The following is a 144,179-nucleotide window of genomic DNA, read 5'->3' as shown; positions in this document are numbered from 1 at the left end:
TTTCTGGCATAAGTTGCACCATTAAGTGGTATAACTTTTCCCAAAGTAAATGAACGGGCTTTGCCGCACCCATCCCAACTATTTTGGTGCAGCTGGCCTGGACTGGTGTGAAAATGCAAAAACTCAACATTTTTTAGTAACTTCTCAGTTGCACAAAAATCTTGCAACATTTGAAGACATTTTGTGCAAATCAACTGGCGTAAACACCTTCATGAATCGGGGGCCCATGTGCATTACTATACTTTTTTTTTTATTTCGAACAACAAGATTTAACAAAAAAATGTAAGTTAAACTCAAATGTGCTGTATAGAAATTAAAGGTGAAGAGTCATCTGGATGTTGCCGCTCTTATGAAAAGTCAGTTTGCAGAGATTCCAAACCTCAATCCTCCAGGCTTGATTAACATCCACCCAGACTAAATAAAGTCTTATTCACACGTTGAGTATTTGGTGAATGTTTTACCTAAAAATTTGTAAGCAAAAACCAGGAGTGTAACAATCAGATGAACAAGTAACCTAATAGAAACACATCACCACTTCTGCTTTTTTTTTACCCCCTCCTGGTTTTGGTGTACAAATACTCAATGTGAGCAGGTGGCCTTAGTGGCACGGAGCGTCTCTTGACAAACTAGAGTGCAGTGCATTAGTCTTAAGCCCTTACTGCTGAAAGATTTCTGGACCTTGATTACCATTACAATAATTCAGCATCTGTGGAACAGACAGCTGTAACTTTAGTATTTGTTTAGTAACATGATTTTTAGAATCTTAGATATTAGAATAAAATTAATTTGCCATTTTTATTTCATAAATCAATAGTACATGTGACAATAAGCAACTTTGTAATTTATCTCATCAGAGAAATCTTCTCCTTTCTCTGCCAGAATTGATCAGCCATTATCATAATTCTCAATTTTGATGTAAAATTTGTATTCAGTGAAGAGACTTTCCCATTAGAGATAGGAGACGAGAGCTGCTACTGATGAGATTCTATGTAGCTAGGAGGAGGAGCTCTGTTTAGCTCCTTCCTCCTATATAGAATCTCATCAGTTGCAGCTCTCATCTTCTATCTCGAAGGGAGGAGCTAGAGACAGAGTTCCTCCCCTTCCTATTATACATCTCATCAGTAACAGCTGCCATCTCCTATCTCAGTAATGGGAAAAGTCTGTCTTCACTGAATACAGATTTTATCTAGATTTGAGTGTGGCACCCTGCTGTGCACAGGTACCACAGGACCCAGGGTGCATGGATGGACTTCTCCACAAGAGGCCCTCATTACATACAAACAACTCCACCCTTCCACCTCATACCACCAGAGGGAGCCCGTTAGGGATATATATATGGAGGTTGGAGCCAGGCAGTTTAGTTAGTTGGTGAGTAGTCAGACTGAGAGAGAGTCTGAGAGCAGCGAAGACGCAGCGCGTCTGCTGCTGAGCTCTGAGGGCCCCGAGTGTGGCCGACGGCAAGAGTAGAAAGGAGAGAGGAGTTGAGTGGGGGCAGAGGAGCATCATAGGCTCACCCCGATATATAAACCGGAGACCGGGTCCGTGCCTACAGGGTCCTTTATACCCAGTAGGGATCACCGGCATTCCAGGAGGACTACAAGTCCCTGGCAGACCTGAAGCTAGACCCATCACAGGACCAGGAACCACGAAGGCCCCAGCATTACCAGGGATAGTGGTTGCCAGCAGAAGGTCCTACACATAAGCTAGGCCCAGTTGCAGGCTGGCCAGGAGCATACAGAGAGGCAGACACGGACCAGGAGGCCTTATACCCGCTCACTGGGGAGAAGTTCTGAAGTGCGCCCATCCTACTGAGTACCCTGGACAGTACCGGACATCCGCATCAGTAAAGGTATTGAAGCGAATCCCCTGTCTCTGTCAGTTACTCCTGCTGCGCCATCCCACCTGCACTACAAGTCCCAACATCACTACCCACCAAACTCCACACTGCCCCGGGGGCCCGCTCCACCTGTGGGGAGCAGAAACACCTCAGCTGCCATCCCATCAGCCCCCGGAGGTCTGCAGCAGCGCTGGTTAACATTACCAGATACCACAGGTGGCGTCACAAACTATTTACTTTATTTTTATTTTCTATCCAAGTTACAATCCCCCTTTTTGGTTGACCGCCCTGGGCCACGGACCGGGCCAGCCACCGTGATATCTCCCACCAGCATCCATAGGCCTGGCTGCCGAGTACCCCATTGCCCCGGGGGCGCGTCAACATCTGGCGTCACGAACAGAATTCCGTGCCCGTTGCAACGAACAGGATTCCGTGCCCGTTGCCACCGGGTACTGTGCACCTTAAAAGACTAACACTTACTGTGGTGAAGATTTCCCGCCATTCCCGAGGTTTCCCGCCATTATCCGCCATTTTCCTGTCGCCGCGCGGGAAGAAGAGGGGCGTAACCGCGGGAATCGGAGAGGCGTAACTGCTGGAAGCGCGCGAAGCCCAGGCCCCGCCTCACGCCTTGACGCCGAACCAGGAAGCGTCAGGTCCTAGAAGGAGACCTTTGTCAAGTGCACACTCTGACATCAGCCGCGAGGGAGACAAAAGGTCCTGGAAGGAGACCGTCGCCTGCGGAGCTGCGGCCTACCCGATCCAAGTAAAGAAGGCAGGCTACGGTTTACTAGGGGGGCGCAACCATGGCCGACGACCAGCAAGCCGCCGGAGCACCGGTTAACGCTCCTGATGCTCAACTTGCGCCCGGCGCTGCACAGGCTGTAGCGGCCGCCCCACCAGCAAGGATCGTGACTCCGTTGATACCCATGGCCCTGCCGTATATCCCTGGAGCGAAATGGCTTCCCCAGTATGATGGAAAACCAGACACCCTGTCTGGGTTCAAGAGAAAAATATGCGGTGTACTGGACATGTATTCTATGACTGGTAAGCAGAGATCCGCTGTTGTGCTGGGACAATTGACTGGTGCCGCAGAGCAGGAAGTTGAAACCTGGCCAGCCGCAGACCAGGAATCAGTATCCATTATCTTTAAGAGACTGCAAACTGTGTTTGAAAACCGCACTGAGACAGATCTCCGGATGAGGTTCTACCACTGTGTCCAGAAACCTGAGGACAGTATCCGGGACTACGCCTGGCGCTTACAGGAAGCCCTGCGGGCCCTGAAACAGGTTAGACCAGCCAGCATACAAGATGAGAATAAAATGCTGGCGGAACAGTTCATCCGGGGGTTGAGGTCCCAGGAGGAGAGCAGAACTGTACGGTGGTGGGCTTTAGATCATCCAGACGCCACCTTTGATACCCTGAAGGACATGGCTATTAAAGGTCTACAGCCCCTGGAAACATCAGGGACTGCTATCCAGCGTTACCAGGGTGGGGCCACCCCAGTGCCCGCAGCACCCACTGCTCCTTCATTGACGGCTGAAACAAAGATGCAAACAGTGCCCCCTAGTGAGCTGGACAGCCTGCGCTCTGAAGTGCGACAGCTAAGTAAAACCCTGGCCACTGTCCTGAGCACCCTGCTGCTACAGGCGGAGACCGAGCCGGAAGGAAGGATCCTACTTGCCGACAGTCCTGAGGATGTCCCCTGGATGAGGAGAAGGAGGACGACACCACCCCGTAGGAGGACAACGCCACCCTGTGGGAGGACCAACAACCAACGTCGCCCTCCAGGAGACTTCATCTGCTACCGCTGCCACAAGGCAGGCCACACCGCGCGGAACTGTCCTTTAAACGGGCAAACCCTGGGGCCGAGGGCCGACACCCAAGAGCAAATCAACCAGGCCCATCAAGCTGGTACCATCGGTTTGTAGGAGGAAGGCCTTTCCTGTCCATCGTGCTGGACGGTATAGCCACACCTGCATTACTGGACACCGGCTCACAGGTAACCATCATACCTGATGTCCTCTACAAAAGGTACTGGTCCATAGATGAACTCCACCCACCAGCCCCGAACCTCTCTGTGCATGCCTCTAACGGCCTTCCTCTTAACCTAGTAGGGGTTAAGGACGTGACAGTGAAGGTGGGGAGAGTGGAACTAAAAGGACCAAGGACTAATCGTCATAGAATCTAACCCTGGTGATAGACTTGTATATGATACTTGGTACAAATATTAGAAAAACCAAAGACAAGCAAAATACCCAAATAACTGGAAGTAAATGGATAAATCGCACAGTGCAAAAATAATAATAAATAATAAAGGGTATTTAGTTAACATAATTTTGATCAAAATAATGTAAAAGCCATCCCACCACGTGGGCCCTTATCCATATGTATGTTACTTGACAAATGGTAAGGTTTTAATATTAGAGTTAGGACTGTCCCATAAGGGTTACCGTGATGTGGTGGGATGGCTTTCACATTATTTTGATCAAAATTATGTTAACTAAATACCCTTTATTATTTATTATTTTTGCACTGTGCGATTTATCCATGTACTTCCAGTTATTTGGGTATTTTGCTTGTCTTTGGTTTTTCTCTGTCTAGTGGCTTTATGTGAACATGCATTTACATTTTGCATGCACATCAATTTACGTTTCAGTTCAGACTCCCAGGTTTTTTCTTTGTAGTTTAGTGAGCTTTAGTGCATATAAGGGTATGGCCGCCCTTTGTCTGAGCTGAAAGGTTCATTCTGCCTCTCAGGTCTATGCTTCTACTAGGGGTTCAGTCTCTCTGACCTTATCCATATGTATGTCACTTGACAAATGGTAAGGTTTTAATATTAGAGTTGGACTGTCCCATAAGGGTTACCGTGACGTGGTGGGATGGCTTTTACATTATTTTGATCAAAATTATGTTAACTAAATACCCTTTATTATTATTTTTGCACTGTGTGATTTATCCATTTACTTCCAGTTATTTGGGTATTTTGCTTGTCTTTGGTTTTTCTCTGTCTAGTGGCCTTATGTGAACATGCATTTACATTTTGCATGCACATCAATTTACGTTTCAGTTCAAAATCCCAGCTTTTTTCTTGGTACAAATATTGTTGGTAACTGTTTGGGAGAAGTGTTGTTTTTGCTCCAACAGATTGCTGACACTGGCAAACCAGGGCAGAGGAAGGTGCTCCAGGGAGAGATTCGAGCCCTCCTGTACCAGCAACAGGTAAAGCTAACAGGTGGTGAGATTGGTAATGTACGATTGACAGACCCGATACCCATTGTGATTCCCCCAATGAGTGAGATGCTGATTTGGTGTAGGGCAGCAATAGGTCTCAAGGGACAGAACTACCAGGCGGTAGTAAAGCCCATTAGCTCAGAGCACAGACCTACACTCTTAACTGCTAGAGGGGTAGTTGACGTACGCAATGGGAGGGTACCCATACGTCTCCTAAATTGTGGGGAGGAGGAAGTTAAATTACCAAGATACGCCACTGTTGCCAGACTGTATACTGTGAATGATGATGCCATACACACAGTGGAATCCTTGACCCCACGAGATGCAGTGGAGGACAACGACTCCGAAGTTCAGCTGGAGGATTGGTGTCAACAGCTCCATGGTGGGACTGACGCCACTCCTGTCCATCAGAAACATGGTCTTTACAGAGTGGTTCAGGAACATGAACAAGTGTTTAGTAAACACCCACTTGACTTTGGAAGGGTTAAAGGGGTACAACACCACATACCCACCGGTAACCATCCACCCATTAAGGAGTGTTACCGACTCATACCACCAGCACATTATCAGAAAGCCAAGGAAATGTTACACGACATGAAAAAGGCAGGGGTAGTAAGGGATAGCTGTAGCCCTTGTGAAGCTCCCCTGCTCCTGGTCAGGAAAAAGGACGGTAGCATGAGGATGTGTGTAGATTATAGACAGATTAATCGCATAACACATAAAGATGCATACCCTTTGCCCCGTATAGAGGAATCCCTGGCTGCACTAAAATCTGCCAATTACTTCTCTACACTGGATCTCACTAGCGGGTACTGGCAAGTCTCTGTTGCTGAGGAAGACCAGGAGAAGACGGCCTTCACCACCCCGATGGGACTGTGCGAGTTCAACAGTATGCCGTTTGGACTCTGCAATGCACCCGAAACGTTCCAGAGGCTGATTGAGTGTTGCTTGGGACATCAGAACTTCGAGACAGAGCTGCTGTATCTGGATGACGTTATCGTGTACTCGAGGACGTATGAGGACCATCTGAAGCACCTGGTGGAGGTATTTGAAGCATTGTCCCGGTATGGGATGAAACTAAAGCCTTCTAAATGCCACTTGCTCAAGCAGAAGGTTCAGTACCTGAGGCACGTAGTCAGATCGGAGGGAGTAGCACCAGACCCGGAGAAGGTCACTGCCATCCAGAAGTGGCCTGAGCCGAGAAGCATCAAAGAAGTACGGCAATTCCTGGGACTGGTCGGGTACTACAGGAGGTTCATAAAGGACTATACCAAAAAGGTAGCACCTCTCCAAGACCTCCTGGTAGGACAGTCCAAAAGAGGAAAGAGTCCCCCATTCCAGTGAGGCAAAGAACAGACCGAATCCTTTGCAGTAATGAAGGAAATCCTGACTGGTGAAGAAATCCTGGCTTACCCTGACTACAGCCAGCCTTTCCTGCTGTACACCGACGCCAGCAATGAGGGACTGGGAGCTGTGTTGTCCCAGAAGCAAAATGGAAGAGAGAAGGTAATTGCGTATGCCAGCAGGAAGCTACGCCCTACCGAGAGGAACCCAGAGAACTACAGTTCCTTCAAGCTGGAGTTCCTGGCCTTGGTCTGGGCTATCACTGAAAGGTTCAAGCATTACCTAGCCTCAACTAAGTTCACAGCCTTTACTGACAACAATCCCTTGACACACCGGGAGACAGCCTGGTTGGGAGCCATGGAACAGCGTTGGGTGGCCAAACTGTCAAATTATCAGTTCACCATCAAGTAACGGGCAGGTCACAAGAACACCAATGCTGACGCCCTGTCAAGGATGCCTCACCAGTCAGACACAGAGGATGAAGTGGATGATTTAGAGGAAGTTGAATTACCTGCTTTCTACCGAAGCGGAGTAGTCCATGAGCAACACGTCACCAGAAGACGTCAGGGAAGGACGCTGAATCCTCTACACCACCACAGTTGGAAGGAGACCCAGGACAGTGACCCGATTGTCAGCATTATCAAAAGACTGATCACCCAGGAAGGTTCCTACCTGGAGAAGGATGCTCCTCCACAAGCCAAGCAACTGTGGAATGAAAGAAGCCGGCTGTTCATCTATAGAGAGAAGCTGTGCAGAAGATATGTCAACCCCAAGACCCATGAAATGGTGTGGCAGACTGTTGTACCCAGGACAGATATCCAGATGGTGTTGGAAGCCTACCACGATCAAGCAGGTTACTTTGGCTGGAAGAAGCTGGAAACCCTGCTGAAGGACCGGTTCTACTGGGTTGAAATGCGGAGCTCCATAGAAAGGTGGTGCCGGAATTGTGGGCCCTGTAGCCTCAGAAGGAAAGACTACGGCAGCCAGAAAGCACCCTTGCAGTCCAACAAAACAACCCAGCCCATGGAGATTGTCGCTCTGGATCACGTCAAGCTGTCACCCAGCAGGTCAGGCTACTCCTATGCCCTGACCATGGTGGATCACTATTCCCGGTTCCTGGAGGTAGCCCCTGTCAAGGATCTGACAGCAGAAACTGCAGCAAGAACGTTCCAAGCATACTTCTGCAGGCCCCATGGATACTCAGACAAAATGCTGACAGATCAAGGCCCTGCCTTTGAAGCCGAGCTGTTTAAAGAATTCTGTCATCTGTATGGGTGCAAGAAGATCCGGACTATGCCGTACCACCCTCAGACCAATGGTTTGTGTGAGAAAATGAACAACATTGTCATAGACCTGCTGAAAACCTTACCCTTGGAAGAAAGGAACCAGTGGGCAGACAAACTACCTGACCTGGTAGATCTGTACAATCACATACCTGTGAGTTCTACTAATTGTACTCCAGCGTACCTCATGAGAGCAAGACCCGGAAAGTTGCCCATGGACCTGGAACTCGGAGTGGTAGAACCGGAAGCAGATATGTCCACTGAAGACTGGGTTACAAATGGGCAAGAGAAGTACAGGAGAGTACAGGCCTGTGTCGAAGACAGTCTGAACTGAGCAAGGGAAAAACAAGAAGAAGAGTACAATAAACATGCACCAGCAGAACCCTTGGCACCTGGAAAGATAGTGCTAAAGCGGAAGAGAAGAAGTCACAAGCTCGATGACCAGTGAGAAAGAGAGCCCTACACAGTGCTGAACTCCAGATTTGACAACAGTAAAACTTGCCCGATTAGCAAAGATGGAGGAAAAACAACTGCAACAGTCTCAAGAGACCATCTGAAAGTGTGCCCAGGTCTACTGAAGACAATGGAGGAAGAAGTACCTCCTATAGCACCGGAAGAACCCAAGGAAGAAGTGCTTCACACAGTTCTATGAGATTTCCCTGCGGACTGGCCTCAACTTGATGGAGCAGTTATAATACCGGTGATACACTTCTATCAACAACCAGAAGAACCTGTAAGCACCCTGGAAGAGCCTGCTCAGGAACAGGAAGAGTCCCCAGAAAGAAGAGAATCACCCGTTGAAGCAGAGCCTGTGGACAGTGTACTTGCCAGTCCCATACAGAGATTAAGGCAGTTCTATGATTTACCTACACGAAGACCTGATGTGTCTGTTAACCTTAGTGACACCCCAGTGCTATGAAGGTCCACACGAAAAACACAAGGACAAATCCCTGCCAAATTTAGGGAATAAGCACAACGTGCCTACACTATAAATAGTTACCCCGTGGGTATTGCTACTGTTATTGCTTATTATGTAAACTGAAATTAATATGTGCATTTAGTTACCCGTAAGGGTATAAAGACTTGTAGGCTGAGGACTGTGAGCAGCCATAAACTGTCCTGTAAATAGTTGCACTCGTCAAAAGTGCCCCCTTTAGTTGACCACAGAGCAAAAACCCGTTTGGCGTGGCCGAAGACGTGGTCCAGCACCTGGAGGGTTTTCAGGCGGGTCCCTCATGTTCTTTCATTGGTGAAATGGACACCAGGTTACGGGACTTACTGTAACTTAATTAATGTTATTATACTTGCTATTATTATTGTTATAACCTGTTTAAAAAATGCTTCAGTCCAGGAGTACTGAATTGTACTAGGGGGAAACGTGGCACCCTGTTGCACCCTGGGTCCTGTGGTACCTGTGCACATGGACGGACTTCTCCACAAGAGGCCCTCATTACATACAAACAACTCCACCCTTCCACCTTATACCACCAGAGGGAGCCCGTTAGGGATATATATATATGGAGGGTGGAGCCAGGCAGTTTAGTTAGTTGGTGAGTAGTCAGACTGAGAGAGAGTCTGAGAGCAGCGAAGACGCAGCGCGTCTGCTGCTGAGCTCTGAGGGCCCCGAGTGTGGCCGACGGCAAGAGTAGAAAGGAGAGAGGAGTTGAGTGGGGGCAGAGGAGCATCATAGGCTCACCCCGATATATAAACCGGAGACCGGGTCCGTGCCTACAGGGTCCTTTATACCCAGTAGGGATCACCGGCATTCCAGGAGGACTACAAGTCCCTGGCAGACCTGAAGCTAGACCCATCACAGGACCAGGAACCACGAAGGCCCCAGCGTTACCAGGGATAGTGGTTGCCAGCAGAAGGTCCTACTACCGAGCGACAGGTGAAGGAACAGCACGACACATAAGCTAGGCCCAGTTGCAGGCTGGCCAGGAGCATACAGAGAGGCAGACACGGACCAGGAGGCCTTATACCCACTCACTGGGGAGAAGTTCTGAAGTGCACCCATCCTACTGAGTACCCTGGACAGTACCGGACATCTGCATCAGTAAAGGTATTGAAGCGAATCCCCTGTCTCTGTCAGTTACTCCTGCTGCGCCATCCCACCTGCACTACAAGTCCCAGCATCACTACCCACCAAACTCCACACTGCCCCGGGGGCCCGCTCCACCTGTGGGGAGCAGAAACACCTCAGCTGCCATCCCATCACCCCCCGGAGGTCTGCAGCAGCGCTGGTTAACCTTACCAGATACCACAGGTGGCGTCACAAACTATTTACTTTATTTTTATTTTCTATCCAAGTTACAATCCCCCTTTTTGGTTGACCGCCCTGGGCCACGGACCGGGCCAGCCACCGTGATATCTCCCACCAGCATCCATAGGCCCGGCTGCCGAGTACCCCATTGCCCCGGGGGCGCGTCATGAGAATTTTGAGAGCATTGCAGCAGAATGAGAGAACATCGGAACATCATTGAGGGGAGAACACACGGAATAACTTACAAGTGCTGTCGCCACTATTTATCAAGTGCATGCTAGTAGCAGCTTGTACAAATACGGAGACTGTCAGCAGCAGGAGACTGGTTCTATCCATGACATCTAATGCTGCTGAATAGCAGGCTCACTGCCTGTGCAAGCTGTTACTGGCACTTTTATGCAGTAGGACTCCGCGTAGGTCAACCCCACACACACCATCACTTCCGAGAGATGATTGTTTAGGCCTCTCCTGTGTCTGCACATAGTATGAGAATGCAGAACTTCTAATCAGAGGGATTTATAGCTCCCTTCTCCTCCAATAAAGCACATGTAGCCACTGACCATGCTGAATAGCCCTCATCCCCATTATATTAACCCCTTTCTGACGTGTGACCTAATAGTACGTCATAGTGACCTGGGTCGATTGGACCAATGACATATTATTAGGTCATATGGCGATCACACCCGCGCACAAGCGGTGCGGGGCGATCGCCGCCAGGTGTCAGCTGACACCAGGTGCTATGTGCAGGGAGCAGTCCTGCACTGCTCCCTGCACATTAACCCCCTCAATGCTGCGATCAAAGTCGATCGCAGCATTGCAGGGGCAAAGGGAGGTGATCGACGATACTCGCCTCTCCTGCCGGTGTCCAAAGATGTCTGCCGCGACTCCCGGATGTTGGCATGACGACCCGATCACCAGACCCTGCTATACAGGCGATCTGAAAATAAAATGTGAAAGTCCCATAGTGGAACAAGGTGTAAAAGTAAAAAAAGAATCAGAATGTGAAAAAAAAGGAAAAATATAAAAAAATAAATAAAAAAAAATTAAAAAAATAATCCAAAAAAATAAAAATATATTGTACCCATAAATAAATATTATTTTGGACAACAAAACAAAACAATAAAAGTACCCATATATGGTATCGTCGCGTCCGGAACAACCTGTCCTATAAAACTGTCCCACTAGTTAACCCCTTTAGTGAACACGGTAAAAAAAAAACAAAGCAAAAAACCATGCTTTATCATCATACCATATCATCGCCAAACAAAAGACGCAATAAAACGCGATCAAAAAGACGAATGCAAATAAAAATGGTTCCGTGAAAACGTCATCTTGTCCCGCAAAAAACAAGCCGCCATACAGCTCCATCAGCTGAAAAATAAAAAAGTTATAGCTCTCAAAATAAAGCGATACAAAAAAAATATTTTTTCTATAAAATATTTTTTGTGTAAAAGCGCCAAAACATAAAAAAACAATATAAATGTAGTACCGATGTAATCATACTTTCCCGAAGAATAACGCTGCCTTATCAATTTTACCACACACGGAACGGTATAAAAAAAACAATTCCGGAATTGTTGGTTTTTGTTTATTCTCCCACCCAAAAATCAGAATAGAAAGTGATCAAAAAATGTCACGTGCCCAAAAATGGTACCAATAAAAACGTCAACTCGTCCCTCAAGAAACAAGCCATCACACAACTCTGTCGGCCGAAATATGGAAAAATTATATCTCTCAAAATATGGCGCTGAAAAAACTAGTCTTTACAAAAAGACTTGTAGTGTGTAACAGCTGTCAATAATAAAAACCCGATATGAATCTGGTATCTCTGTAATCGCACCGACCCGAAGAATAAAGCGGTCTAATCTCTTATATCGCACGAGAAACGGCGTAAAAAATAAACTCTAGGGTTAGGGTTGAGATTTTTTCAAAAGTAAAGAAAAAAAATGACGACGATATGGCGACTAATTTTGAGCGCAAGTGCTCGCTACTTGAGTTTGCATCGGGTGCTCGGGTATGCACTGAGTATCGCGGGTGCTGGACTGACATGCTCAAGTCTCGTCCCCATATGTTTTGCAGCTGTTATACAGCCAAAAAACCTTGCGGGGATTGCCTGCAATGCATGAGCGATCCCTGCATATTGTTTTTTTGCGTGTCTAATAACCGTGAAACATGCGGGCAGGGACTCGACATATTCAATATGATGACCTAATGTTATCAAATTCTGTGTCATACCTCTGGGTTCAAAATGTTCACTATACTCCTTAATAAAATCCTTGAGGGGGCTAGCTTCCAAAATGGTGTCACTTGTGGGGGGTTTTCACTGTTTAGGCACATCAGGGGCTCTCCAAACGCAACATGACGTCCGCTAATTATTCAAGCAAATTTTACATTCAAAAGGTCAAATAGCGCTCCTTCCCTTCCTAGCCCTACCGTGCGCCCAAACAGTGGTTTTCCCCCACATATGGGGTATCAGCATGCTCAGGAGGAATTGCACAACAAATTGCATGGTGCAATTTCTCCTGTTACCTTTATGAAAATGCAAAATTGGAGGCTGAAAAACATTTTTGTTTCAAAAATGTGAAAATTTTATTTTTACGGCTCAATGTTATAAACTTCTGTGAAGCACTTGGGGGTTCAAGGTGCTCACCACACATCTAGATAAGTTCCCTGAGGGGTCTAGTTTCCAAAATGGTGTCACTTGTAGGGGGTTTCCACTGTTTAGGCACATCAGGGGCTCTCCAAACGCAACATGGCATCTGCTAATTATTCAAGCAAATTTTACATTCAAAAAGTCAAAATGGTGCTCCTTCCCTTCTGAGCCCTGCCATGCGCCCAAACAGTGGTTTGCCCCCAAAAAAGAGGTATCAGCGTGCTCAGGAGAAATTGCACAACAAATTTTGGGGTCCATTTTTTCCTGTTACCCTTGCAAAAATAAAAAAATTGATGTCTAAATTAACATTTTTGTGAAAAAAGTTAAATGTTCATTTTTTTCTTCCACATTCCAAAAATTCCTGTGAAGCACCTGAAGGGTTAATAAACTTTTTGAATGTGGTTTTGAGCACCTTGAGGGGTGAAGTTTTTAGAATGGTGTCACTTTTGGATATTTTCTGTCATGAAGACCCCTCAAAGTCACTTCAAATGTGATGTGGTCCTTAAAAAAATGGTTTTGTAAATTTTGTTGGAAAATTTAGAAATTGCTGGTCAACTTTTAACCCTTATAGCTCCCTATAAAAAAAAAATTTTGGTTCCAAAATTGCGCTGATGTAAAGTAGACATGTGGGAAATGTTATTTATTAACTATTTTGTGTGACATATCTCTTTGATTTAAGGGCATAAAACTTCAAATTTTGAATATTGCAAAATGTTCAAAATTTTTGGCAAATTTCAGTTTTTTTCACAAATAAACGCAAGAGTTATCGAAGAAATTGTACCACAGTCATGAAGTACATTATGTCACGAAAAAACAATCTCAGAATCAGGGGGATCCGTTGAAGTGTTTCAGAGTAATTACCTCATAAATTGACAAAAGTCAGAATTGTAAAAATTGGCCCGGTCATTAACGTGTAAACCACCCTCGGGGGTAAAGGGGTTAAAGAGTATGTCTACTTTTAGAAAAGTAGACACCAAAGTGGGAAAAGTACATAAAGTAAACTCATCAGACACTCCCCCACCCCCCAGGGTGCAGAGCAAGCCACTGCAGCCCCAGTCTTGTGACTAAACCGGTCACGTCAATGCTCTAGTCTACACAAGCTCAGTGCTTGTGTAGAGGTTGATGGCACACAAGGCGGAACTCAGTGAGTGGGCGACTAGATCGGTGACGCACGCCTTTGACGAGACATCACTCCTTTAGTCACAACTCCAGGATCGGTGGTGTATTAATATAGTGCAGTATCAGTCTAAGGCAGAATTCAGATTCATGTGTCCATGTGTCACCGCGGGACTGTCCTGAATTTGGGAAGCTGTCCCACTGTCTTGCTGGAGGTTAAGGGAATGTCCTCCCTTCAGCTGTATCTGTCTTCTCACAACACAGATAATTCTGAAGATGATACTTCTGAAGTGGTGCAGCGAACCATCACATCCTCCTCCAACAATCTATGCAGAGACTGGCGATCCTGTCAGTACCCTTTGATGCTTGGAATCCGGGGTGCCAACCTTCCAGGACTGTTATGTCCCATGATTGGGAATTTCATGGACAATAATGGACTTCTTACAGTTGCTATATATATTACTGTTTATTGCTATGCATTAATGTTTACTTTCCATGAAGTTTGTCCCTTCTCTCTCCCCGTCTCCCTCTCATGTGTCTGTGATGTAGCTAACCCCTCCCTTTTTCCTGCTTTTCCACATTCTCCATTAACCGCTTCGCGACGGCCCACTGTAGATAAACATCAGCGCTTGCTGGGCTCTGTGCAGCGCCGACGTTTAAAAACGGTGGGTGGTCTCGCAGCGCTCAGGACCCCCAGGGTCCTGCAAGCGCTGCGATTCCAGTGCAGAGCGTTAGCTCTGACAGGGAACATCATCGGGACCTGATTGGATCAGGTCCCAGTGATGTTAACCCTTTGCTGTCTTCTATATGCCGCGATCTATAGTGATCGCGGCATATAGAAGACAGCAGGAGGAGAGGGGGTCGTCCACTTACCTCTCCGACGGCCCCCTTATACCTTCCAGGACCTGGCGTTGCTATGGCAGCTGGAGGTCACATGACCGCCTCCAGATCTGCCATATATGGTGTCCTGCCTGGCTCAGCCTGCAGCTGAAGTCTGGCAGGACACACTGACTGTGAAACAGTCAGCAAAGATCTCATGTAATGTAATACATGTCTATTACATTACATGAGATCAGTGATCAGAAAAATAAAAATTAATGTCCCATACAGGGACTAAGTAAAAATGTAAAAAAAAGTAAAAAAAAATGTTTTTAAACTGTTAAAAAAAAAAAATCACAAAATAAATAAAAATAAATAAAATATTAAACCAATAAATTTGTATATTTATGCAAAAACAAAAAAAGTACACATATTTGGTATCGCCGCGTCCGAAACAACCCGATCTATAAAACTGTCACGCTAATTAACTCCTTCTGTGCACACCGTAATAAAAATAAATAAAAAAAGGAGCAAAAAAATATGCTTTTTCATCATATCGCCAAGCAAAAAGTGGAAAAAAATGCGATCAAAAAGCAAAATGGAAATAAAAATGTTACCGCTGAAAACATCATCTTGTTCCGCAAAAAAAAGCCGCCATACAGCTCCATCAGCCGAAAAATAAAAAAGTTATAGCGCTCAGAATAAAGCAATGCAAAAAAAATATTTTTTCTATAAAATTGTTTTATTGTGTAAAAGCGCCAAAACATAAAAAAAATATACAGTAAGTGTAGTATCGCTGTAAACGTACTGACCTGAAGAAGAACGCTGCCTGATCACTTTTACCACACGCAGAACGGCATAAAAAAAACCCTCAAAAAACAATTCCTGAATTGTTGGTTTTTGTTAATTTTACCTCCCAAAAAACGGAATAGAAAGCGATCAAAAAATGTCACGTACCCAAAAATGGTACCAATAAAAATGTCAACTCATCCCGCAAAAAACAAGCCATCACATGACTCTGTCGGCCGAAATATGGAAAAATTATAGCTCTCAAAATATGGCGATGCAAAAACTAGATTTTGCAAAAAAAAGCGTCTCTTCGTGTGTGACAGCTGTCAGTCATAAAAACCCGATATAAATCTGGTATCTCTGTAATCGCACCGACCCGAAGAATAAAGTAATCTCATCACTTATACCGCACGAGGAACGGCGTAAAAAATAAATAAAACCAATTCTTCACCTGCTACTGATTTGTTTATTATGTCTCCCAAAGATCGCAGTAAGGCTCTGCTCACATTTATCCTGTGCACTGCGCTGAGCACTTACACCAGAGTTTCCGTGTAAATCTCTGAAATACGTGATTCAAACGGAACCCATGACGGAAGATTCCCTGTAATGAGGCAGATATAGGCCACTGTGGATGCCATCTGGCCTGTGATCCCACGGTGTCAGTTTTTTTAGGCGTGCCTAAAAGTGAAGTTGGCCACAGTTTTGTGCACTTCAGAAAAAAAGGACACCGCTAAACAGAGGCCAGACGGAGTCCAGAGTAACTCTGCTGCCTCATTACAGTGAATGGATCCCGCAGGGGTTTCATCTGAATTAAATCACTTGGAAATTTAGATGGAAACCCCGATGTAAGTGCTCAGCCTAGAGCGCCGGATAAATGTTACGTAAAATGTTCCCAATAAAAGCTTCAACTCAGTCCTCAAAAAAAGCTAGTCCCCACTCAGGTCCGTCATCTGTTAAAAATATAAGGGACTTCCAAGTTACTGGTAGCAGAAAGGCTCTGGAAAAGCGAAATGGCCCTTGCCCCCCAAAAGAAATTCAGAAAATTTTGTGCTCCCAAATCCAAATGCCTATTCTACAATAATTTGTTCTCCAATTGTCAAATAGCGCTCCGTCCCCCCAGATCTCGCCGTATGGCTGAGTGGTACGATACAGCCACATATGGGGTATTGCCACTTTTAGAAGAAATTGTGACACATTTCGGCACCATTTTTACCCATTGCCCTGTGTGAAAATGTACAATCTGAGGGTAAAACATTTTTTTGTGGTAAAAATATAATTATGCTTTTTTCACTGCCCAATGGTATAAATTTAAAAATTAAAAAATATTCACTACTTCCCTAGATGAATTCCTTGAGAGGTGTAGTTTACAAAATGGGGTCACTTGTGGGGGTTTCTGGTGTTTCGGCATGTCAGCGACTCTTCAAATGTGACATGGTGTCTGCAACCTATCCCAGCCAACATAGCGCTCCTTTCTCTTCCGAACCCTGCCGTACACCAAAGCAGTGGTTTTCCCCCACATATGGGGTATTGGCGTACTCAGGAGAAATTGCACAACAAATTTCATGGTGCAATTTCTCCTGATACCCTTATGATAATGCAAAATTAGAGAATGAAAAACATTTTTTTGGGAAAAATGTGAAAATTTTATTTTTATGGCTCAATATTATAAACTTCTGTGAAGCACCTTGGGGTTCAAGGTGCTCACCACACATCTAGATAAGTTCCCTAATGGGTCTAGTTTCCAAAATGGTGTCACTTGTGGGGGGTTTCCACTGTTTAGGCACATCAGGGGCTCCCCAAATGCAACATGGCGTCTGCTAATTATTCAAACAAATTTTACATTCAAAAAGTCTAATGGCGCTCCTTCCCTTCCGAACCCTGCAGTGCGCCCAAACAGTGGTTTTCCCTCACATATGGGGTATCAGCGCGCTCAAGAGAAATTGCACAAAAAAATTTGGGGTCCATTTTTTCCTGTTAACCCTGTGAAAATAAAAAATATTGGGTCTAAAGTAACATTTTTGTGAAAAAAGTTAAATGTTAATTTTTTTCTTCCACATTCCAAAAATTCCTGTGAAGCACCTGAAGGGTTAATCAAGTTATTGAATGTGGTTTTCAGCACCTTGAGGGGTGCAGTTTTTAGAATGTTGTCACTTTTGGGTATTTTCTGTCATAAAGACCCCTCAAAGTGACTTCAAATATGATGTGGTCCCTAAAAAAATGTTTTTGTAAATTTTGTTGGAAAAATGAGAAATCACTGGTCAACTTTTAACCCTTATAGCTCCCTATCAAAAAAAAAAATTTTGGTTCCAAAATTGTGCGGATGTAAAGTAGACATGTGGGAAATGTTATTTATTAACTATTTTGTGTGACACATCTCTCTGATTTAAGGGCATGAAAATTTAAAGTTTGAAAATTGCTCAGAATCAGGGGGATCCGTTGAAGCATTCCAGAGTAATTACTTCATAAAGTGACAGTGGTCAGATTTGAAAAAATTGGCCCGGTCACGAAGGCAAAAACAGGCTCTGGTGCAAAGTGGTTAACCACTATTAAGGCCCCGTCACACTAAGCGACGCTACAGCGATCCCGACAACGATACGACCTGTCAGGGATCGTTGCTGCGTCGCTATGTGGTCGCTGGTGAGATGTCAAACAGTCAGATCTTCCCAACGACGCAGCAACGATGCGGCGACCCATAGCGACCTGTATAACGATGCACGCCTATGTGTTTCTGTGTCTGAGTCGTCAACAAGGTCGTTGGTAAGGTGTCAAACACACCGATGCATGCTACCCAGCGGGGCTTCAACGATTAAAGAAATGTCCAGACCATTCCAACACGACCAGCGATCTCACAGCAGGGGCCTGGTCGCTGCTAAGTGTCAAACGTAGCGAGATCGCTACTGAGGTCGCTGTTGCGTCACAAAACTTGTGACTCAGCAGCGATCTCGCTTAGTGTGACGGGGGCTTTAGAAGTACATGTGCACACAGCCTGTCTCAGAGGAAAAGTTCTTTTTACCTGCTGCTGATGTACGCACTCTCACAAGATTCTGCAAGAAAGAATAAAGTTCTTCTAAATCCTCACAACATGCCTGCTTGCAGCAGAGTTAAAACTATCTGCGACCATAGCCCTTCTAAGGTGAAGAGACAGCGTCTCACAGCACCCTGTATTTACAGCACAGGCATGGGGACAGAATAAGGACAGTCCGAATAAAATAGGGCACTTTTTTTTTTTTTTTTTTGCCCTGTCAAATTTTTTTTTTTTTTTTAAGTGTCCAAGATTTTTTTTTGAAACTGAAGAAACTTAATAATTAGTCAAAATAATCTGTATATCATTTTACAGTGAATGCAGCATCTCAGGGTTTTACAGAGAGGACACCGTGGAGATGACACAATATCTCACCTTAGCCGTCACTCTATCTGGAATTCGTCAGGGATTCGCGAGCACACGAACCCGACTACTCAATACGGAGCTATCGGTAAGCGAGCAGAAAGCGTATGGTGTCACGCCTCCGGATTCCAACGCATGGAATATGTGTATACGCACCCTACGGTTACTTCCAGCTTCACGATAGCCCAATTATTATTATTCGCTGCCACCACCGGCCAAGTTTGAAATATAATATAGGCCTGGCCAGACGCCTGCATTCTGGTAGCGTATGGCTTTGGGGGAGGGAAAGATTACAGAGCAAAAGAAACAGGACTATTACATTTTATATTTAATCCAAAAGGGAGGCAGTGTTAGGAAAAATATACAAGGATTTTACAAAAGGGGACAATACAATACCTATGCAGTTACAGAAAATAATGATTAAAGCAGAAACTTACTATAAGATCGCGGAGATGATTCAATACAGGTAGAGGGGAGACACTCTGCTTGATTAGACTGTTATCGAACAGGATCCTTTACTATAATATTTACTCCTGGCAATGAATACTACTCCATCCTCCATGGATTCTTTTATGCCTAAGAGGAGACCTGCCCACACACCCCCTGCGCTGACATCACGTGGGCTGGTCTCCAGCCTGCACATTTTTACTAAAATATGTTTTTTTGTGATAACTTATCGTTGGTTGTTCATAGAGACCCGAAAGTGATACCATCTTTTCCGTTATGAATTTACCTTCCAGTAGAGACCACACATGACACACTTGCGGTCTGCCATTTTGTTACTTTTGCGCCACAGCCCCCCAGAGGGGCTTACAGAGACAGGAAAATATCCATATTGTTCCCTAGCTGATCCCGCCACTCAACATATGGGTCCCATTAGTATCAGAATTATGGAACTCACAATATTCAATATTTTGTGTCGGTGCCCAAAAGTCTGGAGATTTGAAGCTGGGACTTGTGACTGTTTGAATTTATTAAGCTGCGTCCTCCTCAGCTAGGTGTAAATTTATTGCAAGCCTGTGTCCAATTGTCCCCGGCCTTTGCCAGGGAGAAATACACTCGTATGCTGATTGGGTCTGTAGCACCTTCTGTGCCAGCATTTGTTTACAAGTCACTTCTGCTGTAGGTGATAATTTGCATACAGACAGATGGTCGATTGTCAGCTCTTGTCTTGTGACAAATGGTGGATAAGGGAGGGGTGAGGGGCTTCAGGGAGAGAAAAAAATCCTTAATATTTTTCTTAATATCTCCATGACACAGCAGATGTCTTCATATCAGCATTATGGGATGTTGACATGCATCACTGATAATCATGATAATTTATTATGGTTTTCCAATGTGTCCATAAAAAATATTGTCAGTCCATTATTTGGTTAGCGGTCCAGAAAAAATAAAAAGTCCAGGTGGCAACCCTGCTTGGAATCCATTGTGAGAAAAGTGCAATACAAATGTTTTATTGTTGTTGCGTGACATTCTCACATGACAGAGTTCCTGGCTGGATATTCAGTTTCTGCATAGACTGAATAGTGCTGGAAAGATCCAATGGCTAGAGGAGGAGCATGACACATACAAGGTGTGTGTTGATGTAGCAGAGCTGTGTGTACACTGCGGGGACATCATAGTGGGTGTGGGAGGCATTGCAGAGACCTTGAAAACGGTACCATAAAGTGTGGGAACACTACCTGGCTTCACTAGGAGCAAAAGGTCTGTGTGGGCACATAGAGAGGAGGGTGAGGATACTGACTTAGCATGAAATAAAAATTGCCACGCAATTAGTCCTGGTGGACTAAGAATGTTTGGTGTTCAAACGTGTAAGTTTCATGGTGATCTCCCCCTTCACTTATTTTATTGGTGCAATTTGTATATCTGTTTAATGGATTAACAATAAAAAAAAATCATAATTTTATCTCTTATTGGATTTGGAAGCCGGACCTTTTTCTCAAACTTTCTTTTTCACCTTCACTTTTCTTATTACTCATTTTCCCTATAATTGGAACTGCCCTGGCTGCCTGTTACAAATTAATATGGCCCTAACATGTCATAACTCTCACAGTAGGGGCTGTGATGTGGGTGATTAAACCCAGCAGAACTGTCATGTGTCCAGTCATTCAGCAATCATGTGAGAGCTGTGATCAATGGAAGTAGTGGCAGTTCCGCTACCTGTATTTTATACATAAAGCTCTTCGGAGCATTGTATATATGCGAATTGAGCAGGAAGAAATGATCCTCAAGATCCTTCTCTTGTGGGTGGTACATGTAACAACATTGTCAGAGCCCTGTATATCTTCGCTATGTTAGGATGCACAATCTAACAACCTTTATGAACTCCTTTCATAGATTAAAGGGAAAATGTTGTGTTCTAAACTGCAGCTTGCATCAAACAAGAAAGTTAGAGCATATACTTTATCATTTTAGTTTTCTATTTTAATGCAACTGCCTGTGTCTGACGTACTCTACAGTATTTGTCATGGTTACCATTCCCCAAAAAGACCGTGAACATATAAGCCACCCAATACAGTTAAAGGGGTGCTCCAGGGAGATAAAACATTTACGGTCCGTGTCCTCAGACTATAAAGATGAGATGCCCAGCTGCTCCTCCCTCCCGTCTGGGACAATTCATCACACACCAGTGTTCAGCTTCCCGCTGTAACAGCCAGTCTGCAAAGAGTAGTAGCCAGCCCCCTGATATCTCCTTCACTGCAAGGCTATTAGCAGGGAGCAGCCCACACACCCTCACCTTGGACTGCCGACAAGGAGACATTATCAGGGGGCTGGTGTGACAGGTGCTGCTCTACATTGCTCCCCCCTCCCATCTGGAACGTTACATCAGTGTGCAGCGCCATGCTGTTAGTATCAGCCAGTCTCCTGATAATAGCAGTTTCTCTGCAGAAAACAGGGGAATGGCCACGGCCCTTCTTCACAGACTGGCAGGGAGCTGCACACTGCTATGTGACGTATTGTCCCAGACAGGAAGGGGCAGCAGTGGGGAGCAGCTGCTGTTACACGAAATTACAAGGCCCACTTGCCATCGGACACCCCGGCGTGCTATGTGGCCCGTGAGCAACTAGGCCCCCACCCCCGCTTGCTCAGGGCCCCGGCCCAATACTTACCTCTCCCCGTTCTTCCACAGGTCCTGTCTCTCCCGCGTCTACTGACTGTGACGTCTCAGGTCAGAGGGCGCGATTACATCTTTACAGCATGACCTCTGCTGAGCAATCACAGCTCAGAGAGCGGGAAGATTACGACGCTGAGGAGTCCGGAGCAGAGCAGCAGACAGCAAGTAGAGGTGAGTTTTTGATATATTTTTTTTTTTTTTTTATGTATGGAGGCATGGAGCATTACATGGGGTCCATTATTCCGTATGGAGCATTACATGGGGTTTATTATTCCATATGGAGCATTACATGGGGCCCATTATTCCATATGGAGCATTACATGGGGCCCATTATTCCATATGGCGCATTACATGGGGCCCATTTTTCCGTATAGCACATTACATGGGGCCCATTATTCCGTGTGGCGCATTACATGGGGCCCATAATATTGTATGGAGGACAATACTATCCGGTCTGCACTGTGCGCTGAAAGGATTCGCTGGTTTCTGAGATATTGCAGAATTTACAATAGAGATTACTCATGTAATGTAAGTAGTAAGTGAAACCTTTGGCATTGTAAAAACATACACACATCTACAGTACAGACCAAAAGTTTGGACACACCTAATTTAAAGATTTTTCTGTATTTTCATGACTATGAAAAGTGTACATTCACACTGAAGGCATCAAAACTATGAATTAACACATGTGGAATTATATACTTAACAAAAAAGTGTGAAATAACTGAAAATGTCTTATATTCTAGGTTCTTCAAAGTAGCCACCTTTTGCTTTGATGACTGCTTTGCACACTCTGGTCATTCTCTTGATAAGCTTCAAGAGGTAGTCACCGGAAATGGTTTTCACTTCACAAGTGTGTCCTGTCAGGTTTAATAAGTGGGATTTCTTGCCTTATAAATGGGGTCGGGACCATCAGTTGTGTTGTGCAGAAGTCTGGTGGATACACAGCTGGTAATCCTACTGAATAGAATGTTAGAATTTGTATTATGGCAAGAAAAAAGCAGCTAAGTAAAGAAAAACAAGTGGCCATCATTATTTTAAGAAATGAAGGTCAGTCAGTGCAAAAAATTGGGAAAACTTTGAAAGTGTCCCCAAGTGCAGTTGCAAAAGCCATCAAGCGCTACAAAGAAAATGGGCTCACATGAGGACCGCCCCAGGAAAGGAAGACCAAGAGTCACCTCTGCTTCTGAGGATAAGTTTATCCGAGTCACCAGCCTCAGAAATCGCAGGTTAACAGCAGCTCAGATTAGAGACCAGGTCAATGGCACACAGAGTTCTAGCAGCAGACATCTCTACAACAACTGTTAAGAGGAGACTTTGTGCAGCAGGCCTTCATGGTAAAATAGCTGCTAGGAAACCACTGCTAAGGATAGGCAACAAGCAGAAGTGACTTGTTTGGGCTAAAGAACACAGGGAATGAACATTAGACCAGTGGAAATCTGTGCTTTGGTCTGATGAGTCCAAATTTGAGATCTTTGGTTCCAACCACCGTGTCTTTGTGCAACGCAGAAAAGGTGAACGGATGGACTCTACATGCCTGGTTCCCACCGTGAAGCATGGAGGAGGAGGTGTTATGGTGTGGGGGTGCTTTGCTCCCCAGAATACCCCTTTAACTGCAGGATCAGGTACTGTAGAAGGAATGCCTTGCACCAGCAAAAAATGAAATGAAAACGCACACATTTGAATTTTGTTTTTATTTAAAAGGGCTTTAATCACAAAATTATTTTACATGACTATATACATGATCTATTTACATTTTTGCAGGTATGTTTTCTTTTATACAGTAGGGTACCATAAAGAGCAGCACTTTGTTCATTTTGATATGCAGCATCCATTTCTTTTTTTTATTTATCTCTTATCCGTGGGCAAAAGCCATAAGGCTAAATTACAAGTATTTAAGATGCAGGGCACATTGTGGCAACAAAAAAAAAGAGAAACACTATTACTCAGTGGAACTGGAATGTTCGACTGTTAAAGGGGTATCCCCGTCTCTAAGATCCTATCCTATCCCAATATGTAGTTGGTTTAATAATATTAGCAAATACCTAAAATTAGAAACGCAGTATAGTTCTTCTGGTAAGCTATGTCGCTTACCCCATGTGAAGGGAATTGCAGTAGCTTTAGTATCCACAGTTACGGCCACTCATAGTAACCATGGATATCTAAGCTACTGCAATGCCTGCACATGGACTAAGAGACATAGTGAGTCAGAAGAAGTACACTACATTTCTAATTGGAGGTATTTTCTAATATTATTATACCTACTACATATTGGGATAGGATCTTGGAGATGGGAATACCCTTTTAAAGTTTTTTTGCTTCCTGGCTCGAGTAGAATTGACTCAGTACTTGAATATTCAATTTTTAGGGGGGGAGAAAATTGGTGAGTGATCTTAACTAGAAGTTACCATATGGTTTAAGTGGATGCATTAACTAACCATAACTTAAGAAGCCCTGTACTCTTTATTTGTAGTTAAAGAGGCATGTAAACGGCAAGTCAACTCAGGTAAGTCGCTCATGTCATCCGCAAATACAAATATATAGGATATTTAGCAACTTTAGGTTTGAGATCACAAGAGCCTATGTTTTACTATGGCACAATTGTTGGATTTTAGTGGGCATTAAAGAGGGAAAGTTCACTGTAAGAAACTCACAGATTTATGTGCACAGCACGGCCAAGGGTAAACCATCAACCACCAGAGATCACATAATTGAAACACAATGACATATCATCCCAAGAAGTCAACCCTATAGATTGCAAGAAAAGCCTTCAGTGCACGTGGACAATAGGTGATGGAGTCATCTGATTATATCATGATCGTTGATGTATGATACCGTAGCTATATTTACATAAAGCAGTGGGTTTTCTACATTGATTACTTGCCTAAAATGGCTATATACAAATATTGTGTCTTATCATAGGAATCTTATTAAAGAACTCATATGAGACCATATTTAATCTTGTACATTTAACCCAAAAATAGCTTAAAATTGTAATTAAAATTTTATATATTTTTTAAGCCGTTTCAATTGTCGCTTGCCACTAGTATGAGATGTAATTCAAATTTGATAGATTAGGAGGTCCCCCACTTTGGTCTGTGCTTTCACAAGCCATGTTACTCTATGTGCAGTGCATCATCAACACAGCTTAAAAGGACTCTGTGCTTAAATTTGAGTGTCCCACAGTGCAATGGTTTGTAGCAAATAGGGTAGGACATAACCCTCTGTATGGAAAGGATACTGCATGACTTTCAGGTTAAAAAAACAAAACAAAACACATTATAGCACAAGAAACATTTTACAGATTAGCACAGTCTGAAGCCCAAATGAAGAAAACAAATAAATAAAATAAATTATTGCAACAATTAACAAAACATACATAAGCAAATATGAAAGAAAAATGCAAGATCAAACCCACAACACCCCACCCTCCCGGACGGATTGTTAAGCATCGCAAACTTATATCTAGAAGCAAAGAGAAAAAATGTCTGCTGGGAAGTGACTTAGGGCCATTCTTTCAAGCATTAACTGCAGAATTGTTTAAAGAAATTAAAATAAAAACAAAGCACAAAACAAAATGTTACTGAGCATTTAAAAGGCCCTAGTGGAATTTTCTGCAAACACTGTAGCTTGCTGACTCCTTACAATTTATAATATACACCATTATGGCTCGTACAGACAATCATATTTGCATCCGATAACTGGATAGCACTCCGTCATGCAAGTCAATGAGTCCACGGAAAACATCAGATTGAACTAGGATGACATCCAGTTAGGTGTGATGTTCACGGACAGAATGGAGAAGATGGAGAATTTTTTACCCCCCATCTTCTCATGAGAAAATTAGATCACACTATGATCAGACTCTGATCAGAGTGTGATTAGAATAATCGGACCGACTTTTCTCAGATGAGAGATAATACGTTAGTGTAATCCTAGCAGAGTTTGGATCTGAAGCCAGTTCTAGCATTAATCACATGACCGAACATGTGAGATTTGCATACTTGCAGTCACATGCCGACTAGATTTTCATCCACTTCGCTCAATAGAACACCAAGAGAAGTGGTTGAGAATCTAGTTGGTATGTGACTCGAGTATACAGATCGCATACTTGCAGTTATATGACGGCCACTGGAACCGGCAAGCGGAGCTGAATCTTAACATTGTGTACGCTGCACACTGCTGGGATTGGGCAAGACACCATGCTTGCCAAAACTTCCATCGGGGTCAGACAATGTCTGTAACTTCTATTGCTTTGTGCTAACTTTTAATTTACAGACTATTATGCCAGAGTTACCTAAAGTTATCAAAACAAGTATATGTCTCTGTGAAGATTAATTTCAGCCAAAATTCTATGTGTGGCAGAGTTATATTTGTATAAATAGAATAAACTCTTACTATAGCAACCATTTATAGATTTTTTTTTATTTGTTTTGAACCACGAAAGTTGCACTGTGGTTGCTATGAGCGACAAAGCCAGTTTAACCAATGGCAGATAAGCAGATTCTGAATTGTTATAATTCCCACACAACTGCTATAGCAGAAAATATACTAGTGAAATCCATGGGGGTTTACACCAATCACTCATAAGTAGCCAGAGACGGGGCATTTTTTGGCTAATGCACAAATAGAGTAACGTTAGTACATTGCTTACATACCTGGTTTACCGATTACTTATCTCTAGGTTAGGCCATGACTTAAGGTGCCCATAAACATCAAATATAAGTCGGCCAAAACCGCCAAGTTTGGGGGATCGGTCAATTATCTGAGGTGTATAGGGGTGTCCAGACTATCTTGGGACTGAAAATGTTGGAATAGCAGTTTGGCGGACCACTATATAATGTGTATGGGCAGCTCAACTGTCTGGTGGGAGTCCGAATGCCAGGATACCCAGCTAGTCAGAATATTGAAAGGGCTAAGGTCCCTTTTTGATCTAGATCAGCGGAGTTCCCACAGGTTGGACACGAACCAGACTGTTATATGATATATTAGTAGTAAGCCATTACATTCTATGACAAAAAAGACCCTTTAAAATAAATGAAATGTGTGACTGCCTAGTAACAGTTATAGTACCTGCAGCAACATTTATTTACAGATGTATTCCTATAACTGGCCAAAAATGAGGCACTGAAGCAGTAACCTTACCAATATGAAAGGGTACAATAACTATGACTACAACTTGTAGCAGAGCATAGGGATAAAGCAAAAAACATTCTGCATCTGCAAACACAGAAATCATTTTAGTTCTGCAGTGCACTTTAGCAATTGCTAGATTCACTGAAAGAAAATTTAATTAAAATGTAAAAAAAAAACCCTGAGGGGTGCTTATATTTATTTCATAGACAATACAAGAAAAATAATTTTAATATATTTATATATAACACATTTTGTTGCAAAAGCTAGAATTCTTTTTATACATTTGTGCGCTCATTTTAACCAGCAAAATATACAAACTTTGTACAGAACCTTACAAAAGGGGGAACACGTGGTTTCGCTGGTTAGCAACTGTACTGTTTAACCTAGGGACTGCAATATTTGCAGAAAGACCACAGTTTTATCAGACAGAATCACTAGTTTGTGAAGTTTTCACGCAGAAACTTTACTGCTGTTGGTGAGCCTGCAACAACATGACATAGTTAAAAAAGGCCACTTTTCAAAGCCCTTATACAGAAAATGAGCTGCCTTTTTCTTGTACATAATTTGTGGTTAAGCAGTCCAACAAAAACACTCAGTCATTACCAGTCAGAATGGAAAACCCCAGGCACATAAAGGGTTAAGTTCTGAGGGCACAAACCAGCGCAATACACAAGGGCAACCAATACCGGCTGGCAAACCTTGGTGCTAGTAATGGAATAAATATGGTCTTCCGTAAAGACATACAAGATTATTACTAGCCGTCCGCAGTGTTTAGCTCAATAAATTATATTTATGTTTAAAATGCAAGAATTTTTTTTATTAATTGTATAAGTTACTTGGAATTGCTAAATAAATTTACTGTACATTCTCCTATATACATTTTTCACAAGGCATTGCCTACATACATATGTATGTATATTTGTACACGCATGCAGATTTTTTCATTGATAATTACAATCTAAAAAAAAAAAAAAACACAATACAACTTTAGCGATAGTGTGGAGGTTACAGATTTTTTGTGTTTCAAGTAACATGTATTCCTACGCATTGAGCACACACTGTTACCATTAACATGATAGTTATACAAGTATGTAAAAGGAGTCATAAGGGTAAATATGAAGATGAAATGAAGATTGCCTCTTATTTTCTGCCTCTCCGCATCAGAGGTGATACTTGTCCCTGTTAGGAGACCAGTGGCCCCTGTTGGCCGATTCCTGGACACAGCAGTTTTCATAATCTCTAAGGTGGTCAAAGTTAATGGGCAATTACAGTGCAAGATAATCATGAACAAGTGTTGTTAAAAATGCTTGTTTAAGTTATCTTGCCCTGTAAACAGGCTGGCAATGACCCGATGAAAGAGCAAAACGCTTGTTAGGCGGCTGAAATGTTTTTGGTTTTTTTTGAACAGCGCAAAAAAATCATCGTTCTTGGCGGAGGCTGTCTATGCGCACTGAGCGATCTAGCATAGATCCGCTCAGTGAGCATGGTTTACCTCGGTCTGCCTGTTAAAACAGGCATTCAAACAACCGCTGATCGGTAAAAGTTTATCGATCTGCAGCTGTATTGTGCTGCCAGCCGGTCCGCGTCAGCGGACCTTTACAGAAAAGAGCCAAGCAAGCCAACTCCACTAAATTTTATGGAGTCTGCAGAAGCTGTGAGTTGGCCTATAACAGTTTAGAGCCCAAACTCTTGCAAATCCTGCACTTATTGGACCCGAATGGCATATTCTTCTGTGTACTTCAGATGGGAATAACCTTTTGTTTCTTGGTTAGCAATCCTCTTGTTTGGAAAACCCCCTACATCTCACAAAGGCTATGCTATTGCACTTTACGCTGATAGAGTTCACCTATTTCACTAATAGAAAAAATTATTAAGTTACTTGGTTTGTTATGTGCCAAATCTTCACACATGAAGACATCCCAATAAACTTCATGCGCCTTAAAGGGGTTGTCTTGTCTGATCACAGAGGAAATTTTGCTACTCCATCTGAAAGCAGCGTGTTCTAGTAAAGGAAACCCTCATTCCAGTGATGTATCACTTATTGGGCTGCTCTACTTCAGTTTTAATAAAATCAATGTTGAGATTATCAGGATCTCTACTGTTACATCATGCTGTTCTCAGATTAGGTGGCAAAAATCTGGTAACATTGCAAAGTACTTCTTAGAACAAGCAACTTTGTAACTTACCTTTTATTAAAAACACTCCATTCTCAGGAACAGAAGGTTTTTTTTGTTTGTTTTTTTTAAAATTCTGCAATGTAGAGGTCATTGCCAAAATTACCGCCCACCTGGGAGGTTGCCAGTCTCCTGGGCAAAGAGCGCATACTCGCAAGCACTGCTCTAAAGCTGGTTGGAACCTGTCCACTTCACTGCCTCTGTGCACATGCTGTAAAAGGAACATGAGACAACCTCTATGAGGATGCAGATTCCAAACATATAGGTTGTTTTTTCATTTAAGTGGTAAAAAAAATTCAGAAATTTGTTAAAAAAAAAAAAAAAAAAAATGTTGTCACCATTTTCCAAGACCTGTAACGTTCTCAAATTCCAGGATTTGGGGCCGGATGAGGGCTTATTTTTTGCACCGCGAGCTGTCGTTTCTACTGATACCATTTTTGGGTAAATACAATGTTTTGATCGACTCTTATTGCAAATGTGGCAATCAAAAAAAAAACATAACAGGTGTTTTGATGTTTTGTCTCGTTACACTGTTTAACGTTCGGATTCATTTTATATTTTGATAGATCGGACATTTCTGAATGCGGCAATACTTAGTGTGAATTTTTTTTGGGTTTTATTTTTAATTGGGCAAAATGGGGGTGATTTGAACTTTATTTTTTCCCTTTTTACTGTATTTAATAATCCCCTTAGGAGACTTGAAGCTGCGATCATCTGATCGCCTGTGCTATACATAGCAAAAATCACAATCCCCTATGAACTCCGGCCATGATGGACAAGATCAATGACACCCTCCCTGTCTGAACGTGAAAAATGCTGCTGTCAGTAATTGACAGTGGCATTTAACTGCTTAATAGCCACAGGTGGTTCTCCGATCAAGTTAGAGGCACTCGAGGGCTGATTAAATCAGTCATCAAGTGGGGGAAAGACAAGGGCTCAACATCAATGACAGGGACACTGCATCAGTCGTGAAGAGGTTAGGAGCAATGAGTCAGGCAATATCAAGAAGAGCAAGCAGTTATATCCTAAATTAGATCCTTTCGGACTGCTAAGCCTGGCAGGTGGTGAGTGAGGGAGGTAGCATAACAAAAAATAAGAAGGCAATGCACAAAAAAATGAGAAAGTTTTTTTCAAAATGTCTGGAATAGGTCTTTAAAGTAGTACTTAAACACAGGTTTTTGCACATTACTAACTAGCAGTATTCAACCTGATACAATTTGTTTCTTCCCAAATCAATTGCATCCATACATTTGAACCCTTTTACTATGGTCATCACAGTCACGTATTTTCTAGTTTACTAGTCCTTTACATACTTTCCCTGAGTAGAAATTAGGTCAGTCTTGGACTTGGGCACAACTGGGACATCTGTGTTTTACTGTCAGTATATGGACCACAAGGCCCAGACTGACTGCGGGTCTTCTGACTTGCACTAACAGCCACATGTGTACTAGGCTGTATCTGCAGGTCATCTGACTTGTAGTTGATTTCATGATGATGTAGTCATTGTGGTCATTGACAGGGAAACACTGATCACTGAATTGAGCCTGTGAACTACTGATTCACATAATCGCCTATCAAATCTCTCATATTAGCTCTCAGACATTTCCCATTTCGACCCTTTCAGTTTCTCTGTATGTACCTCTATGTGGCAGAAGATATTATTTCTGTTTTATAGTGCAGTAATATAGCAGGTAAGCTCATACAATTATTACCTGTGTAGATACAATTCCTCTGGCTCACACTGCCCATTTGTATTATCTATTGTGTGCGGTGTGTAAAATCCCCAGTATATTTTAACAAGACCCTTCTTCAGGCTTTGTCCTCTGTATCCAGTCTCTAAAAGAGGACATGGAAAAACCCATCACAAGCAGGAGGCAGGGGAAAACATGAAGATTTATTGAATATGAACACAGATTCTAGAGCAGGGGTGCACAACCTTTTCTGGACCACTTATGTAATTCATTTAAGTTGTTAAAATGGTTTTCATTACTCCAATAAAACTACACTGAAGAAAGCCTCATGCATGTATCCACATCACCTACTCATTCCTGGAGTGCTACAAAGGCGTCAGGAGACCCCCATTGTGCTAATATTTGGGGGTTCCAGAAAAGGACACAGTGAAACAGATACTTATCTATCCCTGCACTGCAATATACCACACCACTTTTTGCTGGCAAGGAATATACATGCCAGAATCTAACAGACACAGACAAGCATGTCAATGACCAGATGGTTTGGGGCTGCATAGAATAGCATTGAGGGCAACATGTGGCCCCTGGGCTGCTGGTTATACACCTCTGATAGTGTGTCAGGGGATAGCATTTCTAGGTCACTAATCTCACTTGCTGCTAAAAGATAAAGCACAGTGCAGAACAAATGAAATAGGATTAGACTAGACCCTCTTTGCAATGTCAGTGAGAGATTAAGTCTGCATTAAGGGAGCAATGTTAGAGGGCAAGAAAGGCTAAACATGGCAGACGACCCAGAATGATCATTCATCAGGAGTCAGCAACCTGCAGGATTCTAGCAGTTGTGAAACTACAAGTCCCAGCATGCCATGATAGCGGTCTGCCTGGAGGAAACCTTGAGGGGACGCTGGCAGATGTAGTTTTATTCCTGTCCAATTTGTCTCTGCCTGAGAGTTAAAGATTAAGGCAAGGCTCATTCTCCACTTAATTAAAACATGAATTCTATCAAAGCAATCATTTTTTATTAAAATAGGGAAATCAGCATCGATAAAAGTTATTTAATCTGTCTGTAGAAACGGGGCCTTAAGGTTGGGTTTCCATTATATGATCGGTGTCGTTAAACGATCACTAATGGGTAAATATTTGCTAATCTGTGGTTACTTAGTAGTCTATTCAGGAAGGCAGACCGCAAAATACTATGCTCACGGTTTAGACTTACCAAGGCACTCCATTATGCCAGTGGGAAAGGTAATGCGGATCAGAGCTGAGGAAAGTGTGCAGCAAACTGAGGGCACGCACCAGGTGGGGTCACTAAACATGAAAAATGTACGGTCACTTTTCAGTACTGGTGTAGAGGGTAGTTTTAAAATTTTTCCACTACAGACGCATCGACTGCTGTATCCTCCACTCAGAGCAGTGGTCGGATACATGAAGGCAATCTCAGATTCTACAAGAGTTAAGGATGTAGTTGAGAGAGTGCTCTAGGCAGCTTCTATATCTCACGTGGAGATGGGGTGGGTTAGGTTATAGCGGCAAGACCACAAAAATCAGTCATCTTCAGCTAAGGTGTGATGATGCTGTCAACAAAAAGTTAAACTACTGATTTAGCCCTGTTATATCTACTAGCAATGTTAAATGATATACATTTGTTTAAAAACCATAACATGTAGGTAACCTACTTCTTATCTCTATATCATGTTGTATACTGTTGCTTAGATTAAAAATGAGCCAAGTCCATGGATGTAGGCATAACCGGACGACCGTCTTATGTGTATAGGGGACCTCCTAACACATCATTGACAGATGATCAAAAGAAAAGGGAACTTTAGGGCCTGTTGCATTTCCAAGCTCGGCCCCTTTGTTCTCAGGTAAGACAAGCTGTCACCAGAGATGTCTGGAAGGCGCTTACTCCACTCTCCCCCACTTAAAATACCTGCACCCTTGCCTGAGCGTGCATGTCTGAGGAGGGGCTGGAGACACAGCGTTTGGCCTACAGTTATCCAAGGTATATGGGTACCTTTAGGAACATGTTTTAAAGAACTTTTCTCTACCACATACTGCTAAAGATTTAGTCGTATCCCATATACAGACAGATGCTCTCTGGTTTATGCCCATCTTTTAACGCTTTAGTGCCTGGAGAAGGAGCAGAGACAGATCTTTTCATGTACAGTATCAGAACCGAACACAGCAAAATTCACAGCTCTAAGGTCTGAAATGCATAGATCTATAGCTGAAAAGAAAAAAATAGAAATTTTTAGTTTTTACTGGTACATTTATAAAACATTTACTCGCTTTCATAGAATCTATTCCAAAGAATTCAGAAATGATTTCTAGTGCAAACACTTGATGGCTTTAGGGAGCAATAAAAGAAAGAATTGTGAGCAAAGACAGTCATTACACAGACAATGCATCCTCTGAAAATATATCCAGTATCACTGCATGTAACAGGAGGCTGATTACTATAAAAAGCAACTGATGAAAAAGTACTAGTGTCAGTAAAAAGAACATCGGAAAGATTCTTAAAAACGTGACGAATAGACTAGAGAGTAAAAATGGAAAAATTATTCTTTGGTACTAAAGTTGTAAATGAATACAAACGAATAAGGGCGGATGTGAGATTTAACTTAAAAAGGCACAAAAGTAAACATTTTATGCAGCTTTAAAAATTAGGAGGGAAAAAAAAAAGTCAATTACAGCAGTGGGATGCTAGCAGCACAGCAGGATAGCCTCAGGCTGTGTAACGGGACCTCGATGCTTACGCCGGTAGAGTGATGCACGGCTAGAAATTAAAATTGTTTTACCAATCTATTTGACAACACTGAAAGAGTAGGATACTATGTTACAGCAAAAAGTTTTATTTAGGCGCCATGGAAAACGAAAAATATAAAAAAAAAAATTACAAATGAAAGACAATGGTCCCAAGGTCTCAAGGCCGCTCCCTTCACCATCAACACACTGAGTGCTGCAGTGATACATAAAAAAATATTTCATTTCTGAAGTCTTTGAAAAATGTTATCCATTCAGACAATATGTACAGACTTGTGTGTGAATGGAGGCATTATGAAAGCTGTCAAGGGCTCTGCAGTGAACTGCTCCACAATGCATTGCAGACATCCCATCCTACAAATAATAGGACTAATCAGCCGATAGAGCAGCTGCTACGTAATTGTGACCACTTGATAACTGCCATTCTCCAGAGAAGGTGGCTTTGCTTCTGTAGTAGTTCTTGGCTTAGGTGGCCAGTCCGGATCGACCAACAGCTCCTGTGCTAAGTGCATGTATTTGGCTTTAGGAGTCTTCTTTTTGCAGAAACACAAAAAGGACATGAGTCGCACTCCCCACAGATCATTTGCCTCCTATAAAAACAAAAATACAGTCCATCAACACACTATGTCTGCAGATTAGGAAGTCAGGCATTTCAGAGAATGTAGACGGACAACTAATATCACAAATCTGCTCTGTATGTGGTAGAGTAGATCAAAACCAGAACCAGGAATAAAAGGTTTTATTTTGTGCATTTGTTAGTATAGACCTGAGGAGAGACTTTATTGCAAGCATTTACATAAAAAGCAATAGCTGCCCTTCCACCAACGCAATCCTTTCACAAAGTCACACACCATGCAGTAAAACACATGCCACAGCCTAGCTAACCACAGATGTAGTGAGGAGATGAGTAGGCACACAGATAACAAGGCACACGACACTGCTAGCGGCTAATGCAACAGATAAGGGGACCGCAGAGATGAAGCTGCCCAATACATATGAACAGTGAGGTTCCAACCTGTGGGGGGTGGGTGACCTTGTGGGACTCTCCCTGCTTGTCTCGGTTGAACACAAGTTTCCAGAGTATGATATCAAGGACGATAGTCTGCGAGAAATTGTGGGTGGGTGGGAAGAATTAAAAGCACCAGTTCATTAGAAACATGCAAATTAGCTCAAATATTTAAAACAGGTCAACAACTCATTAGGACACAATCACAGTGCTCAATTAACAGGTACATGGGAAGAAAACTTGTATGCGCGAAACACTTCACGCCTTCAACGTATTAGAACATGGCAGATTGGTGAAATATTGACACTTTTGCCAAGTGATTTTGGAATTAGAAAAATGCTCTAAAAGATCTAAAATTGACAAGGACATCAGTCCACTCTCACAGCTAATGAGTCGAAATGAAACGTAAGGCGACTTTGCAAATCGTTTGCACGATGTGTCCTATCAACTTGGGTCTAGCGCTATGCATCGCAGTGGATGGCTACAACAAGCACCCACTTATTGCCAAGGTGCAGCCACACTCATTCGGCAGGGTCCAGATCAAAGTTTGTTACCAAGAATCCGAGGAGGTACAAAGAGTAGGACAGAGGTCAGATGACAATTTTATTTTGCTACCTTGGAGATGCATGGTGTGCATGATGGCCGTATACACAAAATGCAAGGACACCTTTAATTCAAGACTTTTTGCAAAGTTGCTTCATTTTCATTTGAAATGTACCGGATTGATGAAAATGTGTTGCAAAAGTGTACCCAGCCTTTAAAAAAAAAATAATGGGGTGATTCAATTTTCATCTTTTAAAAAAAAAAAAAAAAAAAAAAAAAAAAGCAGAAAATGGTATAAAATATGGAGTATAAATTTTCTCTGCATGGTATACCATCGACAGCAGTATATAAAGGGCATCTGTCAATAGGATCACAGCCCTCCTAAGCTGTCTATATGGGCATGTACGTCATAGGAAGCTGAATAAATGATACCTAGGATATCCGCAATCTGATGTCTTATTCCAGAGAAATCAACGTTTCCTTAATATGTAGCTGATCTGTTAAGATCTATGGGCCAGACATAGACATCCCAGACAATCTACCTCCTGAAATTATTGTAAATGAAAGGGGGCTCTGCAGTGAGATCAGGAGAGCAGACTGTCAGTCATTACATGTCTCACACTGGTAATGTCCCCTTTCATGTAAAATAACCTGTGAAGGTAGATTATCGGGGAGATCAGTGCATTTCTCTGGAATAAGACATCGGATAGAGGTTATCAAGGTATCACTTTAATGAAATTTCTATGACCTACATGCCCATATAGACAGTTTAGGATGGTTGTTCCCACTGAGATTCCCTTTAATAAAAAAAAAAAAAAAAAAGTTGAAACTTAGGAAAACTCATTCAAAGAAGTTATTCCAGCAATCATACCCAGTGAAAGGGAGTCACAAAGGGTGATGCATGTATTTAAAAGGAAAACCCCTTTGAGATCCATAGTGAAACATGTTTGGCTGTTCACCATTCACTTGGCAAAAGAGAATTCAATAATATCTGGTTAATTCATTCAGTTTCATTTAAAAATAAAATGTAAATTTCCCCTGACCTATCCATTAGTACTGATCGCTTCATAAATGAGGCATTTTGAATTATATATAACAATTTTTGATTTGTGATCACCTTTGTTTGGTTTTTTTGAACGTCGGTGAAGCAAAACAGAGTGTCATGGGAACTGGCATTTGAGGGACCAGAGTGAACTAAGGCCTTGGTGTATTATACGACTTTAGTAGGCCCATTTTTTCCAAAAAATTTAACTGAGGTTCCCTTTAAATTCTGCAAGTTAATTTTACCAATATCCAATGTGGTGTTCGTTCCCCAAGGGGCTGACAAGTTACAGATTTCACACATGGGAGGGGGGGGTAAATAAAATGAGTCCATGATACAAACTATCAACACACTGGAAATGGAGGAAGAGAGGTTGTTATATATGATCATTATATTGTAGAGAATGCACAAATCCTCATACAGTAGAAAGCATCCTTTAGAACAGAGGCCAGCAAACGCTGGCTGTTGTGAAATAGACTCCCAGCATGCCATGACAGCTGCCGGCTGTATGTGCATGTTGGGAGTTGCAGTTTGAGTGCCACAGGTTGCCGACCACGGCAGTAGAAGATTAGTGGCATATAGTACATGTTATGTGGGTAGACATGTGATTCTCTCCTGATAATGTGAGCATTATGATTACATTAGAACACTTTTTTGGAACGGTAAATAACCAGACATTTCACAATATGTAACATGATAGGTCACTGTAAAACACTAGAGTCGAGTGAAAAGCATGGTGGCTCAGTGGTTAGCCTTGCAGCCTTGCAGCGCTGGGGTCCTGGGTTCAAATCCCACCGAGTACAACACCTGCAAGGAGTTTGTATGTTTTCCCTGTGATTGTGTTTGTTTCCTCCGGTTTCCTCCCACACTCCAAACACATACTGATAGGGAATTTAGATTGTGAGCCCCAATGGGGACAGTGATAATAATGTCTGTAAAGTGCTGTGAAATAATGGCGCTATATAAGTGAGTAAAATAAATAAAAGATCTGCAGGACCTTTGTCCAGTGGCCATGTCAGTAGCCCGTAACCACCAGACCAGAGCCCTGTGAACCTCCTCCTATCTGCCGGCATTACTGGGGTCTCTTCTGACATCGTTTTGGCACTATGCAGGAAGTTGCTCCAAGCCTATTAATCAGAATATGCGCCAGGATCCTGCAAATCTTTTTGCTCGACTCTAACACTTGTACTGTTAACAATAATAGTTATTTTTCTATGGCCAGTTTAATATTGGATTGCTGCTCTGAAATGTATTACTGATCACAAAACAGCAGTCTCTAAGTAAGGGCAAAATAAGCCATAAATAAGTAACCAGCCCAGCACAAACGGGTACCTGAAGTCTGTCCATATGACACAAGAGGTTGGCAGACTGAAGTTTTCACATGCTTATTAGGAATACATGGATGCAAAGAACACTCCTGACAATATAGGACTGCGCTGCAGTATATGAGAGCGATGGATGTCGCTGAGCAAACACGCCAAACCAACTGTGCAATATGCAGCATGCCTTAAATGCAGGAGTAAATGTAAAAGCTGTAAAAGCATTAGGCAATCGGAAAGCACTTTTGAGCTTAGCAATAAATGTGTATAACAATCAGTTTGCCAACATGGGCAATAATTAACATGAGAACTAGAACAATATATAAAATAAGTTATTTTACATTAAATGGAATTCATTAAAGAAACCTTTTCAACATCTTTTTATGGTGATAAAAAAATTTACTAACAGATTTTTTCCCCCACTTCTCCCTACATTAGTCACCTCCCGCCGTTGTGTTTCTTTACTATCTTACTTCTGCAGCTGCCCTATTTCCCAATCTTTGCGAGAACACTTCCTGTTTTGTGGTCTTCAGGTTCAGCATAAGGACATTGGGTGTAACCAAACCGCCATCCCTACAGATGTCACTACGACAACACGGAACTTCACACCTCTTAAGGCAGTTCCCAGTTATGTTTGACCTCTTCACCTTAAAACTACATAAAAGAGGAAACCTTGGAACATCATGTCTGGCTGTGTCCACCCTTACGTTCTGACATTCCTCTTGTCTCATTTCAGGAGCACACAAATGGATGCAACATCAAAAACAGATCTGTTGCATTACTAATGCAAACAGAAAATGGGACACATTGATTATTATGAGGTACGTCAAAAAACTGTCCAGCACCTCCTAACAGAATAAAGCAAGTGTGAACAGGAGCATCAAGATGTGGCTGCACAATAAACAAACCGCGGCACTCTGCATACGCTAAAATGTATGCAGATATTGAATATATGAAATTTAGACTGCATTACTGTTATAAAATGAAGATACTTTTTAGAAGTAAATTCTATATACCAGCAATACCCCCTTTAAAGCCTGGGGTGTAATAGCACGCACCAGGCCATCACTCCAGGTTCAGTGAGGACTCCGGCGCTGAGCCCACACTGAACCGGGCACATGTCAGCTGATTCTTACAGCTGACATGTGCCTGCAACAGGTGGAATAATGATCCACCCACGGCTGTTAACCAGTTAAAGGACGCTGTCAATCTCTGACAGCGGCATTTAACAGTGCCGCGCCGGAAGCGCGTCACTTACCCCGCCCATCGGTGACCCAGTCATGTGATCGCGGGTCACTGATGGGTGGGCATGACAACCCTGGGTCTGTAGCACACCCCAGTCCATGTCATGTAATGATCGCTATGAGCGCCACCTAGTGGTCGGCGCTCATAGCACAGAGGTGATCTGCTCATCACTTCTATGTAGCAGAGGCAATCAGACAGTTGCTGCTTCTAGTCTCCTATGGAGACTATAGAAGCAAGCAAAAAGTGTAAAAAAAATGTTTTTAAAAATATTAAAAAAAAATATATATATATATATATAAAAAAAAAAAGTTTAAATCACCCCCCTTTCAAAATAAAATAAAAAAACCAACATACACATATTTGGTACCGCCGCGTTCAGAATCGCCCGATCTATCAATATAAAAAAAAGAATTAATCCAATTGGTAAACGGCGTAACGAGAAAAAAATTCTAAACGCCAGAATTACGTTTTTTTGATCGCTGCAACATTGCATTAAAATGTAATAACAGGCGATCAAAACATCAGATCTACCCCAAAATGCTATCAATAAAAACTTCAGCTCGGCACGGAAAAAATAAGCCCTCACCCGGCCCCAGATCCCGAAAAATGGCGCTATATATATATATATATATATATATATATATATATATATATATATATATATATATATATATATATATATATATATATATATATATATATATATATATATATATATTTTTTTTTTTTTAGCAAGCTTTGGATTTTTTTTCACCACTTAAATAAAAAAGAACCTATACATATTTGGTATCTCCGAACTCGTAATGTCCTGGAGAATAATAATGGCAGGTCAGCTTTAGCATTCAGAGAACGTGGTAAAAAAAAAAAAAACACATCTGTGGTATTGCACCTTTTTTGCAATTTTGGAATTTGTTTCCCGTACACAATATGGTAAAACCAGTAATGTTGTACAAAAGTACAACTCGTCCCGCAAAATATAAGCCCTCACACAGCCATATTGACCAACAAATAAAAACGCTATGGCTCTGGGAACAAGGGGAGCAAAAAACGGAAAATCCCAGGGTCCTTAAGGGGTTAATGTTAACATATATCTTAGTACATGTAAAGTGCTGCAGTATTCTTTTGTTTGGGCTCTTTTTTGTGTTAGTTTATAGAACAGAAGAAAAAGGTTTTGCATGATGCAATTTTTCTACCATAATAAAAATGACACAATATGGAAACCAGATGGACCACATAGTAATCAATAGGGTCCCACGGCTTCCATTTGTATCAGTTATTCAATAGATCAGTTTTTGACATTAAATCGGTTTATGTTTCTAAAACAAAAACCGTAGAAAAGAAACATCCTAACAAGTGTCAATGGTAGCCTTACATACTTAAGTGCTTGAGTACTAGCAAGAATAATGTGCAACTCTGAAAAAGGATACAAAAAGTCAGAATACTAGCTTTCGATACAATGAATACACACTTCTTTTTTTGTTGGGCTTTACATGATCACAAAAATAAAACATGCCCAAAAGACACAATTTGGAATACTTTTAACCAATTAGGGCAAGACACTTAATTTCTTATGGTGTGTGGGGGGGTGGGGGTAGATTTATAACATTTAGAAACTGAATAGTTAAAAATAGGTAAAGAAAAAAAAAACATGGTGTGATAGTGGGATAGGAGCCTTTGTGCAAAAAAGAAGCATGTTACAGAAAGTTCTAGAAGGTGCAGGTCTGATGTCGGCAGCACAACTGCTACTTTTGTCTCCCTGACACTTTTCTTGTACTTATACCTAGCTTATCATCCACATAAATGTACTTAAAGTACTCCTCCCATTAAAGTTTGTATCCTCTTAATATACTGCAGTCATCATATTATATAGAATTGTGTACTTACACTTTCTCATTCTGCCTTTCTACTTCGTTAATCCTTCTCTTTTCCATGTAATTTATGACATCACGTGAATAAAAACTGACTAGCTGAATCCTTCTAAGCTCTACGTAGTAACAGGAGGTCAATTTTCTCTGCACAAGTCATGAATCACTGCAAAAGTTCCTAGCAGGTGAGAGGAGCAGAGCAGCTGGGTCACGAGTTGAAACTTGGGGCCAAAGCAAAAATTTTTGTGGAAAAAAATGGAAATTTTGTGTGTACTCTATCCAGTGTTATACCTAAGGGTTAAAAATGTTCACTACACCCCTAGATAAATTCCTTGAGAGGTGAAGTTTCCAAAATGACACCACTTGTGGGGGATTCTGCTGTTTTGGCATGTCAGGGGCTCTTCAAATGCGACATGACATCCGCAATCTATTTCAGCCAAAATTGTAGACATGTGGTAAATGTTATTCATCATCCATTTTGTGTGGTATAACTAACTATTTGGTTTAAAGTGCACCTGTCAGCAGATTGTGCTCAGTAAATTACAGGCACTGTCAGGTGGGCGACATTACACTGATTAAAATGATACCTTGGTTGATGAAATCAGTCCTGTGGTTCTTGTGTAATCTTTACTTTCAGTTTGGAGATGATATGTTCGTGCTCTGGGGCAGCCTGTGGGGGGGGGGGTGCTCTATCTGGTGCTCTGCTTACATATTCATCTGTATGCTCTTATGACAGCTCACTGTGCCTTCACTGACCTGCCTCCTATTTTACCTAACCCCGCACTACTAAACGCATTATGTAAAATAGGAGGTAGGTCAGTGAGGGATCAGTGAGCAGTCATAAGAGCATACAGATGAATATGTAAGCAGAGCACAAGATAGAGTGGGGCGCCCAGGAGCATGATAATATCATTATCTCCAAACTGAAAGTAAAGATTACAGAAGAACCGCAGGACGGATTACATCAACCAAGGTATCATTTTAATCAGTGTAATGTCGCCCACATTAGTATATAGTATATAGTTTACTGAGCACAATCCTGCTGACAGGTGCGCTTTAAGGGCAAGGATTGAAACTTGCAAAATTTTCACATTTATTAAAATTACCGAAATTTTCACAAATAAACGCAAGTCACATCGATCGAAATTTACCACTAACATGAAGTAAAATGTGTCACGAAAAAACAGTCTCAGAATCACTGGGATGCGTTGAAGCGTTCCAGAGTTATTACCACATAAAGGGACACTGGTCATAATTGGAAAATTTGGCCTGGTCAGGAAGGTGAAACAAGCTGGGGGGTGAAGGGGTTAAGTTTTATCAACAAAACAAAAAAAAAATTAATCTTTCTAATGTATTACATTGTTCACATTTTACAGCTTTGTACCTTTTGGCAGTGAATAGAAAACATTCCTATTTCCATCAAGAGATATAAAAAATGCAGGACTTGTTCAGTATATCAGTCTTTTGTGCACTTGTGAGAACAGCATGAGGGTGCTACAGGTTTTTCTGACTGAGTAATGCAGTAATACATTTTAGTATTCGTATACCATAAAAATATACTGCCCAAAATATTTCTTGGACTTACCTCAACAAGAATTGACACAATGGCATTACCAATAATAATGACAAGCATTACAATCCGCCATTGAAATGGAACACAGACCAACTACAAGAATAAAATAAAAATGTTATAATCTACATGAAGATAACATATATAGAAGTAGGAGCCAAATGGGTCATTAATATATATCTTACCTCAAAGAAGTCGTCGATAGATTTAATGGGATACAGCATGAAGAATAGTATTAAGGCATAAATAGCCACTACAGAGATTACAAATAGATCTATGGAAAGATAGAAGAGAAAAGGCTGTTACACATGTTACATTGGTTTGCAAATCAGTATTCTATAGAACATATCTTGAATGTTAAAAGGGAATCTGACAGCTGATGAATGCTACCCGACCCTCTGACATCATGTATCAGGCACAGGGTACATTTGACTCTGAAACGCCACTTGTGTGTACAGGGAGAGAGTTGTTAGCCCCTGACGGGAAGAAGCCACCAGAAGACCTGCCTGTCCGACTACGTACCCGAGCAGCTCGGCCCCCAGCGGCTTGTCAAGGATGTTTTTCTCTGAAACGCCAGAGCTTTTTAGAGTCAAATATAAATGGCTGAAATCAGGCAGCCAGTGTCTGATATATTCTTCCCGTGGTTCAGGCAGCATGAACCCGCTGTTAGGCTAGGTTCACATCATATCTATGTCCCTGTTCAAAACTTTGCCAGGGAGCGTACAAGGTGTCCCTGATGGACCTACTGACTTCAAGTAGGCCAGCCCTACATTATCGTGTCCAGCTGGGGCCAATGTGAATGTAAGGATTCATAATTTGGACTCCATTAAGCCTCACTGAATTCAATGGCTGCATTAGGCACCATTCTAAATCCCCAAAAACAGCCCTCCCATAAAAGTTATGAATGGAAAACACAGACTTAAAAGGGGTTTCCACTACTTGGACAACAGCCTTTGAATCAGTTTCCCCCAATTAAAATAATAACTCCCATAGTCACCTCCGGTGAATGAGGGGTTGGGGGTATAGGTGTTATTATATTACTGGGGAAACATAGGGATTCAGTAGGGGTTGTCTGAGTCGTGGATAACCCCTTTAATTTAAAATCAGCCTTACAAAGACTTAAAGGGGTATTCCCATCTCCAAGCTCCTATCCCAATATGTAGCAGGTGTAATAATAATATAAGCAAATACCTTCAATTATAAATGTAGTATAGTTTTTCTGATTCACTGTGTCTTTCCTCATATGCAGGCATTGCAGGACCTTAGGTATCTATGCTTATGGATGTAATGAAGTCTCAAGTACTGCATATCATCACTGCTATTTGTAATCTGCTTTTAAGTGGCCCAAAAAGCAGCAGATATGGCACAGAGTCAAGAGCGCATGGCTACCAACATCCATTACAGCAATTTATACAAAGCTGCAACACTGTAATTTCGCTGCTAGTAGCAAGGCAGCGCCAACAGATTCTTGCCACATGACATTACAGTTGCAGCCATTGTCTCGGTTTAGTCACGGAATAAAATTATTTGATCTTGCAGTAGAAAAATAATTAAGTTAGAACATAAACATTACAGTATAACAAACCGGGAACACGTACAATTTTTGTAGCTGGGTTGGCGAAAAGGTTTTCCTTTTGAGAACACAACTGCCACAATGAGGTATTGGAAGCTGGACACGTAGAAAAGAGTGGTGTTCTCATAGTTCTTGATGTTGTGCTCGTCATGTTCAGTGTCATTTTCATGGTGGCCATCCATGGAGATATTACATGCACTGGAATTGGGGGTAGTAAAAAATAATAGAAAAGTAAGTATAAAGTGTAAAGCAATGAACTATCCCTTAATGTTCATTTTCAGGCGTCACTCACTTGCTGCTGGGGCTCCAGACCTCGTACCAGGGCTCCTGTTTTACTAGCAGAAAAACCATGGTCTGGAATGCCAGGCAAATAATGATTTGGGAGAGGACCGAGAAGAGGAGGGCTGCCGAAATGAGGCCAGATGGAGGTCTTTGTGCAACCAACTCTTTCCAGGCTGGGTTTAAACTCACTGAAAAAGAAGGGTCATCTTAATCCATGGCACATACTTTTCATATGATCTTGAAGCTAAAATTAAACGGTTCTCCATCTAAATGTAGGTCCACCAAATGCAAGAAATATATATTATATATGAGAACTAAAGCAATGTGACTGTAATGCAAGTTACAAAATGAAATCTGTGTGTGACTAATAAATGACAATTATGGCCGTTAATACTACAGAATTGCACTGCTATGACACAATCATGAGAACAGAGAAAGACATAGGACACATGGAATAAATTGTACCAGTAGGCTCTCACAAAGACAATAAAAACAATGGTTAAGTTGAATGTAAAACATGCATTGCCTGCATTTTAAGAGAAAACCACAATTTTCAATTTCTTTTAGCCACATGTGTAACAGATGGAATAACTCCCACTCAAAAATTTCTTCCCAGTAAGGACTCCACTCCACAACATGTATTTTTTTGGCTAAAATCCATGTATTATACTGTAAGAATATCTATTTATTTTCTATTAGCTATCTACTTGGGTGTTAGAAGTTGGAGATCGAGGAGCGCTGACCCCATATAACATGACTGCATTACAGAAATAATCCCAGGCACAATTATCACAACAGCACTACAGGAAAACGGTCTGTTACCATATCAGCCAACCACAGTGCAAAATAAAAGATACGTCAAGATTGGCTGCTATGTGCAAAAGTCATTTTACCATGTCCATCTTCCTCTATGCTCTTCTGAATGAAGAGGAAAATAGGAGAATATCGATAAGTCTTGCTCAGATGTTCCACAGACTATACTAGAAAGTGGTGCTAATGCGCGGCAGAGACTAATGAGCCATATGTACATCCTATTTTTTGTTTTTTTAAAAGGAATATTCCCATTTACCACTGGATATGATATATATAGTAATCCATATACCACCAATGGGACTCCCATCTCAGTCGAGAACAGGGCTCTGTGGTGCTGCCTTCCGTGGAGGGGAGGTCAGAATTCCAACCACCTCTACTGACGGTAGCGCTCGTCAGGGCCCCACTCTCAAAACAGATGAAAGGCATATTGGTGGCATCCTCATCTAATTTATTCGAATTTAGGTCATATCCTGCAAATATGACAAATGTAGAAAACGAGAACACCCCTTTAAATAACCTTGATTTGTCTAGATCAGTGATTTTCAACCAGTGTTCCGCGGCACACTAGTGTGCCGCGACACATGGTCGGGTGTGCCGCGGGGAAAGTTCCCCAAACTATGGTGCCCCCTGTGTTTTATTTCCTGGCAATGCGCTCGATGCGCAGTCACGCCTTCTTACAATGTAGGAGACGTGTATAATAACACATGCGCAAGCTTTGAACCTCGCGCGACTTAATGACGTCACCGAGGCCGGCGCGTCATCCTGAGAGCGAAGAGACTCTCGCATTTGCCCGCCGCCAAGGTAATGCCCGCCAATAATGCTGACTATATGAGCTTTTGCCTGAGTATATGAACTGTTGGCAGAATACTCAGCATATGAGCTGGTACTTTCAGTACTCCAGCAGTATACTGCATATAACAATGAGAAATGTAAAATGAGAAATACTATAGTCATGAGGCTGGAGTACTACAAGTACCAGCTCATATGCTGAGTATATGAGCTGGCACTTGTACTCTGGCCTCATGGCCATAGTACCCCTTTATATTGCAGTATATGAGCCACATAATAATCAGCACCATATACTGTGGCACTGTACAGTGCACATCACCACAGTATATGATGCTGATAATCATGTGCTCATATACGTGGGACTGTATTTATGAGGTTACATGGGATTGAATATATGAGGGGGTTATCCTTTTTTATTTCACTTTTTTAAAATAAATAATTTATTGAAAGGACCTCTGCCAGGCATATTTCACTCTTGAGGGCTAAAAAAGTAGCTCTTGTGGTGGTAAGAAGCTGATTTAAAACCCCCAAGAGTGAACTCCGTGAGAGTTGTATGTATGGAATAATAAATGATATTAGTACCGTTCTTCAGCAGTCATGTCCTGCTTGAATTGACTCTAGTGGCATAGCACTTGGCAGCCGGCTCTATTCTACTTATAGAGAAAGCTGAGTGCTACGTCACTAGTGTCAATTCAAGCAGGAAATGCAGACCGTAGTAATAGAAGTTATTATCACACACATACAGCTCTCGCGAAGTTCACTCTTGAGGGGTTTAAATCAGCTTCTTGTCACCACGAGAGCTGCTTTTTAAGCCCTTAGCAATGAAATATGCCTAGCAGAGGTCCTTTAAGTGTGGCAGATAATGTAATACTCTTCTATTTTAGTGTGTGGCTGCGCACACTATCTCAGCAGTGATGGAGAAGTATTTGAGAATGGAAAAGGCAAATGCCGAACAGGACCCTGGACACAATTCTAACCCAAATGAAGGCCCTAGTATGAGAGTTCGACAAAAGAAAAAAAGACAAGACGGTGAGCTCAAGGCAATACAGTGAAAGCTATCTTTCATTTGGATTTACTTCCACTGGGGATGCGACAGCACCAACACCACTGTGCTTGGTGTGTGGTGAGAAGTTTTCCAATAGCGCTATGGTGCCAAGCAAACTTAAACGCCATCTCCAAACGAAACACCCTTCCGTTCAAAATAAACCGATGGAATATTTTGTACGCTTACGTACAAACAATGAGAAAGGGGCAACTTTTTTGAGAAAAAGCACAAAGGTAAATGAGAGAGCCCTCAAAGCTAGCTACCTTGTCGCTGAACTCATAGCTAAATCAAAAAAGTCCCACACTGTGGCAGAAACATTAATACTACCAGCTTGTAAAGCTATTGTAAATGAGATGCTTGGCCCTGAAGCAGCTAAAGAGATAGCTAAAGTGCCTCTCTCTGATAACACAATTGCCAGACGGATTGATGACTTGTCTGCGGACATTGAAACAGTTGCTATGGAAAAGGTGCGCATCAGTAAGAAATTTGCCTTGCAACTTGATGAGTCGACGGATATCAGTGGACATTGTCAGTTGTTGGCCAATGTGCGTTTTGTGGATGGTGAAGCCATTAGAGAAAACTTCCTATTTTGCAAGGCACTGACAGAAAAATCAACAGGAGAGGCAATATTCCAAGTCACATCGGAATATCTTGATAAAAGTGGACTTACATGGGAAAACTGCACAGGTGTCTGCACTGATGGAGCCGCAGCCATGGTCGGGCGCATCAAAGGCTTTGTAAGTAGGGTTAAAGAAAGAAACCCAGATGTTCTTGCTACCCACTGTTTCCTGCACCGTGAGGCCCTCGTTGCAAAGACCTTACCAGCAGATCTAGCTCCTGTGTTGGATGATGCTGTGCGCATAGTGAACTTTGTGAAGACGCGACCTTTGAGATGTCGCTTATTTGCGTCTTTGTGTACAGAAATGGGAGCGGAACATAAAATCTTATTGCTCCACACGGAGGTCAGGTGGCTGTCACGCGGCAAAGTGCTGGCCCGTGTGTATGAGTTGCGAGAGGAACTTAAAATATTTCTTACAAACGAGAGGTCCGATTATTCAAAGCTGCTTGCAAGTGATGAGTGGTGTGCAAAGCTGGCATACCTGGCTGATATATTTCAATATCTGAATTAACTAAACACACGGATGCAAGGTCGAAATGAAAACCTGCTTACAAGCACTGATAAAATGAACGGATTCCGTTTAAAGGTGCAGCTCTGGCAACAACATGTGCAGGGTGGCAACCTTCAGATGTTCCCACTCACCGAGAAACTGCATGATGACAATACTGCTGCAATGTGCGAAGCGATTGGCAGACATTTGAAAACTCTTGAGGAGAAGTTATCGTTCTATTTCTCTTCAGCCTTCACAGAATGCCTTGACTGGGTTAGGGACCCATACAGCTCATTATCCGTTGCTGGAAAGGACATGACTTTAAAGGAGCAAGAGGAACTCGTTGAACTGAAGCAAGATCGCAGTTTAAAGCTAAAGTTTGCTGATCTTCCTTTGGACAGTTTTTGGTTATCTGTTGCCAAGGAGTTCCCCATTCTGGCCAACAAAGCTATTTTGACATTGCTCCCATTTTCAACCACATATCTATGTGAGCTGGGCTTCTCAAGCTTGACTGCGATAAAAACTAAAAACAGGGAGAAACTGAGAACTGTTGAGGAAGAGCTTCGTGTGTGTCTTTCCACCATTCCTGCCAGGATATCCCTTTTGTGTTTATCGAAACAGGCCCAGGTTTCACACTGAGTGAGTAAAATAAATTTAGAATCTATATTATTAACTATATGTATAATATGACTGTTTTAGTGTCATTTTGTGCTATTTTGGTTGGTGGTGTGCCCCAGGATTTTCTAAGTATAAAAAGTGTGCCGCTGCTCAAAAAAGGTTGAAAATCACTGGTCTAGATGGTGTACCCTGGTCGATTGTTTTGCTCATATTCAGTATGTTATTTGCATGTGTTTACTGAAAGTTTTCAGAAACATAGGCATGTTAAGCTATATATGTAGTACCAACAGTGCACACTTTAACCCCTCTGTCCCCATACCCAAAATATTGCTAAAAACTGAAAAATTAAAATAAGAAACTCACTTGTAAACACTACCACCAAGATAATTGCCAGGTCTATGAAGAGAAACTGGAAATCTCCAAGGTTGCTGAGAATCTAACAATCAAAGAAGATTTGGAAATAGTCAGTCATGCCCTTATTAATATACAACAGCCAATGTGGATATGACAAGACATTAAGGAGATATTTCTATAATGCCATCACTAAACAGAGAAGCTGATCTTCAGCTACAACTTATCATTTAAATGAGCACTCAACCTAGTAATGATTTAAGAAGCACTCCTCCTCCAATCAAAGTTTTTATCCTGTTAATATATAGCAATCATCATGTTATAAAGCACTGTGTACTTACAATTACTCAATTTGCCTTTCTACCCAGTAAATGCTGCTCTTTTCACTGCTCTATGTAGAAACAGGAAGTATCTTGTCCCTACAAAAATCATTTCCCTCTTCAACTCCTGACCTAGTTGCTCTCTAGGGACTTTTGAAGTGCTTATGGCTCATGCAGATAAAATTGATCTCCTGTTTCTACCTAAACCATAGAAGGAGTCAGCTAGTCAGTTTTTAATCACATGATGGCTTAGACCTAATGGAAAACCGAAGAATTAACTGGGCAGACAGGGACAAGAAACTTCCTGTTTCTACATAGAGCAAAGCAAAAAGAAGAATTAGCAGGGTAGAAAGGTAAAATGGGCATTTTAAACACACTGTGGTATAAAGACTAGGAACTTAGGAGAAAAAACACTCAAAAAATTCTGCATATGAACAGCAAAGATAATTAACATTGAAATGAATAGAAAGTGTCAAACATTTTAGGTTATTTTTTGAGCAAATTAAATTAACCCCTTAGTGACCAGACCAATTTTTTTTAAATCTGACCAGTGTCACTATGTAGTAACTCTGGAATGCTTCAACATATCCCATTGATTTTGAGATTGTTTTTTTGTGACACATGATACTTTATAATAATGATAAATGTAGGTTGATATGTTTTGAGTTTATTTATAAAAAATATCAGAAATTTGACAAATGTTTTAAAAATAGCAATTTTCAAACTTTGAATGGTTATCCATTTAATCCAGATAGTCACACCACACAAAACATTAATAAACAACATTTCCCTCATATCTGCCTTTCATCAGCACCATTTACAAAGGGTTGTTTTGTTAACATTTTAGAAGGTCTAAAAATGTAGCAGCATTTTTTCAAGGAAATTTACAAAAATTATTTTTATAGGGATCTGCTCAGTTTTGAAGTGACTTTGGGGGTCCTATATGTTGGAAACCACCCAAAAGTGATACCATTTTAAAAACTGTACCCCTCAACTACCTGCTTTCAGGTAGTTCATTAACCCTTCTGGTTCTTTTCAGGAAGTAATGGAAAGTGTCATGAAAAGAATGAAAAAGTTTATTTTTACCTCCTAAATTTTGATAACCTCTGTACAGGCCGCTATAGCCGGTAGCCTCTAAGGCCGTTATTTGGCTGTTACCTGCCATGGCAAACATCAGGAACACTCGATTAAGATCTCAGGGTGCCGATGAGGTTAAAGAGGAAGCCCCCACACTCTGTTAACTAATTAGATTCTGTAGTCACTATTGACAGCAGAATCTAAGGGGTTAAATGTCCATGGTCGGTGCCAACACTGATTGTGGCTGATGCATTAAGTTGTCAGCTATAATGTACAGGTGACAGTTACTGGATTGCCACCTGTCGGGGGAAATCTAGTCTCTTATATCACAGGTCAGTAAAAAGACGTCTAGTGGTTACTAAGGGGTTATAAAAAAAAAAACACAAAAAAAAAACTAAAAACAATTCAGTCAGTACATTGCCCAAAGGGTCAATATTGAATTTTAGGATGGCTACCGCCAATAAATGGCATTAGAGACCCTGTTCTCTTCAGCATGAAGAGGCTATTGGCATATTTTCTCGGGGAGCATTACATGGCCTATAGGTCTACCAAAACTTGCTTGGCTGACTCCTAAACGGAGAAACTCATGAAGAGCAAGAACCACAAAACAGTGTCTGTCTCTTTTAAAGAACCGTGATAGGACTCTGGTTATAAACCCAAACCTTAATCTACTCAAAAAGGAAATTCATCATGCTAACCAATCTGGGGAAAGTATAAAATATTGACAGAGACCCAGACTTCAGTGGTGTGTCACTTACTAGGCTCCTGGCTGTAGTTTTGATAATATCACCATTATCTGTTTATCCGCTCATTGGCAGCTTTCTGGCTATGCAGTGCACAAGGAAACCGGTCACTCGGTGGGGAAAAGGATAGCTCGAGTTCCTGAACATCAAGGAATACATATCAGGAACTCCTCATTGACCGGACTAAGAGCAGCAGATAAACTACAGCAAAAAGTCCAATAAGTAACTTTAAGTTGCTCCAAAAACCTGATGTCAGGATCTCCTTAAAAGATCAATATTGAGTTATAGGATTTCTACTTTTGATAGGAGGCAAGAGAGATGCTTGTATATTTTGTTTCCAGGGAAGATTGCATGACTTATAAGTATCCCTATGCTTGATTGCCGGTCTACTTAAGGAGAAACTCTTTCTGAAGTGTACGCATGTATGTTGATAAAATACCAGCACCAGAATAATCCTCAGCGGTTCTGCTGTTAAATAACCTACTGTGAGCCAAAAGGGTACTAAATCTTGTAGTCTATCAGGTCATCTGATTTACTCTGCTGCTTTAGATACAAGTCAACCTTTTAGATTAAATCACTTCAAAGTAAAATGTACTGAAAAATGGCAGAAAGAAAGAATAAAACATTATTTATCTCAACATCCATAAGAGGGTACATGACCAACTAAAGTAATTACACACTAAAAAATAGTGAAAAACACACAGTAAAGAGAACCTGTCACCAAGAGTTATTAGTACAAGAATATCTGTAGGATGCCCTAAGAGATATACTAGCAGGCACAATTACTGCAATTGTAGAAAGCCCTGGTTAACTCCCCAGGGTGCTCCATAGGGAGCAATACAAGAAGATTATAGTGATGTAATCATATAATACCTGCAATAAATACTCACAGAATACAGTAGAGTAACTGTGAAGTACTGGATAATACTGTACAGAGCCATGAACTTAAACACACAGAAAGATGTAATTAACGCTGCACGTCCTTCCCTGTAACAAGAGAATAGTGTGAGAGGCATGCCATGAAGTCCTATGGAAACACGTACAGTAATCACTGAAGAGTACAGCTCTGCACTGAAACGGATTTACTGTCCATCTGCTTGGGCCAATTCCCGTTATGATGAGCTTTTTTTGCAGCGTTTATCCCGTTAATTTTTGGAGATTCTCAAGTTTAGAAGTGATCCCCTATTTACGTGGCAATCACACTATTACTTATCATTGATATTTGAACATAGGCTTTTAACTGCTACCTAATACAGAAGATATGGACAAATATGATTCCCTGCATTCAAGGAGGAGATTGTTGGTAAATCGTATTCTGGGGGAAGGGGGGAAACATCTGCCTTCTGAAGAGCAAGGAAGACGCACACAGGACCCCTACAATGATCTATAAATGTTTGCCTGCTGTCAGGAAGAAAGAAGGTTGCACACGTCCTTTAGGGAGGGAGAGATCACACAAGCTGAGCTGTATTAGAGCATGGAGGAAAGCACGCATGGCAGAGTGTGCAGGGAGAGGGGGAAATCATACTGGCTGTGTATCACTGTAAGGATAGCGAGCAGCTATGGCAGAGTGTGCAGGGAGAGGGGGAAATCATACAGGCTGTGTATCACTGTAAGGATAGCGAGCAGCCATTGCAGGGAGAGGGGGAAATCATACAGGCTGTGCATCACTAGGGATAGAGAGCAGCCGTGGTAGAGTGTGCAGGGAGAGGGGGAAATCATACAGGCTGTGCATCACTAGGGATAGAGAGCAGCCGTGGCAGAGTGTGCAGGGAGAGGGGGAAATCATACAGGCTGTGCATCACTGTAAGGATAGAGAGCAGCCATGGCAGAGTGTGCAGGGAGAGGGGGGAATCATACAGGCTGTGTATCACTGTAAGGATAGAGAGCAGCCATTGCAGGGAGAGGGGGAAATCATACAGGCTGTGCATCACTAGAGATAGAGAGCAGCCGTGGCAGAGTGTGCAGGGAGAGGGGGAAATCATACAGGCTGTGCATCACTGTAAGGAGAGCAGGGCAGCCATGGAAGAGTGTGCAGGGAGAGGGGGGAATCATACAGGCTGTGCATCACTAAGGATAGAGAGCAGCCATGGCAGAGTGTGCAGGGAGAGGGGGGAATCATACAGGCTGTGCATCACTGTAAGAATAGAGAGCAGCCATGGCAGAGTGTGCAGGGAGAGGGAGGAATCATACAGGCTGTGCATCACTGTAAGGATAGAGAGCAGCCATGGCAGAGTGTGCAAGGAGAGGGAGGAATCATACAGGCTGTGCATTACTGTAAGGATAGAGAGCAGCCGTGGCAGAGTGTGTAGGGAGAGGGAGAAATCATACTGGCTGTGTATCACTGTAAGGATAGAGAGCAGCCATGGCAGAGTGTGCAGGGAGAGGGGGAAATCATACTGGCTGTGTATCACTGTAAGGATAGCGAGCAGCTATGGCAGAGCGTGCAGGGAGAGGGGGAAATCATACTGGCTGTGTATCACTGTAAGGATAGAGAGCAGCCATTGCAGGGAGAGGGGGGAATCATACAGGCTGTGCATCACTGTAAGGAGAGCAGGGCAGCCATGGAAGAGTGTGCAGGGAGAGGGGGAAATCATACAGGCTGCGTATCACTGTAAGGATAGAGAGCAGCTATGGCAAAGTGTGCAGTGCAAGGGACAAATCATACAGGCTGTGCATCACTAAGGATAGAGAGCAGCCATGGCAGAGTGTGCAGGGAGAGGGGGGAATCATACAGGCTGTGCATCACTGTAAGGAGAGCAGGGCAGCCATGGAAGAGTGTGCAGGGAGAGGGAGGAATCATACAGGCTGTGCATCACTGTAAGGATAGAGAGCAGCCATGGCAAAGTGTGCAGGGAGAGGGGGGAATCATACAGGCTGTGCATCAGTGTAAGGATAGAGAGCAGCCATGGCAGAGTGTGCAGGGAGAGGGAGGAATCATACAGGCTGTGCATCACTGTAAGGATAGAGAGCAGCCATGGCAAAGTGTGCAGGGAGAGGGGGGAATCATACAGGCTGTGCATCAGTGTAAGGATAGAGAGCAGCCATGGCAGAGTGTGCAGGGAGAGGGAGGAATCATACAGGCTGTGCATTACTGTAAGGATAGAGAGCAGCCGTGGCAGAGTGTGTAGGGAGAGGGAGAAATCATACAGGCTGTGCATCACTGTAAGGATAGAGAGCAGCCATGGCAGAGTGTGCAGGGAGAGGGGGGAATCATACAGGCTGTGTATCACTGTAAGGATAGAGAGCAGCCATTGCAGGGAGAGGGGGAAATCATACAGGCTGTGCATCACTAGAGATAGAGAGCAGCCGTGGCAGAGTGTGCAGGGAGAGGGGGAAATCATACAGGCTGTGTATCACTGTAAGGATAGAGAGCAGCCATTGCAGGGAGAGGGGGAAATCATACAGGCTGTGCATCACTGTAAGGAGAGCAGGGCAGCCATGGAAGAGTGTGCAGGGAGAGGGGGGAATCATACAGGCTGTGCATCACTGTAAGGATAGAGAGCAGCCATGGCAGAGTGTGCAGGGAGAGGGGGAAATCATACAGGCTGTGCATCACTGTAAGGATAGAGAGCAGCCGTGGCAGAGTGTGCAGGGAGAGGGGAGAATCATACAGGCTGTGCATCACTGTAAGGATAGAGAGCAGCCATGGCAGAGTGTGCAGGGAGAGGGGGGAATCATACTGGCTGTGTATCACTGTAAGGAGAGCAGGGCAGCCATGGAAGAGTGTGCAGGGAGAGGGGGAAATCATACAGGCTGTGTATCACTGTAAGGATAGAGAGCAGCCATGGCAGAGTGTGCAGGGAGAGGGGGAAATCATACAGGCTGTGCATCACAGTAAGGATAGAGAGCAGCCATTGCAGGGAGAGGGGGAAATCATACAGGCTGTGCATCACTGTAAGGATAGAGAGCAGCCATGGCAGAGTGTGCAGTGCAAGGGAGAAATCATACAGGCTGTGCATCACTGTAAGGATAGAGAGCAGCCATGGCAGAGTGTGCAGGGAGAGGGGGAAATCATACTGGCTGTGTATCACTGTAAGGATAGAGAGCAGCCATTGCAGGGAGAGGGGGAAATCATACAGGCTGTGCATCACTGTAAGGATAGAGAGCAGCCGTGGCAGAGTGTGTAGGGAGAGGGAGAAATCATACAGGCTGTGCATCACTGTAAGGATAGAGAGCAGCCATTGCAGGGAGAGGAGGGAATCATACAGGCTGTGCATCACTAGAGATAGAGAGCAGCCGTAGCAGAGTGTGCAGGGAGAGGGGGAAATCATACAGGCTGTGCATCACTGTAAGGAGAGCAGGGCAGCCATGGAAGAGTGTGCAGGGAGAGGGGGAAATCATACAGGCTGTGTATCACTGTAAGGATAGAGAGCAGCCATTGCAGGGAGAGGAGGGAATCATACAGGCTGTGCATCACTAGAGATAGAGAGCAGCCGTGGCAGAGTGTGCAGGGAGAGGGAGGAATCATACAGGCTGTGCATCACTAAGGAGAGCAGGGCAGCCATGGAAGAGTGTGCAGGGAGAGGGGGAAATCATACAGGCTGTGTATCACTGTAAGGATAGAGAGCAGCCATGGCAAAGTGTGCAGTGCAAGGGACAAATCATACAGGCTGTGCATCACTAAGGATAGAGAGCAGCCATGGCAGAGTGTGCAGGGAGAGGGGGGAATCATACAGGCTGTGCATCACTGTAAGGATAGAGAGCAGCCATGGCAGAGTGTGCAGGGAGAGGGAGGAATCATACAGGCTGTGCATTACTGTAAGGATAGAGAGCAGCCGTGGCAGAGTGTGTAGGGAGAGGGAGAAATCATACAGGCTGTGCATCACTGTAAGGATAGAGAGCAGCCATGGCAGAGTGTGCAGGGAGAGGGGGGAATCATACAGGCTGTGTATCACTGTAAGGATAGAGAGCAGCCATTGCAGGGAGAGGGGGAAATCATACAGGCTGTGCATCACTAGAAATAGAGAGCAGCCGTGGCAGAGTGTGCAGGGAGAGGGGGAAATCATACAGGCTGTGTATCACTGTAAGGATAGAGAGCAGCCATTGCAGGGAGAGGGGGAAATCATACAGGCTGTGCATCACTGTAAGGAGAGCAGGGCAGCCATGGAAGAGTGTGCAGGGAGAGGGGGGAATCATACAGGCTGTGCATCACTGTAAGGATAGAGAGCAGCCATGGCAGAGTGTGCAGGGAGAGGGGGAAATCATACAGGCTGTGCATCACTGTAAGGATACAGAGCAGCCGTGGCAGAGTGTGCAGGGAGAGGGGAGAATCATACAGGCTGTGCATCACTGTAAGGATAGAGAGCAGCCATGGCAGAGTGTGCAGGGAGAGGGGGGAATCATACAGGCTGTGTATCACTGTAAGGATAGAGAGCAGCCATTGCAGGGAGAGGGGGAAATCATACAGGCTGTGCATCACTAGAGATAGAGAGCAGCCGTGGCAGAGTGTGCAGGGAGAGGGGGAAATCATACAGGCTGTGCATCACTGTAAGGAGAGCAGGGCAGCCATGGAAGAGTGTGCAGGGAGAGGGGGGAATCATACAGGCTGTGTATCACTGTAAGGATAGAGAGCAGCCATGGCAAAGTGTGCAGTGCAAGGGACAAATCATACAGGCTGTGCATCACTAAGGATAGAGAGCAGCCATGGCAGAGTGTGCAGGGAGAGGGGGGAATCATACAGGCTGTGCATCACTGTAAGAATAGAGAGCAGCCATGGCAGAGTGTGCAGGGAGAGGGAGGAATCATACAGGCTGTGCATCACTGTAAGGATAGAGAGCAGCCATGGCAGAGTGTGCAAGGAGAGGGAGGAATCATACAGGCTGTGCATTACTGTAAGGATAGAGAGCAGCCGTGGCAGAGTGTGTAGGGAGAGGGAGAAATCATACTGGCTGTGTATCACTGTAAGGATAGAGAGCAGCCATGGCAGAGTGTGCAGGGAGAGGGGGAAATCATACTGGCTGTGTATCACTGTAAGGACAGCGAGCAGCTATGGCAGAGCGTGCAGGGAGAGGGGGAAATCATACTGGCTGTGTATCACTGTAAGGATAGAGAGCAGCCATTGCAGGGAGAGGGGGGAATCATACAGGCTGTGCATCACTGTAAGGAGAGCAGGGCAGCCATGGAAGAGTGTGCAGGGAGAGGGGGAAATCATACAGGCTGCGTATCACTGTAAGGATAGAGAGCAGCTATGGCAAAGTGTGCAGTGCAAGGGACAAATCATACAGGCTGTGCATCACTAAGGATAGAGAGCAGCCATGGCAGAGTGTGCAGGGAGAGGGGGGAATCATACAGGCTGTGCATCACTGTAAGGAGAGCAGGGCAGCCATGGAAGAGTGTGCAGGGAGAGGGAGGAATCATACAGGCTGTGCATCACTGTAAGGATAGAGAGCAGCCATGGCAAAGTGTGCAGGGAGAGGGGGGAATCATACAGGCTGTGCATCAGTGTAAGGATAGAGAGCAGCCATGGCAGAGTGTGCAGGGAGAGGGAGGAATCATACAGGCTGTGCATCACTGTAAGGATAGAGAGCAGCCATGGCAAAGTGTGCAGGGAGAGGGGGGAATCATACAGGCTGTGCATCAGTGTAAGGATAGAGAGCAGCCATGGCAGAGTGTGCAGGGAGAGGGAGGAATCATACAGGCTGTGCATTACTGTAAGGATAGAGAGCAGCCGTGGCAGAGTGTGTAGGGAGAGGGAGAAATCATACAGGCTGTGCATCACTGTAAGGATAGAGAGCAGCCATGGCAGAGTGTGCAGGGAGAGGGGGGAATCATACAGGCTGTGTATCACTGTAAGGATAGAGAGCAGCCATTGCAGGGAGAGGGGGAAATCATACAGGCTGTGCATCACTAGAGATAGAGAGCAGCCGTGGCAGAGTGTGCAGGGAGAGGGGGAAATCATACAGGCTGTGTATCACTGTAAGGATAGAGAGCAGCCATTGCAGGGAGAGGGGGAAATCATACAGGCTGTGCATCACTGTAAGGAGAGCAGGGCAGCCATGGAAGAGTGTGCAGGGAGAGGGGGGAATCATACAGGCTGTGCATCACTGTAAGGATAGAGAGCAGCCATGGCAGAGTGTGCAGGGAGAGGGGGAAATCATACAGGCTGTGCATCACTGTAAGGATAGAGAGCAGCCGTGGCAGAGTGTGCAGGGAGAGGGGAGAATCATACAGGCTGTGCATCACTGTAAGGATAGAGAGCAGCCATGGCAGAGTGTGCAGGGAGAGGGGGGAATCATACTGGCTGTGTATCACTGTAAGGAGAGCAGGGCAGCCATGGAAGAGTGTGCAGGGAGAGGGGGAAATCATACAGGCTGTGTATCACTGTAAGGATAGAGAGCAGCCATGGCAGAGTGTGCAGGGAGAGGGGGAAATCATACAGGCTGTGCATCACAGTAAGGATAGAGAGCAGCCATTGCAGGGAGAGGGGGAAATCATACAGGCTGTGCATCACTGTAAGGATAGAGAGCAGCCATGGCAGAGTGTGCAGGGAGAGGGGAGAATCATACAGGCTGTGTTATTAGTGCAGAGAGGGCAGAGCAGCCATGGCAGGGCAGGGAAAAAGTTCATACATGGAGAGATCCCTCAGAGGTTGTATCAGAGGTAAAGCAATTCTATACTATGACTGCTAGTAAAGGCAGCAGCAGATGAAAGGGGTCCATAACTTAATATTGGTTTTGGACAAGAAAATAAGTCTATAAATACAATTCTGAAAGCACACAAACCTATATGTACCAAATTCTGTTTCTTCTCTATTTAAAGGGAATCTGTCAGCAGCCTATTGCTATGTAATCTGAAGGCGGCATGCCGTAGGGGTTAAAATACAGATTTCAGAGATGCCTCTTATCAAGCTTTGTGGTTTTGTTTGCTTGCAATGATTGTTTTACCACCAGGAACTTATCATTGCTGGGACACAGAAGCCCTGGCATCCTGGTCCGACAAGCCCTCTCCTGTGATAGGAAGCTCACTTTCTATGGACATTGTATATACAGAGCCTGGTGTGGGCGGGGTTAGCTTTCTCAGCTCAGCTTCATTGCTAAATTTAAAACCCATGATTGTGTGAGAACGGCTGCACCCAGTAATCTAAGTGATACATTATCGGATTCAGCTTCTCTTTGCCTACATCAGGCTGCACTCAGATGAGGTAGCAAAAACCTGCTGACAGATTCCCTTTAATACCCAATAAAATTTTAAAAGGGTATAATCATTACACCAAATTCTTGTGGTTTAAGATTTTTTTTTTTTTTTTTTTTTTACAGGACTGGAATGTAGATAAATAGTTGTTTTCATAAGGAAGCAGACGATTATACCTTATCAGGTCCGGCACACATTTTATGTTAGGAGTCTTGGAGGTGAAAGGTGATGCTACAGATGCCTCTAGTTCAGACAATGATATCCCTCCATGAGCCCTCTTCAGTGCCTGTGAATATATGCAATGTCAGAAACAAGAACACAGAAATCAAAGTCAGAATACGTAAAAATAGTGTTTCAAACGTTTCTTAGTTAGTACTACTAAATGCCATCAGCATTGCAATTACAAGACTTTAGTATGGGAAAACAACATATCTTGTAATATATACCCCTTCACTGATCATCCCCTTGTATGGATTGTGGCCAGAATCAGGCCTCATTTCACTGCAGCAGCTAAATTATCCTGATCTAGAGATGTTCAATAGGTGGACAAAAAGGTCAATAAAGCCATTTGATTTATCACTTACCCCACAATCATTTGCGCCATCTCCACACATGCCAACATAGTAACTGTAAAATAAAGCAGGAAAGCCATTGAAATATATAATACTATGAGAGAGTCCAGGAGTAAAACAAAAACCATGATTGGTATTTGGACTCTGCAGCCAGGTTCTAGGATATGTAGTTATCGAGGAATGCAAACGTAATTCCCTATAAAAAATGGTACACAATATGACTGGACATGCACTCTTTAAAGATGTTCAAGATCGGGCTGTTTTCCCCAATCCTCAGCAGACAATTTTAGTTTTTTCATACATGTACTTTTAAAAGCGAAGTCATTTTTATAGAATTCTTTTATTCCACTGACACCGGGGTGAGGGGATAGAACATAAAGAAAGAAAAAAATATGCATAATTTTCACAGTTTTTTTTTTTTTTTTTTTTATAAATCACAAATGACAAATAAAATACATTTTCAATTTTGTTCCCTTTTCTATAGCAATTTTTTTGCTCTACATTTATTTTCATGCATTGGGCACTTATTTTTACAAGGACATGGCTAGATATTGCAATTTGGTCTGCCTATCTATTCTTAAATTTAGCTTTTTTTTACCTTCATTGATTTTACACATATTGTGCCCCCATAAGGTCATGAAAGACCTTTGTGGGGCATTTCAGTATTTGAATAAATTATTAGTATTGTCGATTTTCCCTGTAACTGGGAGTGGAATATTAGCTGCAGCTACAAGGCAAACCAGGCCCTGATTTAAAGGGGTATTCCCATCTCCAAGATCCTATCCCAATATGTATTAAGTGTAATAATAATAAGAGCAAAGGCCTCCAATTAGAAATGTAGTATAGTTTTTTTGATTCGCTATGTCTCTTTCCTCATGTGCAGGCATTGCAGGACCTTAGGTATCCATGGTTACGACCACAGATATAGTGACAGCTAGTCGCTAGTGGTCGCACCTATGGATACCTAATGTTCTGCAATACCTGCACATGAGGAAAGACATCGGAATCAGAAGAACTATACTATTTTTCTAATTGGAGATATTTGCTAATATTATTACACTTACTACATATTGGGATAGGATCTTGGAGATAGGAATACCCCTTTAACCTGTGAAGTGGATGTGGGTATGTTAGGCCCTAGCAGCTCCTTCTCGCTCCCAGCTCCGCCATCACATGATCACTGGGATCGGATGAGCTACCGCTACACACAGCATATGTTCAGTAATGTGTATACAGTGGGTACGGAAAGTATTCAGACCCCTTTAAATTTTTCACTGTTTCACTGCAGCCATTTGGTAAATTCTAAAAAGTTCATTTTTTTCGCTCATTAAAGTACACTCTGCACCCCATCTTGACAAAAAAAACTGTAAAATGTAAAAATTTTTGCAAATTTATTAAAAAAGCAAAACATTTCCCTGCCTGTTTAAAAACTTGTTTTACTTCAGAAAGAATCAGCTGTGATCCCCGTGCTGTCCTGTCTGTATACTCTTTTGCTTCCTCGCCTGCCCAGGAGCTGTGGTATGATCAGACCATGTTCCTACACGGTCAGATACAGCCATTACACAGTACACAGCAGGGGCACATTTATAAGATTATCTCAGCACAGGAACATTTTGTTCTTTTACACAAATTGTGGAACTTATTTTTACTTTAAGATCTATTAATTAAAATGTACTTTGTGGGAAAACCCCTTTAAATGCAGAACACCCAGAAGTTTAAAATCATTGGGCAGTTATTAGATTTGCTTGCTGCTCATAGGATTTAACAGTAAACATGTCTAAAGGCCTTCAGATAAAAATATAAATATATAATTTATTTATTTTTTTAAACATGACTACCCCTTTCAAAATGAGCTAACCAAGGCGGTCCACTGATGCCCCCACCTGTTACATGGTACCAATTCAATTTGAAATTTATCTACATTATAAGACCACGAAGCATGGACTATATTGATGAGCAATACCAAGTGTACTCCACAAGATGGGAAGACATTACTTACTCTACATTCTGCAACTCTTCCACCAGCTGCGTCTTTTGATCAGGTGCCATCCGTGCAAACACAGTACCATGCAATACCAACTAAAAAGCAAATAATCAATCATTATATATCTATGTATATTAGGCAAGAACATTTCTTAGATGATAAATTATCTACAGTGTTTTTCTAATCAGTCGTATCCTGGCTTACCTAACAGCCTATGGCGGTTTTAATCTCAGCAGGATCCTACCTACCCATATAAACTTAGGACATCAGCCCAGGAGATGAATCGCATTAGGATGGGACCCCAGCAAAGAAGATCGCCTTGTCGTGGCTTCAGGGCATACATGAATTGGCCAATTTATGCACTAAGTATCTTTGTTTTTTCCTGTTTTCTAAAGCAGTAATGCAATTCCAATTTCATATATTTCATGTGGTCATGCTATAGAACTATAGAGTGCTACTTTATTTGTTATTTATAAATGGAGCTGGCTACTCTTCGTATGCACTTGTTCACACCTGGTTTCTGTTTGAAAGTGATGCTCCGTCTTTGACATTTGTATACCTTTGGAAGCAGGTCCTTAAAGTGTTCCAAGATGACTGCAAAAGACTTTCCATTCATCGCAAAATGGTAATCAATAGCCAGATCCTCGGCAAGACTGTCATTCTCTGGCTTTATAGGAATAACCTGAGGATTGAAGAGGCATGATGTTAAAAGGGGTTGTCCACAACTTAGACATCATTCCTCATATTTGGCCCCATTACAATAAAAACACCTATACTTGCCTCCAATGTTGGGGCCATTCCAGCGGTTTCTGCAGTCATGTACATGGGGCTCACGTGAGGTTGTTACGTCACACAAGCCCTGCCCCCAATCAGCGCTGCCGTCACTATCACCGCCTTCGGACGTATTGAACATCAACATGAAATCAGGGCTGCGGCTGCTCTCCGACTTCCCCTTGATGTTAATTAGTCTGAAGGCGGAGACAGTGACGGCAGGGCTTGTGTGACGTAACAACCTCATGTCAGCCCTGGGAAGGTAAGTGCCGACACTGCTGGAACGGCGCCAGCACCGGAGGAGAGTATACGTGTTTTTATTCTAATGGGGCCAAATATGAGGAATGAGAAGGGGTTGTTCTAGTAGAGGACTAATCCTTTAATGTACAGAAGCACTAAACCAATCAAACATGTGTGTTCCTTCTTCAGAAAAACATGAAACATGGTCCAGTTACTAATGCATGATATGTACATTGTAGAATACAAATTCTGTTTTCGATTTTCTTTATTTTTTACTTAACCCCTTCATGAAATGGCCATTTTCTTTCTGAACTTACCATTGTGGCATTTGCACTTGAACATTACTTTTTCTCTGAAGCATATATTATACCACCATATATTATATAAGTATACCCATATTTATGTGTATTTCAGTCTATATCATGGACCCATGGGATTAGTCTTATTCAATTGCCATTGTGGTTTTGCACTTTATTTTTTGCTCTGAAATATATAATTTATTATTATATACCATATTTATGTGCATTAATAATATTACTATAATTTAACATTTTGGCATCACCTTCCAGATATGGTCATTTCTTTATTTTCCATTTTTTCATTATATTTTTCTCATGTTTGTATTTACATCATGTTTTTTAGCAACTTTTTTAGGTCTATCATTTTGAGTTTTCTTTTTTGCATTAATATAAAATTGGTATAAATATTTATTAATATTTACTGGAGTATTTTTGTGTCATGTCTTTACAACCTATCAGCTTAAGACGTTGGAAAAAATATGCTATTAATACTTCTGATTACAACACTAACCTCTTGGTTTATTGCATTCAGGTTGTTCCTTGGCATGGTGTCCGCATAGTGCCAGTTAATCTTGGCAGCTTGGCCATCTTTAGGAGGTAGTGCTTCAGCTACAATAACTTTATCATGAGGTAGGATCATTCCGCAGTCTCGGGCAACAGAAATCGCAGTTAACATGTTGTCTCCTGTAGAACAGATTAGCGTAAGAATACAATTTGAAACACAAAAATAAAATGGATAATTTGCTAAAAGGAGCTCTGGATATAGCAGTTTAAATATAAAGCAAGCTGGAGTAAAACGCACAAAATTTAGAGGCCAGACCCCTTATAATAAATGTGTGTTTTAGGTGGTCCGGGCACCAGCAGTTTAATTCTAAGACTGCAATGAGTTGGCCCAGATTTGTGCTCAAGTTTCTGCCAATTTCCGGCTAATGACAAAATATAAATCTGTCAACCAAAAAATGACCTCACCCCGAACACTCTTCTCAGCAACAAAAAAGAAATTACTTAAATTTTTTGAGCAACTATAATATGCACTTTTCTACATCACATAACTAGTGCAAGTCGCTGAATATATTCTGGGCGAACCTCTTCATTCTGCATTTCCTCGGCTCACCTGTGACCATGACCATACGGATATGGGCTTTGCGCAGGTCTTCAAGAACAGCTGGAGTTTCTGGTTTCAGTTTGTTTTGCATAACGATCAGACCCAAAAATGTCATGTTGTTTTCAATGGCATCCCTGCAGAAAAGGTTTCAGAAATCAATCCTTTAAACAACTTTCCTTCGCAGCCAATTTTGGTTTTTATACTCGCAGTTTTTCCTCCCCTTCTTCTAAGAGCCAAAACTTTTTTATTTTTCGGCCACATGTGAGGGATTGTCTTTTTTCCTTTTTTCTTTTTAAAGGACAAGTTGTAGTTTAGAATGACACCATCTATTATACCATAACATTTACAGAAAAAAGATGGAAAAAAAATGTTTCAAGTGGGATGGGTTTTGTTTTTACGATATTCAATGCATGGTAAAAATCAGGAAACATGATTTTCCAGATCAGTATGATTAAGGCGATGCCAAACTCGCATAGATAATTATTTAAGCAGTGAAAAAAAAGACAGAAATTTGTATAAAAAGGTAAATAAAAATCTGTTTGTGCTGCCATTTTCCACGATAAGAGTTGTGTGCTGCTCTTTTTTTTTGCATGGAGAGCTGACTTTTATTAATATTAATTTGGGATACATACAATGTTTTGATTGGCTTTTAATTATTTTTTTTTTCTTTTAGCTTTTAGAGAGGAGCAATGAATGAAAAACCATAACTCTGGTGTTTTGCTTTTTCATCTCTTTACAGCATTTGCCGTTTAGGTTAATAGGTTTTATATTTTGGTAGAGCAGAAAAAAAAGAAGAAAACAATAAACATTTGTTAATTTCTTTATTATTTTTAATGGGGGGAAAGTAACGTATTTTTTGGACTATAAGACGCATCCGACCATAATATGCACCTAGGTTTTAGAGGAGGAACAAAAAAAAAATGTAAGCAAAAAATGTGTTCACGATGCACTTTCAAGGGGGAGGGTGTCTTCTGCTGACACGGGTATATGGGTAATGTCCCCCAATTCTGACAATATCCGCCATCCTGGTATATATGCTCCCCTCCTTTTATACGTGGCCCCTCATCCCGATATGCATGGCACCCCGCACTCCTCATCCTGGTATGCATGGTACCCTCACCTTTGTCCTGCTATGTATGGCCCCTCAATTCTTATCCTGATATGCATGGTCCCCCTAATCCCCATCATGCTGCACATAAAAAAAAATTAAAACACTCCTACTCACATTTAGTCTCTCCTCCAGCGCTGCGTCCTGTCTGCCCGCACTGATCTCTCCTTGTGAGCCGCATCACTACCATGAGCGGCTCACAAGGAGAGATCAGCTGCCGGAAGTCACTGCTCCCCACGCCGGGACTGTGTGCGCAGGAAGCAGTGACTTCATGCTCCTTAATAGCGGCACACAGTGTAGCCGCAGCGCGGCTCCTGCTGCTGCCAGGCGATCGCGTGTGCCCGCTATTAAAGGGCATGAATATTCACCCCACCCCACGCCCATGGGCGTGGAGAGAGGCTGAACATTCATGCCCTTCAACAGCGGGCACAGGCGATTCCAGCAGCAGTTGGAGCTGCACTGCGGCTACACTGTGTGCTGCTATTAAGGAGCATGAATATACAGAGGTCCCCACGCCCCATGGGCGTGGGGAGCAGTGAATATTCATTTTCTTTAGCAGCGGGGACAGTGTAGGCTGCAGCAGGTGGCTGCTGCCTCCTGTGCCCTTCTCATCCGCCGCTACACCTCCCCCCACACTCCACACATCATATATGTATACCCCCTCCTCCCACAACATTAGGACTGTAAGACGCATCCCCATTTTCCTCCAAAATTTTGGAGGAAAAAAGTGTGTCTTATAGTCCGAAAAATACGGTAGGTGTTTCGAAGTTTAAGATTTTTTTTTTCTTTCTTTACAATTTTTTAGTCCCCTCTGGGTACTTGAACCTGCAATCGTTTGATAGCTTATACTATAACAATGCAATACTACAGTACGCGAGGTATAGTGGAGAGATCAGCATCCTATAAAGCTCTACCTGTAGGAAAGCTTCACATGAGGACCAAAATGGCAGTGAGGGGGGACTTCAGCAGTTCCTATAGGCCATGATCACCTATCGGTACCCTACAATTGCGTTGGTGGAAGTCAGCAACCGCGCCATGTAAATGCCACAGACAGATTGACTGTGGCATCAAAATAGTGAGCAGCAATAATAAAGAGTTCAGCTCCGGCCGCTGTTAAGAGACAGGTGACAGCTAAGTTGCATATTCAGGAGAGAGCGCAGCTACTCAGCGCCACCACACAGGCCACCACACAGTGACCCCAGCGCTGCCATACATGTACTCATTTTACGCCATGTTAAATGGTATAATGTATATCTTAACAATGTACTGTCTTCTCTCCCAGAATTGGATTTATAATTTGGTCCCTGTGGAAGGATTTGGGAGACCTGAATTGCTCTGGGATGGAAAGGAGGAGACTGGTGTTGTTAGCACTGGATGCAAACAAATTGTCCATGTGCAGAGGATGTTTAGACTCCCAAAAAGGCTTCCTAACCACGAAAGCCCCAGAGATCAGCCAGCAGGGACAAAGCTGTAACTCAGACTACATTAAAAGAACACTACATGTACGCTACTATTTAGTGATATTAAGTGAAGCTTGATCATAAACAGACTACATATTCTACATTAATAGTTTACTGGTAACTCAGTAAGGTATACCTTTTAAGACACAAACACTATCCAAGATACAAGCCGGTACAATTCTGCAAAGCAATGAACACAAATTCTTCATACCTACGAATGTTTTGTACTTTGTGCCATGAAATTTTTGATTCTAATTTTCTGTGTGCAAGTGCAATGACACGGTATCCCTGCTTGGTGTAGTCTTCTAACACAACGGCAAAGTCAGAAGGTACTGCAAGAAAAAGAGAATCCATAGAACTATTGGCATATGTTAGTCACCGGAAAAATGTATAATAAAAGGAAATGCTGGAAGGAAACGCATGACATGTCTTTATTACGGATTCCAACAACATAACGTCTGTCCTCACGGCCCCCAACATGTCAGGTTTTCAGGATTTCCATCGTGTTGCACAGGTGAGAGAATTCCTGATGCCTTGGTGATCCTTCCATCACCTGTGCAATACTAAGGAAATCCTGAAAACCTGACATGTTGGGGGCCCCGAGGACTGGAGTTGGGGAACACTGATCTAGATGAGGCACTTGTATTACATCAGTACTCATTGTAAGTGATAACTCAAAGAAAAATAAAAAAGGGGTCACAAAATAATTACTGTTCTACAAGAGACATATCAGAAAAAAACCCAATATATAATAATGACGTTATATTTCACACCCATCTCTTTACGTGTAATAAAAAAAAAAAACGTTGGTGTATGATCTTCAGCCTCTGCTTTTTCCAACAAGGAATGATTTCTACACAATGCTTTACCTCCTTTGGCACTGCTCAGAGACTTTGGAAATTTGACAGAATAATTTACTCAAAGGGACGTTGAAGACATCACTTTGTTTAGAAGCTTCTCATATGGTCCATTGGCACTGTTCAGACTTGATAAGGAACAGAAGTGCTACTTGCAGAAATTAGTGGAGGTCCTAGAACACCAGGCCATCAAAGTGAACTTCCTAATGTGACAGTATTTCTACTCTAATGTGGTTCTACACGGTCGGGAAACATTAGGCAATGTATGGTTGGGACACAGTTTTGACAATAAAAACTATACAGATGATGAAAAGCAGATTTGGCACACACAAACCTGGTCACAGTGGCTTCATGAACACCCTAAGCAAAATTTAAAAGGATAATTTATTCAAAGTGGATATCTAGGCTAGACACCTGCTAAAAATACGCAGTAAATCCATGTTTGTTTATGCAAAAAACGCCATGCAGTTATACAGACATTATTCTATACTATTATAACATTATGCTCATGAAATAAATTGGTCTTAACCTGTTTCTGGCCTGCAAAGGCCAGCTACCACTTCTGGGGCCCCCTTCACATAGGCATCCATGCGTTTTTCTCCAAGTACTTTGGCAACTACTGCCATTCGCTGCAGAGCTGAAGAGAAAGGAAACTGTCGTACAATCCCAATTTCATAGGAGGTCTGCAGGGGGAAACAGAGGGAGACAAATCAAACATTCAGAACATCACTGTTTTAGGGTCATAACACAACACCACGAACACCATAGTAAAATATTTTTCCAAGTATCTAAAAATGCTGCCATTTTGACCCGTCCTCTTAAAGCCCCCAATACAGAATTTAACACCCAATCATTTTGTTCCCAGGGAAGATAGGAAGGTGCCAGGGTTATCTGGCAGTGGCTTCCTCTCTTCTCACCATTGTAAATACATTAGTGCTTAGCCAAATATTAATGTGCATGGAGGAATGAGGAGAGAAAGCTGTCTAAGGTGCATAGGTACATGAATACCTTAATACTCAGAAAAAGGCACTGAAATGCCTTGAAGTGAATCAGTCATCAAATGTCACAATACAGGCTGTATTATTAAACACATCTCTTAAGCTTGATTGAGACTGGTGTACTTATTTTGAAAATCCATGACAAAAGACTATAAATTCCTAATATAATGTGCATTCTAGGACTCCAGCTGGAGCTTTACTATTAGGCAACAAAACTTTCAAATTGGACTATACAGCAACCTATCATGGATTTTCACAGTCAAGTCTAAGAAATCTATTTAAAGGGAACCTGTCATCCGATTCATGCTGCCTAAACCACTGGCAGCATGAATCAAACACTAGCTGCATTATTGCTTTTACTTTTGAAATGCTGCGCTGTTTCAGAGATAACATACTTTAATAAGTCGCCCATCGCAGACAACTTGTGGCTTAATCCCACCCTACTCTCCTAGACACACAATTGGAGAGGCCTGACAGTCATGAGGAGCGGGGACAAAACACTGGGGACCGGCCTTGGACAAGTCATCCAAGATGCATTGACACTTTTCAAAGTGTGTTTTCTCTTAAGAACTTTATATTGTGACATCTGGTGACAGATCCATTTCAAACTAAATCAAGTTGGATGTGTGCTATATCTACAAAGTGATAACAAAAATAAATGTAGCTCCACAATTACAAGCAAAGAAGACTAGCACTTGTGATCTGCTCCTATCGTTAGGACAGTGATGTGTCCTACTGTTGAGACTTCAAGTGTTCTACAACGAGGAAAATGATGGAAACATCTCTATTAAACGTTATTGCCAAGCATAAAGAAGGTTTTCCGTTCACTGCTTAGTAATGGGTCTTAAAATAAACCTTTTATTAGTATACTCCCATAGTCCATAAATTGTGTGGTTACCATGTGGCCATTCAAGACACATTATGAACGTAGCTGCATGTTTATACCATTAGGTCACCCGCCTCCCACTCATGCCTGTGGTCTGTAACCAGTAAGATCACAATGCTGCCTGTAAGAGGACATAAGCCTCACAGAAACAGCAAGGATCTGAGAGCAGCGAGGAGAATCCTGGACACTGGCTTAGTGGTAAGGGACCGTTTACATTCAGGCTGCAGATGTGAGCACAGAACAGTCCACAAGGCGTATCTGCACCCTACAGCTGGGATACATCACAGTCACCATCTATCAACCTCTTGTTCTTTAATGTTGCAAACTGCAAATTAACACGAGAAGAAGAGATTTCTTTTGTAGCTGCCTGAAAAAAGGTTCACACATCCAAGTATTGCAGAGGAGAAAAAACCTGCATTAATAATCACAACATATCAGATTTTGGCTAATACTTGGACAGATTTGTTGGCACGTGTGGCAAAATTCACACTAAGGCCAGGATATCTGCCACAAAAACTCATCAGATTTGGTTCTGGAAATCTCTAAATGTGTGAGCATACAATAGAAGTAAGGGTGAGTGCACACGTTAAGTACCTGCAGCAGACATTTCTGCATCAAAAACGCTGCATAAAAAAACATGCTTTTTTATTAGAGTTTTTGAAGCGTTTTTTTACTCTATTGGCAGAGAAAATGCCACATAAACAACATGCACTTTTGCAAGCATTTTTGGGATTTTTTTTCCCCATGCTTTAGAAAAAGTGAAAAACCCTGCAAAAACACTGAAAGAATTGACATGCTGCAGATCTGAAAAGGCTTCAAATCTGCAAGGAAAAAGTAAGCAACCTGTGCATGAGATTTCAGAAATCTCATTCACTTTGCTGGGACAGAAAAATGGATTTGGGAATGTTTAGCTTGAAAAACAGAAGACTGAGAGGAGACTTAATAGGGGTCTACAAATATCTGAAGGGATGTCACAGTGTAGAAGGATCAGCCTTATTCTCATTTGCACAAAGAAAGACTAGAAGCAATGGGATGAAAGTGAAAGGAAGAAGATATAGATTAGATATTAGAAAAAACTATTTGACGGTGAGGGTGATCAATGAGTGGAACGGGCTGCCGCGAAAAGTGGTGAGTAGTGATGAACGAGTATGTTCTGTTAACCCTTTTGGCGAGCATGCTCAGGTGCTCGCCGAGTATCTTCGTGCTTGGACATTATGTTTTAGTCACACCGTGCGCATGATTTGCGATTGTTTGACACCTTTAACACATGTGAGGAATGCCTTAGAAACAAAAGCTGTCAAACATTAGCAAATCATGCGCACGGTGTGACTCAAACATAACAACGAGCACGCTGAAGATACTCAGCGAGCACCAGAGCATGCTTGTAAATCTCAAGTAACGAGCATGCTCGCTCATCACTAGTGACGAGTTCTTCTTCAATGGAAGTCTTCGTAAAGAAGCTGTAGTGGAGTTAATTCATCGCACTCTCATAATTTTGCAAAAAGTGATTTATTTAGAACAAAAAAATTATAAGATACTTCAACCAAACCAGAGATGGGTGACAACAATATAGCGAGTATAACGAGACGTTTCGGCCCGAAATGGCCTTATTCAATTCAGTCGCTACTGGAAAACAATAAGAGCATAAATACAAAGTAGTATACGCGCTACTACTTACCAGACACCGGACAGATACAGGCTCTTACTTGTGAGTATACTATCTTTATAACGACCTCCCTTATTGCTCATTCACATTTCCCTTATACTGGTTATGCTATTCCCCGTAGGCTTGCCCACACCAGCACACCTTGGACTAAGAGGTACCTACCTTTATCCTAGGTATGTTGCCATTACTATACGATATCATACCCTACTATATCTACTCCACAGTTTCCCTAATACCTCTACTCCACAGTTCTCTTCAAAGGGGTCTGATCTTCCTGAGCATACAGCTTAAATCTCTCATATATACATACCATCCAGTAAAAAGTGAGTTCCTTTTCTGTCTCTTTATATTGTTGCAACTGGTATGACCTGCACTATAATTATACTATAAATGTGTGAAAAAACCGCTAGTGATGTCTCTCACTCTCCTCAAGTCTCTTCCCTCTCTCCTCTCCCTACCCCGCCCCCTCCCCCACCCCTGTTCCTGGTATTTCACCATCTTCTTTTAATTTGGAATTTATGTTTTGTAAATATCTTTAATGCACTGTGATTATTAACACAGTTCCATATTAATATGCCTGTATATACTACTTTGTATTTATACTCTTATTCTTGTTTTCCAGTAGCGACTGAATTGAATAAGGCCATTTTGGGCCGAAACATCTCGTTATACTCGCTTTATTGTTGTCACCCATCTCTGGTTTGGTTGAAGTATCTTATAATTTTTTTGTTCTAAATAAATCACTTTTTGCAAAATTATGACAGTGCGATGAATTAACTCCACTATAGTAACTTGGGCCTACAAGCCCATTACATCAGCACCTCGACTCGTGACAGAGTGCACGCCAACTTAACCCCCTATTCATAAAGAAGCTGGATAGACATCTGTCTGAGATGGTTTAGTGGATCCAGCATTGAGCAGGGGGCTGGACACGATGACCCTGGAGGTCCCTTTCAACTGTAATATTCTATGGTTAATATAGCAAAAACACACAGATAAAAAAAAAGTGGGCAAAATGCATCAAAAACACGAGTGTGAAACATATTCTAATTCATCAACCCTAGACTAGAGATCCATACAGCAGTCTTCCATCACTGATCACTGGCTCCGCTCACTTCCGCATCCGGTGTTGAGTGGGCAAGTGACGTCTCATGTATGGCTATCTGCCACGTCACATGCGCAAGCAACATATACCATTCATCTGTCCTATTCTATGCATGTGACCCAGAACTGTGTGGATGTGACAGGCTCCCAAAGAGCCAGAACACCTTTAATGTTAAGCACCAGGTTCCCTATAGAAATGACTAATGATCATTTACATTACTGATCAGGACTAGAGAGCACATTTTTTTTATTCATTTATTATTAAGGAATGCAAGAACTTTACATCCGATCAAGAAAATAAACAAGAACAGTACAAACAATTTTTCACATGCAAAACCAATGCCACATGTCTACGTTTTTCTTACAGAAAAAGTATATTTTTGTACCGTGTTAACCAGTAGATAGAAAAATATTTAGATTTGAGAGTCCTCAGTGGTTGATCCCTTTTAATGGCTAACTGAAAAGATGGTAACAAATAGCAGCTTTCCAGACTACTCCGGTCCCTTCCTCAGCGCAGGAATTAACCCATTCGGTTCAACCTTTGATGTACAACATATGAAGAGTCATATATTCATACACAATAGGACACACGTGTATAAATATGTGGCTTCAGATTTTGTGTTACACTATCCCTGATGAAGAGATCCGAGTAGTTTTGAAAGCGGCTATTTATTACCATCTTTTCAGTTACCCATTAACCCCTTAATGACATAAGACGGAAACTTACGTCATATCTCTTGTCCTTGTCTTTGATTTGGGCTCACAAGCCAAGCCCTAATCTTTCACCGCATATGACAGCGCATTTAATCAGCCATCATGTGCCTCTAACAGCTGCGGTGGCCCCTGCTCCACCCGTCATTGTTAACCTGCTAAATCCTGCTGTCACTCTCGTACAGGGGTACGTGGCGTTCCACGGTCCCATCAGCCCGCCCATGATATGATCACGGGGCGCCAATGATTTGTCATGATAACTAAGGGTCTGCTGAAGACCCCCGTGCCAGTCATTACAATCCTCCTGTGAAAGCTAGCCCATGGCTGGCGTTCATAGGAGATTGTGATTTTCTCTATACATAGCAGGGCAGGAGCACTGCTATATACAGCACAAGCGATCAAATGATCACAGCTTCAAATCCCCTAAGAGGACTATTAAAACCAGTAAAAAGTAGGGGGGGGGGGGGATTATTAAATATATGAAAAAATATAAAGTTCAAAGCACCCCCCTTTTGCCTCACTAAAACAAAAAAAGTAAAAAAGAAAAAGAAAAAATACACATTAGCCATCGCTGCGTTTATAAAAGTCCAACCTATCAAAATCTAAACTAAAGTAATCCGATCAGTAAACTAACGAAAAAATAAAATGCCAGAATTACTGGGGTTTTAGCTGCTGCACTAGTAGCAGGTGATCAAAATATTGTATCCATCCTAAAATATACTATCAGTAATAATGTCAGCGCAGGATGTGAAAAATATGCCAACACCGCAGCCCCATATCCTGGAAAATAAAAATGTAACCGGTCTCAGAAAATGGCAACAAAAGCAAAAAAAATTTTCTTACACATTTTTTTCCACCACTCATTATGGACTTAATGAAAAAAATAAAACTATACATGTTTGGTATCCGCGTACTTGTACTGACCTAGAGAATCATATTACCAGGCCAGTTTTTTGCCATATAGTAAACATGGTAAATAAAAAAAAAACAAATTGTGGAATTGTACTTTTTTTTGCAATTTCAATGCACTTGGAATTTTTTTCCAGTTTCCAGTACACTGTGGTAAAATAAGTGGTGTCATTCAAAAGTACAACTCTTCTCACAAAAAACAAGCCCTCATAAGACTATGGGAAGAAGAGGAGGAAAAAACAAAGGAAAAAAACACCATGGCGTAAAGAGGTTAAGATGTATCAACCACTGAGAACTCTCGAATTGTAATATTTTTTTCTATGTATTCCTTTGCACATACAAATAGTAAAAAAATAATAATAACAGATATCCCCATAGGACAACCTTTTAGATCTGTGCTAATTTGTAATTCTTGAAAAAGAAAACATACTGCCATCTATTGGATAATGTTGACACTAACTTTTTTTTTTCCATTCTTTTGAAAAATTTAGCTTGAAAACAAAAATGAAGAGGTAATTTGTAAAAGACATTTGGTCTTATTTCCATGTAGCCTTGCTGTTAAAGACTAGACCCCAAAGCTGAATGACGAGGGGCTGTTACCAGTGATCTGACAGTGCAGTTTTTCTCTGTGGGGACATGGGCACACACAGAAATCACACTGTGAATGCAGCCTAAACATCCACACGTGAATGGACGTGGATTTGATTTGTTCTGCTTCAGAATTCAGTGCAGATTTCACTCACTGCAGTAAATCTAATCTGCAGCATTACACAACAGATAGGATAGGCTCCAGGGTCAAAATCCACAGCATGTTTAGACTATGAACAATGAGGAAATTCACTTTTCTGTTCCTATGAAGAGTTTGCGGACCTTTTTTTTTCCCTTAACCCTTTCGCAACCTTGGGTTTTGTCATTTTTGCTTTTTCGTTTTTTGCTCCCCTTGTTCCCAGAGCCATAGCGTCTTTATTTTTTGGACAATATGGCCGTGTGAGGGCTTATTTTTTGCGGGACAAGTTGTACTTTTCAACGCCATTACTAGTTTTACCATATCGTGTACGGGAAAAAAATTCCAAGTGTGGTAAAATTGCAAAAAAAGTGCAATACCACAGTTGTTTTTTATTTTATTTTTTTACCACGTTCACTATATGCTAAAACTGACCTGCCATTCTTATTCTCCAGGTCATTATGAGTTCGTAGACACCAAACATGTATAGGTTCTTTTATATTTAAGTGGTGAAAAAAAATTCCAAAATTTGTTAAAAAAAAAAAAATAGCGCCATTTTCCGAGACCCGTAGCGTTTCCATTTTTCGTGATCTGGGGCTGGATGAGGGCTTATTTTTTGCGCGCCGGGCTGACGTTTTTATTGATAACATTTTGGTGTAGATCCGATGTTTTGATCGCCCATTATTGCATTTTATTGCAATTTTGCGGCGACCAAAAAACGTAATTCTGGCGTTTAGAATTTTAAAGGGGGGTGATTTAAACTTTTATATTTTTTTAATTTTTTTTATTTTTTTAAAAACTTTTTTTTTTACTTACTGCATGCTTCAATAGTCTCCATAGGAGACTAGAAGCAGCAGTTGTCTGATCGGTTCTGCTACATACAGGGGACCAGCAGATCCCCTGCATATAGCAGAATTGGTCCTGTGCTATGAGCGCCGACCACTAGGTGGCGCTCATAGCGACCAGATCATGACAACCACAGGCGTCTGCTGCAGACCCTGGGTTGTCATGCACGCCCATCGGCGACCCGCGTTCACGTGATGGGGTCGCCAGTGGGCGGGGCTTAGGACACGCTTCCAGGAAGCGCGCGTTAAATGCCGCTGTCGGAGATTGACAGCGGCATGTAACAGGTTAACAGCCGCGGGTGGATCGCGATTCCACCCGCGGCTGTTGCGGGCACATGTCAGCTGTAAGAATCAGCTGACATGTGCTCGGTTCAGTGAGGGCTCAGCGCAGCAGCCCTCACAGAACGGGCAGTACGCAAATGTGCGTACTAATACGGCAAGGGTTGGAAAGGGGTTAAATGGGTTTTCCCATGAACAAAGTTCATTTTAATCAATAGATCTTGGAGTAATAATAACTTCCACAATTGGATGTGTTTAAATAAAATGTTCCTGTGCTGAGATAATCTTATAAATGTGCCCTGCTGTGTACTGTGTAATGGCTGTGTCTGACTGTACTGGAAGATGGTCTGTTCATACCACATCTCCTCCTGGGCAGGGGAGGAAGCAAGAGAGTGTACAGACCAATGGCAGTCGGACCCCCAGCTTTCCTTTGGATAGGAGAGAACTTTCAACTTTGAGAACACTCCTTTATGAGGTTTTGAAAAATGTTTGGTGGGAAGAAAAAGAAAAAAAGAAGAAGAATAGAGTAAACGTCAATTCTTTGAAGTGGATTTTGAAAATCGCTCCAAACTGGCCACTTACAAATTAAGCTGCAAAGAATGTGTCACAAAAAGAAAACTTCCTCCAAAAAAAAAAAAAAAAAAAAAGGGTGTTTTCTGAAGTGGTTTCCGCTTTAAAAATCTGTGCTTTCTGAATGGCTCAAAAAACATTTGCACAAACATAGCCTGAGAATCTGAGGCAGATTACTAATGCTGTAACTGCATGTGGTTTGCTAAAACTCCATTGACTAACGTTGTTGCAGAATTTCGGTGCAGATTATATAACAAATAGGTCATGTATAAATCCAGCCTAAAGCAAAGGCTCCACAAACTGCAATGTCGCATTGTGACTATGCATTTAACGATTGAAGCTAAAGGGGCTGGTGCTAGGCAGGGAAACAACAGCTCAGGAAGACATTCTATTTGAAGTAGAAAGCAGTATATGTGAAGACATGATAATAGTTACCTGTAGTTCGAACAGTTCCTGGAAAAAAAAAAAAACACTTTGAGAAGAATGAAAAAGCTGACAATATGGTAACAATAGCAACGTGTGTGTGAATATATATAGAATATATGAATATATATATATATAAATAAATCATTGAGCTTAAATAGAGAAAAAATATCTGCAGTAACATCTACAGGGAACATGCAAACCTTCCTGTGAATATTAGACTTCCAGGCTTCAATGGCACCTGAACTCTGCCATGTGAAATTGCTCGTGAGGACACAGAGGAAACTGTGAAAGCCTCAGGAACAAGAGAAAACACCGTACCATCTCCTCGCTGTCGGCAGGCTTGTGATCACTGGCAGGCTGTTTTGGGGGCTTGACAACAGTTGGCATCATCTTGTTGTGAAGGGCGGTCTCTTCTTCTGTGGCTTCTTCCAGAATCTAAGCATGAAATACAGGTCAGTGACATGCTAGAGAGTAAGGATTTCATTTACTAAAACAAAATGTAACATCTATTTAGTCTGCATCCCAGGGTACAACTCATGAATGTGCAGATAATGTGGGCAGGTTACAAAGAATTCTGAGGATATCATTCTAGTTCTAGATTCAAATCTACACTATAATAGAACTAAAAACTGTAAAATAAAAAAGCTGCCTTCATTTAGTGCTACTTATCAGCTGTATATGAAGATGGGATCCTGGCAGCTAACAGCCACAAAGAGGGGTCTGCACATTGATGGGGCTCCACTGGATGAGGCCATAATGTGGTGTCAGATTATAAGTGTGGATTGGGACCAGCGATGCAAGAACAGTGCACTAAACAGTGCATTAAAGGGTTATTGCCAAAATTTAACGCTACCACCAATCCACAGAATAGGCAATAACTAGGATCTGTAGGGATCAGAGACCCCCATTAAACTTAGTCAATACTAAAGACAATAAACAGCGGCCACTGTTCTATATTGAAGGGTCATTTCAGAGCTCCATTCTCAGAATTAGTGGGGGGGGATCTCCTGGTTATACTTCCATTGATCAAAAAGTTGAAAGTTATCATCCACAGAATAGTCAATACCCTAAAGGATTATTCCCAACATTGAAAGGGTTTTCCACTCTTCAGATAAGCCTGCAGTCACTCGATATGACTTTTGAATGCAGTCAGCACGCCGTCAGGTCTTACCGGTGAAAGCTGGTGGTCATGTGCCCATAAATATACGATTTCACGTGCCAACTAGACGCTCTGCCTCTTCTCAATTCACTTGTATTGAGTGAGGCAGAGCACGTTTATTCGGAATGTGGCCGGAAGTGACAAATTGTAAACTTGGCAGTCACATGACCCTCCTCTCACAGGCAACACCGGTATATCCTGGTAACGGGTGCACCGCACGATGTCAGGGTTCAGACGTCTGCAGTTATATACAGTGACATCAGACTTCTCATAAGTCTGGACACAGCCCCTTTAATACTGCACTATTTTTCCCCTTTTTCCAGTTTAAGGGAAGGATGACATGACTGTATTGCAGAAGTATTTTCTATTCCATATTACAGCCTCAGCTCTCGTTACCCGATCTAACATCATTATATATGCCTTCGGTTTCTAATTTTGCATTAAACAGTAACAATGGTATAAAATAAAAGTAGAATGTTCTTCCAATTAAGGGATACAATAAATAGAAAAGTACATAAACTGCACAAATGCTTTTCAATCGGTTATATCTGTAGCAAATCATGAGAAACTGGAAGCAGCACTTACCCATCCTATGGCTTCAAACATTTTTAAATCAAGGGGGTCGCCTGAAATCACTCCATCAATTTTTGTGAGCGAGTGACATGTTGCCATACAGGCAATAAACTGAGATTTTACCAAGCTCTCGCTGCAAGCCTTTTCCTCTGCCAAAAGGAACCTGAAAATCCCAAAAAATATCTATCTTAAGATATAACTAAAAGCGATACTGAGATGAGGAGAGAAAAAAGTAGTGAACACTTTCCAAATAGGTTGATGGCAGTTTCAATAGTCATCAATGTGTAATGATCTCACACACTATTCATTTTATGTAGTAGCTGAACATCCTGTGAAGAACATTTACATGAAAAACATGATTGCTCACTGCAGACAGATTTACATACAGAAGTCACTGAAACCAGCAAAAACATGACATTTTATCATGCCAAAAATGTCCGTAAAGCGCTGTAGAATTAATGGCGCTATATAAGTGAGTAAAAGAAATAAAAAATAAAATGTACATTTTGACCCACATTCTGTTTATTGGGTTTTTCTGACACTTTATACAAATGCACTGGAAAATTTTTAAGCAATTGAATATGGAAAAGATAAGTAACCTCATTCAATGACAACAGGGCTTATCCAGTGATGGGTCCAAGGCATTGTGCACTGCAAATTCCAGGTAGATATGCAATAGCCTTGGATTTCTGAAATTACCATAATACCCCATCATTGGGTACATGGCACGGTAGTGTGGGTATATGCCTGTCTCTTGGAGACTGACACTAGGTAGAATAATCGTGCTGGCTTTACCTCAACCACAGATACTAGGCAGTTCAGATTAGTGTCAAAAGAAATATGAGAGCAAAGAAAAAAACCTGCAACAAGCAAAAACCAGGAACCAACATGACCTTAACCAGGGAAAGATCAATGGCCAAAGGCAATCAGAATGGACCCCAGGAAAGTAACACATAAGAACAGGGTGAAATCTGCATCTCCCAATGTATACAATGAGAGATTTAAGGCAAGTAGAAAAAAATTCTAATTTTATAGTTAATTGAATTGAAGAACACAGTAACAAAGGACGTCCTAGAACAGTCCAAGAGATGGGCAATACAAAAAAACTGACCATGCGGATTCCCTAGCACCCACTGGTTTACAGCAACTTACTACCCAAGCTGGCACCAGAGGCCATGATGGGAAACTTGCACCTGTAAAAGGTGCAAACTGAGGCTCATATAGCAAGCCTGCCGACCTGGAGAACGCAAGTTGGATGTCTGAGGGCTCTATCAGAAGAGAGGAAAGACGAAGAAGAGCAGCTCCACCCCTGGAGCTGTAGGCATCCACTACTGAAGACCAAATAAGCATGAAAAAAGTCATCTTGTAGACTAACAGAACTAGCAGGGCGTGCCACGGATCACAAAGGCGTCGGCATGCCGGAGGGATTCTATTACCAATAGGAATATTCCAATAAGTCAGACCATTCCAGACCGTGCAGGGAACATTGCCACAATGGAAGGCAGATGGATAATGCCCTTAGAAGCAAAATTACCTTTCTGAAAAGAAAAAACAACAATGGCAGAGAATGTACAACCACCATGTAATGAAATGGAGAATAAGACGAATCTGCAGGAGAATCGAGTTAGCATGGAGCCCCTGCAACTTATGGTGATGGTAATCAAAAAGTGACCTTCCATGGAGGAAGTCTGAGAAGCATAGCAAAACAGCTGGAAGAGAGAATGGCAAATGCAAAACAGAATAGGGAGAGATGCCAACATTTCAGAAGATCCTGCAATGATCCTACACAGGGAATTTTAACCAGGTGTTCCTGAGTATGGCTTTTTTTTTTCTGCGAAGAAAAAGGGGAAAAACCCAAGTTCAAACCAGACTGGAGAAGGGAGTCATCCTAAGATTGAAATATTTTATAGGATGGAAGCCCAACAGCTCATACTTTATTGGAAGTAAGACCTGTGTGCAGGGATAATCCTTGCCAAACGGAGATTACGGACCTTAACCCCTTCTCAATATATGACGTACTGGTATGTCATACGCTGGGTCCCCTTCTTTCAAGCAGGCTCAAAAGCAGTGTATGCATTTTTTCTGGCAGATGATGGCTAGTTTTTTCAGGCATCATCTGCTTCTAACATTAGTAAGTGGAGCAGATCTCACGATGTTGCTGGTAATTTCTTGAAGGACACTGTGACAGCAACATTTACAGAGTGTGTCCTGGGGCTGTGCCATTACAAGCGATCTCAGATTGCCAACTTGTTGTCAATGATAGCTGGAGTCCGCTGAAGCCATGATGGCACTCTTAATTTTAGTGTGTTTGAATAACTGAAATGAGTCTAACTTAGTCAACTCTATTTGGAAACAATGGTGAAGTTGGAGTAGTAACCCTGGAACTAATTTGGACCCCAGAGAACCTCGGTGACCCAAACTAGCGCAAAACGGGATCCACATTGGAGAGGGGTCAATAGACATAACGAAGTGAGTGGGTCACTGGAGGACTCCCCATAGGATAACAGCAAGGTAATGGCACTTGTAGACCACAGAAGAATTAATTCCTCCTAAAAGGAATAGTATCTCAGACCGCATGGAGGCAGACATGGGTCTGATGGGATGCTCTTATTCCTAAAAGAGAACATCGGTTTAGTCCCGAGATTAGAAGGGCACACCGGCATCAATTCTCTGTATTCAGCAGGCCACCACATCAGATATCCGCAAAATGCAATTTCCTGACAATCCTATCCCTCCAAGGAGGGAAGGGGACCCTAGACCCATTGGTAAAGGGCATGAGTCTTGAGATGCTTCCATTCCTTTGAGGAGCAGGCTACCAGAGTGCATATAATTAGGAAAACACACATATTGCCGCCAACAGAAAAACTTCCTCCTAGAAGTGGAGTCAGATAGAAAGGTCCAGAAGTCCATTACACCGATAATGACCAGTAGCACAGACAGAGCAGACTGTGACCCTGAGGTGACTTAGGGAGAATTTTTTTGTAGGGCAGAACACCATTTTCCGACTATAAAAACTGCATTAAAAAACATTAAGAAGATGCTGCCCTACAAAGAGAACAAGGTGCGAGAGGGTGATTGTCAGCAAGTTGACACGCTCTGTAGGAAGAGAAGGAAGTTTGTGGCCTAGTCCTGGCAGAAGCTGTGGATAGTTTAGTACAACAGTCCTACAACCAACAAAGCACCTCTGACACAGAGGCTGCCAGAAGGTGCCAATAATTGCAAAATATGGTGAATGACAGAGGACGTGAGATTGGTCCAGTGGGACACCTACAAATCACTAGTAGTGCAGGAGAAGCCCGCAATGCTGTCTTGAAACTGGGGTTAAGAGGCTGCAGGAGGGCAACATCTGCTATGGGAGTGGCTATGGAGAATGAGAACGAGTGACCGATGACAAGTTGTCAACCCGAAGCGAGTTTCCAATAGGGTGGCATTCACAATGTGGCCTTCTAGAATTCAATAGAAACTAGGTGGGCAACATCCATGCCACCTAATAAAGTGAGCAATCTTTAAGACAAGACAAAAGGCGGCAAAAATTACTGCAGACCTAATGCAGGTTGTGTCTGCCTCCCACAGACACCAAGCTGAAAATTAACTGTCTACTGAGGAAAGGGCATAGCCAACAATTTTCTTCTACCCTTTGTCAGCCTCCTAGTGGAAGCACTACTGTGTTCCTCCAGTGCCATTAAAAAGAAAAACAAGTTGGATTTAATCCATGAGAACAAAGTCAAATGTGGTTACACATTAAGACATGAAGTCATCAAAGTCTCTTACCGAGAATTCTCCGCTCTTTGGATTCCCCAGAGGTCCAAACCATCTTCAGTTAGAGTGCCAGTCTAAAAGACAAGAAGCTTAATTAATACCAAGCCCTAGCCATACTAGTTTTTTTGGCTATGCATAATCTTGTCATTTTAAAGTCTACACATTTCTCAAGACTCAGAAAACTGTCCATGATATTCATAGCTATCAGAGCTCAAATTTCATTACAGTGCAGAATTTTTTTTTTCTTTCCATCCTTGCACCCCGATTGTGTCTCACATTCGGCACTTCTAGATGGTGTACCTGCATTCTTGCAGTTCTGCACGGTTTGCTTCTCTTTAGACTATCTTGATTCCCAGATTTGACCCTGCATTTTATTTCTGTTTACTAATTGCACATGCATCATTACAGCACCACATTATAAGCTAGAGTCACTGACATCTGTCAGCTTTTGAACAGCGTGATTATCCATTCTTCTATATTCTCCTATCTAATTTAAGAGATTATAAGAAAAGTCACGGAGACTGAACTGTGATCTACTTCACTATAAACTTTTTGACGAGAGCTGTGTAATCATCATCAGTAATAGTGTTAGGAGTTTCTGCCCAATATTTATTTAAAAGTAGATTAGCATTAAAGCCTTGAATGCATTATTTATATTCATAAATGTAACCCTTTACCATCCTATATCGTACAGCAGAAGTCAGAAAGAACTGTATGGGGTGATCTCTTTGGTGTTGCCAAATACATACATGGTGTCATTAACATAAAATAGCCTGTGAGGGCTTATTTTTGCAGGACTGGTTATGTCGACAGAATATTAAAACAAAAGTTGTTAGAGGGACGGGTTAAAAATCCTTCTTCACAGTGCTGTCAGACCAGCTTGTAAATGCCCTTTACACCTCCACACACAGTAATAACTTTTATTTTCTAGTATCCTGCATCATTAAAAGGACCTAGAAAAGTACTATTAGAGACAGAGAGGCGGCTGTGTAATAAGTAGCCTTGGCTCCAACTCATCACTTAAAGAAAAGCATGTCCTGCTTGTGAGCAAGTTACAATTGGATATTACATGGCCTTTTACACACAGAAAATCTGAGGAGATGGGCTTATGTGGATGCTGGGTTCAAGGGTTTTTTGAAGCTAGTCTACTGCTAGCAAAGAGAAATAAATCATACTTGTATACATTGATAATCCTAAAGCTTTTTTTAAGCCAGTGTTCTGCTGTTCTATGCAAAGAAAAATAAATCTATGAAGGATATCACCTTGTCAAAGCATACGAGGTTTAACTGTCCACAAATGTTTATCCGCTGAGGACTGATACAGAAGATGCCAAGTTTTTTCAGACGCCTTTGTGCATACACAATCCCAGCAGTCATGGCAGCAGGAAGAGCGGGAGGTACTGTGATGGTTATAATGTCAAGTGACTCGATTACAATAGTGCTGGCTGGGACCTAGAAGAAAAGAACAAACATAATAAAGTATTAGTTACTGTAAATCAGCAACAATTTAAAAGGGGGTTAATGAGACAAAAGATGCCCCCACCTGATTTAAAATACTATTTACAACAGTGTACAGAAACCCTATCCCAGCAACCCCCACGAGACACAGCAGGAACAGATAGGCATCTCTGTAAAGCTTGAAGTCAGTTGGCTTTGGATAGAGTATGGAACGTATAAGCTGTCCTTTAGATGTGCTGAACCCTGGGAAGACAAAAGATGCAGCATCAACCTTTCATTCCAATAACAGATGGGAACAGAGGGGGGAAATACAGAATTAAAGAATTCCCTGTATAAGCAGTAGGCCATTAATACATGCTCTTTGTTTAGCATTTGTTTCTCCATTTTAGCTACTACTAAATACTTTAGTATAAGAAAAACAAACTGTACTGTACTCAACATTCCCAGGTCCACCGGTGAGTCTGCACTGCCGCGCTCAGTGATTGGCTGCGGCGCTGTTGTCACATCAACAGTGCAGCAGCCAATCACCAAGCTCAGCAGCTTTGTCAGTGCAGACGGAACGCCCTACTTGGAGCCACTGATTGGCTGACACGCTGCAACGTGACCTCAGCCAGACACCGGGAGCAGTGGCGGAGACTCGTTGGTGAACCCAGGTGGTGAGCATAGTGCAGCTTGTTTTCTTATACCAAAGTGCGCTCATGGACGAAGATTAACTGAAAGGGGACAACCTCTATAAATTATATAGGCACTATACCTGTCCGAACAATTATGGCTTTGACAGGCTCTCCAGCATAAAATCTGGTCTGGATGACATTGGTCCCACAAAATAAAGTGTGACGTTTGTGAACCTCCGTATTATAGTTTTCGTCCTCCACTCCCCTGGAATCTGAACATGGGTCTGGCAAGTTAGTTTTCGTCACTGGTACACTTTCACCTAAAAGTAACCATACAAATTAGGGATTTTCACAAACACCCCATTAAGTTGCCTTCACATCCACAACATTACCTGTTAACATGCTTTCATTCACGATGCAGGTTCCACTGATCAGGACGGCGTCACACGGCATAATGGTCCCGTTCGATGGGATTAACATAATGTCCCCAGGTACAAGGTCAGTAGACATGATTTCTTCAACCTCTGAATTAGAGAGATACTATATTACTGACGCAGCCACAAAAGTCACATGACGTCAATTTTCTAGCAATAAATGTAAGTGAACCCTGAAGGGAGGGCAAAAAGGCTACCTTTATATTTGGGCATGTACAGTCATGGCCAAAAGTTTTGAGAATGACACCAAAATGATATTTTCACATGATCTGCTGGCCTCTGGTTTTTATTAGTGTTTGTCTGATGTTTATATCACATACAGAAATATAATTGCAATCATATTATGAGTACCAATAGGTTATATTGACAGTTAGAATGAGTTAATGCAGCAAGTCAATATTTGCAGTGTTGCCCCTTCTTCTTCAAGACCTCTGTAATTCTCCCTGGCATGCTCTCAATCAACTTTTGGACCAAATCCTGACTGATAGCAGCCAATTCTTGCATAATCAATGCTTGCATTTTGCCAGAATTTGTTGGTTTTTGTTTGTCCACCCGTCTCTTGATGATTGACCACAAGTTCTCAATGGGATTAAGATCTGGGGAGTTTCCAGGCCATGGACCCAAAATCTCTATGTTTTGTTCCATGAGCCATTTAGTTATCACCTTTGCTTTATGGCAAGGTGCTCCATCATGCTGGAAAAGGCATTGTTAGGCGCCAAACTGCTCTTGGACGGTTGGGAGAAGTTGCTCTTGGAGGACATTCTGGTACCATTCTTTATTCATGGCTGTGTTTTTAGGCAAGACTGTGAGTGAGCCGATTCCCTTGGATGAGAAGCAACCCCACACATGAATGGTTTCAGGATGCTTTACAGTTGGCATGAGACAAGACTGGTGGTAGCGCTCACCTCTTCTTCTCCGAATAAGCTGTTTTCCAGATGTCCCAAACAATCGAATAGGGGATTCATCAGAGAAAATGACTTTGCCCCAGTCCTCAGCAGTCCACTCCCTGTACCTTTTGCAGAATATTAGTCGGTCCTTGATGTTTTTTCTGGAGAGAAGTGGCTTCTTTGCTGCCCTCCTTGAAACCAGCCCTTGCTCAAAGAGTCTCCGCCTCACAGTGCGTGCAGAAGCACTCACACCAGCCTGCTGCAATTCCTGAGCAAGCTCGGCACTGCTGGTAGTCGGATCCCGCAGCTGAAACAGTTTTAAGATACGGTCCTGATGCTTGCTGGTCTTTCTTGGGCGCCCTGGAGCCTTTTTGACAACAATGGAAGCTCTCTCCTTGAAGTTCTTGATGATGCGATAGATTGTTGACTGAGGTGCATTCTTTGTAGCTGCGATACTCTTCCCTGTTAGGCCATTTTTGAGCAGTGCAATGATGGCTGCACGTGTTTCTTTAGAGATAACCATGGTTAACTGAAGAGAAACAATGATACCAAGAACCAGCCTCCTTTTAAAGTGTCCAGTGATGTCATTCTTACTTAATCATGACTGATCGCCAGCCCTGTCCTCATCAACACCCACACCTGTGTTAATGGATCAATCACTAAAACGATGTTAGCTGCTCCTTTTAAGGCAGGACTGCAATGATGTTGAAATGTGTTTTGGGGGTTAAAGTTCATTTTCTGGGCAAATATTGACTTTGCAAGTACAGTAATTGCTGTTAAGCTGATCACTCTGACATTCAGGAGTATATGCAAATTGCCATTACAAAAAATGAAGCAGTAAACTTTTGAAAAATTACTATTTGCCTCATTCTCAATACTTTTGGCCACGACTGTATACTATAGTTTTGCAAGACAAAAAACCCCCCACAAACAAACAATCATCAGCTCTTCTAATACTGCTTTAATGAATACTTTGCGCCATATGAAATGACTCTGGCATCTCCAATTAGATTTCTATTTAATGTAATTTTTCTTTCTGAAAAAATGTAGACAAATTGAGGACAGGGTTCTCCCATTTCTCTTTTCCATACGGTATGTTCAGAAACTCTCCCACACTGCCCAATTAGTGCTGACAAAGTGAGACCGTGTCAGGACAAGCTTTACAAGCGATATAATCAGCTGTGAATTTATTCATACATTTCCAGGAAAAGGACAACAGAGAATTCTAAGAAAAGATGCCAAATTACAGGCGCACACCTCATCCAATGCAAAAAGGAGTTAACGACACCAAACGCTGAAAACAAAATATTGCCATCGCATACAGATCCGGCGTTATACAACTGAAAGAAATCTTGGTAAATGACGTACCTTTGTTTGCATGACACACTGTCACTCTGACAATACTATGAGCTGCAACCATGTCATGTAACATTATATATTGCTAGAAAAAGAAGAAAAATCACTTATAAGTTGGCATTAGCAGATACTAAGCAGTTTCTTCATAAATGCCACATGCAAGGTCCAGTGCACACTTTGCAGTTTTAGTGCATTTTATTTCAGTGCTTTTAGAATCATAAACTTTGCGTGTCTGCTGTTTCCATTCTTTTATTCTACATAACAATGGGAAGTGTGAACTGGTGTTTAGGACCATGTAGGTAGAAGCAGTGCTACAGAGAAAATTAAACCACTCCACCAGTTGCAAAAGAAAAATGGTTATACTGTTATAGGCGACCATATTAGAATGGCTTTCCTAAATCACTGTATTCGGGTATATAGTTGATAAACTGCAGCACAGACAGGCCGGCTCTGATGAAGGATGAACAGCGGCCGGTCTGTCTTAGTTCACTGCACGTTGGATTTGATAGCAGAAAACACTATATTCAGAATTTCTCTAAGAATTCACATGCTTTAGATTTGAAAAACTGCATCACCTGTCAATTTACCCATGAAAATATCCACAGTGGGGAATATCAAGCTAAATGAGCCAGAATTCTGGCATAAATTGAGCCAAAAAGCTGTCTTATGATTTACACCATATTTATTAACAGCGCTGCAGCCGATCACTGGGTTAAGCCAGCGATTAGCTGCAGGGATATAGATGGGACTGCTCAGGCCAGTACACAATCACCTAAGCAGCAGCAGACACACAGGGTTGGACCTCTGGAGGCGAAGAAAAGGATGATTTTCCATAGGGGCACAGTGATGTGTGGCTTCCAGACCGACACCAAGTGATCCTATACCCAGCACCTTTATAGTAAGGAATCCTACACACGCTGTACAGATACGGGCTGTCGTCACATGCTTCCTTAAACTCAATTCAATGGGATAAAAGTAGTTGTACAAACAATACTTAGCTGAAAACCAACAAGGAACGTAACCTAAAGCCCCCGTCTCACATAGCGAGATCGCTGCTGTGTCACGGTTTTGGTGACGCAACAGCGACCTCACCAGCGATGTCGCTATGTGTGACACTTTGCAGCGATCAGGCCCCTGCTGTGAGGTCGCTGATAGCTGCAGAATGTCCTGGACCAATTTTTGGTCGTTGCCCTCCCGTTCGTCAGCACACATCGCTGTGTGTGACCAGCGGGAGCAGCGATCAGGCTGGTAACCATGATAAACATCGGGTTACTAGGGGCACACACGAACTTAGTAACCCGCTGTTTATCATGGTTACGAGCCTGCTAAAGTGAGCGGTAACCTCCCGCTCAGCGTAGCAGAGTGGTAACCATGATAAACAATGGGTTACTAGGTGCGCGTGTGCCCCTAGTAACCTGATGTTCATCATGGTTACCAGCCTGCTCCTGCTTCAGCAGGCTCGTAACCAGGAGCAGGACATCGTGGAAAGATTCTTTCCACGATGTCGCTGCTCCCCTGATCGTTGGTGAGCCTGCCTGTTTGACAGCTCACCGGCGACCACATAGCGACGCAGCAACGATCCCTAACAGGTCGTATTGTTGTCAGGATCGTTGCAGCGTCGCTAAGTGTGACGGGGCCTGTAGTGTTTTTGAATGGAAGCCCAAATTAGTAAAGAAGTCGCTCACCTTTTTAATAGTGTACAGAGAACTGATAATGGATATTACAGACATTATCACAATGGCAGATGCATAGTAGTAATATTCATCTGTGCTCCACAAAATAACACTGAATAGTTGAAAAATGTAAAAAGGATTGAGAACCTGGGAAAAAAAATACAAAATAAGGAAATATCAAAGTAACGCAATAAACACATTACACATTGTATGCAACAAGACAACAGGACCATGAAAAGCGGCCACCGCCGAAGGGCCAATGGGCGACCATATATGGGATTTGTAACATATAGATGCCAAATATGGCGTCACTACATTAATGGGCTAGTCCCCATGGGGTATATTACATTAAGCTCAGTAACAGAATTATGAATACTACTAAAAGGAAAATGTGATCGGTCTAATGTCACTCAAAACTAAGCAACTGTGATACAGTGTACACTGCAGTGTGATTGTGCGCACTGTATCCAGAAGCCATATGTATACATTCAGATGCATGAGCCATTAGGCTAGACAAGGTGGCAACTCTCAATACTGCTATATGTTCTACAGAGTCATGTCCCAAGGTGGAAGGAGATATGCATGCCCCCACTACAGACGCCAGGCATAATCTTCGGGTACGTTCACATTGTACCCAAGCTCTCCATTCATGACTAGTATTATAGTATGGTGTCTCATGGCGCTCAATGACCCTGACAGGGGTCCTGTTTGAATCCCATATTTTGATAGGTTAGATTTTTTTTAGTAAACAAGCTATTGTAATATTCCAGAACCACCTTTAATTGACTCGAAAGTCAAGCAGCAGCTAATATGAGGCCTCACATGGGAACAATGCAGAGCAATGTAAAGACCACCCCCACCCCAGAGGGTCCTGTAAGCTGCACCACCCTTGAAACAGCTAAAAATTTAGCCACAAATAAAAAAGTCAAAATCTTTGGAACCATATGGCAAATTTAAAAGGAAAAAAAAAGTAATGCTCAGGTGCGTTGGGAATAAATAAAAGAAAAAAAAAACTGGCCTCTTGATCATGTGACTGATGCTTATTAGAAGGGACGACCACTTTTTGGGGACAATTTTTCCCCCATACTATCATGCAAATGTTTGTGGCTAAAAATCATTTTTAGAAATTTGATCAATTAGAAATTCGGTTTGCCATTTGATTTCTACCACCTCAGTGTTGCACTGTATTGCTGGCTGCAGAATGAGTTAACTGAGAATCCACCTGTGAGCTTGTCCTAACTGTCTGATGGGGAGTTGGAGTTCCCACCGCTCTTTTTCTGAGCTCCTCTCAGCTGATTTATGACCGCAGACCATATCAAAGTTGAATGTGCAAAAAAAGAAAATGCTTGTAAGAGCCAAACGGTGAAAATTTTTTAATGAAACCAAATAGCAAAAATGATTTGTAGCCCCAAATACCACAGACCTCAGGGGTGGACAACCCATTTAAGTACCCATACACTTCTGATTTACATACTAGAAAACCATCATGTGTTAACTGTAAATTGCTTTACTTAATGTTTCTTTTGTTCTTGTGTTGTAAACACTGTAGATACATACATCCTTTTCTAAACTGAAGATATATAAAACAGAAGTAAAACCAAGCAATAGACTGCCCCCTGGTGGCAAGCTGGTGCACATAACCAGCAAGGACGCACATACTGGCATATAACATAAGCATTCTGAAGCTGAAAAAACAATGAAGATCTCCAACCGACCAAAGACGACACTCACCTCCTTTATTAGAAGCTTAAAAAGAGAAGGCACTTTAACAGTAATTTCATTAATTCCATAAAATAACTTTCTGAAAGAGAGCACAATAAATTAAATGTTACCTTAATGACTTGAATGGCACAGGCAACAAAAACAAAACCTTAAAACAACTAGTAGTCATTATAAGTGAGGGCCCATGAGCTATAACAAGTATACTGCACACTTCCCATCCCACCATTGTGTATATGTGCTCCTGTACGTGTCTAGTAGGCACTAAAGAAAAGAAAAGCAGTTTTTGTTTTCAACTTTCATATCACATACTTCTTGTGTGTGGTCCATACAGTTATCAGTACATACATCACTGATAAATTAATATATAGAAAATTAGGTATTTATGTCCAGACCTGGAAAAAAGGCAAATGCCATAAATACTTGCATATGTCACAAGAGATGACAATATAGAGGCCAGCAGTGACAGACAGATAAGAAAATAGGATTACTGAATAGAAGTAATCAGTGTAACTTTGTATCTTGTGCGTTCAGGTCAAGGTAACAGCACAAGTCAGTGCCAACTACAATTCATTTTCCAGTATTACATAACACGCATGTCACCATTACACTAAACTCGCTGCAATCAATCAGTGATCAAATGCTTATGGAGGAAGTCCGACAGTCTGAACCCCTTATTAGCACCTTTAGTATTTGATCAGTGGGCGAAAATAAAGACATACAAATGAGGCTCCATTATACTTTGTGTTCTTTTTCCACTCCTGAGTTTGACTTAAAAATGGAGAATACATATCAGATACAAAAGTGTGAATGAGGCCTTAAACTGAAGAAAGAAGTATGTATGTTTCCAAGACAAAAAAAGGACAACAGTTCCGCATGTTAAAAATGTACTCCACTCGTCACCACCTTGAATATAAAGGCTTCTTTTATGTAAACCAGATATTTGACACAAAGGGGGGACTTATCCCAATTGATCTGGCTTAGCCGTAGTAATCAGGAAACGCCAACTCTGCCCACAAGGGCAAACAAAAATAGGCGAGCTTAGAAAACAGACTTTAAAAAAGGCGCAAATTAAAAGAAGAATAAGGCCCAAATTGAAACTAGGCAAAAACACCAAAACCTAGACAATAAAAAGGCACAAATGCAATACAATCAATCAGGCCTGAAGTCCTCATTCTTGAGGATCTGCTCCCACCTGCTAACATTGTGCTGCTCTTAACTTTGGACAATGATAAACATATCCTGGGGGATATTACTCCACAAGGATAATTACATTAGTCTTAATTTCCTCTACAACAGGTTTAAAGGGAGTCTGCCACCCCCACAATTGCATTTAAACTGCATAAACATTTATATAGGGGACCTAGCTCCTATTCAAGCCATACTAGGCAAGTACAGCTTAAAGGGATTGTCTGCAGTTAGGCTGTTTGCCCACTATGCGTTTTTCAAGCGTTTTTGCTGCGGAATTTCCGCTGCGTAAACGCTTGCAAAACGCTTGGTAATCCGCCCCCCCATGATCCCCAAAGAAAATCTGCATGTACTGTGCCCATGCTGCAGAATTTTCCGCAGCGGAAAAATCCGCAGCAGGTCCATTATTTGTGCGTTTTCTGCATGCGGATTTGAGGTCCCAATGCATTTGAAGAACGCAAGTCAAATCTGCATGTAAAAACGAGTGTAAAATCAGAAAGCGTTTTTACTGCCAAGAACATGCAGAAACGCTGCAGAAATTTATGCTTCATTTCTGCATCATGGGCACATACCCTCACTCTATGTGACTGCAGACTTGTGAATCCTATGTAAGTATTCTATGGTGCCGGGAGTGACTGGCGTATGACCGCAAGTATGTGATTTGTATACATTCAGTTACGTCTCAACTAGATGAGAACAGCCTTGCTCAATCTAAGTGTATTGAGCGCAGCCGGACACAGTCTAGTCGGAAAGTGGCCGTAAATATGCAAATTGCATACTGGCTGTCACATGACAGTGACTGAAAACTTGTAGCCTGATGGCCCCGTCACACTAAGCGAAGCTACAGCGATCCCGACAACGATACGACCTGTCAGGGATCGTTGCTGCGTCGCTATGTGGTCGCTGGTGAGATGTCAAACAGTCAGATCTTCCCAACGACGCAGCAACGATGCGGCGACCCGTAACGATCTGTGTAACGATGCACGCCTATGTGTTTCTGTGTCTGAGTCATCAACAAGGTCGTTGGTAAGGTGTCAACCACACCGATACATGCTACCCAGCGGGGCCTCAACGATCAAAGAAATGTCCAGACCATTCCGACACGACCAGCGATCTCACAGCAGGGGCCTGGTCGCTGCTAAGTGTCAAACGTAGCGAGATCGCTACTGAGGTCGCTGTTGCGTCACAAAACTTGTGACTCCGCAGCGATCTCGCTTAGTGCGACGGGGGCTTGAGGCCAAACAACACCTTCAACTTTATAGTTAACTACAAAATATACTTTTATTTGATATGCAAATGAGTGTGCATCAATGTGCACCCTTGGCTTGGCCTATGCCTTGGTGACTATCACGCCCTCCTACTTGCATGATAAAGCCAGCACCTCACTTTGACTTGACTAAGGCCAAGAGCAAACACTGCATCTCCTATCTGTGCACTGACACTGGATGATCCTGGTGGCCAACTCATAGTGTCAGTGTGGGCACACCAATGTCCTATTCGAACATCCTCCTACACACTCATGTATATATGTGTATAATACAAGATCTATATCTACATATACATACAATATCTATATCTATCTATAGAATATATTATATATATATTAGATATAGATATATATAGATATATATATATATATATATATATATATATATATATGTCTTTAAGCTTCAATTCCTGCCTGCGCACGGACACTGGATGATCACATCAACTGCGGGTGCTCTGACATCTGCGTCCTGCATGCCTCTGGCTGCCGCTCGATACACCCGAAAGTGTAGCAAGTGAGCGGCTCCAGTGAGGAGAAGGCGTTCTGATGTGTGGCAGCAGTCTCCTCATACATCCATCAATCAGTTATTATCGATGCTAACACCAATGATTGTGCTGTATAACCCAGCACAATGCTGTGTCTGTCATATTATTACATCCATCTACACGTGTGTGTGCATGTGTGTGTATATATGTGTACATATATATATAAGAAGTCATCAAAGCAAAAGGTGGCTACTTTGAAGAACCTAGAATATAAGACATATTTTCAGTTGTTTCACACTTTTTTGTTAAGTATATAATTCCACATGTGTTAATTCATAGTTTTGATGCCTTCAGTGTGAATGGACAATTTTCATAGTCATGAAAATACAGAAAAATCTTTAAATGAGAAGGTGTGTCCAAACTTTTGGTCTGTACTGTATGTTCAAAGAGATATCAAGTGCACGACAAAGTAACATCCTTGTAGTTTGAGCAGTTATCTGTGATAAAGGAAGAATTTGACAGTATAATGATATACACAGAGACAATAGGCTTTCAGATATTTCCTAGAAATCTGTCATTCCAAATTTCCATTTCCCAGGTTTAGAATATTGACGAATGGCACGCTAAACCATCAATATCAGACGATAGGGGATCCGATTGCTGATCAGTCGTGTAAGGTGCAACGGGCACATGTGTGAGTGCGGATTATCCTAAGTGAATGGGACAACGCTGTAGTACCCTGCACCATAAACAAAGAAGAGGCTGCAGCTCTCATGAGACCTCATCATCAGCTGATGAGTGGGACAGAAGACTCCGACACCCTCAATTTAATATTGATAGTCTATTATTAAGATAGGCCATCAGTATTCTGATCCTGGGGAAGCCGTTTAATCGTAGCTTGACTACCTATGAAACATTGCAGAACACTAGGCATCAGCTGCCTACAATCTGATCGGATAATGAAGAAGCATCATCTTACCATTTGCTCTATACAGATCACGTTTTGTTGTAAAAATGTAAAACAAATGCACAAGAAAACATGGAACAAATAAGTGACAGAGTCAGGACATGAAATAGCACACAGCATGCCCTGGAATTCAGAGCCAGCAGTGACTACATACAGAATGGTTCATGCTACCGTATCACACACAAATAGGACATACCTATAATCGTGGAGTTCATTGCTTAATCCTTTGCTGTGCTCAGTGTGTATGGCAGCACACGAAACCCTATCATCTAGACCCCTATGGAGAAAGGAAATCAATGTCAAGGCTAATGTTAGGTAACAGAACACAGATTTCTAAGCACAAGACCTAAATACAGTATACATAAATGAGAAATCACTACAATTGCTTCATGGTGACTGCCCATAGGACAAAAAGGAACAAGGTATGGAAAGTTCTGCAGAGTCCAGGTTTACAACATTAAAAACTTCAGCAAAGCTTTAAAAAGGTTTTTAAAAAGGTTTCCAGCGCTTGCCTGTGTTTTAGGAGTATCTGTGTGCGTTAAAAGAAAATAAATAGCACAAACTCACCCATCAGCCCCTTGCTGGTCTCTACCACTCTTCCGGTGTTATCGGTGTGTGACTGCTAGACACAATCAGTGGCGACTGCAGTAACCAACACACCATTTAACAAATGAAAATAAACTAAAAATTCTCACAAAGACAGCAGAGATACCACGCTTGTGTGTCACAATCCCATTCTTCAGGGAATTGGACGGAAGAATCAATGAAAGTGCTCAGCGTAGAGCACAGGATAAATGCAAATTAGGCCTAATGTGTAAGGAGACTTCCCACCCCTGCGCCAACAAATGACAGGAGGATCGTGTCAGTAGTAGTTGGAGCATTGGAATAATATTCATCGCTCTTATAAAATCAGGTAATTGATTAGTGAACATTTTATTGCCAATTTGATTAAATATTTTTGTGTCAAGCATAAACGAAAATGTTTGTACTATACTTTATATATGGAAATACATAGCATCACTTACGGGATTTGAATATTGAACACAAATACTCTTCAGATCGGTCTGCGATCATGGTGCACGATGTAATGATGTAACGATCGCTATTCAACCATTTAATTCACAATTCTCATCCTGTATAAACACTTGTCTGACCGTTTGCTCGTCGCGAGTTATGATAGTATTGTTCATCCGATTATCTGCTTGTGTGAGCGAACACTTAGGCAAGCATTAAACGGGTGGTCCGAAGTCCACACTAATTTTCATTCTAGTTCCTTAACGATTTAATGCCATAATCTAAACTATTTTCTAATATACCTGAATGAAAAATTCCCTATGCTTTTCTAACTACACTAACTGCTTTTTTTTTTCCACTTTCTTTTTTATGGCGCTGTCTGAGAATCCCAGTACATGCTGGGATACTCAAAATAAGTGTCACCAGGGGGCAGACCAAGACACAGACGAAGAAAACAGAAAAAATACACACAAATCCAGCGAATGGCCAAATTGTACATATCCTGCAAATAGAGGGTACCGCTTTCACAACAGAATTCTGACATAAAAGCTTTGATGAATCGAGCCCTGTGTGTCCGCACGTGCGAGCCACAAAGGCAAGCAACAGTGAGTGTGTGTAAGGGCACATTCACACGTTCAGTATTCGGTCAGTATTTTACCTCAGTATTTGTGTAAGCCAAAACCAGGAGTGGAAGAATCAGAGGAAAAGTATAATAGAAACACGTCACCACTTCTGCATTTTTCACCCACTTCTGGTTTTGGATTATAAATACTCATGGAAAATACTGACCAAATGCTGAATGTGTGAACGTGGCCTAAGAGTGAGTGAGAACCTGTTCCATCTAGTATTCCACAGACACTGATGTGAATGGGCACCATGTGTTTAATTTCGCCATGGATCACAGCTGATCAGTGGGGGTCCCAGTATGGGATCAGCTTAATGGATTATTATAATCTCTGCCTTTTATGGCCAAGAAGGGATTATCTTCTGCCTGGTCCCAACCACCAGAGGCCATTTGCGTAACTCCCATTCATTTTTAGGGGATTTAAGCACACAGCGATGCAGTTACATGTGGCTCTTTTTCTCACAGAGCCTCTGGGTGGCCCGAACATAGATGCAAATATCCCCATCTCAGCCGTGATTTGCAGAGATGGGGAGAACCCTTTAATATCAAGAGACTCTTGTAACAAGTGGAACCCTTCAGGACCATACAGTAATTAATGACCTTATAACACAAGACAAAAATGTTACTGTGTGCACTGAGGCTGCAATAACCCACAGAAGGAAATGACCTGATACGCCACTGACAAAGACAATACTTACGTTAAGTAGTTGAATGTTTGGTGCAAATCATTCCAGTAGTAAGTCACACTGTGATGCACAAAATAATGAACCTGTGGAAGATAAAGTAAGAAGTAAATCAAGAGTCTGGACTAGGAGCAGTCAGAAGCCGACATCCTGCAGCCCCCATACATCTAATAATTACGCAAAGTACAAATGACGATCGTGCTAACACTAGAAAGGTCTCTTATAATGATAATCAAGTGGAGGCAAGCTATTCCCCTGAAAACTACTGATGTATAGGTATGAACATGTGCCAAACAGCATTTAAAGTTGTATTTTCCCATGCTGGTTGGCACCCTGGTGCCCAGGATAAGTGCCAGATAATACAATGAGCTTCTGTTTCTGTACAGAACAAAGTTTAGCAATGCTGCAGCCATTTCTACACAGTAATGCCATGTTAGTCTGACCTCATCAAGATCCTTCATATTGGGAAATGGACACAGACATGGTGATTTACTGTGAATCACAGCGGTATTCAAATTAACTATAAATAAAGTTCTGCCTGCAATATCGTGCCCCTATTAAAGGGAATCTGTCAACGGCATGTCACTTCCCAAGCTATATGTGCATGTAGCTCTTTCAAAGTCCAAGAATACCTTTACATGGCCGGTCCATTCCCGTTACTGAGAAATCAACGCTTGAATTGAGGCTGTAGAGCTAGTAAATCTGAAGCCTCTGGCACTCCAGCTCTATTCCCCACCCAGTGCCACCTCCTCCTGCTTGACTGACAGCCTCTATACTGTGTTACTTCAGGCAAAAAGAGCCATAAGTCAAGCAGGAAGAGGAGGTACTAGGCAGATAATAGAGCTGGAGTGACAGAGGCTTCAGATCTACATCCTCATTTACATATCAACCCAATTGCAGATTTTTTAGTAATGAAGGAACAGACTGGCCATGTAAAGGTATTGCTGGACTTGTCTTTAACTATATAAATAGTTTGTGGTGTGAAATTGTGAAATCCTGTTGAAAGATTCCCTTTAAGAATTGATATATGGCACAACTGCAATTCTCTGTCGTTTTCAGACGCATAGTAGTTCTTAAAGCAAAGGGCCCAATGAAGGAAACCTCAGCTCAATAGGAAATTATTCCTTGGATCACTGTCTGGTTGCATGATGAAATTTGTACTGATTAAGTGCTGGTGACAGCATGATTTTTGTGAAATAGTGGTAACCTTTTTGGCTCATTACATATTGCACCATGTATACATTTTCCATTCCAGCAGCTGCATGACATTACACTTCCCCCAGGTAGACACAAAGCACTCCTTCAGCATATCAGTTGTGGAGCATTCAAGGCAGTTTTTAGTGTTTAACAAGTAATCAAATTAATTTGCAGGAAAATCGCCATTTCACCCACAAAATCAAGCACCCGATTGTAATAGAACAATGAAACAGATATTCCCATGCCAAATCAAGTAATTATTTTACAAGCAATTTGAAAAAATAAATAAATAAATAAATAAAACACAGACGCGCGTCAGTGCTGCGGTTTCCAGCCACATGCTCCGCCATGGCCATTGTGTTTGGCCGTACTCTAATCCTCTTTCCACTTAAGAACAACGGCTCAACAGGAATATCTGCAGTTCTGAGGTCTGATATTCAGCATTAGACCATGGGCTGAATCTGCATAACGTCTATCTTTACCCCATGTTTCCAGTAAAATTGACATTCTGCAGAATGGGAAAACCGCAGCATGTAACATGGATTTATCCTGCTACGATGGGATAGGGGGGTGTGAAATACTGCAGAATGTGAATTCCCTCTAACCTTACCAAAGTTTGTAAACCTCCACACAGAAATAAACTGTTCTATGATTTTACAAAAGTGTAGACAATGCAAATCCATTCCATAAATTAGATTTTTCATGATTCTGCAGATTTATGCCTAAGAATTTATTTACTTTGTTTGAAGATGCTATCTTGCTACAATATAAATGTATGCAATATACTGTATATAATGCACCTAACACCAGATACATTCAGGCACTATGGAGGACGCACATTAACAGGTTTCCATAACTAGCGTTAGAATATATTTTCACCTCGTTTAGTGGGACTGCTGCATTGTTCATTGGATGGTCTTCACTGTGCTCGGAGGGACTCTCAGGGAGGTGGCCTGTGTGACCATTGATCACTTTGCTTGCTATGGACTCAGGACTTTGAAAGGGATCTGTTCCTGGACACAAACGTATTCGTACTTTTGCACAAAACCATCTTCTGAACTCATCCTGGTTATAAAAAAAAACAAAAAAAAAAAACAACAACAACATTGTAAAAAGATATTACTTTCAAATTGGACTGTATATGCCCACAGCCACAACTTTGCAGGTTTCAGCATTTGCTACGAGTCAAGTATATAGGCAAAGCTATTATACTTGAAACCAACAGAGGGCAGTAGAGTGCCACGTGATCTGCTATATAGCGCTACATATTAGCAGCTAGAACCCAAGATAAAAACAAAATGAGCAAAAACCTTGTACAGTATTAAGCATATACATAGCAATAGTACATGTAAATAACTGATTATTTCGTTAACTTTGTTTTGATAAAAAAATAAAAAGGAATAGGCGCAGCTAGGACTACACCACCTTATGAAATTATCTTCCCAACAGTGAACGGGGAGCAGCACCCTACTGCTATTCCATGCGAGCAGGGTGGTGCAGTACTAATGCTATCACCTAGCTCTCCGCAAATACTTGATGGGAAAGTTTGCTCACTTCGCATTGCCCCTTTACAAATTTTGGCAGGATAAATCCTAATATGTGCACTAGTCTTCTGTGCTTCCAGAACCTAATTGAATCTGGAGCCTGTGGCAGCCATGAAATGGCATCATCATTTTAGAAAGAATACATGATCTAAAGTATAAACATAGGCGTCCTCTTATTTTAGGAATGAGCATAGCACCAGAATGATCTTCCAATGCTAATTTATCACAGATCGGATTGCTGTCAGTAGATTTCCACTTTGACGTTTGGCTACTTGTCTCAATACAGAGAGCGTTTAAAGAGGATGAGATAAACATGTAAAAATTATGTAGTGAAACTTGTGGAATCGTGCAATTTATGTCCATTTACTTTTCAGTCCATCCAGTTTATAGCCACAAGTATAACACACAAATTAGCAAGACAGGCCATTAATGGGGACAGTCTGCCCCAGAATGGTTTACTCTGCGCATCACTATTCATAGAGTTATAGTCAGCAGTAGATAAACAGCTGAAAAGAAACTTTGATTAATTGAGCTGTGAAAACTTAATGTTCAAAAGCTGCTAACGAAAATGGTATTTTACAGAAAAAGAAAAGATAATTTATAGGAAGCAGACAAGTTTGCAACAACCGCCACAAGACAACCATTTATTTCTCTGGAGCTTCCTGTATCCACTCAAAATTGATAGTGCACATTACACAGGCAGAGAGCGGGCATGATTTGGGTGATAAAAAGTAAGGCAGAATATTGTTCTGATGGGAACAATATAAAAAAAAAGTCTTAAGAAAAAAATATATAATATTGGTAGAAGTAGAGCACACAATCAGTTTTCTAATATGTACCAAGCTTTCTGTAGGTTCTTTTCTGTAGACAAAAGCCAGCACTATTTGACGAATATATCTGTCATCAGCACGTCACTTTGTGCGCTATGACGAATATACAATGGGTATGGAAAGTATTCAGACCCCTTTAAATTTTTCACTCTTTGTTTCCATTTGGTAAATTCTAAAAAGTTCATTTTTTTCTCATTAAAGTACACTCAGCACCCCATCTTGACTGCAAAAAAAAAATGTTGAAATTTTTGCAAATTTATTAAAAAAGAAAAACTGAAATATCACATGGTCATAAGTATTCAGACCCTTTGCTCAGACACTCATATTTAAGTCACATTCTGTCCATTTCCTTGTGATCCTCCTTGAGATGGTTATTCTCCTTCATTGGAGTCCAGCTGTGTTTAATTAAACTGATAGGACTTGATTTGGAAAGGCACACACCTGTCTATATAAGACCTCACAGCTCACAGTGCATGTCAGACCAAATGAGAATCATGAGCTCAAAAGGAACTGCCCATGGAGCTCAGAGACAGAATTGTGGCAAGGCACAGGTCTGGCCAAGGTTACAAAAGAATTTCTGCATTAGTCAAGGAATTACACATTCTCACTGATCCAGGAAGGTTAACCCTCACATGTCGCAGTCAATAGTGACAGCAGCTCACGGCTCTTGACCGGCCATACATTAGAGACAGTCAGATCCCGCCAAAGGCTGGGCCTAACAGGGTAGTGCTGTGTACAATGACTGTGACCATATGATTGCATGTTAAAGTCTCCTACAGAGACTGACAAATATTGGCTTGTTTTTAACAATAACCCCTAAATCCCAGTTTCTCAATAAAAAAAATGGTTTAATTTACATAAAAAAATAAACAAAAGTCAGCGATGAGGTATTTATTTATTTATTTTTTACCATTTCTAACCATGTATCTGTTTCAACTTGCATACAATTTCAACTTATGACCGAACCTGCAAAATCTATGTAGTTCATAACCCAGGGACTTGCTGTAAATCCCCATCAATGTTACATACTGACCCATACTATAAAACTATAACTTTATCACATACAATGCACGCTGTAAGGAAAATATACAAACAATACCGGAATTGCTGGCTTTTGCAGGTCTCCAAGTGTCGCAAGTCTCCCCCCACACCTGAAATGTGGTGTTTTTTTTTTAAAAAAAAAGTGATTTTTGTGTGCGCGCGACTAGTAAAACACAATAAACACTACATAAATCGTGTCATTATGCATCGACCTGAAGACTTAAACCTCATATGTCACACTAAATGGTGAACAGTGTTTTGCAAAAATAAAACTTCTAGAATTGTTTTTGTGCATACCACAAAAGTGTAATAAAAGAGTGATAAAAAAAAAGTTGCACGTGTAATAAAAATGTAGCAGTGAAAATTACATCCGGTGACACAAAAAATAAGCCCTCATTGATGGAAAATTGTGAACCATTGAGCTCTATGACTGTCAGTATGGAAACAAATATGATTCTTGTTTAAACGGTAGTCATTGAAAAAAAGTAGTAAAACATAGATAAAAACTCTCTTAATGTGGCATTGCTATGATCATGTGGACCCACAGAATAAAAAAGTTCAGGAAAGCCGTGGCACCAAAACAGCAGGTTCTTGATAAAAACTTGTTCTTTATTCCATGTCAGTTAAAAACATCACAGGAAGACACAGCAGGCAACGTTTCGGCCATAATTGGCCTTTTTCAAGCCCTCAAAGATTACATAGCGCTGTAAAACGGCCAATGTGTCTTCCTGTGAGGTTTTTAACTGACAAGGAATAAAAAATACGGTTTTCTCAAGAACCTGCTGTTTGGTGCCTCGGCTTTCCTGAACTTTTTTTTTTTATTTTTTTATTCTTACTTTTGGACCTGGAGCCGAGATTAGCACAAGTCTATCAATGGTGCATATGAATCTATCTCTGAACTGACCCACAGAATAAAGTTAACCCTATATTTGGGTATTCCGTGAATAGCAGATAATTTAAAAAAATAGAACTCTAGTTTTTCTAATTCGCCTAATAAACAGTTAATAAATTAATTTGGTAATAAGTTATATGTAGGCCAAAATCTTGCTTCTAAAAAATCCAACATCCTGAAAAAGAATTAAAAAAAGGGGGTGAGAAAAGCCCTCATACTGATGAAAAGCAAAACTCTGATTAATAGAAAGTTACAATGAAAAAAAATTGCTTTGTCCTGAAGGTAGAAAACCAAAGTAGACCAAGCCAAACCAAGTCGGCAAAAAAGAGGGTATACAGTGTTAAGAGAACCAAAGAAAACTATACCCAATAAAAATTAACTTTTAATTACTTACCATTAAAAGTGTCCTTAATAGTCCAAATGGGACACATCATAACTAAACAATCGGATAAAAACATATAGGGGAGAAATAAGGATGCCGGGATATACAGACAAGCTTGCCCTATATTGCCCTTATAAGGTAAATACCCTACCTAACAGCGGAGTGTTTTCACCCTAGCGAATGGTTTGGTGTCCCCGCTCCACAAAGGCTGTCCCTTGTCTGACCCTAAATCTCCCTAAACAGACACACAATTAAAATTTCATAGGTATTGACCAAAATCAGTAATGCCATAATTGACAAGCTAAATATTTAATGGGGGAAGAAGTGAAAAAAAACAGAGGGAGATATATCCCATAAATATTTATCAATAGGATTATAGCCAGTCCTCCACCATTAGTCCACATAGGTGGGGGCCATATAAAGAACCACACGAACACCCCCAAACATTTAAACAGATATAGATTGGTCAAAGTATAACGAAAGGAATGGACTTATCTGGTCTCTAGTCCATCCGAAGGTCCCAGCAGGCGTCTCAGATAGTAATTCTTTAGGCCCCTCAATAGGTGGCTGTATGGTTCCAATAAAAATTCACAGTTAAGACTTCACAAAGAATTTCCTAGTCCTTCAAGGTGGTGTAGACCCATAAGCAAAAGTGTCCCTTAGAATTAGTCCCAAATAGACTGAGACGCCTGCTGGGACCTTCGGATGGACTAGAGACCAGGTACCATAAAAAAAAAAGAATAAAATAAAAAATAAAGATTATATTCACCTTCTGGCAGCCCGCGCTGCGCTCCTTCTCCTTTGCCGGCACATAGTGTTGGACTGTAGGACCTGCGGTGACGTCACAGTCATGTGACGGTAGGTCCTTCAGTACAGGGCATCGCGATATCCCGGCAGCCAGGAGCGAGCGCAGGAGCACACACCGGGTCATCGGAAGGTAAGTATAGGTTTATTTTTTTATTTTTAACCATTCTAATGGTCACACTATATTAATCCACGCTGTTTGCATGGATTTATATAGTGTGACCTAGTTGTCAAGCACTTTCCAAGTGATGCTAAAATCGCTTTGAAAGCGCTTGTCAATCCGCATGCGGAAACGCATGTGAATCCACATGTATTACGCAGGAAAAACGCATGTACAATCCACATGCGTTTTTTCTGCCAGAGAGATCCAGAAATGCTTCAGAAATTTTCTGCTTCATTTCTGCATTGTGGGCACATAGCCTTACACTAAACACATCGGTTGTTAAATGGGGTGAAGATCAAAGATGTCTGAATAACACTTCATGTGGAAAGTTGTTACCAATCATGCTGCTTTCTGCATGGCAGGGAGAAGCACGATTACTGCTCTGCCGCAAAATACCAGCCAAAACAAAGTGGTCATAAAAATAAGACAACTTGTATACATGATATAACCATCTGCGTCACAAGGTCACAGCCTGTCAAGTACGGCCAACGGGTGAGATTTTCAATCATTCCCATATTCCTTTAGATATACTGCTCGGCCCGCTTTACCCAGGTTATACTACATAGAGGACTTAGACTTACAGTTGTTCTCAGCAGCACAACGTCACAGTCTTTCAATGTGGTCCGAGTACATGTTGCTTTCACGCGCCACTTAGGCATCCAATAGAGAAGGAGGAGGAGAAATCCTCCAGTGCACAGCACACCCACAGCTACTAAAGCCAACTTCCACCGGCAAAGATGGTATCCATCAATCTCCTGTATTCAGATAAAGGACAATTGTTACACAAAGTTTATAAATGGAGACTTCTGATTGAAGAGGTAGGTGACTAGTTTAAAAAGGTCAACCAAGACTACTTATTTTTGTGTATGGGGCTAAGAACAACGATCTCAGCCGGCTATTGCCCTGCTTCATTTTTTCTCTGAGCTGGCAGAGATCGGCGTTGGGCAGAACAGGCAGGTAGCTAGCAATTATTTGCCTGTTAGTTCTTAGCCCCATAAACAGAAATAATAAACATCCCAGATAACCTCTTAAAAAAGGACATTTCCCAAAACTTTTCATGTTGCATGTATTAGTGGCTACACAATGGAATAAAAAGGGTTTCGTTTGTTTTTTTAAATTTCGCCTCTCTATTGCAGAGATATTAGTAATCAAATATTTGGTACCTAATGAGTTAACACCTACTTGGACTTAAGTTACTAAGGAGTTTTTCATTGGAGTGAGGGGGATTCTGCCTCCTGTATGACACTGACTAATCAAAAGCAGGCAGCAACATAGATGTGCAGAAGGACCTGTGATGATATCATCAGGGTCATATGACTCGAGTCCACAGGTCCTGCCAGCCATAGTGTGCAGCCTAAATAAGCACTGAAGATAATATTTCCACACTTCTGCGCTGTATAATGTAGCTTCAGTACTTATTTAGGCTGCACACTCTGGCTGGCAGGATCTGTGGACTCAGGTCATGTGATCTCATCACAGGTCCTTTTGCACTTCTATGTTGCTGTCTGCTTATGATTGGTCAGCCTCATACAGGAGGCAGAAGTACTTGACTTAAAGGGGTTTTCCCACAAACAAAAGTTCATTTTAATCAATAGATCTTGGAATAATAATAAGTTCCACAAAATGAACTTTCGTTGGTGGGAAAACATCTTTAAGTAAACACATTAGGTGCCAAACATTCGATTGGTAATATCTCTGCAATGAAGAGGCAAAATAAAAAAAATTATTTTATTCAACTCTGCAGCCACTATTATATCGTGTGTCCAGTTCACCATGAAAAATTGGGTGAAAGGTTCTCTTTAAATGAGAATGTTCATTGGCATTTATAGCTATGAATTGCTGCCATAAAGCATTATGCACATGAACATTGCTGTGAATGCTTATAAACAGTATGGTCCATGTACCAGAGCCTACACATATGATCTGATGAGCTCTGTGCTCAAATTACCCAGTGGACATACAAAGCACAGTGTAAATGCCAGGAGCTGGTTAGCCACTGCTAGAAGCCTAACGCTTATTTCAATGACATGGCCTATACATGATGTTTGGAATAACAATCTAATCAATGTCATCTATATGGCAATGCCATAAAGAAAAAACCCACAAGAGATCTGGGAAAATAATAACTTTGTTCTAATTGCAGGATATCCTCCTATATTGACTTGGTGAGTAACACCGAGAAAAAAAGGCTAATTAAGAATAAGTTCTGGAAATCCTTACGACTCCAATGCAATGATGAGAACAAATTAACAACCATGACAAGCCGCACAATGAAAGAAATCCTACAGATTGGCATCTTCTAAGGTTAACGGTGGCTCAGTGGTTTGCACTGTAGTCTCGCAGAGCAAGGGTCCTAGGTTCAAATCCACCAAGGACGACATCTACAAGGAGTTTGTATGTTCTCCCTGTGTTTGAGTGGGTTTCTACCAGGTTCTACGGTTTCCACCCACACTCCAAAGACATACTGATAGGGAATTTAGATTGTGATAATGTCTGAAAAGCGCGGCAGAATATGGGAATATAATAGCGCTATATAAGCAATGGATAATAAATAGTGTGCTCGGTGGTCCCGAAATCACATAGAAATCAAATGAACTCTGTTTGTGTTTTTTTTTATTTTTAAAACAAAGTCATTTCAGATGGGCACAAATCCATAGATGAAGGGCTTTCTTGAGCCCTTCTTGACAGAATTCTGGCATGAAAGCTTTGAAAAGTTACAAAATTTTGAGAATTTTTAGGTCTTTTCTCAGTTCCATTAAAGATGGGGGCGTGATGCCACATCCAGTCTAATCCATGGCGAGCTGCAGTGTTCCCCACGTTAGAAATCTCAATGTAGTGCCTGGACAGATATCTGGTATAGCGCACAGAGGCGCACAACGCTCCAGATTCATGAAGATGCATGCACCTCTTCATGAATCAGGAGCGTCTGACCGCAGCACACCCACTCACCAAGACCAGTGTGAATCTAGCCCTACGTTTCTGTGCCCTTTTGAAAAGATGACCACTTTTAGAAAAAGAAAAAAAAAATACAAGGAGTTCATTTGAACTCTATTTGCGTCATAGAAATCTATGGCTCAGTCATGGTTTCGTACGAATCCAGTTTTTAAAGGGGTTTAGACAGAACTCCCGAAAGCACTGCAGAAACGTAGCGTGAATATGGCCAAAGACCTCAGTGATATCACAACACATGGCCTCATCAGTGGCCACAGGCAAATATGGCTCTCAGCAGTAGCTCGATGAGAAAGTACAGCAATTGCCATACAATAGGCATTTCCATATAATTGCATTTATCATAGATATGCGGACGGCAGACCTAAAACACAAAGTAAATCCACTCACCATCTCATCTTCTTGCCCCTTGTTGATCTTCTCCCCATTCTCCATTTTCACAGAGTTCAGATAGCGCCCCTCCTCCAAACTTCAATATACCGGACTTTTACGCTGGGAAAAAAAAAGGAAGAGACTACTATAAAAACACAGAAACAAGCAGCCAGCACTTAAAACACAGACGCATGTCCCTAGAATATGGGGGCTATGGAGACTACTGTAGATCCATCACAATAACATAAGCTCCATTCTGCTAAGTGCATATGATAATGCAGAAAGTTATGCAGCCTTATTCAAGGCCTTGTGGTTTTATTTATATACGGCACCGATAGGTGTTCCATGCACCTAAAGGCAAAAAAAACGTGGCATCTAGAGTTTGCACTTTATAGGTCAAGGTTCAAAAACTGAAATGCTACTGCTTTGCACCAATCTGCTGTTACATTGCGGAGAAATGTTGCTTTGATGCAAATTAGACTGCAAGTGCACTGGGGGGGGGGGGGTATCATCCATCACTTCTCACCACCCAAAGCCGCCATCTGTCACTCGACTGACAGAAGAGGAGCAATGGACTACAAGTGCATCGATACGCCCCCAGTGCACTTACAGTCTAAATTTGTTAATCGATAAAAAGCAACATTGCGCCACAATGGATAGGGATTAAAGAAGCAGTTTTATTTGTTGAACCCTGGCCAATACAACATTGTCACTGACTGCCATATTACACTTCTGCTGACATGTTCCCTCTAGTTAAGTGGGATTATATGGAGGGACTCTGCTGTACAGTGTATGTACACAACACAAAAAAAAAAAAAAAAAGGCTATCGGAAAAATGAAGTATTTCCTGCAGTGACTCAGATGCCTAGTTCCAATGTGAATGCGGATGGAGATATGTACCATGCACCTAGCAGTTGCCACAGTCAGGATGAATACCAAGATACCCATTTACCACATGGACACATTGTAAAGAACAGAAAAAATACTATATGCCACATAGCGTACGTTTCTTCGCAGTGACTCTACATAACGTGCAGTGTCTTGCACTCTCGTATATTAGCACAAACTTTGTACAGACGCATACCTGCCAAACAGAGGTGACTAAGGCCTATGGGAACATTACCTACAAAAACTGCCAACTAGGGCACAAAATAAGTACATACAGCTGTCCAGATGTGTTTGACAGCACCACAACAAATGACTACGCCCACAGACTGGGCTCAAGTGCTATAGTGTGCCATTTACCAGGTGGCAAAACCAAATGAGTTTCACCATGGTTTTTGGTTACATGATTTTCATATGTCAAAGAAGGCCGCTTCACATGTCTCCAATAGGAGCTACTAGCACTTGGCCAAGGGGCTCACTACCACTGTGTGTGAACACAGCCTTCAGGATTTCAGAATTGTTATGAATTCTGCTCATGTCAATATATTCTGAAGGTCCAAACAGTGGCCTAAGCAAGCTGCAAGATTGAATGACTTGTCCAGGCATATAATTATTTATCACCTATCCTCCGGATAGGTAATCAATATCAGATCAGTGGGGGTCCGAATAGTAGATGATCTGCAGACCCCAGCAGCAGCCACTACACACTGTACACAGCTACGCAGCTCAGTGCAATGTTTATATCCGGCCACCACTAATAACAGCTGATCGGTGAAGATGCCGGTGTTGGACCTCCACCAATCAAACATTGATAACTTATAGGATAGGTCACCAATATTACATGCCCTCACCATCCCTTTAATGTACAAAACATTATTAGAATAATGGAAAAGTCTATATCGTGTGCATTGTAGATCAAATGCACATTACGGTTTTCATCAATCGGCACAGCCTATTCTATACATGCGGACAATCTGGACAGGTGCAAGGTGTGGTTTGGCAATAAAAGACAATAATGGTGAGTTTACATCACAGAGCTCTGCAGATTGATGTCAGTAGCGACAGGGTTAAGTGGTTGATGATTCAATGGAAGGAGATGTAGTGCAGGAGTCATTCATAAAGAATGCAAGACAATATTACTGGTAAAAATAACACTGGATTCGTCACCCTCCTCTGGTCCAAACTAGGAGAACTAATGGAGCGTCACAGACTGGAGCATACAACCACCCTGACTCACACATGAAGCCAATCCCTGAGCCAGCAATACAAAACTACCAGGAGACGTAGAGCTCCAGAGAGGGTCCCAACCAGACCAAAACCTTCTAAATCACAGCTTTCAATAGGCCATACAGCAGCCATACCTGGAGAGGCTCGATCTACAGCAATAACCCCTAGCAGGTCACAACAGGGCGATAATCACACATGTGCAGAATGTGGCTTGACAATAATTATGTGAGCATATGTGCTTTTTCAGTCCTGCTCACAGAAAAGCATCATCAATAGGAATATTCAGTCTGAAGTGGCTCCAGGACACACCTTAACACCTTCACCTCCATTAACCAGATGCCCAGATAATTAAAGGGAATTCCAAAATAAGTAGAGGAGGTTTCTTGCATGGACAGGTAATAAAGTAACGATATTCTAAGGCAGGGGTCCCCAACCAATGGCTTGTGAGCCCCTCGTGTGGCTCATGCCTGTTTGCTCAGGTGAGTGCCACTCAACTGTATTGGCATACACCGGGGGCATTACTACTTCTTATAGGAGCAGCCGGGCATCAATACTTTATAAGCGGCAATAGGGTCATTACTACACTTTAAGGGGGTACATAGGGGAATTCTTACTTTTTAAAGGGACACATGGAGCATTATTATTTTACAAAGGGACACTCAGGGCATAAGTACCATAAGGTGGGGCTTAAGCCATTATTATATTATAAAGGGGCATTTGCAGCATTATTCCTTTATGAGGGGGAAACTCAGGGAATTCTAGCCTCATAGAGAAAGCACACAATACATTTTTCGGAATGAACTATATTATACACTGCATTATAGATTCCCAGCTGATTTCAAGCAAACATCAATCCAGAGGTCACATCCAGCAGAATTACAGCATAAAATCATCACTATGTGAATCCACAATCCAGAAAAAGCTGTAAAGTAATTAACTCGGCCCACATGAGGCGTCAAATATTTCTAAGGGCTGCCCCGGCCTGTGCAAGCAAAGTGCTGCACAACCACATTATTATGGACAGAGTCCCCACTGTACGGGGGATCCCACTTGCAGACTAACATACGCTGACATTTTACAAAGCAGGGCATAAACTAAGCCAACTGGCACAGTAGAAGCAGTCACTTTCTAAACTGTCCCCAAAAAGGAAAAAGTAACTTCCAGAGTCACAATTGGAAATCTGTTTCTATGATGACAGCTCCTATTTACGGATCCCGTGGAGTGGCTTACTTTTCACATATTCTACAAAACAAAAAATATATATAATAATAATAATTTAAAAAAATAAATAAATAAATAAAAATAAAAAAACACACATTTGTTGTAGAAGAAGATTGCTCTTTCTGGGAAACAATCAACCTGCCAGTAAGACAGCAGAGAAAGCCTCCTGTGCTTCTCCAATAAGACGCAGCAATTAAGCATATACATGGACGTGCACCAACATTTTCTATCCTATACTCCATAATACATGCAAGGTTACCTCTTCCCAGTCGCTCTTTCAGCAGTCAAGTGCAATTCCTCCTGTCATCAATGGTCAAGTGAAGCCGTGCTTAACAGCCCACAGCATATCAGCAAGGGAAGTCCTGCCACTCAACTATTTTGTCTAAAATCTAAAAAAAGGTCTCCAAGGACCTTTCAGACTTCTTTATCAAAAGATTACAATATCAAAGAAATTTGGCACTGTTTGTTTATTTGGAACAATTGCAACCTCTAATCGGGCCCTCGTAGAGGATATGCCTTCAGCGCCCAGACAAGTGCTGTGGCTCAGTCTATTCAACCCTATCAGACAGCTCGTGGAGTCCTCGGACACAGTTCCATGTGCATGCATGAGCCCTGATGTTATCTACCGGGGTAAAGCACTATAGGATATTATGCTGCTGACCAAACCCTTCCTTCCATTAACAATGACCAGATCTATGCTGGGTACTTCTAAACCATGGATAAGAAAAAAAAAATAAAAAAAGACAAAAGTGAAAAAAAAAAAAAGCATGCACGCTGCATCTAGAGTGGGCCAGGAACGTCCCCACACGGAGAAACGCGTGGTCTTACCATCACTAATCAGATGTAATAAATGTATAAAGAAAAAGGCAAGCAACAAGTTTGGTTCTGAGGTTACATCTCAAGGAGCTCCATCGAAGGAGATGTCAGTAATATGAAAGTATAAATACAACATACAACTTATTGATCCTCATGGATCACAGAAAGAGCACCAAGGATGGGGAAGTTCTGGATGATGCAAGGGTTAGAAGAAACAATCATCTCTAATGATGGCTGAGTTAGGACTTCAGTGTGGCTTCTTCCTAATATATGATTATTATGTAGGGAAATTATATGAAGAACAGATAAACTGAATGTCCATTTAAATAAATAAATATATATATAATTAAAATATTAATATACACAACTTACTAATACACTTGTATTAAGAAAGGTACCACGATCAAGACGTCAGCACTGCTCCTGCCAGCTCCACAGTTTAAAGATGTTGTTTGCAGTCCTCAGCGCTGTCCGTGTGAAGGGGGCTGGCTGATGAGCTCATTTACACAGCTCCACCAGCCCCTCACCTGTCTATACATTGGCTGTTTAGTGGACAACCCCTATAATGTTAACAGGCTTTTCTAAATAGTTAATCTTTTGAGAATGTTAAACTAATTTACTTAACGCCTGTAATTGTATGTACTACACTCCTCCCATGTGTCTCACCTATACAACAGTTTGAGTGCAGGTAAACACAGACCCATGCTGGTCTGAGGCTGTGTGCCCACTATGCGTTTAAGAGTTTCCACAGCGGAAATTCTGCTGCAGAAATGCTTAAAAAACGCTTGGTAGAAGGTCTGCCATGTCCCCCAATGATAATCCGCATGTGCTGTGCACATGCTGCGGAAATTTCCGCTGCGGGTTATCATTGTGGATAAAAAATGCAGCACTACAAATTATTTTGCGGAAGCGCTGCGGTTTTGCCACCACTGACTTGCATTGGACCGCAGGGAATAAGCATCACTGCATCTGTACATGCAGAATCCAACGTTTCCATGTGCGGATGGTACCCGGGTGTGGAGGAGAGGAGAATAAAATAAAAAATATATACTATATTTACCTTCTGATGGCCCCGGGTGTGCTTGTCTTCGCTTGGCGGCAGATCACGGTGGACTGAAGGACCTACAAGGACGTCATTTAGTCATGTGACGACAGGTCCTTCTGTGTAGTGTACCGTGAGCTGCCGGCAAGCCAGGATGGAGCAAATCAAGACTCCGGGGGCCATCAGAAGGTAAGTATAGATTTATTTTTTACCATTCTTTTATGGTCACACTATATAAATCCATCCAAGCGCTTGACAACTCGCATGCGGAAATGCATGTGAAGAACGCTTCACATCCGCATGTCCCTGGCAGGAAAACACATGTACAATCTGCATGCGTTTTTTCTGCCAGGGAGATGCAGAAACGCTCAGGAAAAAATCCGGAGCATTTCTGCATCGTGTGCACATAGCCTAACAGTAATATAACTGGTGCAGCAATGAGAAAGGGGCACAGAAAGTACTCCGTACTCATTCTTATTGTGTTGGCAGAAAGAAGACTTCTTCTCCATCGCCACCATGACCATGTTCTCAGAGTTTTTGGACAACTGACAGAGGGAGATCAGCGTGCTGGCAGGGCTGTGGAGTCAGAGCCCATTTTGGTGGAGTCGGAATAAAATGGACCAACTCCAACTCCTAAAATATATAATAAATTGGGTACAGTAGTTCAATGCAGTTTGTGGGGAATATTTTTTCATAAGAATTTGGGAAAGTTATGAAATGTCCTATAAATGTCTGTCCTATTCCTGATCTAAGGGTCTAGACTTTTAGCTGGGATGAATCTGTGCTACAGTAAATTTATCACTTAAACATGAGCCATGTATGAGGGAGTCGGAGTCGTGGAGTCGGTGTCATGGAAATTGAGGAATCGGAGGTTTGGCTTACCGACTCCACAGCCCTGTTGGTAATAAACACATCCTAATAATCACCTTTATGACTCCTAAAGATAGATATAATTTAAAAGAAAAAACGAACACACATCTACATTCTTAATCACAAGCATATAAAAGAGAACTATTTAATAAAAATGAGGCCCATTAACAAAAAAAACCTGACCTTGGCGTTCATAGTAGCCAATGGCCGTTGAGCTTTCATTTATTGAATCCCCCTGGGAAAATGAAAACTGCGCTCTCATTGGTCTCTATGTACAACAATGACAGCTGTTCTGTTAGACAGTGTCAAGACCCACAGAGTTATAGAAGCTAAAAGGAACAGAAAGACCTGTCTGCTTTCTTCTAGACCACATATGTCAAACTCTGGCCCATGAGCCAAATCTGGCCCGCAGGTTAAGTATACTTGGCCAGCGACGCAGAGTGGGTCTCCAGAATATACAAGGCTCGCGACTTCGGGCGGGTCCCCCGCACGCCATCACGCTTTCAATTATATCGGCCTAGATGCCAATACAGTTGAAAGCAATGATGGAGGAGAGAACGTCGGCTAATGCTCCCTCCCCCATCATTCCTTAGTGGGGGCAATTATACAGTGTGGGTGAGGTGTGGGGATCACAATTGGAGAATCATACAGTGATGGAAGTCACCATTTTTTGTTGGGGAGATTGAGAGAGGGGGGGGGGTACAGTAGGGTCATCATACCCCCACAGTACCCTCCGCACGCACGGTATCATACTGTGCTTGGGGGCACTTTTGTTTCCATCATACTTTATTAGAAAAAAGAAAAACCAGCTCACCCAAGCTCTGTGCGCGCATAGAAGCACAGGATCCACCGCACCAGGTGTGACTACAACCAAAAAAACAAAGTTGATCCAGCTTCTTGTAAATTTGCAGATTTATTGAAAAATAGAACTTTTAAAACATGCTATTTAAGAGAAAAAAAAAACATGGCAGCTACGGGTTAGAGCTCCGGCAAAGAACGCCGTGTGCATTTGAAACATGTAGCTGCCATGTTGTGTTTTTTTTTCTTAAATCGCATGTTTTAAAAGTTCTCCTATTCTTCAATAAATCTAAGGGGTAGCGTTTCTCCTTATGGAGAGTGACACACCAGCTCCGGCAATATGACTTAGAATAAAAGCCAAATCAGAATCTCAACTTGCAGACACGGTGTTTCAGGCTGTTGGCCCTTGTCAGTGCAAAGTATGAGAACTGATTTGGCTATATTAGAGGCTCTGGACTGAGGTCTAAGGGGTAACGTTTCTCCTTATGGAGAGTGACACACCAGCTCCGGCATGTCAAGGTAAGGAGACTTATTCACCATGCAATGCTCCTCTGGGAAATTTAATATGCAAATTGCCTCTTCGGAGAAAAAGAGGACTTGTACTCTATAGCGCCACCTATTGGAAGTAGAGATCCTACAAGTCACAATCAACCCTTTAACGAGTCATGCAATATGACTTAGGATAAAAGCCAAATCAGAATCTCAATTTGCAGACACGGTGTTTCGGACTGTTGGCCCTCGTCAGTGCAAAGTATGAGATCTGATTTGGCTAGGTTTAAATCTGCAAATTTACAAGAAGCTGGATCAACTGTTTTTTTTTTATCATACTTTATTATCTGTATTATTCAAGGTTTTTGAATCTTTGTTGTATTTAAAGTAGGCCATTGGGCCATATGCTTTTACTGCTCTTACATAACATATTCCAATATGCTAAGATCTATTAATTAAAATGTACTTTGTTCCTGGGACAACTCCTTTAAGTTTGTTTCCATATGAAAAAGTTCATTGCTATATTTGATAAGGAAAAACTTCAATTGAGGACTTTTTTTTTTTTATAAATATCAAGGTTGGCCCGTGACTTTGTCCAAGCTTTTAATTTTAGCCCTCTGTATTGGAGTTGACATCCCTGATCTAGACACATGTCTATGGGGAGCCCTTCTGGATCACTTACTGCAGGCTAGGGCTACACAGCAACACTTGCCAGGTGACAAAGATCCCAGTGTTACATTGCAACATCACTTCTAAAGAACTTCAATGAAGTGACAAACCCGATTGTCCCAGGCAACCCAACCCTGTTGGCTTTTTGGTCACAAGTTACAAATCATACAGGACTTTGTCCCCACAGACTTCAATGAGTCTTGAAATTTGCAACTCGCATGTGACCTGTTTGCAATTTCCCCATTTTTTTTCTCGGTTGCTGTTGCCAAATCACACAACAGACAGTTGCACAAATGTTTGAATGAAAGAAGGAACACAAGTTGATGAGACTGATGAACTGAAAGCATGAATAAGAATAATATGAAACAAGTAATATAATAGTGGCTGCACATCGGTCCTTTGTTATGATGTAGCGTGTCATCTCTGATAATTGTCCTGTTTTGTGTGTATGTTATGTCATCAGTGGCTATGGAGATATTAGAATCAGGTAATCCTGCTTTTTGACAAGCATATATATTGTGCAGGGCATACACTGTATATCGCATACAGTATGACTGCATCATATTTATACACATTGATGTGCTGTTTTCTTGCATGTATGCTGTAATTTGGGTCAAAATATGATGAATACCTATAATGATGACTATATACACAAAATCTTTTTAGAAATGTTATACAGCGTATATATGAAAAACTCTTTTGGATATGGTATACAACGCATGCTGAAATACGACACATCAATGGGTATGGACTGTATAGATATACTTTATATACGCAATGAAATTTATGATCACTTATCATGCATTCAGTCTGTTGTGATATTTGTTTGAATATGTTTTGTTGATTAATCAATCACTTTGTTTATGGATTGTTATGTTTTGTCTACTTGTGGTCTATACCTTTAATTATATCTCATATTCCACCACGTTTAAAAACTATGGCTTGTATAAACCTTTGTCACGGTCCCTCTGCACCGGAGGGCTTTCGACATCCTAGTGATGCCAACGCCCCCCTGGGTGCCTAGGTTACGGTGACGCTGCAGAGTCATATATGGACATGCGCGGTGCGGGATCTGAGGCACATGACGGATATCGTGTCATCATGGGTGACACGATTAGCGTCATCGGAGATATGTGAAGTGCACGACTAGCCGCGCAATTCCGGGTACGCGGTGAACATCTTAAACACATGCAAGGGAAGAATCATGATCAAATAAGCCCCGCAAGGCATGTTTGCACCCGATTTGCTTTGTTGGGGGCGCGTCTACCCTAGCACATGTGTGATCACTTGCCTGGATCCCATTTATAGCAGCTCATCAGCATGGATATGCACCCCTTGAGAAAGGCTCACGCTGAAACGCGCGTCGGGGGAGGTGCATTGTGTGGCGTGTCTTTTTGGATCTTAAAGACTGAGGTAATATAATATCATTGTTATACTGTTATGGCTGTAGGTTCTAATATAAACTATGTAAAATAATGATATATAGCCATTCAGTCCATTAGCATGGGAATCTCTCATATATTATATATATGCATTGAATGTCCTTACATGTGATAATTAGGCCGAATGCCCGCCACCATTGGCACTATAGGTTTTTATGAGGAAGGTGCACCATGTGGCGGTTATGGATTTTGAATAATTAAAGCATGATAACACAATGGTGATATCATTACGGTTATATGGGCAAGATATGAGCTTAAATGAATGATATGTAACCACATTGCTTATGGACAGCATGTGATTTATCACATTGTATACCAGACATTATGTATATGCTTTGCATGTTTTTTATATGTAATATCTGAGTCCAGTAATTGCCATTTGGAGCACCGTAGGTGTTTTTATTTATGTGTCTGACGCACTCTATCCCAATGGATATTAATAAAGATATTTAACTTTTGCACTCATTAATGACCTAGTATCGTTTATCTTTCTGACCTTCAGGACACCCCCCTTTCTCTATAGTATATTGAGCGATTGGTCTATATAATAGTCCCTATAGTAGCATATAATAAGTTGGTTTTCTTTCACACAACATTGCTGCGGTTTTCTCGAAGTTCTCTTCTATATAAATGTTTGCATGAGAAATGGTGTTATGACGTGAACCAGTCTCATTATAAAGTCCTAGCCCAAAACATAACTTTCTCATTCTAAGGTCTCATTCACACGACCATATTTTCAGTACAAGTGCTGTCCATGAAAAAGGACAGCACTTGGACCAATGTTATTCAGTGGGGCAGTGCAGGCGAGTTTTTTTTTTTTTTTTTTTTTTTTTTAACTGCCCAAATCTGTGTGTGTGGGATAAATAAAATCACATCATGCACTAGTTTCTTCCATAAATTGGATGCGACTAACCCATTCAAGTCTATGGTTGCGCAAAAAAATTATCAGATGCCATACAGACACAGTAAATCACCTGATTTTTACGGATACATTGCAAGTCTGTAACATCGGAAACTGTAGATTGTCTAGTAAATTATTAATAGCTATTAATAACTGCTCAGACTAATGGCTTTTTGTGTCAAACTTTTGTTTCCAGCCCTTGGGAAAAGGTCTTGTTTGGTGGCCAATGTTCCAATATAGATCGAATGCCCCACTGGATGCAGTGTTACACTATAGCAAGTTATAATGTGTTTTGCTGGGAAAGCTCTCCAACCTGGCCAGAGAGAAAACGCTTCATGTAACTAATTAATAATTGGCTTAGATGGATCTAAAATCATTCTCGCTCACCGTGAATTGTGAACACAAGGCACTGTACAAGACAGATTTTCCTGATGAAATTACAAAATGAATGGATTAGCCAACAATAGAAATGACATAATAAAGAGCATGAATACATGGAAAATGCTCACAAAGCCCCATACTCCGAGCACACTTTATCACTTCCCATCTGGGGACTTGTATTTCGAGGCGAGCTTTTGTTTAGTGTTTAGACTTTAGGAAGACCATTGTGTTAGGAGAACAGATTTACATTTCATCAGTGCAGAAAGTTACTCCAAGATAGGAGAAGCATTTTATGTTAATCACATAGGGAGATTTACTAAGTAAAATCATCAGAATCAATCACAGATTAGGAGAATACTGGACTGCAGGACGTGTTCCCATTGTTACAAAGGGGTAATCTGCTAACAAGAAAGTATCATCTACGAGAAAAAAGTTTTAGAGACTGCAATAGTTTTGAAAAAAAACATGAATAAGGACTCAAATCACCAAATGTATCAAAGCTGCGCATATTTTGACAAAATACTTGAGTAAATTTTCAGCAGACGTGTGGAGAGTAACAGGTCTCATGCATGAAACGGATTCGCTCCATATTCATCAACTTTCAACTGTATGCATCCTACAATCGTGTCAATAAGTCTCCCCACCATTCGCTGATGTAGTTACATGGATTGTGTCACATTATAACAGATGGGGAGCTGCAGGACCAGCGATTCCCCAACATTTTCTTAGCTGAACTGCCTATTATAGGGGGTCTGCAGACAGAGTAATGACCGTCAATTAGGATTTCCTGTGGATGTCCTTACCACTAGAGCAGCTCCTCGTGAATTAGCCAGCAGAATACCATCAGGAAAAAGTTGTGCTGACAAATCAGTTTTTTGTTGTTTTTTTAAACATTGGAGTCAGTGGGCAACGGATCCGTTAACGCAGCATTCATTGTCGTCTATTACTAACGGATCCACAAAAAAAAAAACCTTTTTTCTGCTGTCCATGGCTCTGTAGGACAGGAGAGAAAAGGGTGGAACACAGGATAATCCGGATGGTGGAAGAAATTCAAGCTGTCCTGCAGGCCCAGGGTGCATCAGTGTTGGGCGCAAACTATCCGTCGACATTTGATTGAAATGAAATGCTATGGCAGGAGACCCAGGAGGACCCCACTGCTGACCGACATAAAGAAGCTAGACTGCAGTGTGCCAAAATCTACAGGAGTAAGCAAAAATCCTTCTGGGAAAGCATCTTGTGATCAGATGAGACAGAGATGGAGCTTTTTGGTAAAGCACATCATTCTACTGTTTACTGAAAACGGAATGAGGCCTACAAAGAAAAGAACACAGTTCTTACAGTCCAATATGGTGTAGGCTCACAGATGTTTTGGGGTTGTTTTGCTGCCTCTGCACTGGGCACCTTGTCTGTGTTCAAGAGATCATAACATTTGAAGATTACCAAAGGATTTTGGGTCGCAATGTAGTGTCCAGCTGGGTTTGCATCCTAGGTCATGGGTATCCAGCTGGACAATGACCCCAAACATACATCAAGAAGCACCCAGACAGAAAAGGATGGAAACAAAGCGCTGGAGAGTTCTGAAGTGGCCAGAAATGAGTCTGGATCTAAATCCCATTGAACATCCATGGAGAGATCCTGAAATTGCTGTTGGGAGAAGGCGCCCTTCCGATTTAAGAGACCAGGAGCAGTTTGCAAATGAAGAGTTGTTCAAAATTACAGTTGAGCAGTGTAAGAAGCTTGTTGATGGTTATATGAAGCGATTGATTGCAGTTATTTATTCCAAAAGGTGCGCAACCAAATATTAAGCTGAGGGTGTCAACAATTTTGTCTGGCCCATTTTGGGGGTTTTGTGTGAAATTATGTCCAATTTGACTTATTTTTCTGCTGCTTTATGCTGATCCAAAGAATTGATACAAAAATAAATAAATGTACCCCGTAGATGGCTTATCACAAACAAGTTATATAAGTACCATTGCATTCATCGGTATTTGTTGAAATTACTAAAATAAAAATAAAATTGGTATGGTATGGTATAGGAGTATATTGTTAGTGTCATACTATATTGAAAGAGTCTAAAATAGTCCCGATTGGTCGGTGAAAAAATTCCAAGACTACATTTTGTTTTTTCAATGCAGATCATTTTATGGAAAGAAAAAGAAACATTGCCAAAATTACATGTAACACAAAAAACAGGTTTACCTTTTACTACGTGGAGGTTCACAAGGGTAGGGCCAAATCCTGTAGGGGACAATCGTTTTTGTGAAAAAGGTATCTCTGTGTGTGCCGTTGTTTGTGACTATACCTTTGCATTTGTATGATTCAATACACATTAAGCACACACACGTATTTGATTCTAAATCACTAAATAATAAAAAGTTTGATTTTAAAGGGGGAAGTATTACAGGCGTTTTGGTTCCTTTTTTATTTTTTTACAAGTATCTTTGGTGGCATTTTATCAAATTTACATCAGGTGTTTTTTCAAGTGCTACAAAAAAGTGCAGGAAGAACTTTAGCCAAGCTTTTTTTTTTTTTTGTTTGTGTGGGGTGAGGTTTGGGGTAATGAAAAAGAAAATACTACTTTTGGAGAAAAAGTTTAGATTTTAGGCTTTTTTTTTCTTTTTAATTCACATCAAATTCATTATTAGCTTTGCACTGTCTGTTGCAGTTTTCATTTTTTTTTATTTTGCCCGACAATGTGGGTGAGGTTTTCATGATCCAGCTGTCTTTGCCCAATTTATTTAAGACTATAAAATTAAGCAAAATTTTTGCACAATAGTACGCTTGTTGAAGACTAAACTGATCTTTTAAAGCATTTTGAAAGGATTGTGCACAATTTTACTCTAAAAACAGTGGCACTGATAGGTAAGGTGGTCGCAGATACAAAATTGAGCACATTGGAGTGCCAGCAAGTGTGCGACAGGTTACAAAATATATCGCAAGACGACAAGGTGACACACTAGTCTGCTTTGCACACTCTTGGCATTCCCTTGATGAGTTTCAAGAGGTAGTCACCGGAAATGGTCTTCCAACAATCTTGGAAGGAGTTCCCAGAGATGCTTAGCACTTGTTGGCCCTTTTGTCTTCACTCTGCGGTCCAGCTCACCCCAAACCATCTTGATTGGGTTCAGGTCTGGTGACTGTGGAGGCCAGGTCATCTGGCGTAGCATCCCATCACTCTCCTTCTTGGTCAAATAGCCCTTACACAGCCTGGAGGTGTGTTTGGGCTCATTGTCCTGTTGAAAAATAAATGATGGTCCAACTAAATGCAAACCGGATGGAAGAGCATGCCGCTGCAAGATGCTGTGGTAGCCATGCTGGTTCAGTATGCCTTCAATGTTGAATAAATCCCCAACAGTGTCACCAGCAAAGCACCCCCACACCATCACACCTCCTCCTCCATGCTTCACGGTGGGAACAAGGCATGTAGAGTCCACCCGTTCACCTTTTCTGTGTCGCACAAAGACATGGTGATTGGAACCAAAGATCTCAAATTTGGACTCATCAGACCAAAGCACAGATTTCCATTGGTCTAAGGTCCATTCCTTGTGTTCTTTAGCCCAAACAAGTCTCTTCTGCTTGTTGCCTGTCCTTAGCAGTGGTTTCCTAGCAGCTATTTTACCATGAAGGCCTGCTGCACAAAGTCTCCTCTTAACAGTTGTTGTAGAGATGTATCTGCTGTTAGAACTGTGTGTGGCATTGACATGGTCTCTAATCTGAGCTGCTGTTAACCTGAGATTTCTGAGGCTGGTGACTCGGATAAACTTATCCTCAGAAGCAGAGGTGACTCTTGGTCTTCCTTTCCTGGGGCGGTCCTCATGTGAGCCAGTTTCTTTGTAGCGCTTGATGGTTTTTGCAACTATACTTGGGGACACTTTCAAAGTTTTCCCAATTTTTCACGCTGACTAACCTTCATTTCTTAAAGTAATGATGGCCACTCTTTTTTCTTTACTTAGCTGCTTTTTTCTTGCCATAATACAAATTCTAACTGTCTATTCAGTAGGACTATGAGTTGTGTATCCACCATACTTCTGCACAACACAACTGATGGTCCCAACCCCATTTATAAGGCAAGAAATCCCACTTATTAAACCTGACAGGGCACACCTGTGAAGTGAAAACCATTTCCGGTGACTACCTCTTGAAGCTCATCAAGAGAATGCCAAGAGTGTGCAAAGCATCATCAAAGCAAAAGGTGGCTACTTTGAAGAACCTAGAATATAAGACATATTTTCAGTTGTTTCACACTTTTTTTGTTAAGTATATAATTCCACATGTGTTAATTCATAGTTTTAATGCCTTCAGTGTGAATGGACAATTTTCATAGTCATGAAAATACAGAAAAATCTTTAAATGAGAAGGTGTGTCCAAACTTTTGGTCTGTACTGTATATTATATATATTATATATATATATATATATATATATATATATATATATATATATATATACACACACACACGTCATTTATTATTTTCTTCTTGTCCCATGTATTTTTTGGCCCAAGAGATGGATACTCCTACTTTTTGGTAGTTTTTAAATGTCCCTGAATTAGGTTTTCCTTAATTAAAATGTTTTATTTTTAATTATATTGGATGTGCAGCTACTTATGTGTGTGTAAAGTTGACTTTATTGTAATATTTTACACTAAGAATAAAAAATGCACCAAAAAAAAATATATATTTTATTTTAATTCACATCAAACACCGAGAACCATTTTTATGCATTTGCCACATCTTATAAAGTGATAGCATATTGCTAGACTATACCATCCCTTTATGTGAACCTCCTCATATCATGATAATGCAGGGGTCACGGGACCCTGGGCTTTGACTGTGCAGTAAAAACACATGAAGGCAATACATGGAGACACTATGGCCATTATTTCACCAGTAGACATTCTAGCAATGTGGAGAAAATAGGACAGCTTGTGCCTTGTGACCATGAGATTCCAGTATCCCTGCAAACTTCTTTTTGGATCCTTTACACTTATTAAAAGGGTATATATCGACAATAATGGGTAGCAGTTCAGCAATACAGATACAGTACACAAACAAGCAGCAGCACAGAACATCTCCATCTTGTAGCATCCTCTTGGCAATGAATGAACAACTCATAAACCAACTTCTAAAACAGATGGTCAGCATGAGGTAGAGCGCTGAACCCCAGCCAGCAGTAGCCCTGCACATTTTGGCAGCAATCGCACGTCAATACCACTTTACAAAACTAACAGATGCCAGACAACTTGCCTGTGCCAATTTCCAGCCAGATCCATCATACAGATGAGTCACAGCAGATAACACTGGACAGAAGAATGAATATGGAGGTTTTAATGGAAACGGCCCTAGTAACTGGCCATCACAATTACTAGGCCCTCCATGGTTCAATACCACAAAGTGTAATTGCATAATTATTTTGAAGGCATCAAATAAATTAAAAAAACACACACACACCACAACAACAACCTTACATTAGACAGTAGACCGAGTGCATTCACAGCAGACTGAGGGATTCATTATGCGATCAATTTTTGTAAAAGTTAGGTATGCATGTGGCTGCGTTGCTGCCATTTGTACTAGACTCAAAGCATAGCACCATGTCTGAGATTTGGCGCATCTTTGGACTAGTTGTTACATAGCTTAATACATCTACTTTGTGTAACGAGGGGAGAAAATCTTAAAATCACAAAAAGGTCACAATTATTAGTGCAAAAATTGAAATAGGATGTATTCTGAAGAGAAGCTGTCAGCCTAATTTTGTAATGTACAGCAAGGACATGGCTGTAATGGCACTGTAATATTGATACCTTTGGGGAAGAAATACCCAAAGGTGTCAACGTCAACTCACACACGTGCACACGGATGACATTCGTGTGTCAGTGTGACAAGTAATGGCTCCTGGGAATCAGTGGTACAGTTAGAGCTGTTCCCAAGCACCAGGTGCTGAAGGAATCTCTCATCATTGTTCCCTGCTTGCGCTGCAATCAGCACAAGCAGGGACAATGTTGAGAGGAGTATTCTGCCGCCGCTGTCTACAAAAAATGTAAAGATAAGAATAAAATAAAAAAATCATTACTCACCTGGCTTGAGGTGCTCCGCACATGCTGAGGAGCAGAGCAGAATGATGAGCTGCAGCGAGCAGGCCCCTGAACTGCGCTGAGCTCAGTGAGTGACAGGACACCGTTCAGTGCAGGTCAAGGGCCCGCTCGCTGCAGCACATCATTCTCATCTGCTCTTCAGCGTGTGCGGAGTGCCTCAAGCCAGGTGAGTATTGTAATGCTACTCTCATTGTCCCTTGCTCACACTAATCGCTGCGCAAGCAGGGGACAATGATGAGAGATTCCTTCAGCACCCGGCGCTTGGGAACAGCGCTAACTGTACCGCTGATTCCCAGGCGCCGGTACGTGCGATTCTGATGCGGCACACAGACACGGATATCTCCGGTACCGGAAATATCAGGACGTGTGAAACAGGCCTAAGGCTGGAGTCACAAGCGTATAAATAAGACAAGCGCAATCCGATAAAAGCCGGATTGCACTCGGACCAATGTTATTCAATGAGGCAGTGCAGGTCTGCGTATTCTTTCTAAGCTGTATTCAGAATGCTGTGATTTCACTCAGAGGAGAAAAATAAAAAATAAAAAATAAATAAATCGCATGCCATATGCACCATCAGTATGACATCCAATTTTTACATAGGAGACTCTAGCATAGGAGACTGTAAATGGTCCAGTAAAAGATTAATAGCCGCTGAGTAAAAAATAAAAAACAGACTGTATACGGCCAGCACACGGACGTGAGTGAGAAAAATAAAAATCGTCCTACTTTTCTGGATAAAAATGGACAGATTATTCATACGTTTGTCCGTCCTTAATCAGTATTCCTCTTACTAAACTCTCCCTTCTTCAATCCATCCTGAATGCAGCAGACATGGTCATATATCTGTCCAACCGCTACACTGATTCCACCACTCTCTACCAGTCTTTGCCCATGCACGACAGAACAGTATAAACTTCTTACTCTTACCGGCAAAGTTCTCCACAGTTCCCACCGCCCTACATCTCCTCCCTCATCTCTATTTACCAGCCTCTCCGTTCGGCTAATGACCTAAGATTATCATCCTCTATAAACTGAACCTGCGACTCCCATCTCCAGGACTTCTCTTATGCTGTACCATGTTTCTGGAATGCACAACCCCAGACAATCCGGTTAATTCTCAACATCTACAGTTTCAAGCATGTCTTAAAAACACATTTCTTTACGCTGGCCTGTCACCTCGCTAACCTAAATATTCCTTGTTCAACGTTCCAAGCATGTGTTGTGTTGAACTGTGTGTTACTCTGTAATATCTTATCTTGTTTGTACATGTCCCCTATGAAATGTAAAGTGATGCGGAATATGTTAGCGCTATACAAAAATTATAGAAATTATTATTATTATTAGACATAAAAAAAAATGTGTGTAGTCCAAGCTGCATTTTTGCTGCCAAGATATGCATTTTTAACACAGAAAAAAAAGGTACGAAAACTCGATGTGTGAACATACATGTAAAAGGGTTATAGTGGCAGACAACATAACAGCATTGATTTGATATTTATGACGAATCTTAAGCTAGGATATCAGAAGAGTGGAGTGATGAACCTCTCCGATCAGCTGTGCCAGTGGCTTGAAGTGTAAAACACAATCAGCATTAGAATAGGAGCTGAGCTGCTCTTCTTGGCATCAGCAAATTAGCAGTGTGCAGAGCCATACCGTTCAGCCGCTTACCTTCCTACATATGGACAGCACAGGAGACGATAACCACTGACCACTGGGAGTCTGACGCCCATTAATATGATACTGTGTTATCTAAGGACAGGTCATCCTCATATCTGACCTTCTAGCTTTACACTCCCATGCCGCATATCTCAGAAATGGCAATCACGTAAAGGGAAGCCATCAGAAAATCAGGGTTTTTCGGTTTGTTATTTTTACACATATTTTCTTAGAAAAAAGAAAGCCAAATATTTCTCATGATCTTTATTAAAAATAAAAATCTTGCAATTTTCACATTGGCCACTGGGGCCCTTAGACTAAATTCCTACAGCACAGGGAACAAACCCTGACCCATCTATTGTATTAAAGTGTCTAATAAGCCTTTGCAAAAAGTATTGGAAAGAAAAGGGGTGGAGTGTGACATTGTCTATTGTGATTGGTGAAACCTGTGTATAAAGGTGTTACCCCTGTGTAAATTCTAAAATAGTTTTAGTGGTCTGTGTGAAAATGAAAAAGATTACCAATTCATTTTAATCAGTAAGGCTATATGATCACATATCTAGTAGTGATTTTAGCTTTTTGGATGACAAAATCGGAAATAAAATTATCTACAATAAGATCTGATCATTTGAACAGGGATAAAAAAAAAATCCTAAAGTCTTCAGTTTTACTGCAAATCAGTTTTTTGGATCAAAACAAATAAATATCTTGCACAGCTTTATTTTTTCCAGCCCCCAAAAAAGTCACAGAAAAAAAAAAATTAGAATGTAAATAAAAAAAATAAATAAATCACAAAAAAATATATATATATATACACACACACACATTATACCAATAAGTATATTATTGATGTAAAAACCCCCCAAAAAGTATACATATTTGGTATCACCAAACCCGGAAAAACCCGACCAATAAAACGTTAGTAAACCCACTCAGTGCACAATGTAAAAAAAAAAAAAAAAAACTGCGCTTTTTTATCACTGCCCAAAAAAGTGGAATAAAACGCGATCAAAAAGTCAAATGTAAATTAAAAAAAACAGTATAGCTGAAATCATCTAGTCCTGCAAAAAAATAAAAAAACCTATAGGTCTCAGAACAGAATACAGCGATGCAAAACAGCAGCAATAAGAACATCAACTCATCTTACAATAAAACAAGCCATCACATGACTGTCGCCAGAAATATAGACAAATGACAGCTCTCAAAATATGGTGATGCAAAACCCTTTTTGTTTTAATATACCGTTTTTTTCAGACCATAAGACACACTTTTTCCCCCAAATTTGGGAGGAAAACAGAGGGTGCATCTTCTGGTCCGAACATAGAGCTTACCTGATTGTTGCGGTGGAGCGGGATCGCAGGGCCCTCCGCTCCCTCCCTCCTTCAGGAATCCAGCGGTGGCGATGGCAGCAGCAGCAGCAGAAGTGGCGAGATGCTGCGGGCCAGTGTCTGGCTGGGGGCCGGTGAGCGGCGTGCACGGCCATCTTCCTGAAGCAGTGATCTACAGGAAACTGGCCGCTCGAGCCGGAGCATGCGCAGACTGGTAGCTCGGGCAGCCATTTTCCTGTAGATGGTGCCCCGGCCCCCCACCCAGACACCACCACCACAGCAACTCCCTGCTGCTGGAGCATCGGCTTCCTGAAGGACCGTCACTCCACCGCCCCCCCAGGTAAGATGCCTATTCAGACTATAAGAAGGACCCCCATCTTATAAAAAAATATTTTTTTCCTATAATCCTCTCCAAAATTTGGTGTGCGTCTTAAGGTCCAGTGTGTTTTATAGTCCGAAAAATATGGTATATAAAAAGTGTCTTTTATTGTGTGACAGTTGCCAAACAAAAACCCGCTATAAATCTTCTCACACCGACCCGAAGAATAAAGTCATCTAGTCACTTATACCGTACGAGGAACGGCGTAAAAAATAAATAAAACTAATTCTTCACCTGCTGCTGATTTGTTCAACCAGCCTCCCAAAGATCGCAGTAAGGCTCTGCTCATATTTATTCTGCGCTCTACACCGAGCCCTTACACCGGGGTTTCCGTGTAAATCTCTGAAATACTTGATTCAGACGGAAACCCGGCGGAAAATTCCCTATAATGAGGCAGACGGAGGCACCGTGGACGCCGTCTGGCCTATGATCCCACGGTGTCCATCTTTTTATTAGGCGTGCATAAAAGTGCCGTCGGCCACAGTTTCGTGCACTTCTGAAAAGATACGGCTGAACAGAGACCAGACAGAGTAACTCTGCTGCCTCACTATAGTGAATGGATCCCTCAGGATTTCATCTGGATTATATCATTCAGAGAGTTAGACGGAAACCACAATGTAAGTGTCGTACAGCACCGGATAAATGTGATCAAAAAAACGTTATGTAATATGTTCCCAATAAAAGCGTCAACACAATCCACAAAGAAGTCCCCTCTCAGGTCCGTCATCTTGACGGTAATATAGGGGGCTTCCACATTACTGGTAGTACAAAGGCTCTGAAAAAGCGCTATGGCTGCCCTCACCCCCTCCACCCACGCAAAAAAAAAAAAAAATTAAATCCAGCAAAATCTGCACTCCCAAATCCAAATGCCCCCTCTCCCTTCTGAGCCCCACAGTGTAGCATCCACAAGTTTGGCATATCCATAGCGATGAGAGCCCACTTAATTTACAGGTGCATGTCTCCAGAAGAAGGAGCTGGGCACAACATACTGGTCACTACAATGGCAGATTTACAATTTTCTCTCAGCAACATCCACTGCTGCTTGTTTCTGGAAAAAACCCATGGAGTCAAATTCGTCACTACACCTGTAGATAAATTCCCAGAGGGGTGTAACTTCCAAAATGGGGTCACTTGAGGGGGGATTCTGCTCTTCTAGCATGTAGGGGCTCTGTATATGGAGTCCGCAAACTATTCTACAAAAATTTGTTCTCCGAGAGGCAAATAGCACTCCTTTCCTTCCAGGTCTTGCCTTATGGCTAAGCAGTATATATTGTACAGCCAAATATGGGGTATTGTCACGTTTCAGCAGAAATTGTGTGACAAATTATGGTGCAATTTTTACCAATTTTCCCATGTAAAAATGTAAAATCTGGGGCTAAAACAACATTTTTGTGGAAACAATAAAATAATTTTATCTAAATCGCCCAATGGTATAAAATTCTGTGAGGCAAATGTGGTGTCAATATGACCACTGCACCCCTAAATGAATTAATTTAGAGGTGTAGATTTTATGGTGTACATTTTTTTCTCTCGAGTACGCCGATACCCCATATGTGGTTGAAACTACATTTGAAGCACAGTGCAAAGCTCAGAAGGGAATGATATCATATTATAGTGCAGATTTGGTTGTTATGGTTTGCGGGTTCCTTGTCACATTGGCAGAGTCACTGAGGTGTCATAACAGAGCCCCTCACATAAGTAACCGTATTTTACATTTTAGCTCCATTTGTATTTTCGAACACTGGATCCGTTACTAATGGAGGACAACTGGAAATGCGAACAGAGCCCAAGTCCCATTTCAGAGCAAAACAGGGTGGCAAAAGGAACAAAAAAAAGAGGTTGCAGACAGCAGGCAGGATTTATTCCCAAAAGCCAAGTGTCAGAGGCTCTTTGTTTCTAAAGATGGCCATCAGATGTTGCGACTAGATGACATGGGTGATGCAAGAAAGCACACAATAGCTGTGCTGAGAAACAGATGCCCTAGTGCCTGTTTGGGTACCGGTCTCTTTTTGGCGGAGCAAGCCTTTTCTCATTTTACATGGAAGAGGCCATTCATTAGAATGGTTACAATATACGCAAGACTCCTTTCCAGGGGACTGCAATTTCCTTAGGTCAGGCCTGGACAAATCTTCATCGGCTCTAGGAGCCAGTAATCACATGTTGTAGATATACACTGCTCAAAAAAATAAAGGGAACACTTAAACAACAGAATATAACTCCAAGTAAATCAAACTTCTGTGAAATCAAACTGTTCACTTAGGAAGCAACACTGATTGACAATCAATTTCACATGCTGTTGTGCAAATGGAATAGACATTAAATGGAAATTATTGGCAATTATCAAGACACACTCAAAGGAGTGGTTCTGCAGGTGGGGACCACAGACCCCATCTCAGTACCAATGCTTTCTGGCTGATGTTTTGGTCACTTTTAAATGTTGGTTGTGCTTTCATACTCGTGGTAGCATGAGACGGACTCTACAACCCACAGAAGTTGCTCAGGTAGTGCAGCTCATCCAGGATGGCACATCAATGCGAGCTGTGGCAAGAAGGTTTGCTGTGTCTGTCAGCGTAGTGTCCAGAGGCTGGAGGCGCTACCAGGAAACAGACCAGTACACCAGGGGACGTGGAGGGGGCCGTAGGAGGGCAACAACCCAGCAGCAGGACTGCTACCTCTGCCTTTGTGCAAGGAGGAACAGGAGGAGCACTGCCAGAGCCCTGCAAAATGACCTCCAGCAGGCCACAAATGTGCATGTGTCTGCACAAACGGTTAGAAACCGACTCCATGAGGGTGGTATGAGGGCCTGACATCCACAGATGGAGGTTGTGCTCACAGCCCAACATCCTGCAGGACGCTTGGCATTTGCCACAGAACACCAGGATTGGCAAAGTCGCCACTGGCACCCTGTGCTCTTCACAGATGAAAGCAGGTTCACACTGAGCACATGTGACAGACGTGACAGAGTCTGGAGACGCCGTGGAGAGCGATCTGCTGCCTGCAACATCCTTCAGCATGACCGGTTTGGCAGTGGGTCAGTAATGGTGTGGGGTGGCATTTCTTTGGTGGACCACACAGCCCTCCATGTGCTCGCCAGAGGTAGCCTGACTGACATTAGGTACCGAGATGAGATCCTCAGACCCCTTGTGAGACCATATGCTGGTGTGGTTGGCCCTGGGTTCCTCCTAATGCAGGACAATGCCAGACCTCACGTGGCTGGAGTGTGTCAGCAATTCCTGCAAGATGAAGGCATTGAAGCTATGGACTGGCCCGCCCGTTCCCCAGACCTGAATCCGATTGAGCACATCTGGGACATCATGTCTCGCTCCATCCACCAACGTTGCACCACAGACTGTCCAGGAGTTGGCGGATGCTTTAGTCCAGGTCTGGGAGAAGTTCCCACAGGAAACCATCCACAACCTCATCAGGAGCATGCCCAGGCGGTGTAGGGAGGTCATACAGGCATGTGGAGGCCACACACAATACTGAGCCTCATTTTGACTTGTTTTAAGGACATTACATCAAAGTTGGATCAGCCTGTAGTGTGTTTTTCCATTGGTTAATAAATTTGATTTCCATTGATGATTTTTGTGTGATTTTGTTGTCAGCACATTCAACTTTGTACAGAACAAAGTATTCAATGAGAATATTTCATTCATTCAGATCTAGGATGTTGAGTGTTCCCTTTATTTTTTGAGCACCCCGCCCTATAGAATATATGTACTCACAGATAAAGAAGCACGCTCAGAAAAAGTATTCCTAAACACCATAGCATTAAGTATATATTGCAGTGTGACTGACTGAATATGTCTGGTTGCCGTCTTCTCCAGTGGCCGCTGTTCGGCTTAGCCAGCTCACACCGCATCTCCTGCACGGACTGGTAGTTGGTTTCCCAATGTAAGCCTATGCGACTCAGAGGCTCACATAGACTTACGGTACGTTAAGAGAGTAATTCCAGATTACACAACACAGCGGGAGCTGGATAAGCTGAATAGCAGCCATGTGGTACAGAAAATTATCAGAACCTTGCTGGAAACTAGAGAAGATGGGGACCGTGAGGTATCTAAACACAGCCACATTATACTATATACATATTACTAAAAATTAACGGAATATGTTTTTGCTTCCTGGGAGTGAGTCTTTAATTACTAGATGAGCTTCTTTTTCCTTGCTGAGGACACTGTAAAAAGGAAGTTTATTAACTACTTCTAGGACCAAGAAGAACAGTTTTGCAGAAGTAAAATTTGCTACGAAAAGAAAATAATCTGCAGACACAGCAAACCCATAGTCAAAAGTGGTGCTGAACATAAAAGGGAACCTGCCAGGCCTCCTGAGCCTTCCCAAAGTTCCCCAATTACCATTCCCAGCCCTAATTCTGCATCTCCAACACATCCTTCATGGCACAGACAATGGTTCCTATGTGTGTTAAAGCAACTTTTATTGTTGGATCATATCCCAGAAAGTCCAGCCTCAGATACTGTAACCACAGATCTATCATGTTGGATTCTTTTAAAGGAAATCCTCAGCAGTATGACGTAAAGACAGAGAGCCTGATTCCAGTGATGTATCACTTAGTTTACTGGGTGATACAATCAGTTTTCTCTGCTGCAGATCTGGCAGACCTCATAATGGAGAATTCTGTATATCCTGTCCATACCACTGATTAGCAGCTTTCTGTCAATATACCACATACACAGAAAGCAGCCACTCAGTGGTGGAGGTATGACTGGACCAGCAGGCATGAGAAACCTAGTCCTCCTCCTGGTGATAAAACAGTGATTTTATTATAACAGCAAAACACATCCTAGTAAGTGACATATTGCTGGAATCAGGGTCTCTGACCCCAACATAATGTTGCTCTCAGATTACATAGCAAAAGCCTGCTGACAGATTCTCTTAAAAAGAAAAAAAAAAAAAAGCTGGCCCTTGCTTAATTTCTAGTTCAATAAACTGCAATTCTTCCTGCTTCTAGAATCTGACTCTGTTCATGAATGGGACAGGGGGCATCTGCCTAAAAAAAACAGTTGTATGACCACCATGTAGGCCATTTATTGTCTTCTTCAGATCTCATGTCTATAACCAGCTCTAGAATCAATCTGAGAAAAGAGAAAAAAAAACAACACTATCTTAGTTATAGCATCAGGTCTCCCCGACCTCCATGTAGTTCTACTGCTCTGATCGCCATCTTAAGTATCAGTTAGAATAACACATAATTGCTCTATTAGCGGCTGCAGCGATTACTTAGATTTTCTTCACCTTTGCTCCGTCTAGAGATCCTTGCTTTGTCATTGATCGGTCATGTGTATAGGAAATAACAAGGTTTATCTGCTGCTAAGCTGCTTTTACCGACTCTCGGTACAGTACACAAGGTCCACATGATCTGCAGTATCTGTCCCATCTTCAGCACAGACAGAGCTATATGTGGACATTGTAATGACCGACAAGTCACCCAACAGTTGCTCACTCGGTGCCGCTGGCGCACAGCCTTAACGCTTCTATACATTAAAGTGATATAGGGAAGCCAGCATCAGAAAGTTACCTATTGTTTAGCTCAGGGTTTGGGATAAAAGGGTTCTCTTTCCATTTTGCCAACAGTTTTTATTTCCATATCACAATCTATTAAAAGTAAAAAAAAAAAAAAAAAAAAAAAAACACAGACAACACTACAAAAGTGTATAAACCACAACCAATGAAGTAATGATTGTGTGTCTGAAGCAGGAAGAATAAATTGCCAGCAATATAGAGTAATGTGCGGGACTGACCATAAACAGTGCATCATTCACTTTATTCAGAACCTGATTGATTAAACCCAGACAAGCACAGAAACAAGACAACGGGGTGAACCGCAAAGAGACAATTGCACAAAGCCGCAGAAATACAAAATAAAGTGCAGTGCAAACAGATCATGTATATTACGTGCCTGAAAATACCCAAAACAAGCAAGAATGCAAGTAACTGGTAGAAAGGCAGTGAACAAATGTCTATGAATGAAGCAACAGCCCTAAAGAGGAAAAATGACAAATGCTTCAGTTTGCAGACATGGTTCATGCAACAAACCCCCCAAAAATAGAATTCTTGAAATTGTCACACTGGACACTGGGGAATTTTTAGATTAAACAGCACATGTACATTAGCCACAATAAACAGACACTGACCACATCCTTTCTACTGAAGCATCTAATGAGCATGTGCAAAAGTAATTGTGAAGAGGTTTTCAAATCTGCAACATGTCAACTCTTTCAGTGCTTTTAATCCATTCAAATGAATAGAAAAAAAGATGCATATAAAAGTATCACACAGCATTTTTACTGAGAACACACTGGTCTTAGCTGCAGAAAAATCTGCTGCAAATACTGACATTCCCTGCCTAAACTCTTGGAAACCTTACAGCTGATATAGGAGACAAGTGCAAGCCACCTAGACTTTCAGTGATAAACTCCAAACTTTGTGATCCTAAATAGGTTCAACCAAGGTGAGATTTGATGTCCACCACTTCTAGTCTTGTGTTCTCTCTCATTTGCTTATTGATTTGTAACCGTTTATGAATTAGAAAAATATATACACACATATATATATGTATATTAGACATACATATAACCTTCTTGCTGATCCTGCAACCTGACCTTTATTATCTTGCTCAAGCCTGAATACACCTCCTACAGTATGATCAGTGACACAACTTTCTTACATAAGGACATCAAAATCCAGAGGTGGCAGCTATAGAGTTTAAAAAATACACAAACTATTGCCTAGCAAGCCACAAAATATATATTCATTACATGAGAAACCATACAGCATCACACACAGTACCTAAATCAGAATTTTTGAGCCATAGACACTTCATGTGCCACCATACAGCAGGCATATGCTCACTTATAAGCCATCCTAGAACAGGATACCTATGTATTACAGCACGCAATGGAGCACAGGCAGAGTTTCCGTTTAAAACTACTGCAAATTTTCAAGAAAAAAAAAACAAGCAATCGGCACTCGTCTAGCTCCATTTATATGGAGCAATTACAGGCGCTGCAAGTGGTCAGGAGGTCATTAGTAAGATCATAGTTTTTCTTTTATCTGCACAACGTTTGTCATTGGATCGAGGAACATGTTTACATGGGCAATGGTTGTCCGCCCAGTCATCAACCTTTACTGCTGGAATAAACAGCTAACACGGTTGTGATAGCAGCAAAGAAAAAACAAAGCCATCATAAGGTTAGTATACCGCAAACCCCTGAGTAGGCTTTACCTCATTCATACCACAAATCCTCCCACTCCCTCTAGTGGTCAAGACGTGACAGTATGCAGATTATGGGGAACTTAAAATCCAAGGAATTTGCTCATTTCAGATAGAGTAGTAGAAGATAACACAAAGGATTCAATTATTATATACAACACGTTTTTTATCCAAATCTTTTAATTTTGAAATTTATACTTCAAGGACCTGTCACGGGGTAAAGTAGCCAGTTTTTGCTCCCCACTGCTTCTGAATTTTGCATTTTTAATTTTATTTTTTTTTAAATCCGCCATAGGGTTCCAGATATAGGAGCCTTTTTATTTTCTGCTAATTAGTATGGTCTTTACATGGTTGCGTGGCCCACAGGATCCTCAGAGGATATGTCTTTAGGCTGCTCTGTATTAGTATTCTGTAAGCAATGCCCTCTTGTAAGAACCATAAAAACAGCATTAAATAAAAAGGCCCATATCGCCTAAACCATATGATTGATTTAAAATCAAAAATGGATTGTTCAGGGGAGCAGCAGGAATAAAATAAGAAAAAAGTGGCTACTTTTGACCTGGTGACAAGCCCTTATAAAAGGGACAACCGTAAGATTTAAAGAGTAACCGTTGTTTTAATTGTTATTTATAAATCGATAGTACACATGAAAATAAGCAACTTTGTAATATATCTCAGAGAACTCTGCTTCTTTCTTCTACTGAACTGATCATTTATTGTCAATTCAAGGGTAAAATCTGTTTACAGTGAAGATACATTTTCCCATTACTGAGATAGGAAATGGCAGTTGGTGCTTTTACAATTCTATGGAGGTAGAAAGAGGAGGAAGCTAGAGGCTGATACAGACATTCTGCTGAACGTTCTCCTAAAAAGACACTTACAGTTCTCTATAGAACTTTATGAGCGCCCATCTCCTACATCATTAATGGGAAAGTCTATAGTCATTGATAACAAATTTAACCTGTTACTTTTGAGAATGATCAGTCCAGGAGTAGAAAGAAGATTTCTCTAATAAGATATATTACACAAATCTATTTTCACATGTATTATTGAAAAAAAAAAAAAAAGGGAAAACAATGGTTACTCTTTAAAGTTATCACCTATCTATAGTGCGTTGCAGCAGCCACCTATTTCAAGAACATGGCTCTAAGGTGCCAACGCCATGCCATGTGCTCCATTCATTGTCTATAGGTGGCAGGAGAAAGTCCAGAGAGGAACTTTATTAGTCTGCAGCCATTGCCTGACAGCTAAGGATGATCTGCTCTTAAAGGGCCACTGTAAAAGGTGGCGCTTCAAAAGTCCTCTTGCAACCAACAAACTAGTGCTTTATCATTAGCCTTTCTATCGCTGAAAAATGATTGGCAAGGCAAGTAGCGGCAATCAATGCCTTGTGTAAATAGCCCTTTAAAGCCATACATAAGACAGCTTTGTACAAGACATAGCAAAAAAAATAGAGCGCTGCTAGACTGTAGATAAGAGGCACAGAGCACCGATACTTCACAGCACGAAAAACAATCGCCTACAAAGTTTTACATGGCATAAAATCAGCAGTTGTTTTATCCCTTCAGTGACAGGTGGAGAAAGAAGAGTATGAAACGATAAGCAGACCAAGAAAAACATCTGACAGCTTCCACACAAAACCTATTGCAAGGGAAATAAAATCACATACCTTAGGTTATAGATGTAAATATAAAGGTAGGGAATGATTGGAGACCATGCAATAATATTCAGAGCTCTCTACAAGTCACAGAGAACATATAGGGAGCAGACACGGCATGGCCATCCAGAGTCCTGCTAAGCATGGACCTAGAAATCCCTCGCTCCTACCAGCGATCAGCTGCTCCACCTTAACAGAGCAGCTCTTCTTCCAGGCTGCTCTGTCGACAGGCAGTGGGGAACCAGCTTTCCTTCAGTCTGACATCAAAAGTCATGACATGTCAACAGAGCAGAGTGGAAGAGAAGCTGCTGCTCTGCCGAGGTAACGTCAGCGGAAGCCGCTGAATCGCCGGCAGGGGCGATCTGTGAAAGATCTGTCGGGAGAGATTGGCGCTGGGCACAACAAGCAGGTAATTAGCAGCAACCTGCCTGTAAGTTCTTAGGACCATAGTAAACAAAAGTAAGTAGTCCTGGATAACCTCTTTAATATCCCATATGAAAAGACAGACTGATTTTCTGACGTGCCATGAGGCTGCCATAGTTATCGGAAGCACAAGTCCTGTTTATACAACACAGTGAGCTGCCGAGAACAATATTTTGTGCAGCACAGAGGATCATTTCACCGGCACCAGCGTCTTGCTTGTTCACAGAGTGGTCGGAAGCCTGTTTAGTGCGATTGTCATGAAACGAGTGTTACTAGGAAAGCTCATTCACGGTAATCTTGCAGTGTAAAAAAGCAATGACAGACTTAGAATTTGAGCATTGATAAACCTGGCATGATGACTATAGGAAGGCAATTCAGCCCAAGTAACCTAAAAAAGCCTCATACATCTAAGACAAATTCAGAGCTGCTTCTTCCTTGTATGAGAAAGTATTTGACCAGTGTGTCCCTTATAACTATTTGTGCTTTTCTTGTATACAAAAAAATATAAATAAAATATCAAAACTTCTCCTACCCATTACAATGCTAAAAACCAGACAGTACATAGATGCCATCACTGATATTCATGCACTCAGACAGGTCTCTGAGCCAAAAACACATACATCTCATCAAGCCCCATAGACTATAATGATACGTTTTCAATAAGAGGAATAAAACAGAAGAATATGTACGTGAAAGGCAGACGTCAGAATGAGGTCCAAGTGCTAGCACATAAATCACACTGGCATTATCTGGTAAAAATTGACATGACATGGTCGATTTGTCATATATAATATGCGTGCCACACATACCCAGTAACAGTCAGAAGACTGCCATATCCCCTTACTACAGATTAGATGAATGCTCCCTCATGTGTCTGACTGACAGGTGACTGAATCAAAAGTGACCTGTCAGACACAGGAGGCGAGCTGGGAATAGGGAGGGAGGGCAGGAGAGCTGCAAGTGCAATGTCCCACCCTGAAGCACTTGCAGCTCATTTGCATATGATTTCAAAGATGGATTTTCTCTGAATATGCAAAACGGATTTCTACAATCAAGATATGGATTTAATCAGCACAAAAGCGCCTGCACATGGTTGGGGGAGGGTTACAAAATGCCATTCCTGTACAATTTATACAGGAGAGAACATGATCTACTGCTGAACTTGCTACGGTTCATTCATTCTACACATCTTTGCACTTGCCACCAGAAATTAATGTAAATTATTGTGACATCCCATTACCAGAATGACCCTTTAATGACTAAGTATGCCCTCTGTAGGGCACAAAATGTGCATCTATGGAGAGACCAGTGTGCAGGGGGCACATCATGATGGGGTCATGTTTAAACAACCAATTAGCCCTATAATGTGTGCCAACCGCCATCCATGGAACCAATCACCATCTACAAAATATGTGAACACAGGGGCAGCACTGAAGCCTTGCAGGGGTCCAAATCCCACCAAGACATCTGCATCTGTTTGTATGTTCTCCCCGTTCTTGGGTGTAGGAGGAAACTGGAGGAAACCAACGCAAAGACATACTGATAGGGAACTTAGATTGTGAGCCCAATGGGGACAGTGGTGTGGAATTGTTGCTATATAAGCGAGAAAAATAAATGTTACATGTGAATAATAGGATTCAGGGTTATATATTAGGAAGATGCTGTAGGAACACTCGTTAAAGGCAGATGATTTTGGTGCAGTACCCAATTTATTCTCTTCTGTATTAGAGCCTATGCGCAGTATGCAAAGCCCAGTAAACAGAGGTGTCGTCCTCCACCAAGTGATGTATGTACTGAGCTATTCTCCCCCAGAAGCAATGCTCACAGAGCAGAATACCTGCAGAGACATCTGGTAAGACTTAAAGGGATTGTGCGGTCCAAATCGTTAAGTCTGAAGTCGCTCTGTGTAACTGCAGACTTCTAAATCCCCCAAGCACACACACTGGGCCTAGCAGGGATTCGCTAGTTTTTCACCTGGGACTGGAGGATATCTATGCGTTATACATACTCCTGGGCAGAAGCTGTCTAGTGGGTGTGGCCTCGCTCCATACACTTGTATTGAGCGAGCCCGCCAGTGACGCGGCCGGCCAGTGGGCGTGACCTTGCTCCAAAAAAAGTGTATGAAAGCAAGGCCGCACCCATTGGCCAGGAGTATGTATAACTGAAATATCCGCCGGTCCCGAGTCAGAAACCGGCAAATCCCCACAGAGCAAGTGCTGGGGTCAGGGGGCAATTCGTCTGCAGTCACACAGAGAGACTGCATACTGATCAATTTGGACCGGACAACCCCTTTAACATATATGATGGAGCATGCAGCCAACAAGTACAAGAGCCACGTCAACCACTATAGTCGCCCTATAACCACTCTGTACAAAAAGCAAAAGATCTACAGAGCTCAGCTATTGGAAAAAGAAGAATTCCACATGTTGAAGTGTTTGTCCACTACTTTCATATTAACGACCTATCGTTAGGATAGCTCATCAGTATAAAATCAGTTGAGGTCCAACTTCCGGTACCCCACCGATCAACAGTTATCACCTCCATCAGATGTACGGAGCAGAACGGCACCGCTTCGTCGCATTGTTCGGTGGCCACTAATAGCTACCGCACATCATCCCTATTCTTTTCAATAGGAACTGACTTGAAATGACCACTAAATAGTGTGATGGAGCTGCGTCGTTTCACTCTGGACACTGTGAAAGGGGAGAATACTTGTTGTCTGTTGTCAAAATCCTCCACTGATATTGATGACCAATTCATAGGTTGATCATCAATGTAAATGTAGTGGACAACCCCTTTAAGGAGCCCATACACAAGATAGCTGTCAGCCTACAAATGCCCTATACATAGGAAAGCTTAGTGTGTTTTCAGTGTGACAGGTTTCTCCAGTAGCCATTTACCTCCCCAATAAAACAATCTGTCACTACAATATTAGGTGCCCGATCTCCCCGCAGACCACCGTATATAGCAGATGATCGGCCGACTGTACTCTGATGTGTATGGGGGCCAGAACAAAGTCCAACCTGCACAAATGAATGAATGCTGTCTTATCTTCCACAGAAATGGCTCCTGATATCAGGCAGAAATGCAGTGTGGGTAGGGGAGAGCGTTGATAAGAGGCAATTCCACAGATTATCTCACTCATTAACAGTAAACTGCCATAAAGGGAATGAAATCTCTGGTCAAAGGATAAATCCATAGTGACAAAGCAGAACTTCAGCTTATACCCATACAGCTGAGAACAAAAACAAGAAGTTTTGTGACCTAAAAGGTAGTAGAGAGATGCAGGGGTTTGCCATCAGCCTCGTCGTAATCCTGCAGGCTGGGAGATGACAGTTTGTATCCTGATTGATGTCGTCCACAGGAATCGCTGCAGTCAGCAAGGAGGAGGCGCCATCAGCTGGGTATTGTCATAGACTACGAGGCGGGCTGTGTGCGCGTTGGGGGAGGAGGCACAGCTTGTATATGCTGATGAGCGTAAGCTCCATACACCTGTAAGCGCAAGCACTTGGGTTATCCTCCTGTCAAAAATCCACTTCCAACTTTCCTGTGACCATAGTGTGGAGACCAGAGCAGCAGATATGAGCACAGCTTACGTGTCACACTATCACCTGGAATAGATGCCAAATTTACATTAAACCTGGGCCTACGACAGGTGCTATACATCACCCACGGTGTCTTATTGAAAACACAGATGTATACCGCGATTCTTGCTATATATTTTATGTGGTAGTATAGTCTATTAGGTCTTCTACTTTATTGTCTGCAGAATACTATTGTATAGCTGCCCCATGGAGACGCTCCAGCCTCGCAGAGCCCCATGGAGACGCTCCAGCCTCGCAGAGCCCCATGGAGACGCTCCAGCCTCGCAGAGCCCCATGGAGACGCTCCAGCCTCGCAGAGCCCCATGGAGACGCTCCAGCCTCGCAGAGCCCCATGGAGACGCTCCAGCCTCGCAGAGCCCCATGGAGACGCTCCAGCAACGCTCCAGCCTCGCAGAGCCCCATAGAGACGCTCCAGCAACGCTCCAGCCTCGCAGAGCCCCATAGAGACGCTCCAGCAACGCTCCAGCCTCGCAGAGCCCCATAGAGACGCTCCAGCCTCGCAGAGCCCCATAGAGACGCTCCAGCAACGCTCCAGCCTCGCAGAGCCCCATAGAGACGCTCCAGCAACGCTCCAGCCTCGCAGAGCCCCATAGAGATGCTCCAGCAACGCTCCAGCCTCGCAGAGCCCCATGGAGACGCTCCGTCTGGACATCGGGAGACCTTCCCAGAATACACACAAAGTGGTAGTCACAAGCGTCATAAGAACAGGGTCTAACTTAGGGAGGGTGCACATCATGGTATAGTTTTCATAAAAGGGGTTGTCCAGGTTTGGGAACTGTCTTTCATTTAAACACATTTACTTTGGGCTAAAATTATTTTTTGCAATTGGGATTTATTAAGAAAAATTGGGCACAGTTTGCCTTCTACAGCCTTTGTATAACTGACAGGTCATCAGCGAGTTGCTACCTCTTAACTGTCTTTTTCTGAGCTCCTCTCAGCTGATCTATGATCACTGATCACAATGTTGAATGTGCAGGGAAACAGCCTGGAAAAGCCAAATGGTGCAACATTTTTAATGAAACCCATATATAATAGTGATTTTTAGTACAAAACAAATTTAAGTATATATAAAAGAGAGATCCCAAAGACAGGCAGCCATATCACTGAGGGGCTCTGTATAAATAGCGTAAAGTGGTGTTCAGATATTACCCGATATCATCACGTGATTGGGGCAGAGTCTAACAGATGGGTCTCACTCGCTTTGGCCTCCTGTCCATCGTGTGTCTGTCTTGCTGGATTCAATACTTGGGCAGACTAAGCGGCTGTGCCCGGCAGATAAGACGGACAGCGATGGAGTGAGGTCACTCAGCCCAAAGGTCACAAAAACAACTCAGTTGCCTGTGTCAGGTGAATGGATATGTTGGGGTCACAACTGTTTTCTTCCATTTCAGGGGGCTGACAGTATGACATGGGGGTCATCAGCCAGTGATGTAGGGAGACTGAGCTCTCCCCTCTTATAAAGAAATGGTGCTCGGTCTCCAGCAGAAGACCCCACCAGGCGTTACATCACCGGGGATTGGGGGCGCCCCAGTGATTCCCAATACTCCCCTGCAGGACATGGTGATGAGCAGTGCTGTGATGACGTCAGCAGCGATCCCGTTACGTCACTGATGGCTGCTCTGCCCCCGCAGGTGGCGGCACTTTCCAGTTATAGCTGGACCAAAGGCAGAAAAGCAGATCCCGCAGTGAGTGCGGCCACAGCACGTGGGTGACACCAGTGACAGCCGGGACTGTGGCGGAAGAGACAGCGGCGGCGGCCAGCGGCACATGTCATATCCGTACACAGCGCCCCCGCCGGCCGGGACCGTCATATACAGCGGACTCACCCGGTGTCAGGCCCCCGGTGCGGCGGGCGGTCAGGCCCGGGAATCCACGCTCTCCGGTAGCTCTGCTCTCCGCCCGCTGAATCCGGCGGCCGTCTCGGTTTATCACCTGAGGCCCATGGTGGGTGCGAGGCCCGGAGCCTGAGAGCGACGGAAAGTGACAGGAGATGAAGACAGTGAGGCAGGCGGGAGAGCAGCAGAAGGAGGAGACACCATAGAGAGGACTGGAGGGAGGAGTAACGTGCTGACAACACGGGGAGGCGGACAGCACTGCGGGCGGTGAGGGGCGGAGCACGGCAAGGTGAGAACGGCCGCCTCCTGGACCAATAGAACGCAGAGAAACAGTTGCCAGTAGCAACCAATCACACTCTAGCTTTCATTTTACTAATGTAGACTACGATATGAAAGAGGAATGCTGATTGGTTGGCTCTACTTATTTCTCTCGCTGTGTAGAACAGATCGTCAGTGTGACAGCAGCACAGGTGATGGAGAGCGCCGCCTAGAGCCGCATGCAGGATGTGGGCTTCCCTCAAACTGCTGCGTTTCTGTTTTTGTTTTCCCTTTTCTGTAAGCCATATGTCCGTGTCTACTGATAATGCTGTTTGTTTTTCCAGCCCATGGTGTCTATCAAATTGGTGCCCCAGTTCCTAATCCTAGTGATTTGGTGCCACACTTTAAGGTTAAAGTGCCCATGACACCGTGGCAGACTAGTCCGGCAGGTGGGTGCCCGGCGGCTTCTGCGAGTGAGACCTGGCAATCCAGGGCAGCGGCAGGGAGAAGCCACCGGGGCCACCTGTCCCTCTAGTGTGCTGCCCGGCTCGCTCCTGGCAGCGTGTGATTTTTTTCTGGATCGCTGCAGCCTTTCAGTCATACATGCCATCTCCTAGTGCCGGATACATGCTGCCCATTGTTGGTGCGATTACAGCGATAGAAGATAAGCTACATTACAAAGCTGCTTATTTTCATGTGTATTATTGATTTATGAAATAGAAATTATAACGACGATTACGCTTTAACCCCTTTATGACCTTGGACGTATGAGTATGTCCAAGATCGCATTCCCTCCTTGAGGGCGGGCTCCGGCAATGAGCCCGCACCTTTTCAGGCACGTGACAGCTGATCTGATTAACTGTCATGTGCTACTAACAGCAGCGGGTGGAATCGCTCGGATCCGAGCATGTTCGCTCAGGGCTAGAAAGCACCCTAAGCATACGTCATCAGCATCAGATTGTAAGGGACAGAAACTCGCATGATCAGCAGTTCTCAGCTTTAGGCTATGCTTTTTTTATGCAAATTTTCAGCTGTGTTTTACAGTTCCAGCAAAGTCTATGAGATTCCTGAAATCTCATGCACACACCTTGTTTTGTTGTTTTTTTTTGTTGAGGATTTTGAGCTTTGCATGTTTTTTTGGCAAAATAGAGCATGTCACTTTTTTCAGCGTTTTTTCACCCATTGGAAGTAAAGGGTGGTGAAAAAAACGCACCAAAAACGCAGGTATCCGGTTTTTCAGCGGGTTTTTTTTCAGTGCTTTTTGTGCCAAAACCAGAATGAGATTTTTTTTTCCACTGAACTTTATGTACATGCATAAAGAGACAAAAGGACAGTGAAAAAAATGCACCAGAAACAAGCAAAAAATCAAGAAAAATCCTGAACCAACATCTTGGCAAGAGATCAGGTTTTGCTGCAGAAAAAAAACACAGCAAAAACGCAATGTGTGAACATAGCCGTAGGCCAGTTTCACACGTCCGCGTATCTCCGGTACTGGAAAAAATGGTACCGTAGATATCCATGTCCTGTGTGTCCGAGTGTGTGAACCGTGTGCCGCATCAGGATTACACGGATGGTGCCTGGGAATCAACGCTATAGTAGCTCTGTTCCCAAGCATCGGTGCTGAACACTGCCCTCATCATGGTACCCTGCCGGCGCTGTGATCAGCACCAGCAGGGACAATGATGACGGCACTGGTAGTCTGCTCCCGTAGTGTCCCCACCTGTAAAATAAGAATAAAATAATAAAATCCATGTACTCACCTCTCCTAGGTATCCCCCGCTGTATCCATGCGACTGCTGATGCCGGGGAGAATGAGCCTCTCCGGAGCTGCAGCTCAGGAGCGGTGTCCTGTCACTCACTGAGCGCATCTCCGGAGCTGCTCATTCTCCCCGGCTCCTCGGCAGCAGCGTTCACATGGATTACAGCAGGGGACATTTAGGAGATGGATGGAGTACATGGATTTTATTATTTTATTCTTATTTTTACAGGTGCGGACACTGTGGGAGCAGATACTACTACCCTCATCACTGTCCCTGCTGGTGCTGATCGCAGTGCCGGCATGGAACCATGATGAGGGCAGCGTTCAGCACCGGCGCTTGGGCACAGCACAATTCCCAGGCGCCGGTACTTGTCACACGGATGTTATCCGTGTGGTACGTTTTGCGGACTGTGTATCCGCAAAAAAACGGACTTGTCTCCGTGTGGAGCACACGGACACACAGTCCGTGGAAACACACTGAGATGTACACAGTCCCATAGATTTGAATGGGTCTGCGCAGGGGAGGAATGTTTCCTTTCTTGGCCTTCTTTCAGAGAATTTGAATGATAACAAAAAAACTTTTTGGATGTGTTTGGCTGTCATTAAAATTTAAAAAGAGAAAACACA

The 144,179-nt window shown here is 42.1% G+C and overlaps 1 protein-coding gene across 2 annotated transcripts; it reads right to left on the bottom strand.

Annotated features, from left to right (window-relative positions):
- Positions 1–24,381: 24,381 nt before the first annotated feature.
- On the bottom strand, positions 24,382–141,790 carry ATP13A3 (ATPase 13A3). 2 transcript variants are annotated; one of them, XM_073675053.1, is made up of 33 exons: positions 141,527–141,790; positions 106,606–106,707; positions 103,848–104,021; positions 98,490–98,675; positions 96,429–96,499; positions 94,288–94,368; positions 90,197–90,266; positions 88,478–88,612; positions 86,805–86,877; positions 84,508–84,639; positions 84,256–84,435; positions 83,587–83,744; positions 83,307–83,495; positions 82,057–82,118; positions 78,298–78,448; positions 76,872–76,988; positions 76,563–76,580; positions 67,965–68,118; positions 66,790–66,910; positions 64,020–64,144; positions 63,417–63,589; positions 62,155–62,277; positions 61,611–61,690; positions 59,624–59,666; positions 59,216–59,325; positions 51,800–51,896; positions 48,782–48,854; positions 44,055–44,232; positions 43,788–43,960; positions 42,375–42,463; positions 42,205–42,285; positions 34,615–34,701; positions 24,382–34,189 (listed from the first exon to the last, which is right to left on the bottom strand). In XM_073675053.1, exons 2-33 carry the CDS (start codon positions 106,648–106,650, stop codon positions 33,992–33,994), a joined length of 3,747 nt encoding a protein of 1,248 aa, XP_073531154.1. In that variant the 5' UTR covers positions 106,651–106,707; positions 141,527–141,790; the 3' UTR covers positions 24,382–33,991. The 2 variants fall into 2 exon arrangements, with proteins under 2 accessions (XP_073531154.1, XP_073531155.1); XM_073675054.1 differs by lacking the exon at positions 34,615–34,701 and having other exon boundaries at positions 141,527–141,789.
- Between the last annotated feature and the right edge of the window lie 2,389 nt (positions 141,791–144,179).

The sequence above is a fragment of the Phyllobates terribilis genome, unplaced genomic scaffold, assembly GCF_046119375.1.
Source record: "Phyllobates terribilis strain yellow unplaced genomic scaffold, ASM4611937v1 Scaffold_3__8_contigs__length_932513732, whole genome shotgun sequence".
Taxonomy (NCBI): domain Eukaryota; kingdom Metazoa; phylum Chordata; class Amphibia; order Anura; family Dendrobatidae; genus Phyllobates; species Phyllobates terribilis.
This window is presented reverse-complemented; position numbering and strand designations above follow the sequence as displayed.

What these genes read in the sequence shown, in the direction of transcription:
- ATP13A3 (XM_073675053.1), bottom strand. Translation starts at nt 106,650, where the DNA reads ATGGAGAATGGGGAGAAGATCAACAAGGGGCAAGAAGATGAGATG. An exon ending in AGGGGCAAGAAGATGAGATG is followed by an intron (nt 104,022 to 106,605) that starts GTGAGTGGATTT and finishes ATCTGAATACAG; the next exon opens with GAGATTGATGGATACCATCT. An exon ending in TGAATGCAATAAACCAAGAG is followed by an intron (nt 62,278 to 63,416) that starts GTTAGTGTTGTA and finishes TTCAATCCTCAG; the next exon opens with GTTATTCCTATAAAGCCAGA.